This window comes from Adiantum capillus-veneris, chromosome 29 (assembly GCF_014529385.1).
Source record: "Adiantum capillus-veneris isolate H3 chromosome 29, ASM1452938v2, whole genome shotgun sequence".
Classification (NCBI taxonomy): domain Eukaryota; kingdom Viridiplantae; phylum Streptophyta; class Polypodiopsida; order Polypodiales; family Pteridaceae; genus Adiantum; species Adiantum capillus-veneris.
Window position 1 is genome coordinate 14,905,030 of NC_140959.1, and position 144,179 is coordinate 15,049,208.

A 144,179-nucleotide genomic window follows, 5' to 3' on the forward strand; every position below is an offset into this window, starting at 1 on the left:
CGCATCACTCTAGGGGGGATTTGTTACCATATACATGTGGTAGTGATGTGTGTGAACACACTAGGACCGCCGAGGCATTTTTTCCCTCTTTAGGAGGTTTTCCCCCCCCCGTGCATTATATATACACCCATCACTCTAGGGCTATCAATCTTTTCCATTGCACACTAAGTAATACACTCTTAATGGTGTGCCTTGAGCTTCCTTTGTCTTCTCCAAGCTGTGTGCGTTTCTCTGCAACCCTAATTTCAACATGGTGTACTAGAATCTGAGATTCTTCTGTAGAGTCCCGTCCAATTAGTTGAAGTGGTCGTTCTCTAGAATTCAGTTCAGTGAACTGACCTGGAAATTGCTTTCTTTGCTTTTCGCATGATCTTTGTCACATAATATTGCATTTAGAGCTATCTCGACCAATGGAAAAATATTCATTGTTGCTGTCAGCATCCTCTCAATTTTCTTTACCCCATACTTCTGGAAAAGCTCTTCTGGTCGCAGTGCCTTCCTCCATCTTATAGTGTTATTTGTCTTCTAGATCTTAATTCTTCTACTAGTACCCTGTATTCTCAAAGTCTGATTAGCATAGTTGTGAAAAGCCTGTGCCGTTTGCAACCAAGGGTGCCCCAGTATCATCCCATACGTGTCTTGCACATCTAGTACTAGGAAGATGGTCTTGAAGTTTTCTTTTCCCACCCTTATCTGCATACTTTCTATCATCCCAGCTGCCTACACTACTCTATGATCAGCCATTCAAACTTTGAAGGGTGTTGGTTTCAAGTTTGTGATACCCATTCTTTGCTGAAGGTGTGTCCCCAGGATGTTTACTCCTACCCCTCCATCCAGTATGACATCGAATAGTGGCTCCCACTGTTTATTAACTTTGTAATATACTTGGATCACCAACACTTCATCATCTCTGACAGCTACCAAGTCAACTGCTTTGGCATCCACTTCAACTTTCCTTCACTGTATGATGAATTTTTCTGCTTCAGGCAAAGTTTTTCTGATGTCGTCTAATTCAATTGTCAGTTTCTCAATTCTTTCACAGATCTTAACATAAATTTCTTCTCTCTCTTGATCATAGTTATTATCAAAACTTGAGGAATCTTGACTATCTTTACAGTGTCATTCCTCTTTTTTGGTACTTGTTATGTCCCCTTCATTGTTTTCCATTACAATTATATCTAATTTAATGCTCCCTAGTTCTTCCACCAGTCCTTGAGCTACAGCCAACATAGTCTCAAGATTCCCAGACCCTAACTGATCTGGTTGTGTTTTCTCAAAAGATGGGGCTGATATCTTCTGAATGACCCGAGCATCAGAACTGTTTGGCTGCTCTTGTAGCTTCCTGGATAGATCTTCAGTGATCTTAGTCGCCAGTTCTTTCTGCTCCTGCCATTCATCGACTACCTTCTCTTTGCCCTTTGCCTTCCATATCTCTCTTTGCTAAGCCCACTTGCTAGTTTTAGAACTGACTGGTTCTGGCAGCTCATCTGGAATTTCCTCAATGACTACCCCTTTATTGCGTGTAATTTCTCGTACTAGAACTGGCTCTGGGGATTTCGCCTCAGTAGCTGTAGTGTTAGGTGCTTCTAGACACTGAGCCACAAAATGCCCATACTTGCCACAAGTATAAGAGTTAAGGCTTTGATTTTGAAAGTTACCAACAACCCCGGCTCCAGCCAGTACTTCCCTAGTATCTACCGTGCCCAGTACCAGTACCACCGGTACATGAAATCTCCTCTTGGGGTACACTGGTTGTCTCTACTCTGGGTGGTTCACAATCGATAAATGCCATTACAGACAAATCCTTTCCCTTCTTGAAGTGATGAATGCAAATGCCACAATTGTTCCATAAATGACCATATGCTTTGCAATAGGTACACTGTGGATATTCATTAGAAACATTATCTTTAGATTTGCACCTAGAGCACCAGGTTTCCATTCTCCTAACTGGTTGTTTGGTCTAGCTAATTTCAGCAATCTGCCGGACCATTTCATCAATCTTTCTGGAACAAGACCCCTTCTTGGCCTTGTCTTTGCTCTTTTCATTTGAGCTTCTTTCAGAGCTGCTAGAGATCTCACTAGAATCAGAAGTCTCAGTGGAAGAACTTCTACGGCTGGACCTCCTCTTCTTGTGACTTCTCTCCTTCTTAGCCTGCTGTTCAAGCTTCAGAGCTCGTTGCACCAAATCATTAAATTTCTTTGTTGGTGCAAGCACCTTCTGTTCTGTGAGCTTCTTGATGAGGAACCCATTTAAGAACCATGAGGGTAGCCTCTCTTTTGATGTTGTCTCCTGCAAGTGCCTGGTTAACTCCTTGATCTTTTCAACATAACTTCTCACTGACAATTTTCCTTGCTTTATCTTATCTAGCTCGAAGAGGATGTCCTCATCACCCCTGTTATCTGAATACTCCAAACTGAAAGCCTTGAGCAATTTGTTGTATAATCTGAGTTGGCATGCTGCGTAATGATAATACAATTTCCTTGCTGCATCTTTCAGTGTCTGAGAAAAATATTCTCCCCAGTCATCTTCATCAATATTCTTCAACTCAGCATACTGTTGAAGAGCTTGAATATGAACATTTGGATCATCTTTCTTTCCTCCATTAAACACTAGGAAAGAGATTTTCAATGAAGAATTATAATCATGCTGGCTAGCATCGTTTCTACTTCTTCTGACCTAGGGAGTGTGACTTCATCTTGAAGCCTTCCTGTAGTGGTCTGTGTCAACATCCTAGTCAACTTCTTCTTTAGTCTCAATTTCTTCTCTTCTCTGGCTTTTCTGTTGGAACTGTGATGACTACCCTTGTTGCCCTTGGCCCCAACATCAGTGTGTGTGGACCGAGAACTCCTGGTTTTGCGTTCTTCTCGCTCAGCCCTTCTCCTCCTCGAATGACTGGAGTGCTGAGAGTCCCTTGCCTCATCAACATGATTGTGCTCCTCCTGAGCCTCAATCTCAGTCACCGGGTCCTTCTTAGGATCAGACTCTCTTTTTTATTCCTCAAGAATAGGGTCAACGCGGTTGGAATCAATGCCTAACCGGGTGGACGGTTTGCGACCACGACTGGATTTGGGTGCCATTAGTACAACTGAAAATTCTAACTGGGAGATAAGAGTTTTCTGGTCGAAGAGCGAACAACTATAACCACCGTGATTGCCAAAATGAAATTGGAGCTGGTCTCTTCAAACAACTGATTCCAGTGTTAGAATTTAAAGCTACTGGTTATGTCGTCAGTTCAGTTCAGTTCAGTTAGTGAGACTGGAACAGAGAACTGACTGGATTGAAATAGATAACTAAACAGGAATGATATACTGAATCGAGAGACATATTGAAAGACTAGAAAGAGTATCTGCAGATTCAAATTAATAGCTCAAGGACAACCAATATAGTGTATAATGGGTTTAAGCTCAAAAATGATTACAGAGTGAAGCTAGAGGTAAAGAGCTCGTAAACCCAAAAATTCTTAGAAAGCTAAACTTTCGAAAGACAAGCAGCTAAGCCAAGAAGCGAGGAAGCTTAGAACAACTAAGAAGCCCAATTCAATGTAATGGTTCCTATTTATAGTTCCCAAGAGTTACTGCAGTAACTGCCTGCACTAATTACTGCTGGTGTGATTGATCCGCTGTTCGGCCTTCTAAGGAACAGTTCTCGCCTACTACTGGGATTGTCCTCGCCTTCTACAAAGTACCCCTTAGCTAAGCTATCACAAGAATTCTCAGACGATGTACTTACAACTCTGGGTTGGGTAAGGGGCTCTACTTTTTGTGTTCGAAGGTCGTTAATGAGCACCTTTGACGGGTCCATGGAGTAGCCTTCTTACTCCCTCGTGAGCTCCCTCGCCTATCAAGCGACATGAAAAAATCTCGACTTGAGAGGAAAGTAAATTGGTTTTTAATGGAGGACCATTATGTCAATTGCGGAGTCAATTTTGTGCAACCTAATATCACTTACTTCTAAGTTCATAGTGTTGTACTAAATTGTTTCTTTATCTGCTTGTGTATGACATGCATACCACCCGACAATGTAATTTTTCACTTGTTTGACCGCCTGTGCATGACACGAGTGCTTAATATATTGTCAGAGCTAGTCTCCTTGCAGTATTGACAAGCCACTACCTACCTAGTTTAACTCCGCTAGAATCTCTTAGTGAGAAGAAAAGAGAAAAGGGTCCCTTTTATTGGTAAAAAAATCACAGATAAGAGGTTTTAGAAATAGTCTTTGAAGGCGCGTGATATATAGATTTTACATATAGTGACCCGCCAAGTTATCATAGCCGTTTTTTAATTAAAAGCACCTCCATAGTTTTCCTAATTCAAAGCACCTCCCTAAGAGTTGTGCAACCATCAACGTGTGCGTTAGCTCCTAGGAGCTCTACCGCTCGTGCACTGACACATGCCAAGCTCTTGAAGGAGGAAGAGATGAAGCATAAGCTTCATCGGACGTTTCATATTTGTTGGTTGGGTGGCCATCTTTGTAAGCTGTAGTCTTGAGTACTCCCTGACTGCCACGTATAAAAACCAACCCTCGAGAGCTTGAGGACCGTCTTCATGCATGCAAATGAATCTTGTGCTGATCGAGGGTGCTGCATTAATGCTTTGTGACGCGATCGAAGTGCTATGTGGGAGCTACAGTATTGGTCAACTAATTTTTTATTTCAAAAATTTTGTGCCTCAATTGTTTGAATTTTAATCTTGACAAGGCTAGCAGACGAGTGTTGAGGCATAATTAGCCAAGGTAGCAAACTGTGGCCACGAGATGGGTGTTGTGCAATTTGTACAGCCACCAATGCCTTCCGTATCGATCAGGCCACGACCAAATCGGCTGGTGCTTGAGACAAATTACCGCACCTCCAAACACGCCGCTGATACGCCATGGCTTGCGGAACCTCCCTTGGCCACCTTCACATCACTTTGATCTTGTGGTGATCTTTTGCACCAGCTTCTCCGACCGTCCGATGGCTACTGAACCAAGCCATGCAAGGTGTGGCTATTGATTTTTTCCCATAAGTGTAGCAGGTCCTTGCCACACTCTTTCCCAAAGGTCGTGGGTTCATTTCGCAGAAAACCTCAGAACGGGTGAGCGCTGTAGCCAACCGATCACACAATCGGAGTAGGCAGAAGGGTAAATGTCCCAAAAAGACTTCCATTTCACCCGAAACAACCAACAACCGTTGGTCTAGAGCGATTGGAATAATTTCAAAGACTCCCCAAAAAATACTTGCAACCCTTCATGTGGCCACAACATGCTTTCACAAGATGAATCTTTCGCACATACAGTTGTGAACAAAATTTTCTCAAGTGTCCAAACATAGTCATTGAATTTTGAAGGGGCTTCAAGAACATATAAAATGGATGCCTTTGCTCAACTGCGCCCCTACCACGATGGAGATGCCAACACGTTGCTAGTTTTGCATGTGAATATAGGAAAAATGGAGACATGAATAAACCGTTTGGTTACTTGGTGAGCCTAATAAGCTTTTTCTTTTTCTTTAGCCTGGAGGTGGCCACTTGGCACAATCCATGCCGTTACCTTCGACTCGAATTGCACCGCTTTTAATAATATAAAAAATCAACATCTCGTGCTGCAGTGTTGATGCTCGAGCATCACTGACGATGACCATTAACATCACGTGCTTTTCATTTGCGTAACTATATCTTTAAATTAACCTAATGCGATGTGAGGAGTGAGGATGCGAGCGCAATAGGAGGAGGCAAGGCTTGCTTGATTCGATAGCGCTAGCTAAAGGATGCTCCATGTACCTCAAGTTTCCCGTTCCTCTCTGCTTCGGATGTTGGAAATAGAGGGTTTTCTGAGCACCGTGCATACAGATATCACCTACACAACCTCGTTTGCGTTCACGTAAAGATCATAAATAGCATAATTACGAAACGTTTGAAGGCCAAAACGTTTCACCCTGAAACGCGGCGTTTCACCACGAAGCGTTTCAGTCCAAAATGAGAGCACAGTGAAACGTGAGACAGAAACGTTCGTTTAGCGACTTTGAAACTAAAACTATGGTAACTTGTTGTTAGTGAAACGGCTTGTGTTTCACTTGGTGAGCGAAATGTTTCAAGGACCGAAACGTTTCACCTGTCCTTACCTGCTGAAACGCGTTTCATGGTGACGTTGGTCATATACAAAGAGAGACATTTGTTGTGTGTGTAAGCTGGGTTTGATATTGAATGCATAAAGGTGTTCGTTCAAGGAGGGTTATAGATGCAAAGACAATCTAGAAGAAAGGGGCAGGACGATGAGCACTTATTGCTTTGATGTCCTCAATGAGATTAGGGTTAGGAGCAGAGTCTATAGAAGACAAGGTGGCTGAAATTGAAATCAATCCACCCTGCAAGAGAGCTTGCTCCATCCCCATTTGATTTCATTAGAACTCATGGCAGCTCTGAAAAGCTACACATGAAGTCATGCTAGCTTGTGTAACCTTTAAAGTCGAAGACTTTGTTAAGTTTTGCAACTAGCATTCCCCAGCTTTCTAGTGACCCAAGGCAAGGAGCAACCGGATGACCAAAATTGAGGTCAACGCGGATGTCACACAACTTCAAACTCAACACCAGTCGGCTCCCAGCCTACAGCTCTACCGCTATGCAGTGCACACGCACTTGACTCTGGAAGGCGACTTTCCCTACATAGAGTTTAGGAGGTGCTGCCCCCCACAAAAACTGTGTGACTACTAAATTGCTTGACAACCAAGTCAGTGACCCTTCATGATCTGAGCAGTTTCTTCACAAGTTTTCATTTGTACTTAAAGCAATGGTGCATGTGCATGTATTACGCAGAAGAATATAGACATGCGTCCACTTGATGGGGAGAGAGACAAACATAACGAGAGGCCGTGTATTTTTTTATTATAGAGGCATGTGTCTTGTCACCGAGCTTCAAATGCGATAAGAGGAGACAAGGCTGGAGTAGACACTCTGCCCTACAACAATTTTTTACGCAGGAGATCTTTGTGCTTTGTTCATTAACGACTTTAGTATAAATCCTTTGTTTATGTGGTAACACCTAATATGATATTTTAGATTCTTGAGCCGACAAGTGGGTGCTTGGCGATACCTAGGCCATTGCCTGTTGGACGGAGTGACTCACACACCCATGAAGTGTATGTAAACACTACCTAGATCAACATAATGTCAATCGAGGGCACATATGACACCATAGGCACACGGAGGAAATCTCTTAAGCTTGTCAAGCTGAGACCATCCTACACATACAACACTCTGGAAGGCCAACTAAACCACAATCAAAAACCTCACTGCTCTCAACTACACCACCTAGCCACATACACACATACGGAAGGTAACTCACCTAATCATGCCAGATTCGTACGAAACTTAAGGAACACCATCCCCTCACTAGGATACACCTGTCCCTAAGCTTCTACACTCAAAACCCTCACTCTAAACCCATCTGTGGAAAACGCATAGGATGATAGAACAGAATTTTGAAAGTGTCCGAAACTGAAATTTATGAGTACATATGCGTATCTTATGTCGCCACGATTCTATAGACTACTAGCACACAGAAAACAGACATCGTTTGATACACTTACGGCCACAAATAGCTCGTAGATGCGTCGGCGTGTGCGCTTAGTCTCGCGTGGAATGCTTGGCGTTGTCGCGTAGCTCTCCTCGAGCCTACAGCAATGGTGCAGTCGGATCTCCAATGTGTTGAGCGAGCCGGGCGTAGCGAGAGGATAAAGCTTACGTTCACTCTCTTTCTATCTCACACACAGTACACGGTAGCGCTAAGTTTTGATTATGAAAAGTCCTTTTTTACAAAATGACCTAGGTACCTTATATACTAAGGCTACCTTAGGTTTAACCAAAAATGGGGTTGAAAGGGTCAAATGGCTTTGTATTTACAATCTGGAAGTGCCATTGCACCCTGGCTTCTGAAACTAGAATAACTACTCATTACAAATGACGTTTATAGCCATAATCCACAGCATTTCATAACTCGCAAAAGATAAGACTTTGGTACGAAACTTGAGTTATGTTGTGTTGTTGACCCAGCGGGTCAACACTCCCCCCTTCCGCGTTCATGTCGACCCCGAAATGACCTGATTGTCGATGGCGATGTGGTCTGTGCTGTTGTTTTGTTGTTGCAAAGAAAGTATAGACTATAGCCTTTGCAGTAGCTTGTCGTGTTCGTTTAATCCGATGTACATAGTCTTCGCATGATTCAGGAAAATCATAATTGATGACGAACTTTATGTCTTTCACATCCACGCTCCGAGCTGCAGCATCTGTTTCTGTCATTATAGGTCTACTGCCAGATCTAAATAAAAAAAGAACCCAATGTCATTGAACTTGACTCTTATCATCATGGATAGAGAAAGATCCATCCATCATTTGCTCCAGCAAATCTGTGAATTCAAAGTATTTGTGATTATCAGAAACAACTTCTACAATCTGTAGAATTGAGTGATTGGCTTTTTGATCTTGTGAGCCAATGACAACTTTGTAAGGATTTTGTAGAAATTGTATGGCTAAACCCTTAACTTCTTTAGGCCAAGCTGCACTCCAATGCAAAGTTTGTCTGTCAGGCCGAATCCAGGACATTATTCTAATTTGAGGTTCAAAACCCTGCCGAGCATTCGATGCGCATTATCAAGGACAAGCTTTTGAGATCCTCTGATTACCTTTATGTCTGCTCTTTGTCATTGAGGACTTCTTTGTTCTTGAGTTATTTTGTGTTGTTGACCCAGCGGTCAACACTTTGCTGTTGTTTTGGCTTCATCTGTTGCACTACTTGTATCTTTGTTGAACCACAACAAGAACTATGATCCATTAGAGCGGACGTCTATCATCGTAACCATTCATCTTTTGAGATCCTCTGATTACTTTTATGATCTTGGCTGTTGTTTTGGCTTCATCTGTTGCACTACTTGTATCTTTGTCGAACGACAACAAGAACTATGATCCATTAGAGCGGACATCTATCATCGTAACCATTCATCTTTTGAGATCCTCTGATTACTTTTAAGTCTGCACTTCTTCATTGGGGACTTCTTTGTTCCTGTGCAATCATGTTGTTAGTGTTGTCTGCAGCTTTGTCATTGTAGGCCATTCTTCGACTCGCCATTGAGGAGAAATATGCTATGATCTTGAATTGATGCTCCAATTCATTTGTCAATTGATTTGAGTAGCATTTACTTATTGTTGATGTAGAAGGAATATGTACAAGAGGATGGTGATAGGTGTCCTTAGATTAGGGTCTAAAACCTGGATGACCAAAGGGAAAAAACCCGGTGGGAAAAACAATGCCTTTGGTATTCGCTCTTATTGGAGTTGAGCAGTTGAAAGTGAAGTACATGTTCATGTAAGGTGAGTGCTTGGGTGAAACACGAAAAGAGTGCCTGATGCAAGTGCCAATTATGGGACACTCTATATGAATATGAGAAATTTGTTAACAAAAGCATGCAATGTGAAAGAAGGAGATGATGGGTGTTTCGAGGAATAAATGTAGCACATGTGATATCAAAGATGTCTCAATAGCTTCCACCTTTCCAAGAAGGGTTTTCGATGTAGAAGTTTCTCCACTCGTATCTCACTGTGCTCAGTACGTGAGTGTCTTTTGGACCTTCTCCTTCACTTCACCAGACTTAAGTACTTAGACTTCGACTCTTTTGCCCACCTATACCAGCATGAGCGACACAACGTAAATATGCTCAACTCTTCCAGCTTGAGCAGTACCTAGAATAGCTAAGACGCTTAGACCACAAAGAATATTACTTGAAGCTTTGGGACTAACACCTCACTCATTTTGTGGCTTAGCTACTCGACTCTGACTTTTATGACTTGTCGGTTGCCTGTTGTTGACATTGCTTTGTGACAAGCTCTTCGGCTGTTGTAGTGGCTGCTGAGACATACTTCGTGAAGTTTCATCATTTTACTGTACCTTCTTCTCTTTGTAGTGCTCAGGCCTCTCGTCAGTCTTTTCTTCATGTGGATTATGGATTTTTTAATTCTTTTCTTAATAATAAACAAAGAAAATCTTAAAACAACTCAACAAAAGAAAAATCATTCAAATAGAAATCTAAATGCTATGTACACTATACACATGTCCCTAGCGGCTCATATATGGATTTTGTCCCCATACTCCTCTGTAACACTACTATGAGGACATATACTCTAAATTTCGTCAAAAAATTATCACAATAAAACGCAAAAATTCAATGCATCTCACAAAACATTGCCCTCTAATAGTTATAATATTAGGTCCACATTCAGAATGCCTCCCCCCTTCCTATTTGGAGTCATCCTTTACGACAGGGTATCGCAAAGGGTATGTGTTGTGCTTGGGCAATTAAAAGTTGTGCCTATGCAGGCCTTGTAATGTAGCCCTATTATACATACACAGTCAATGCATGGAAAAGATTTATGTTGTGCAAGATGTGGGTATAAGCAATTTGCTTATTGGCATTTGTTGGCGAGGCTTCCTATTCTAAGCAATGTAATGGTGTTTGAAGCTCCTGTATCGTTTCTTGATTGAAGCGACTTGCTCTCTTCTAACTGTACTGTAATCGTAGGAAGAATTGTAAGAATTCAAGCGGCGATGCACTGACAGCAGTTTTGTTGTTCTTCTTTGGGACCCATTTCTTTGCGATTATTGGCGGTTTTGTTGCTGGCTCTCCTTTGGGAACCCATACTTGCCCGTGCTTCTTTTGTGTTTGAAGAGACTTCTCTGGGATCCACCTTTTTGTTGTGTGAGTCGACAGTGGTCTTTGCTTCATCCCTTTTACGCTTGGCTGGGGACGGGATTCAAGCTTTGAAAGTTGATACTGTGGTTGTTTTGGAATCCAAATGAATTCCTGACTTTTTTGTGCTTGAATCAACTTCTTTGGAGCCCAAACCTGAGCTGTAAAAGCTTGCGACTTGGTGATATTCTTACCCGTTCGTGCATGCTTTCCTTGTTTTTGTTTTGGTGTTGGATCTTGTGATTTGTCATGAGAGATATTTGTCTTCTTGATCCATATCTGTTTTTGGCCGATCTGGATTTTTGGTATCCAGATTTGTCGAGCTTTTTGGCTTTGACTTGTTGTCCTGTTCTTTTGACCTGTCATGGTTGTTGCTGAAGGGGTTGGTGATAGTGATGGCCTGAGTTGATGATAGGGGATGTCGTAAGATTCATCACTATCTCTACTATCCTCAGCAAGGTTGACTTCTTGTACTTTCCCTTGATTTTTTGGCTGGTAGTGGAAAGTTACTGTCTGTTTGCTCGTGGGTGGTAGTTTCTTGGAGGACTTTTCTAGCCCATTGATTAGAGCATTGTTAGCTCGTTGCTCTGGTTGTATTCCTCCTAGATTAGTCTTTGCATCCTTATTAGGATCCATGTATGAGGATGCTTGTGGTGGCTGTGTCTTCACCGAGGACTTTGGAATCCACTTTTGATGCACTTTATTCGTGTAGCGATGACATTGATTCCCGGGTCGTTGATCTTCTTGAAGCTCGAAGTGTTCTACAGAGTCATAGAACTGGTCGTCTTCTTCATCTTTTGATTCTCCACATTTCTTTGTTTGCTCCTTATGGCGAGAGCTTGTTGATGTCTCGTTCTCTTCGTTTTCCTGGATTACACTCACTACAAAATAAGGAACGACATCATAGACATTTTCATCACAAAACTTTGTTGTGGGAGCATCCTCCCCGGCGCACACGTCCACAGTAGCCAAGATGTGTTCCCATCCAAAAGGCTCTAACTCTTCTTCAGGAAATGGTTCTGGGATATAGTCCTTATCCTCTATAACCCGCTCTAGGATACATTCCTCACATTTCAAGCTACCACATTGTGAAGCTCCACACATCCACAGTTCTTTAGGCTTACCTAACCAAGCTGGAATTTCTGATCCTGCTACTGTGGCGGAATCAAACTCCTCAACTGGTGTTCTCATCACATCCCTATAGCTATGGTCCCTCAAGTTTGTCTTTGTTATGGTTTCCATATGTCTCACGTATATATGGTCATAACCCCAATCTTGGACCATTTTCAATTTTCGCATGAATGGTCTTCCCAGAATGATGTCATAGTTGTTCTTCTTGCCAAAGTCAACAACAGCAAAAGTGTGTTCACATTCAATGCCACAAGACGTAACAAGTACTTTTTCTAGCAGTCCTAGGGGCTTTTCCTTGTGTCCGTCTGCAAGATACAGGGTCATTCGTGTGGATATCAAGGCAGGTTTTCTCCAGTTTTTCCAAACCTCTTTGGTTGCAAAGGCCACACCAGCTCCACTGTCAAGGATTGCCATGGTTTTTACATTATTGAATTCCACAGGAAGGGTGGTGTTTCCCTCTTCTCCCTCGTAATACTCGCCTACCTTGTTTAATGGCACTGGCCTAGTATTTAGTTGAGGCATTTCAAGCTCTTTGATGCCTTCCTAGATTTGAGTCATTGGGGTTTTTACACCAAATTTCTCTAGACATTTACCCACATTAGCCCACATGTTTGGTCTTATTCTGAGCAACTCGGCTAACATTATTGTACAGGTGACTGGGGTAGATAGAATATCTACTAGCCACTTTGAATGGATGGCCTTGTTGGGAGACAGTCTCTGTGATGGGACTGCAACCACATTGGACTTGGTCTCGTACTCTCCCATGTAGGACGGTAGTGTTCTTAGCGAATGGGGTTGACTATCCATAGATTGTACAGATCCTTTTTCTCCCCAATACGATCTCACGTCTAGATTCATTTGAGATCTAGTCTCAAATTCCTCTATTGGTGGTAGAAACACTCCTCGTTCATCACCAGTCTTGTCTACTCGTCTTCTTAGGTTATCGGCTTCATTGGCCTCTCTGACTTGTTTCCACAATTCGTCAAGACCATCTATCTCTTTACAATCCTCAGGTATAGCTTGGTGAAATCCCTCGGAAGCGTTATCAGTTGTATTCAGTACTATCCTTGGTTCTAATGCTGGGTCTTTGAGGTTTGGTCTGTGCTCATGACTAGAATCTGGCTCTTTTAGTTCCTGGTTTGGTGGGATTACTTGTGTAGGCATGACACGAATCACATCCTCAGGTTTTGCAACTGGTGGTTCTAGTAAAGCTTGGGCTGTTTGAATCATTTTCTTGCACATTTCAAACCTTTGCTTTTCTAGTTCCGCATAGGGATATGTCATCCACCTGTGTTCTTGGGTTTGGTTGTTTTTTAGCCTCACATCATAGGCTTTCAAGAGGGCATCTAATGTCTCATTAAACTTCTCTGCCAACATAGATCCTCCTGAACTAGCACTTCTTGGTTTCTCATCCGTGGATGGTTCTTCTAGAGGTTTAACCATCTATGTAAGAGAAGGTGCCTCCTTTTCCTCATGTTGTTTTATCTTGTCCTCAGCTTCGGTAAGCTTCTCAGCTAGGGATTTTTGCTCTTGTTCCCTGCGTGCTTTCATCCTAGTCTTTCTAGCCTTCCAACTATTTCGTTTGCTCGTGGTTTTCTGACTAGGTGCGTCTGTCTTTGGTCCATCATCTGTCTTTGGACTCGTGTCACTTTCCATGTTCTTTGTCTCTGGATTCTCATCAGCTTTCTTTTGAGCTTGTGCTCTCGTAACTACTTGAACTGGTATGACATTTTCATTTTCTGAGCTACTAGGTAGCTGAACAATCCCTAATACAATTGTCGTGATTTTCCTGATTTGGTTTGGGTTTTTCGGGCAATCGGGGATCAAGTGAGTGATGCCACACTCAAGACAATAGGAATTTACTTCAGCGATCTACGTATGAGGACATTGTTTGACCAAGTGGTTGTCACGACTTTTGTGACAATCTATCTCTGGTTGAGGAGATTCTTTTAGCATTTCCTCTTGGCTATAAGCAAGCTTTGACCTAGATAAGCTGCTATTTGCAATGAATCGCAATGTTCTTTCATCCATTTCATATCTTCTTTCTTTCGACTGAAACCGAGGAGATAGAGGTTGTACTAGCCTCACTACTCCATGTGTTTCTCTCACATTTTGTTGCTCCGAAGGGTAGTACTCACTTTGGTTGCTATACCACATTGTAGCTGGTACTGGCGTTGGTTTATTTGATGCTTCCATCATTGGCATGTATCTCATGTCTACCGGCATTCTAGCACCTGGCAGCACAGGTTGTTGTCCTAAGACAAGCTGTGGCCTTAAAACTCCTACTGGTCTTGGTGCATTCCCCGTAATGTATCTAGATGGAGTAGGTGCTTCTGGAACAGGTTGTACATACCTCTCCCTAGCATTTTCCATGCTATAATAGCACTCTTCCCCCATATGGTTCGTCCATTTTCTCTCAATTTCACACCACTTCGGCTCTCCCGAATCAGACCTTACAAGAGGAATCAACCTCTTGACCAAGTCGTCGATAAGCTTTTCTTGATCAATAGGTGTTGTTGGCTTGTCAATGGACTCACTTATTTGTGAAACACTGTGCTGAGAGGATGTGTCATCTTCTTGACTCTTTAAGTTCTTTTCTTTGTATGCCTCACAGTTATCCACTAGATAAAGAGCTTCTTTGATCAACTCGTTTAGCGTCATCCTCCTTATCATATGCAGATCCTTCTGAAGGCCCGCATGTCTCATTCCCTGGATAAAGATCAACATCAGTCGTGCTTGTATAGGTAATTCCACTCTCGGACAGAGCATAACATATATCTTGAGCTGTGATGATGCTTTGCATACTGATTCATCCTCTTTCTGTTTGAATCTATGGATTTGCGAGACCGTGTTGTGAGCAATGCCTTTTGGCGAGAATTCTTCAATACACTCCTCAAACAACTCATCTAGGGTCTCAAAATCCCATTTTTCCACCGAGTCGAACCATGTAGCTGCATCATCTTCTAGAGTCAATCCAAATCCCGCAAATTGTGTCGCAAAATCTGAAACTTCCACTGCTCTAATCACTCTTCTAAAAGCCTCTATGTGATCTCTCGGATCTTTATCTCCAGAGTATTTTCTGTTTACCCATTTCTGGACTTGGGATGGTCTAACTCGTCGATTGTCTACAAGTCTAACCAGAGACTCTCCCAATCCTTCCCTCGTTATCGCTCTTGAAGGGAATCCTGGTGGCTCTCTTCTTGGAATTCCTATAGGAATTCTCATGTTTGGTGGAGGCATTTGTGGTCCTTCATTGACCAAATATCCATCGCTTTCTAGTACAGTTTGTGGATTTGTGCTTTCTACAACTCTGCATTCTCGTCCATACTTGTCAACAACTATAGATCTCCATTGACAGTCGACTCCGTATGTGTAGACATATAAGAGCTTGTAATCCGTTATCTCTTCTAGGTATGGATCTGAGCACCTATAAAGATTGACCTGATTGTCGTCAATGTATCTATATAGTCCTTCACTCTCATGACCAATCATCCAAACTCTCTCAACAAGATGGGTCTTTATCAATTGCAAGTTTGGAAGATCCATTGTGGGAGGATATTCCTCTATCGTCGGGATCCCCAAGCTTGTGTAAGCTGCGTTTGAATCTAGGGTAGACATGATTTCTGGGCTTAAGAGCTTTTGCTTGGTTCAAGTAGACTTAGTCCACTCTGTTCAAGTGCTTTGGTTAGGGAAAAGTCGAAACTATGTCCAAAACCGCAACCGTTTCGTCACAATTCTCGCAAATTGTCGCTTTCAGACACCCCTGGATTCCGGATGAATTTTGAGGCCTCAAACGACGTTTTTTTTTCAAAGTTGAACTAAATGGTTGCCATAGGCATCCATTTAGTTCAAATTTTGCTCTAAGATCTGTAGAGCCGCTCTCAGGCTACGTTTTGATATAAAAACTTTTCCGATCCGATACCGTTTGTGAAAGTTATGGCCAAAACAGTAAAATGCAGTTTAGACTGGTCAAAATGAGTCCAAATTCAATTTTAAAAGAAGATTTGGGATCTCTGTGGCACTGTGAACACTCCTGTATGGTCAAAAGTACAATTGGACCCTAAAACTGGCCTAGAGATATCCTACGCGTAGGATGTCTATATGCTCAGAATTTAACAAAATTTGGTCCAGAGACTCCCCTTAAGTCCAGCAACACAATGGTATGCTCAGAATTTCATTTGGACCTAAAAATTTCCTTGAGACATCCTACGCGTAGGATGTCTTTTTGCTTAGAATGACTTGAAATTTTCACCCCAGCTTCTCCTTGATGTGCTGAACTCACAACTATTTTTACTTTTTTGATTCTGACACCTATATGTTGGTCAAATGATCCAGAATCTGCCCCAGAAGCCTGATGTCTGTTCTGATGAATTCCCAAGTCAAATCAACTCCAAATTGGACCAAATTTGACTAGGAGGCTTGCCTAAGGCTATACAACACCCTGCTATGTCCAGAGTTTGAATTTGGCCTCTAAATCATGCCTTAGCCATCCTACGCATAGGATGTCTAACTGCTCAGAATTGCCCCAAATTTGAACCACAGACTCTCCTTAAGGTGTTGATCACTGTGGTATGCTCAAAATTTTGTATAGAGTCCAAAATCACACAGAAGACATCCTACGCGTAGGTTGTCTTTTTGGCCTGTTTGACCCCAGACTTGTCCCACAGCTTCCCCTTGATGGCAGCAACCCAATGCTATGCTTAGATTTGAGTTTGGATGTCAAAAGACCCCAAAACTAGCTATCCTTGCCTTTTTCAGTCAAAAATACTAAAGTCTGCTTAAAACCCAATTTTCTCGCTCAAATGAGCTGAAAACTCTCACATGCACTCAAAACATCATGTATAACATGCACATGAAGTCATCCTATGGTTTGGTCTCAAAATTAGGCCTTGGACACAATTTGGGTAGGATGTCTAGCAATTCTCGTCTTTTGGCTTTGATCTGTCAAAATTTGGTCAAATTTCCACTTTCCAGGTGAAAATAGGGTAACACCTACCTTCTAAACACACTGGTCAACTCAGAATTTCAAAATTTCCACCAGATCACCCTGTAGACATCCTACGCGTAGGATGTCTACTGCTGATTTTTTGAGACTGAAGTGTCCCTGATGCTTCCTTATGCTCTCAGCAAGTGCAAGTATGCTTCACAATTGCAAAAACATGCAAAAATCACTCAATTTAAGCCTTTTTTGAAATTTTACGTTTTCTGAGTCCTCCTTTTGTCTTTTGGTCAACAAAAATAGGGAAAAACACCCAAGTCAATATGTTACTAGGGTAAAACCTACCCTCTGAAACCACTGGTGCAGTCAAAATTTTTAAATTTGGTCTCTAGAACCCCCTTGAGACATCCTACACGTAGGATGTCTATGTTTACAGAATTGCAGGTCTTCTTCACAGAACCCTTGCAAATGCTCAACATCAGTCACTCATACAAAAATATCCACAAAAGCTTGTTTAATGCATTTTTACCCTCAAAAGCAAACTTTTCCGTGATTTCAAATGCAATCAAGCACCTTAGCAAATAATTCAGTGTTGAATAGCTCTAGATCAGAATCGGATCACTTACCTAAAGCTACTCCTACAAATCATATGGGGTTTTGCATCTATGAGTAGAAAAACTCTTCACTGCCACACACGGACTAGTAAACGCTTTTATCACCTCACAAATCACTCGACCACCAACAACTACTCTAATCCACAGATCCTAACTAAACCTATCTAGTCGCAGACCCTCGGCAAGACACACGCTTCTTGGCTATCCACTTGATCGCAGAATATCCTCTTCCGGATGCACTTAAGAAAAACGCTTTCTTTAGCCGCAACTAAATCAAGCAACCATCACACGAGTGTTAGTAGGAAACCTACTTAGGTCCTTGTGTCCTCGGCAACGGCGCCAATGTTGGACGGAGCGACTCACACACCCATGAAGTGCATGTAAACACTACCTAGATCAACATAATGTCAATCGAGGACACAAATGACACGACAGGCACACGGAGGAAATCTCTTAAGCTTGTCAGGCTGAGACCATCCTATACATACAACACTCTGGAAGGCCAACTAAACCACAATAAAAAACCTCACTGCTCTCAACTACACCACCTAGCCACATACACACATACGAAAGGTAACTCAGCTAATCATGCCAGATTCATACGAAACTTAAGGAACACCATCCCCTCACTAGGATACACCTGTCCCTAAGCTTCTACACTCAAAACCCTCACTCTAAACCCATCTGCGGAAAACGCGTAGGATGACAGAACAGAATTTTGAAAGTGCCCGAAACTGAAATTTATGAGTACATATGCGTAGCTTATGTCACCACGATTCTATAGACTACTAGCACGCAGAAAACAGACATCGTTTGATACACTTTACGGCCACAATTAGCTCGTAGATGCGTAGGCGTGTGCACTTCGTCTCGTGTGGAATTCTTGGCGTTGTCGCGTATCTCTCCTCGAGCCTACAACAATGGTGCAGTCGGATCTCCAATGTGTTGAGCGATCCGGGTGTAGCGAGAGGATAAAGCTCACGCTCACTCTCTTTCTCTCTCACACACAATACATGGAAGCGCTAAGTTTTGATTATGAAAAGTCCTTTTTTACAAAATGACCTAGGTACCTTATATACTAAGGCTACCTTAGGTTTAACCAAAATCGGGGTTGAAAGGGTCAAATGGCTTTGTATTTACAATCTGGAAGTGCCATTGCACGTCGGCTTCTGAAACTAGAATAACTACTCATTACAAATGACGTTTATAGCCATAATCTGCAGCATTTCATAACTCGCAAAAGATAAGACTTTGGTACGAAACTTGAGTTATGTTGTGTTGTTGACCCAGCGGTCAACATTGCCCTCATGCCAAATTGCATAGCCAGGAGCTCAAGCTTGGTTTTTATAATGACCTTGTGTATTCTCTTTACTTGGTGAGCCTAATGTTGTTATTTGTATTCTAGAGCGGAGAGGTGGTTGCTTGACATTCCTTCATTCTATTCACATGGCCAACAACTGATCATCTCAATCATAACCAACCAATCATAACATAGCCAAACAACACTAAAAAACAACAGTCATTGAAACACACAACATGTTGAAAAGCAAACAACATTGTCGTCATTGAAAAGCCATCAGTTGGAAAGGGATCTGCAATTACAAACACATGGACAAAGGGTTTGAAGGCAGAGATAGTAGGCAGATCTGTAGGAGTAAGCGGAGCAGCATATACAGTGAAGATGAATCACTAGGGTGGTAGCCAGTGGACAAAGGAGTGGCATGGAGGGCTCGTATGGCATCTCTATAAGGGTGTCTTGCACTCACGAATCAGTGGATTTAATCTATCTAGGGCTACATGGATCCAATGGGGGAAATTGAGGGATGATGGGCAAACAAAACGCATGTTTTCATGCTGAGCCTGGACTATCCCAGAGGAAGAGATATGTTCACGGGGTAGAGAGTATATGGGGTAAGGTAATAGAGATCTGATGTGGTCCCTCCAAGAGGCATGGAAGGGATAGAATAGCTTGGGTTGCTTTGTAGCATGAGGCCTAAAGGTAGTGGACAAAAGAGGGAGTGGAAGAAACAACAGATAACATGATGATAGCTAGTTGCAACACCATCTGAGTGTAACACAACTTGAGGGCGTGGGGACTAAAAGAAGACATGGTAGAGTTGTGTCGGTAGTGGGTCCAAAGCCAACGTGGTGCTTCAAGAGCAGACATAAGTAATGGCTTGTGAAGTTGCTCCATGAGCAAGCAATGTCAGAGAGCAGCAAAGGGCTTGAAGGCCTTCTGAAGATAGGACAGCAAAGGTTAGCACCATCGAGGGGCCGGAGGCAACATAGGTTGCAATTGATCAAGAGTAGGAGGCATCACCATCGAGAGGAAGCTTGGGCACAGAGGGAATGAATGTGCAAAAGAGGGCCTAGATGAGAGGTGACACATAATTAGATCTATCATTAGCATAGTGTTCTTTTGATATGTATGGTATTGGCCACGTTGCATAGGCGACATATATGCTTTTCGGCATGAAGAAGCCTATGAAAATAGATTAAAAGCTTTGAATCTCAATCCATAGCTGGTCAGAAGGAGATGATGAGCATGGTGTAGGTGCTACCAGAGTGCTCAAAAATACTACACTCGCCCCCCTAATTTGGACTCGTTCGACACCCGACAACAGCTATGTTTTCAAAAGAAGACAATCGCTAATGATAGAGATATGTAAACTTTGCAATTTATAAGATGGCTCATGGGGTAGACACGTGCTTCACTAGCTCCAATGGGGCTTATCAATTGAGAACTCATCACTACAATAAACCCTACACCATCTATGATGTACAATATAAAGTTACCTCTGCTTCTCTTTAAGCTTAATCAATATTCTGTATCTTTTGTATTTGTCTCGCCTCCTTGTTTTGTGTCCGACAGAGAGGACATATATTCACAACATTGGACGTTTTGACTGCACACGCAAGACTCTAGCTCGACAACATTATAAGGTTTGTTATATGTATCCAATTCTCTATGTCTATATGTTTGCTTTGGTGCAACACATAAATGCTACGAGGCAGGGCACGGATTCTGTTTCTTATAATTTTTGGAGAGACCATAGTGGAAACTCTCCACCATACTTTTGTATGGCACTTCTGCATGGTGTGCAAGCTTTACCATTTTCACTTTGTGTCTAGCTACAAAACAAAACTTTTAACTATTCACATTGCTTTTATGTAGCTTGATTCAAATGTTGTCGTCTGGCTTGCACAATTGGACGACACCTTTAATGGTCGGTAGTGCATTTTAGAAAAAAATATGTTGATGCTTTCTATATTTTTTGAGTTTGACAATGCTTCCTTAAGTTTAGCTTAGCCATATGCTTTCCGCACTAGTGTATGATCAATCTCAATCATTGAATCTATATATCAAATAGACATGCACTTCTTTTCTCACAGTTTGGCAATTCAAGTTATGTATTACAGTAGTCAATGCACTTTACACATGTTTAATTTATTCATAGGTGGTTGATGGGAATCTATGTACGTCCTTGTTTGGAAATGCATCTCATGTATTGTAGCCCAACATTTTCCTTTGCATAACTGTTCTGTAGCAGAAAGACATCCCTTTATCCTAGTGTTTTCCTCCTCAAATATGTTTTGCACTAGGTTGTATGATCGACAACCAAGACTCCTTTCTCTCTCTCTCTCTCTCTCTCTCTCTCTCTCTCTCTCTCTCTCTCTCTCTCTCTCTCTCTCTCTCTCTCTCTCTCTCTCTCTCTCTCTCAGGTTCCATGAGAAATAAGAGAAAATTGACTACGCTTGATTTGAAGAATAAAAAAACATGCATTTCATTTTTAAAATGCCGTGAAATCGTTGGTACAAAATTCTTTTTAAAAAATTCATCAATGTTCTTTGTACTTTGTTTACTTCAGTGCTACATGCTTGATGTCAACCTGTGTCTGTCCTATTAGGTTCTATAGCAACACCCACCAAGCAAGACTATTTTCTTGTCTACTTTGTCTAAGGGGAGGCTTGAGCATCTTACACGCAAGACATCATGGAAAGCCTCACCATGACGGCTTACAGATTGATGGGATCTACAATGATGGTGACAAGGCAACGAAAAATTTGAACACTTTCAATAAAAGTTATATTTATACACTAGAGCATGAGGCTCTTGCTTTGTAGCTGGCCCAACAGTCTTCTTGCTTTGTACCATGATATTATTGGTAAGGGTCTCCTCAAAAAAAATGTCACATGCCTAGTAGTGGTTTTGTTGACATGAATGCCAAGTGTGGTCATTTTGTACCAACAAAATAAGTATTGGACTTTGTTCTTGTTTGGGATTTTGTCTCTTGACTGCATTGATTGTGGGATATGCTCAAGAGGGTATCGATTGCATTACTATGGATTTTTTAGAGGATGTGGAGCTCTATTACTCTCTTTGCAATGTTATCACCTACTAGTACAACGGCGCCGCCTTCGACGGCGGCACTGATTGTGGCGATGCTATGTGGATGAGAGCATACACACTTGCAGGCGCCTTTATAAAGATTTAATAGCACCACGGTCGACTCAGTTGGTATCGCCAAACTCTCTGCCATTAACACCACTTTGTCCGCCTAAGACAACAATATTGTAGGGCATAGTAGCTATGTGCCCTAGCTTCCCAACCTAAACTTGGTTGGCTCTCCCAACCTGGACTTGGTATGCCGTTGCTCATCGACTTGTAGCCACCCTACCTTGCGAGAGAGAGAGAGAGAGAGAGAGAGAGAGAGAGAGAGAGAGAGAGAGAGAGAGAGAGAGAGAGAAGGGGGGGGGGGGGTCGGAATATCTCGGCCATTGTAGATGGGGAGGTGAACATAAGTGGGACTTTCCTTGAATAGCAAGGCCTGAGAGGTTGTGAGAGGTAATTGAGAGCAATACAGAGTGCACAATACACATAGCCACCTCTGGAATCAAAAAAGACATTGAACATTGAAAAAACAATGGAGGTCACATTTGTTGACATGTGGCCCCTTCACACCTTTTGCGGTAGTGGCACCTACCTCTTCTCTCTCTCTCTCTCTCTCTCTCTCTCTCTCTCTCTCTCTCTCTCTCTCTCTCTCTCTCTCTCTCTCTCTCGTGCTTGTTGTCTTGTCGAGCACCCAAAGGTCGGAGGTTGGGTATTCTTTCCTTATCCTTGCCTACATCGGGTGTGACTCAGCCTATATTTTGGGCTTTGGGGCTCACAATAGTGCACTCTCTCTTTCTTTTCCTTCCTGTCCTCCACACTCCTACACGTAAATCCCCTTTCTCTCTACGTGGATGCAAAGCCAATGATTTGGTTCTCACAGTAGTGATCTCTCTCTCTCTCTCTCTCTCTCTCTCTCTCTCTCTCTCTCTCTCTCTCTCTCTCTCTCTCTCTCTCTCCCCCCCCCTTCATTGCAAAGCACTCAGGACTATTCTAGGATGACATGGGAAACATCCAACATGACTATTTACAGAGGTGTACATTGGCAATGCTCTTCAACGACGGATGCAATACTTTCCTAGACAATGCACGATGTCGGGCATCCTTAGACATTGATGTTGATGATGACAATAATTTTAGTTTTTCACTTTTATATATATATATATATATATATATATATATATATATATATATAATATATATATATATATATTGATATTGTACCAAACATTCTATTAGATCCACCAAGAGTGTATCAATTTGGTCTCATAAGCCATTTTTGCCTTTTGAGGACGTTTAATATAACATTTCATTTCATATCATACATGTGAGGCCTCTCTCTCTCTCTCTCTCTCTCTCTCTCTCTCTCTCTGCATTGATGTGTTGACAGACAATGTTCTCTCTGTGTGTGTGTGTAAATTTCAAAATCTCAACGCCTTCGTAGGCACCTTGAAATGGCCCACCTACATCTTGGAATGAGCTTTAATGTGGGATGCATCTCTAACTTCGCCATCCTATCTTATTGCAGTATTAGCGAGAACCACGACTAAATTGTCAATCCATGGGATGAAGCTGACTTGACTAGTGCATAGAGGCTACAAGAGGTTGTCAATCTCTTGGAAAACAGCTAACAACTTGCATCTAACTCAAGCTACACTCAAGTGACTGAAATCACCAAAAGCCAATCGCTCATCGGAAAACAAATCACATCCGTTACAGCATCCAATGACAACCAAACGTAATAAAACTTCTAGGACATGTTTAAAAGATCTAAGCACACATGATTATGGTCTCAAACCCCACTTTAGGTCAAGTTCAAAAATCGCGATTATTTAACAGCAGTGGATTTTTGACCTAGTCGTTTTTGACCCAGAATGCATCTAAATGCTTAGCAATGATGCCCCAATATCCCACCTATGCTTAATTTTTTATTTGAAAGTGTAAACTCCTAGTTATGATGAAATTAGGCCGCGGGTCGGCAACACCATAAGCTACAAAATACTATGAACTGCTTACGTCAATGCGTAGAGCTGTTACCTGTAGTTGCAATGCAACAAACTCGACTGCAATGTGACAACCGGGGAGGGAGTAGGAAGCGTGAGAAGGAGAGGAGTGAGCATCGTTAGCTCACATTGTGTATTTCATTATCCAAAACTTGAAAATAACTTACAAAAATTGGCTTTTATACCTTAGCCAAGGTTTTTGGTGGTCAAAACTAATAATCTGGGAGTTCTCCCAAAGATGGGTAATGATAAGTTGATACAATCTGGAAGCTTGTAGCTCCGGTTCATTAATTACAGAGTTTATCCGAGAAAATAAGAGTTACAATATTCCCAATTTATCAAAATAATAAGTATTTAACAATGAGAACTCCAAAACATGGTATTCGTGTTAGCTTGCTGCTAACATTCCCCCCCTCCTCGCCTGTGTCGTCCTTTGACAGAACTTTATGGGATGAAATAGTCTTCGAGCTAGCAGCTGGCGAGGTGGTCTTTAAGCGCACTTAGTGCCTTTTGGTATCTGATCTTCCTTTCTTTATCTGGCACTTGCAAAAATTGCATAGTTACTCTGTTCTTCAGCTCCACTGCTGAGTAGCCTACAAACATTGATGTGAGGTTGCTGATCACTGGTGCAAATATCTTCGTTCGCCAAGTGAAGAATCCCGTGTAGAACGCTTCCTCTAACGCCAGCATATTGTATGAAGGTAGAAACATGCATCTGTCGTAGAAGCCATAGAGGACTTCTTCGGAAGGTTGGCCACTAAGATCATAGCACAAACCTTTATTACCCTCGAGGAATGACATCCAAGGGACGCCTGCTTACTATGGTTCATTGAACACTTCGATGCATGTGAGCAGCATTCAGCAGATCTTACATAGCATAGCACATGACAAATTAGGTAGACTTTTAAAGAATGACATGGTGCCCTTTAGGGTTTTCACCATGTATTCTTCAGTCGTTGGTCCCTTTTCTGGAGCAGGCAATCTGGGGTAGTTTAGCCAAGTTGGCCGCTTCATGAGTAGTGTCTCATGTGCTATCCAGGTCCTTACTCTTGATACATGACAAAAAGTCGGATCTTTTTGCAGGGCCACAGGTGCTCTCATGAACAAAATCAAGTATCTTGGGTTTTTGTTCAGCCATCTCAACCTCCACTTCAGGTGGTCTTTATCTGCACCCTCAACTTGCATGTCTGCGTAAAGCATTTCTTTTACCTGTAGTAACTCAACTTTTATCAGAGGGTAGGGCAACAAATTGTTGGTGCCATTGCACATTGATTTGATTGGAAGTGAGTTGTGTAACGTTGACGGAGTGAAGAACTCTCAACTCCCAATCCATCGCTGCCTTCCACTACTCATCTACCTCTTGTGTAATATTTTCTTTCAGTGCATCTTCTTCAACCTTTGAGAGTTGGACCATGGGCACTGTGTCTTCTTCTATAATGGTTACCTGAAAATCTTCCTCACCACTCAGCTCTACTGTGGACTGTGTCTCTAGTTCAGCAAATGACAGTGAGGGTATTTCTATTTGAGGCTGCTCTAAAGTGCCTGCCTCTTCTTGCATTTCCGGCTTTCCCTCTCTCAGTAGCTGTCAAAAGATAGCTGGCAATGGAATCAAGGAATAGATATGCACAAAAACAACTCAGTATTAGAATTATTTAAATACAATGTTTGTAGGAAAGAGACCCCTTTTAGTATGCAGAAAGTAAAAGAACTTCCCAAGTCATCATCGAGTGTGCCATCCACAGTAAAGTTGCTTGTCAAAGTAAAAAATTTTGACTCGGGACACCCCTCGGGAGCCAGTTTCGAGGGTACTATGGTCAAAATTTGGAAAAGTTTTGTATGTAGCACTTGTAGCCCTCGACACGAGGAAAAATAATTCTTCTTTGTGTTTTTCCTGGTTCCTGTATTTTGATGCCTGTTTCAGCCCGTAGATTAGAGAAAAAGTAAGAAAATGCTGCTTTAGACTGTTTTTGTGAAAAGTGCTGACTTGCAGGTAAATTTTCGAGCAAACTCAGCAGGATATGGATTTTTTGCGTCTCACAACATTCGAAGAGCTCAATGAGACGAACAAATTCATGTGAGACAAACCCGGTCAAATTCTGAACCGTTTGGGAGTTATGGCTCGCTGAAAATGGCCAGAAATTGTGGACTTGCGAGAAAAAAAAAAGTTTCTAAAATTGCTTACTTGCGAGTGTGGGTTGCGTTTCGTGGTTCTTATGCGTTTGAATGCAGGACGTCTCTTTTCGGAACCTATTTTGGATCGCTTTTGCTAAAGACTAAGAGAAGGACGAAAATAGCCACTTTTGGCCTCGCGTGAAGAAGACAGCCTGTGGAGAAGAAGGCTATTCTAGAGGAAGACGCCTTGTGATTGAGAGTGAGAGTGAGAGTGCGATTGAGAACTGTGCACAGATTGAGAGTGAGATAGCTCGGGGGTGGTCGGGAGGTTGATACGAGCTACGATCTTCTTGTACTCGGGAATTGATTTCATATATACATCTCTGGTTTCCTGCGTCTACTATGTGTACTTGCAAAATTCTGTTATTCAGCTGTTGTATTCCTGTGTCTCGTCACAAGTGGTATCAAAGCGGTTTCAATTCTGCGGCAGTGATGGACGCGTACAAACAACGATTGCAAGAACAAGCAGAACTCATTCGACGACTCACTCAAGATCTTAACCAACGTGAAAGAGCCGATAAAGGGAAGGGTAAAGCAGGAGGAGATGGTGGAAGTGGAGGAGATAGTGGTGGAATTTACGTGGATCTATCTGGTGCGGAAGGATCGAAGAAAAAGAAACAGAAGAGAAGCGAGGAAGAAGACGACGAGGACGCGGGAGAAGCTGCCATCAAACAAGTTTTCAAGAAGGCTAGACTTAATGAATTCGATGGGATACGGAAGACGGGTGAAGACTTGGAAGCATGGATTGAGGAACTTGAGGACTTCTTTGCTTTGCAGGAGTTTTCTGAAGAAGCAAAGGCAAAGATTGCTATCCTACAACTCCGTAGTGTTGCAAAGCTATGGTGGAAGTCGTACATGCAGACCCGTACCAATGAGAGTGTGATTGCATGGAAGGAATTCCGTGCAGAAGCTGAGAAAAGTTATTGTTCTCCTCACTACAATATGGAGAAAAAAATGGAATTTTATGGTTTCAAGCAGCAAGAAGGAGACAAAACACCTTTGTCGGTAGATGAGTACAAGGAGCAATTTCTGCGTTTGCATAAATATGCTCCAGAGGTCACTGGTGATGCATTAAAGATGAAGTTTATTGAAGGCTTGCGAGATATTCTCAAGGTCCAAGTGAAGGGTGCAGGTTGCGTGGACTTCTTAGATGCGGTGGCAAAGGCAGAAATTTATGAGAAGTGGGACAAATTCAACCAAACTAGGAGGATGATTTCAACGGGCCATCGACAGAACAATACTGCAGTGAATCCTCGAAACCCACCAAACCAACCTTTCCCTAACAGGCAAGGTAACAATGGACAACGACGAGGAAATTTTCCTAATGGGGGAAATGGAGGTGGGAATGAAAATCAGAAGAAGCAACCTCCACAATGCTGGCAGCATGACCCTAAATTTCTTGAAAGAGCTCGAAGACTAGGATTGTGCTTCCGATGTGGAGAGCAAGGACACCGGACGTTCCAATGTCCGAACAAAGAAATCGACAAGGCGGTGCGGGCCAAGATGGCTGAAATGGATACCATCGAGGAAGCGGATGATAGAGGTAAGTCATCTGACCCTCCTTTGCGGTGTTTTACGTCTTCAGTGTGACATCTGAAATCTTCGGTGATCAAATTTGTGGGTAGAATCCAAGATCTGAAATTGAATTTCCTAATTGATTCGGGTAGCACGAATTGCTTCTTGTCCACAAAACTGGTAGAGAAACTAAATCTGAAATTAACTCGGGAGATTAAAAGACCCGTAGAATTAGCCAGTGGAAAGAAAAGTTTAACAAAAGGCCTAATTGAAAATCTGTCTTTTTCTTTGAATGGTCATAATCATAAAGGAAATTTTTATGTCATAGACATGGGGATGCATGACGTAATTATTGGCATGGATTGGATGACTGAAAATCATGTCTTAATTGATTGTGAAGAAAGGAAAATCTTTTTTAAATCTTCAAATGGAAATAGCCATTCTATTCAAGGGGAGCGAAGAAATTGTAAGTCCATTCTGATTTCTTCCATGAAACTGATAAGGGGGCTGAGACAAGGCTGTGATACCTTCTTAATCTTCGCAAACGAATTAAAAGACGAACCTGAAAAGGGAAAGGGAGAGAATCCTGAGTATGTGGATAAGCTCCTTGATGAATTCAAGGATGTTTTTCCCGATGACCTGCCCGGTATGCCTCCTCCTAGATCCTTGGACCATGGGATAGACCTTTATCCGGGATCTGAACCATACTCCAGAGCCCCTTACAGGTTCAACATAGATGAACTCAAAGAACTAAAACTCCAACTTGATGACTTGCTAAAGAAAGGGTTAATCAGGCCTAGTGTATCTCCTTGGGGTAGCCTTGTTCTTTTCCAGAGGAAGAAGGATGGGACTTATAGGCTTTGCATTGACTACCGGGGGCTTAACAAACGAACCATTAAAAACAAATATCCACTTCCGCACATCGATGAGTTACTAAGTCAACTTAGCGGTGCGCAAGTATTTTCAAAGCTTGACCTACGATCTGGATACCACCAGATCAGAATTAAGGAAGGAGATATTTATAAAATTGCTTTTCGTACACGATATGGACACTTTGAGTTTACAGTTTTGGCCTTTGGTTTAACTAATGCACCCGCGACATTCATGTGTTTGATGAACAATATCTTTCATCCATTTCTTGATGACTTTATTCTGGTATTTTTGGATGACATCTTTGTTTATTCTAAGAATGAAAAGGATCATGAATTGCATCTAAGGAAAACTCTTGAAATCCTGCGTGAACATCAACTGTATGCCAAGCTGAGTAAGTGTTTCTTTGCCAAAGAGAAAATTATGTATTTGGGAAGGGTAATTTCAAAAGAGGGCATTCATATTGATCCTGATAAAGTCAAGGCAATTGCAGAATGGTCAACACCCAAAACTGTGAGGGATGTGAGGAGCTTTATGGGATTAGCACAATATGAATGAGCTCATATTAAGGATTTTTCCAAGATTGCAAGCCCTTTAACTGAATTAACAAAGAAAAACAAAGGTTTCTTTTGGTCTGAATCATGTCAAACTGCTTTTGAAACATTGAAAACAAGGGTGGCTGAAAATTGCATTTTCAAAATCCCAGAACTAGGGAAACCGTTTGTGGTAACATGTGATGCAAGTGGGGAACAAATGGGATGTGTCTTGTGTCAAGAGGAGAGAGTTGTGGCGTATGAATCTAGGAAGTTGAGGAGACATGAAGTGAATTACCCTGTACATGATTTGGAATTGGGAGCTGTTGTTCATGCATTGAAGCATTGGCGTCATTTGTTGCTTGGTGTGAAATTTGAATTAAGGACTGATCATCAGAGTTTAAAATATATTTTCACTCAACCATTGCTTAACAATAGGCAAAAGCATTGGTTGCAGCTGCTATGTGAGTATGATTTTGATCTTAAATATTTGGTTGCCGATGCATTGAGTTGTAGGCCCATGTGTAATTTGCTGACTGTTGTGCGGTCCAACTTGATTGATGATATACATGCTGAAGTTGAAAATGATTCTTTCTATATGCCTATTTTGAAATTCTTGCGTGAAAATATTGGTGAGATGTATGAGAACAGATATCACTTGTATAATGGAAATCTGTATTATTATGACCGCTTGTGTATTCCTGCAAATTCTGCTTTTAAGAGTCAAATTCTGCATGAGTGTCATAATTTACCTTTTTCTGGGCATCCTGGATTGAATAAGACATACGAAAATATTAAAAGTTCATTCTTTTGGCCGCGTATGAAATTGGATGTTAAGAATTATGTGCGTGAGTGTTTTCAATGTCAACAAGTTAAGATTGAGCATAAGAAGATGCCTGGTGACCTTCAACCCTTAGACATTCCCTTACAAAAGTGGGAGTCTATATCCATGGATTTTATCATTAGACTTCCTACTACTCGTGGAGGGTATGATTCGATCTTTGTGGTGGTAGATAGACTCACAAAGCAAGCTCACTTTTTTCCTGTAAAAATGACTGATACTGCATTGACCATTGCACGCTTGTTTGTGAAAGAGATATTTCGTTTGCATGGCATGCCCAAGAGTATGGTGTCTGAAAGAGATTCTAAGTTCACTTCTCATTTTTGGAGAGCGACTTTTGACTCTATAGGCACCCAGTTACGCATGTCTACTGCTTTTCATCCTCAAACTGATGGGGAAACGGAGAGAGTGAATCGTATTTTGGAAGATATGTTACGAATGTATGTTAATGAAAACCAATCTAATTGGAATGAATATCTGCCTTTGGTTGAATTCACATATAACAATTCATATCACTTATCTATTAGGATGACTCCGTTTGAGGCAATGTATGGCTACAACTGTCCCACACCTATTAATTTTCTTAACTCGAGGAATAAGGTAGAATTGTCACGTGAGATGCTTGAGAAAATGGATAGCGAGTTGGCCAAAATCAGGGGGAATATTAGAGAAGCTCAAAAGAGACATAAATTGTATTATGACAAGAAACATCGTGCTGTGGAGTATGAAATTGATGATATGGTTTTCTTAAAGGTCATTCCTAAGAAGTCTCATTTGATTCTTGGAAAGGATAAAAGATTGTCTCCACGATTTTCCGGGCCATTTAAAATTTTGAAGCGCATTGGTTCATTAGCTTACAAGTTGGAATTGCCTTCTCATGTCAAAGTGCATCCTGTTTTCCATGTAAGTTTATTGAAGAAGTATGTGGCTAATCCTTGTCATGTTTTGCAGGAGAGATATGACCTTCGAGATGATGGGTCATTGAAAGTAGAACCAAAGATGGTTCTTGATCGTAGAGTTAGACAGCTTAGGAGTAGGACTCTTGTTGAAGTTTTGGTTAAGTGGGATATGTATCCCGTAGAAGATGCCTCCTAGGTAGATTTAGATGTTTTGCATGCCGAATACCCCTCCTTCCAACTTTGAGGACATAGTTAATTTTGACAAGGGGAGATTGTAATAGGACTTATTCTGCAAAGCTTTGATGAATATTTTTGTTTAGAGTACATTTTGTTCATTCCAGTGTTTTTCCACAGTATAGGATTTCATTTTAATCGTTCTTGTGAAGTTTCAAATTTTGACCCGGGACACCCCTCGGGAGCCAGTTTCGACGGTACTATGGTCAAAATTTGGAAAAGTTTTGTATGTAGCACTTGTAGCCCTCGACACGAGGAAAAATAATGCTTCTTTGTGTTTTTCCTGGTTCCTGCATTTTGATGCCCGTTTCAGCCCGTAGATTAGAGAAAAAGTAAGAAAATGTTGTTTTAGACTGTTTTTGTGAAAAGTGCTGACTTGCAGGTAAATTTTCGAGCAAACTCAGCAGGATATGGATTTTTCGCGTCTCACGACTTTCGAAGAGCTCAATGAGACGAACAAATTCATGTGATACAAACCCAGTCAAATTCTGAACCGTTTGGGAGTTTAGCTCGCTGAAAATGGCCAGAAATTGTGGACTTGCGAGAAAAAAAAACGTTTCTAAAATTGCTAACTTGCGAGTGTGGGTTGCGTTTCGTGGTTCTTATGCGTTTGAATGCAGGACGTCTCTTTTTGGAACCTATTTTGGATCGCTTTTGCTAAAGACTAAGAGAAGGACGAAAATAACCACTTTTGGCCTCGCGTGAAGAAGACAGCCTGTGGAGAAGAAGGCTATTCTACAGGAAGACGCCTTGTGATTGAGAGTGAGAGTGAGAGTGAGATTGAGAGTGAGAGTGAGAGTGCGATTGAGAACTGTGCATAGATTGAGAGTGAGATTGAGAGTGAGATAGCTCGGGGGTGGTCGGGAGGTTGATACGAGCTACGATCTTCTTGTACTCGGGAATTGATTTCATATATACATCTCTGGTATCCTGCGTCTACTCTGTGTACTTGCAAAATTCTGTTATTCAGTTGTTGTATTCCTGTGTCTCGTCACAAATTAGGACTACGGGATTATTTTTCCTCGACTCAAGGTATTTTTCTTTCTATTCCTTCCATTGCACGGTGTCGCCATAAATTCAGATATCAATATGACTTTTGATTTTGAGCATCATACGCCTAATCCTGCCCGTGATAGCTTGTGGCCAGATGCTCTCACGGAGGAGAGTGTCCCGACGCTACGGCAGGTGACAATGTTTATAAACAGCTTGATATTCAAGAATTCTGTGCACTTCAGACACGCATATCAGTCATGGAAGGAAATTTTTCATCTTTAAATGAAAACGTCACCAAATTATCTATATTAGTGATACAACTTATGCAGCAGTAGGCCAAGGGCCCTGTTAACACACATGCATGAGCAAACTGCTACTCAGGGGCAACACCCTTCTGATCATGGACAAGGTCCATCTCCAGGTTCTTTGCACACTCTCACTGCAAAGGAGGTGGGTGAGTTGTTGAAAAACACCAAACCACCAACTTTTAAGGGAGAAGATCGAGATCGCAACAATAAGGATGCAGTGAATATCTTTCTCAATAAGTGGGATGGAATTCATGCCTTACAGCGTACTCTGGACACAATCAAAGCATTGCAAACAAGCTTAACTCTGGAAGGAAAGTCCTACAAGTGGTGGATGTCTCTCAAGGAGAATAATATCATACCACAGAGCTGGGCAGCCTTTGAGGCTATGTTTCGCAAATAATTCTTGCCTACAAATGAGGCATATCGGAATTGGACAGCTTGGGACACGTGTTCCATGCGTCAACACCCATCATTACTTGAATATATCTCTCACTATCGGGATGTTATCCTCAAGATGGAAGGACTAGACACCTTTCAGCAAGTACGTGGGTTTATCCGCATAAGATGCCAGAGCTTAAGAAAGACGTCAAGACTCAATACCCTAAAGCACTTGAGGAAGCCATAGTGAAAGCACACATTCATGATGATCCGGATGAAAAGAAATCACATAATAATCACGTGCCTGCTAATACACATGGTAGTACACGCACACAGTATGGGACAATAAAAGGAAATTTATAGTAGCCAATTCTGAAGCAGCAAAAAAACCCATGGGGTCCAGAGGTCCTCTCTCTCCTGAGGACTTTGATAAGTCTAAAAAAGAAAAATTATGTTTCCAATGCTTGGGAAGCAGTCATGGCAAAAAGGATTGTCCCAAGGGAAATCTACTGCTCATGGCAAGGAGAAAGCAGTGCACAGGGTGCAACTGCTGCCTCTTCAGTCTTCCTCACGATTCTCTACAGTGGAAGCAACACACATCGAGGTGGTGCATGAATGTTGTCTCACAACTTCCATGTGGCAACAGACCTTCGGACCACATGAGTTAGTACGTATGCACGGATATCTGCAAGGGCACAAGGTGCACATCTTGGTAGATGACGGTGCTACTCACAATTTCATTAATTATGGATTGGTGAAAAAACTCAAATTGCCTCAAACTTCGAGTACCCACCGCTACAAAGTAGCAATGATGAATGGATATGATGCCGAAATCCGGGATACTCAAGTCCGAGATGTACCATTGGAAGTACAAGGCTACTCCACATCCTTGGATTTTTAGGTTATGAACATGGAGAGGGCAGACGTGGTCCTTGGTAGGGAATGGTTGCATAGCCTAGGACCATCACTGAAGCGCAGCTATGAGCACAACAGCTTGATGTTTGAATCCCATGGTGCACATGTGTTGTTGTTAGGAGAGAAGGATGTGCCTTCTTCACCACTAATATGTACAGCTCAGCTTATGCAGCTCGTTTCTGATAATGAAATACATCAAGTTTTCTTGTGTTACTCATTGTCTCATTTTCTCTCTAACATTGAATCTGTTGAACATTCCTCAACGCCGCATGCTTCTCTCTCATCTCTTCCACCAATGGCTACTTCTCAACAAGCAAAGGTTGCTAGTGATTTAAAATTTTTATTAAAGGAATTTCACGATGTTCTTCCTAATGATTTTTCATCAAGATTACCACCGACACGATCGGTGCAACATAGCATCAATGTGGTTGCAGGTAGTAAACCTATTAGTAAACCACCCTATCGCATGACTTACTCTGGAGATGCTAAGGTGGAACGTTAGCTTGTTGACTATCTTAGCAGAGGGTTTATTCAACCATTTTCTTCACCATGGGCTTCTCATATCCTATCAGTAAAGAAAAAAGACAGTAGTATGCGCATGTACCTAGACTACCGTGGAACCCATTGCCACACGTGGATGAGTTATTTGATAAGCTCACTCATGCTCGTACTTTTACAAAAATAGACTTATGGTCAGGTTATCACCAAGTACGTATTCGACTTGCTGATATAACCAAAACTGCATTCCGGACAAGGTTTGGACATTACAAGTTTTTGGTTATGCCTTTTGGGTTAACCAATGCGCCTGCAACATTCATGTCACTTATGGATAGTGTATTGAGGCCGTACTTGGGCAAATTTATCATCGTTTTTCTCGATGACATTCTCGTATACAATGCTTCGGAAGAAGAACACTTACAACATCTTAGACAGGTGTTTGAATTGTTACAAACAAATCAATTATATGCCAAGGAATCTAAGCGTGATTTTTTGAAGGAAAAAATTCACTATCTTGGGCATGTTATTTTAGCTACTGTGCTACATATGGATCAATCCAAAGTGGATATCATTCGGCAGTGGTCTTCTCCTAAAAATCTAGAAGAGTTACAATTTTTTTAGGATTTACAGGTTTTTATCGAAGGTTCGTTAAAAATTATGCTAATATTGATGTTTCCATGACGGACCAACTGAAAGGCAAAGGCAAAGCTTTTCAGTGGGGACCCGCTCAACAACATAGTTTTGATATGCTCAACGATGCATCAGCTACAGCTCCAATACTAGCTATTGTAGATCGTTTGAAACCATTCGTTTTGGAAACGGATGCCAGTGACCGTCCTATTGGAGTAGTCCTGCTACAACACGGTGTCGAGAAATTTGCGGTCTTGCCAGGAAAGCACCGGGCTTATGGCTGTGAGAGTTTGTGAGACAACTCAACAAAAACTATATGAAGGAGTTAAACCATAGATGCCATGAAGACTAGGGTTTGGAAAGAAGTGCCATCAAAGAAGACTCACTCTTTCTCTCTTGCACTCACACACACAAAGAAAGAACAAAAAAGAGAATGTCAAAACAATACGAAGATGAAAACATCAAGGCTATGGTCATATCGTATCATGGGTAGTATGAAAGGGTTAATAGATGAGTTAATGGCATTCAATCTTAGCTGACCAAATAGGCTACGAATTGTTCTTTGGAATTGTAGTTTTGTGCTTACCATTAATATATATATTTTTGTCTAGTGGTTGGGATTAATTGTGTGTACAAATCCTCTTGGTTCATAGCGAGATAACTACGCTTACATCAAAAGAAAATTATAGTCTATGAGAGGTAGTATGATGGGATCCGGTGAAAGAAGTATTTCATTGAGCCTTTCGGGCCAAAGAGAAACACTATACGTTGTTGAAGTGATTTTACGGCTAATTCATACGTTAATTCTAATAGATCGTACAGAGTGTGAAGCGATAGAAATGATCATCATGTGGGTTATTCATCTAGGATAGTATGTGAGAAATGTAGATTTGAGAAAAATGTAGATATGAGAGATGTGAAGAGAGGAGAAAGTTTCCCTCCCAAGCCCTATTCTTGCCCGTAGGCAATAAGGATACTGCGGGGAAGAGATTGTACCTGTAGCAAGGAGAACCTAAAATTTATAGAGAGGGATGAATTAAAGAGTGAGAGAGATAGGTTTGGTTAAGGAGATGAGATTATTAGATACTATATATATTTTTGGATTTAGAGATTGAAATGAAAACAACAAGAACAAGAAAACATCAATGTAGAACACATCTTACTTGACAAACCCTTCGGCACTTTGTTGATGGAGAGAGAAGAAGAGGGGAGATTTAACTTTGATTGATACGCCAAGTCCACGCCCTTATTTGATTAGAGTTGATCTTCCAAGGATAGCATTGCAAGGATGGCTTGTCTTCCTCTAGGAGAAAGTGTTTGGCTTAGGCTTATGTTAATTGTTAAGTACAATTAGGCATTACACTCACTCCCTCAAGAAATTTCCTCTCATCAATGGCTTGTAATGTTGAGTTCCTTTTCAAGGAAGAAGAGGTCCCCTTTTATAGGTGAAGGGAACCCAAGGTTTTACACAAGAAGAGAGAGGAGCCAGTGTGAATAGGATTGGAAAATTGGGAAAAGAGCTGTCCTTGCATGATGTGGGTATAGACTGGGGTCCAGTATTTTGATCATATCTCCTAAACCATGGCTCTAAATAAAAAAGCAAAAATATGGGCAGAAACTTCAGCTCATTAGCTACGATTTTCACGTTAAAATCATTTTCCAATTCGGATTGGAACCTTGTGTAAAAAATTGAACAAAATAGGGTCCATTTCTGGCAGCAAAATTGTTCCCGTGGTCCCCTTAGCCTAGACTTTAAGACCATTTTAGGTATTTTGGTAAAAATCTCACATTATGGGAATCTCCAAATCGACCAAATGCATGTAATTTGGGAATTTTTCACTTAAAGTGGGAAAAATTGAGGTGTGTGGCTAGTAAATAAAGTGAATATCTCATAGGATTGTGGTGTTGATAAACACCAAAAGTCAAGAGGATGTACAACACATGGATTTGAATAATAACTATAAATTACATAAAACAAAGGAAGATACAAAAAAGATTTTGTTTACAAATTGACTAGTATAGTCACAATAGAAGCTCCACATAATTCTACTCCACATTTGATACCATATCTGAACTTTGATCCAAGTGTGGCTAATGTGCACGAGTGAGGCCTTCTTTGGCTTTTAGAGCATGTCTTTCTGGAATCTTTATTCTAGAAAATGGTCCTTCTTTGTTGGGTCTCCAGGACCAAACAATTGCATCTATAGTTTCCTACACTTGTGGGTCCTTATAGTTGACAGCCCAATAACCCTTCCAACAATTACTGTAAGCTTGAGTATCTGTCATCCCAGTTTTTTCTCGCGCAAGGTGCCCAATATTGAATCAAGAGTTTTCTGTAGTTTGGTGATGTAGGCTCATTATCAATGTCAGATAAAGCCATTGCAAGCCACACTGGATAGATTTCTGTGTCACTCGGAACAAGCATAAGAAAGTCACCTTGGTGCACATCAGACATAGGGTCAAACTCTTCCCTTGGCCTATCTCGTTGAGGCCCACAAAAATGATCGTTCAACTCTTCAAGGCCTAGGAATCTTTCTGCTCCTTGTTGCAAATTCATTGTAGTGCTTTGTAGGTGAGAATATTCTTGAGTTTTTGGCCAAAACATTTCATACAAGACTCCCTCTGATATGATTGCTTTTCCAATCTCTTCAATTACCTTACTCCAATAATCTATCACGGGTCTATAATATCGCGGAATACTTGAACCATTCCCTAAATTTTTCCAAAATTTTATATAGTTCTTTAGCCCAAAATGACTTCTTCGTGGGCCTTGACATACTCCGCCATTTGTACTAGAGGTGGATCTCCATGTGGTAACATTGGCTTGCCTTCTGTGTCTGTTTTCAAAGGCGAATACTTCCACTCCAACTTGATACACCTACATGTGCCTTATATTGCATCATTGGTGTCTCATCCTGCATAAAGAACCTGAACTGAAGCGGTTTGGAATGTCCAACAAGTATGTCTTGTCCATCACAAAGATAGCCATCACAATATTGCTTGAAATCGGGATCTTTGTGAGAAAAAAATGGAGCTGGAGATGAAGATGAGCTGTTTCGTAATGTATCCATCAAATGTGGCAAAGTATAGGTTTGTGTAACTCTCAACTTCTCTGAAAACCTACTAAACATGGCGTCTATGTCCTCATGTGTATGCCCAACCATTAAAATCCCAGCTGGATGGTTTTGAAAACACCCCTTGCAACAAGCATTGACAAATAGGCAAATAAGTATCGATTTTTGTTTTCCCTGCACAATTATCCAATTGTAGCAACAAGTTCTCTGGCAATCTGCGAAATGTTGACCCCAATTCCTCTTCTGCAATTTTTGACGACTGCACAATGGGCTCTTTTCCATCACTCAAGTTATGGTAGTCCAAAGCATCCCTTGAGTTCAAAGCATGTAGTAGTGAAATATTGCTCCTTGGAAGTCCATTTGTTACTAGATCACCAAGAGGATGCTTATCTATCCTCTCGAGGTTATGTAAACAATTAGCAATTGAGCCAATTGTAAGATTTGGATTAGCTGGCCACAAACCATTCAAGACAAAGTGTGGTAATGACCTTCTCCATGTCCATGAGTGATCATGCCAATCAATGCCACCTGCAGATTATATCCTGAATCCACACCCTTGGGAACAATGCGTAATCTAGGAATGGCAGTCTTCTTTTGATCCATCTTATAATGGATTATGCATACATATTTTTGTGGTTGAGTTTCTGAATACGTGCGCCATGCATAATATAGGCTTCTGCAACTCTTTTGTTGTGCCATGTGAACTTCTCTCTCCCTCAAGAGAAGAGCTCTCTCTTCAAGAGAAGGTTTAGCTTCTAACCTTGCCTTGATTGAGCTACAAATATTGCACTTAGAGAACTCACTCGTCTTTGTTAAAGTGACATGTGGGTACTCTTTGTTCCAAATTCTACCAAAAGAAGATTGGGATAGCTTCTTCTCATAGCCCATTTGGTCAAGTGTCGTGTTGATTTCACATAAAATATCCACTTGTTTGTATGTTGATGGAATCACCAATTGAGTCTCTCTTGAGCCATCTAGCAGTGTTCTACTTCTATGTGGCATCTTCTCAGAGTTGTTTTCCACAAACTCATTTAGTAGTGCTCTTGCTAAACTAGTATGTTGAAGTCCCCTTCTCCATTGTACATGTGTTCCCATGTACATATTGGCGCACACCATTTTAAAAGTTTCCTTGTATCGATAAAATGATGTTCTTTGGTATTCATGTAGCTCATACCATGCTCTACAACAAACAATAGAGCCATTTAGCCTGAATTGATTCGTGGACTTATCATCTTTTGATACATATAGAAAGAACATCATAAATAAATTAGTGCATGATTTTTGAGACTCTCCCCAAAATGTTGTGTAACCTTGTCAACATATCATATCTGCAAATTGGCAGCATTTTTTTTTGACAAATTAAATGCATGATACCCTTTGAATTGATTTGTTTGAAAGGTAGAAGTCGAAGCTGTGGCCTTGAGATTAGAGATGAAGTATCCATTGTAGGAAAAGGTAGGACCACATCCTTCAAGCATTCCTCCACTAGTATGGAGACATTTCCCAGCCCTATCTTTGTACCAACAAGTGGAATCTGGATCTGTTCTACACACACAACCAATACCAACAATTTCATTGTCAAGTATCATATGTACTTTCTCCCCAGATTCGAAGTCCATCCTGTAAGTAAAAAGATTACATTGTTAAATCCATAGTTATAGAAAAATACTCTTCAAACAAAAATCATGCTACAACATGAAAAAGGTTTGCATAGGTTGGACAAGTGGTGAACCTTGAGATCAAATCCTCCTTGCATATTAATGGAAGCAAGGTTGGACAAGTGGTGGACCTTGAAACCAAAGCCTCTTTGCTATATGAGAGCATAGGTTGGACAAGTGGTGGACCTAGTTGTAATACCCACTGCCACCTATCAACTTATAGGACTATGCTTTTCAATGTCCAAGTATCCTTGAGTCTTTCAAGGTTGAACACGTGGTGGACCTTGAAACAAAAATCCCCTTTCTATATCAGAGCATAGCTTGGACAAGTGGTGGACCTAGCTATAATGCCCAATATCCAAGGTGAAATACCTTAGGACTTGCTACCTTGCTTGCCAATGTTTACGTAGCCCTCATTTCTTTAATGGAAGTACGTTGGACAAGTGGTGGACTTGAAACCAAAGCCTCTTTGCTATATTAGAGCATAGGTTGGACCTAGTTTTAATACCCACTGCCACCTATCAACTACTATAGGACTATGCTTTCCAATGTCCAAGTATCCCTTGAGTCTTTCAAGGTTGAACACGTGGTGGACCTTGAAACGAAAATCCCCTTTCTATATTAGAAGGTTGAACACATGGTGGACCTTGAAACGAAAATCCCCTTTCTTTATCAGAGCATAGCTTGGACAAGTGGTGGACCTAGTTATAATGCCCAATATCCAAGGTGAAACACCTTAGGACCTTGCTATCTTGCTTGCCAATGTTTACGTAGCCCCTCATTTCTTTAATGGAAGCAAGGTTGGACAAGTGGTGGACCTTGAAAGCAAGCCTCTTTGCTATATGAGAGCATAGGCTGGACCTAGTTGTAATACCCACTGCCACCTATCAACTACTATAGGACTATGCTTTCCAATGTCCAAGTATCCCTTGAGTCTTGCAAGGTTGAACACGTGGTGAACCTTGAACCAAAAATCCCTTTCTATATCAGAGCATAGCTTGGACAAGTGGTGGAATAGTTATAAAGCCCCTCCTTTCTTTAATGGAAGAAAGGTTGGAAAAGTGGTGAATCTTGAAACCCAAACCCTTTGGCTATATATAGAGGATATCTTGGACAAGTGGTGGGCTTAGTTGTAGTATCCAATGTCCAAGGTCCAAGGTGAACTATGTAAAGACCTTAATTCAAAACAAAGTCGTACAAAGTGTTCTCCTTGAAAACAAAAACCTCCTTAGTGTATTAGAACATAGCTTGGAGAAGTGGTGGACTTAGTTGTAATGGTGAATGTCCAAAGCAAAACTATTATGGACCTTGCTTCCCAAATCAAGTTTGGACAAGTGGTGGATCTTGAAACCAAAACCCCCTTACTCTATTAGAGCATAGCTTAGATAAGTGGTGGCCTAGCTGCCATGGAAAATGTTCAATCTGAACTGCTGCAGGACCTTGCTATTAAATGTCTAAGTAGAGCTAGCTTCTTTAATGGAATCAAGGTTGGGAAAGTGGTGCATCTTGAAACCAAAAGCCCTTTATTGTATTAGAGCATAGCTTGGACAAGTGAGGGACCTAGTTTTAATGTGTGATGTCCAAAGAAAAGTATTACAAGACCTTGCTTTCCAATATTTGAATTGGTCAAGTGGTTAAAACTAAGTATAAAACTTTGACCATTTTCTTCTCGAATTGCCAAAAAGCTATTTTTAGACACCCCTAAATGAAAATGGTTTAGGGTGGCCTTAAACAATGTTTTTTCAAAGACTTGAACAAAGGGTTGCCGAAGAGTAATGACAATTTATTGTGGCTTGAAGTGCCTGAGTATGTGAAAACAAGCCTAGGTTTTCCACGAGGCAAAAGGTGACATAATAAGAACATTGGAAACTTAGGATTGACCATGTGGCCTAAACTTTGGCAAGTGAAGTGGTGGCCAAGTTTTGTGGCACAGTGTGCACTTGGTCCTATATGTGTTGACCACTTGGCTAAATCTAGGACCATAAGGCCAAACCTTTGGCACCTTAAATATAGTATGGGACATAATCTAGAACTGCTATAGTAAATTAGTAGTATAGCTAATATGTTAATATTTGTATTATATTTAAGTATATGCTAATATAATTTATGTTCAAAATTTCACTAATGAAGAATGTTCCCATTTAGCACTCCAGATACGGGGTCTTACGGCAATTCCACAATGGGGTGACAAGGCAGCGCTTCCACGTGAGGTTTGGGGGTAGCGCTCTTGATGGGGATGTGGAATATAGCGCTCTCGATGGCGGGGCTTGGGAGGTTGATTTTGGGATATTGTTCTAGGCGGGGTCCTGGGGCAGCGCCCTGGGCGGGGTCAGGGGGCGGCACAATAACCTTTAAGTAGTAAGAAAGAATAACCTCCAAGTAGTAAGAAAGAATAACCCAGGCGGCGTGGGGCAGCGCCCGGCGGGGTCAGGGGCACGGCCTCCAAGTAGTAAGAAAGAATAACCTTTAAGATGTAGCCTTATAGGTTGGACAAGTGGTGGACCTTAACACCCACATATTCTTAATAAAAGTGGTGAATCTTGAGACCAAACCACTCAGGCTATAACCAATAATAGCTTGGACAAGTGGTGGACCTTGAATGTAAACCCCTCATCTACGAAATATCGTGGGTTTAATGTATTTCGATGGAGCCTAGCATCTTGGAGACATGGTGCAGCTTGCTTCTCGTCATGTTTCAATGGAGCCTATCTTGGACAAATGGTGGAGCATCCTTCTCTCCATGTTTCAATGGACCCTAGCTTGGACAAGTGGTGGACCTTTGTTTCTCTCTATGTTTCAATAGAGTTAGCTTGGACAAGTGGTGGACTTTGGAAGCAAACCCCCATGTAAAACCTATCATGGTCACTCCAAGTGGTAATAAAGAATAACCTTTAAGATGTAGCCTTATAGGTTGGACAAGTGGTGGACCTTAACACCCACATATTCTTAATATAATGACATAGAGTGGAAAAGTGGTGAATCTTGAGACCAAACCACTCAGGCTACTAGCAATAATAGCTTGGACAAGTGTTGGACCTTGAATGTAAACCCCTCATCTACGACATATCGTGGGTTTAATGTTTTTCGATGGAGCCTAGCATCTTGGAGACATGGTGCACCTTGCTTCTCCTCATGTTTCAATGGAGCCTACCTTGGACAAATGGTGGAGCATCCTTCTCTCCATGTTTCAATGGACCCTAGCTTAGACAAGGGGTGGACCTTTGCTTCTCTCTATGTTTCAATAGAGTTAGCTTGGACAAGTGGTGGACCTTGGAACCAAACCCCCATGTAAAACCTATCATGGTCACTCCAAGTAGTAAGAAAGAATAACCTTTAAGATGTAGCCTTATAGGTTGGACAAGTGGTGGACCTTAACACCCACATATTCTTAATAAAAGTGGTGAATCTTGAGACCAAACCACTCAGGCTACTACCAATAATAGCTTGGACAAGTGGTGGACCTTGAATGTAAACCCCTCATCTACGAAATATCGTGGGTTTAATGTATTTCGATGGAGCCTAGCATCTTGGAGACATGGTGCAGCTTGCTTCTCGTCATGTTTCAATGGAGCCTATCTTGGACAAATGGTGGAGCATCCTTCTCTCCATGTTTCAATGGACCCTAGCTTGGACAAGTGGTGGACCTTTGTTTCTCTCTATGTTTCAATAGAGTTAGCTTGGACAAGTGGTAGACCTTGGAACCAAACCCCCATGTAAAACCTATCATGGTCACTCCAAGTGGTAATAAAGAATAACCTTTAAGATGTAGCCTTATAGGTTGGACAAGTGGTGGACCTTAACACCCACATATTCTTAATATAATGACATAGAGTGGAAAAGTGGTGAATCTTGAGACCAAACCACTCAGGCTACTACCAATAATAGCTTGGACAAGTGTTGGACCTTGAATGTAAACCCCTCATCTACGACATATCATGGGTTTAATGTTTTTCGATGGAGCCTAGCATCTTGGAGACATGGTGCACCTTGCTTCTCCTCATGTTTCAATGGAGCCTACCTTGGACAAATGGTGGAGCATCCTTCTCTCCATGTTTCAATGGACCCTAGCTTAGACAAGGGGTGGACCTTTGCTTCTCTCTATGTTTCAATAGAGTTAGCTTGGACAAGTGGTGGACCTTGGAACCAAACCCCCATGTAAAACCTATCATGGTCACTCCAAGTAGTAAGAAAGAATAACCTTTAAGATGTAGCCTTATAGGTTGGACAAGTGGTGGACCTTAACACCCACATATTCTTAATAAAAGTGGTGAATCTTGAGACCAAACCACTCAGGCTACTAGCAATAATAGCTTGGACAAGTGGTGGACCTTGAATGTAAACCCCTCATCTACGAAATATCGTGGGTTTAATGTATTTCGATGGAGCCTAGCATCTTGGAGACATGGTGCAGCTTGCTCTCGTCATGTTTCAATGGAGCCTATCTTGGAAAAATGGTGGAGCATCCTTCTCTCCATGTTTCAATGGACCCTAGCTTGGACAAGTGGTGGACCTTTGTTTCTCTCTATGTTTCAATAGAGTTAGCTTGGACAAGTGGTGGACCTTGGAACCAAACCCCCATGTAAAACCTATCATGGTCACTCCAAGTGGTAATAAAGAATAACCTTTAAGATGTAGCCTTATAGGTTGGACAAGTGGTGGACCTTAACACGCGCATATTCTTAATATAATGACATAGAGTGGAAAAGTGGTGAATCTTGAGACCAAACCACTCAGGCTACTACCAATAATAGCTTGGACAAGTGTTGGACATTGAATGTAAACCCCTCATCTACGACATATCGTGGGTTTAATGTTTTTCGATGGAGCCTAGCATCTTGGAGACATGGTGCACCTTGATTCTCCTCATGTTTCAATGGAGCCTACCTTGGACAAATGGAGGAGCATTCTTCTCTCCATGTTTCAATGGACCCTAGCTTAGACAAGGGGTGAACCTTTGCTTCTCTCTATGTTTCAATAGAGTTAGCTTGGACAAGTGGTGGACCTTGGAACCAAACCCCCATGTAAAACCTATCATGGTCACTCCAAGTAGTAAGAAAGAATAACCTTTAAGATGTAGCCTTATAGGTTGGACAAGTGGTGGACCTTAACACCCACATATTCTTAATAAAAGTGGTGAATCTTGAGACGAAACCACTCAGGCTACTAGCAATAATAGCTAGGGATAACCATTAAGATATAGTCCTTCAAGGGGTGAGAAAGAATAACCATTAAGATATAGTCTTATAGGTTGGACAAGTGGTGGACCTTAACACCCAAATATTCTTAATATAATGACAGAGAGTGGAAAAGTGGTGAATCTTGAGAGCAAACCACTCATGCTACTAGCGATAATAGGTTGGACAAATTGTTGATCTTGAATGTAAACTCCCCATGTACAAAATAACGTGGGTTTAAGGTATTTCGATGGAGGCTAGCATCTTGGAGATATGGTGCAACTTGCTTCTCTTCATGTTTCAATGGAGTCTATCTTGGACAAATGGTGGAGCATCCTTCTCTCCATGTTTCAATAGACCCTAGCTTAGACAAGTGGTGGACCTTTGCTTCTCTCTATGTTTCAATAGAGTTAGCTGGACAAGTGGTGGACCTTGGAACCAAACCCCCATGTAAAACCTTTCATGGTCACTCCAAGTGGTCAGAAAGAATAACCATTAAGATATAGTCTTATAGGTTGGACAAGTGGTGGACCTTAATACCCAAATATTCTTAATATAATGACACAGAGTGAAAAAGTGGTGAATCTTGAGACCAAACCCCTCATGCTACTAGCGTTAATAGGTTGGACAACTGGTGGACCTTGAATGTAAACCTTCCATGTTTCAATAGAGTTAGCTTCGACAAATGGTGGAGCATCCTTCTCTCCATGTTTCAATGGAGCCTAGCTTGGACAAGTGGTGGACCTTTTGCTTCTCTCTATGAGAAGAATAAAGTTAGCTTGGATAAGTGGTGGACCTTGGAACCAAACCCCTATGTAAAACATATCATGGACATTTCAAGTGGTGAGAAAGAATACCCTTTAAGATATACCCTTATAGGTTGGACAAGTGGTCGACCTTAACACCTAGATCTTCTTTATATAATGACATAGAGTGGAAAAGTGGTGAATCTTGAGACCAAACCACTCATGCTACTAGGGATAATAGCTTGGAAAAGTGACTGACCTTGACGTTAAACCCCACATGTAAACAATATCGTGGGTTTAAGGTATTTCAATGGATCCTAGAATCTTGGAGACATGGTGCAACTTGCTTCTTTTCATGTTTCAATGAAGCCTATCTTCCACCAATGGGGGATCATCCTTCTCTAAATGTCTCAGTGGAGCCTAGCTTGGACAAGTGGTGGACCTTTGCTTCTCTCTATGTTTCCATAGAGTTAGCTTGGACAAGTGGTGGACCTTGAAACCAAACCCCCATGTAAAACATATCATGGTCATTCCAAGTGGTGAGAAATAATACCCTTTAAGATCTAGCCTTATAGGTTGGACAAGTGGTCGACCTTAAAACCTAGATCTTCATAATATAACGACATAGAGTGGAAAAGTGGTAAATCTTGAGACCAAACCACTCATGCTACTAAGAATAATAGGTTGGACAAGTGGTGGACCTTGAATGTAAACCCCCATGTAGGAAATATCATGGGTTTAAGGTATTTCAATGGAGCCTAGCATCTTGGAGACATGGTGCAGATTGCTTCCCTTCATGTTTCAATGGAGCCTATCTTGGACAAATGGTGGAGCATCCTTCTCTCCATGTTTCAATGGAGCCTAGCTTGGACAAGTGGTGGACCTTTGCTTCTCTCTATGTTTCAATAGAGTTAGCTTGGACAAGTGGTGGGCCTTGGAACCAAACTCCCATGTAAAACCTATCTTGGTAACTCCAAGTGGTGAGAAAGAATAAAGTTTAAGATATAGCCTTATAGGTTGGACAAGTGGTGGACCTTAGCACCCAGATATTCTTAATAGAATGACATAGAGTGGAAAAATGGTGAATCTTGAGACCAAACCACTCATGCTACTAGAGATAATAGGTTGGACAAGTGGTGGACCTTGAATGTAAACCCCCCATGTACAAAATATCATGGGTTTGAGGTATTTCAATGGAGCCTAGCATCTTGGAGACATGGTGTAGCTTGCTTCTCTTCATGTTTCAATGGAGCGTATCTTGGACAAATGGTGGAGCATCCTTCTCTCCATGTTTCAATGGACCCTAGCTTGGACAAGTGGTGGACCTTTGATTCTCTCTATGTTTCAATAGAGTTAGCTTGGACAAGTGGTGGACCTTGAAACAAAACCCCCATGTAAAACCTATGCTGGTCACTCCAAGTGGTGAGAAAGAATAACCCTTAAGATATAGCCTTATAGGTTGGACAAGTGGTGGACCTTAACACCCAAATATTCTTAATATAATGACATAGAGTGAAAAAGTGGTGAATCTTGAGACCAAACCACTCATGCTACTAGCGTTAATAGGTTGGACAAGTGGTGGACCTTGAATGTAAACCCCCCATGTTTCAATAGAGTTAGCTTCGACAAATGGTAGAGGATCCTTCTCTCCATGTTTCAATGGAGCCTAGCTTGGACAAGTGGTGGACCTTTGTTTCTCTCTATGTTTCAATAGAGTTAGCTTGGACAAGTGGTGGACCTTGGAGCCAAACCCCCATGTAAAACATATCATGGACATTTCAAGTGGTGAGAAAGAATACCCTTTAAGATATACCCTTATAGGTTGGACAAGTGGTCGACCTTAACACCCAGATCTTCTTTACGTAATGACATAGAGTGGAAAAGTGGTGAATCTTGAGACCAAACCACTCATGCTACTAGAGATAATAGGTTGGACAAGTGGTGGACCTTGAATGTAAACCCCCATGTACAAAATATCGTGGGTTTAAGGTATTTCAATGGATCTTAGCATCTTGGAGACATGGTGCAGCTTGCTTCTCTTCATGTTTCAATGGAGCCTATCTTGGAAAAATGGTGGAGCATCCTTCTCTCCATGTTTCAATGGACCCTAGCTTAGACAAGTGGTGGACCTTTGCTTCTCTCTATGTTTCAATAGAGTTAGCTTGGACAAGTGGTGGAACTTGGAACCAAACCCCCATGTAAAACCTATCATGGTCATTCCAAGTGGTGAGAAAGAATACCCTTTAAGATATAGCCTTATAGGTTGGACAAGTGGTGGACCTTAACACCCAGATCTTCTTAATATAATGACATAGAGTGGAAAAGTGGTGAATCTTGATATCAAACCACTCATGCTACTAGTGATAATAGGTTGGACAAGTGGTGGACCTTGAATGTAAACCCCCCATGTACGAAATATCATGGGTTTAAGATATTTCAATGGAGCCTAGCATTTTGGAGACATGGTGCAGCTTGCTTCTCTTCATGTTTCAATCAAACCTGGCTTGGACAAATGGTGGAGCATCCTTCTCTCCATGTTTCAATGGAGCCTAGCTTGGACAAGTGGTGGACCTTTGATTCTCTCTATGTTTCAATAGAGTTAGCTTGGACAAGTGGTGGACCTTGAAACCATACCCCTATGTAAAACCCATCATGTGCATTCCAAGTGGTGGTAAATAATACCATTTAAGATATAGCCTTATAGGTTGGACAAGTGGTGGACCTTAACACCCAGATCTTCTTAATATAATGACATAGAGTGGAAAAGTGGTGAATCTTGAGACCAAACCACTCATGCTACTAGGGATAATAGGTTGGACAAGTGGTGGACCTTGAATTTAAACCCCACATATACAAAATATCATGGGTTTAAGGTATTTCAATGGAGCCTAGCATCTCAAAGACATGGTGCATCTTGCTTCTCTTCATGTTTCAATGGAGCCTATTTTGGACAAATGGTGGAGCATCCTTCTCTCCATGTTTCAATGGACCCTAGATTGGACAAGTGGTGGACCTTTGCTTCTCTCTATGTTTCAATATAGTTAGCCTATATTAGACAATTAGTAGACCTCGAATCTCTCCATGTTGTCTAGAGCTGAGCTTGGACAAGTGGTGGACCTTACTTCTCCCTTCCCTTAGTTTACTAGCTTAAATGATCACTATGTATACTTGCTTAGATCTAGCTTGAACAAGTGGTGGAACTTGTATTCACACAAACTTAATCCATTACAAAAAAGTATATGTTAAAATAACATTTGGTTTTTTTTGTTTCAGGAAAGATGGCTCCAAAAAAACAGGTTGCAAGGGTTGCTGTCTCAGTTGACTATACTTGCAATGATCTTAGGAAATGGTATTTGGACATACATGGTATAGAGGGTGCACAATTTCATAAGGTGCATCTATTTATTGCCAAAAAGGAGAATGACAGCTTGTTTGAAGATGTTGGACAAGTTGTGGAAGCATCTGTCTCTGTAGTTGATAGTCATCCAGAGGTGGAATGCATTGACATTCTAGTTCCAATGAATCTAGAATTTCAACTATCTCCAGGAGCATATGCATTGGAGCGCATGTCTAGAAACAAAGAAGAGACAATGTTTTCTCGAGGATGGAAGTTTGCAGAATCAAATCCAAATATCACAGCAGATCAACTTCAAAGCTCCATCATTGCCACACTACAACGAAAAAAGGTGAAAGCTTCACGACCACCATCCACAAAGAAGCAAGCAAAAGTGCAGAAAGTAGAAGCTAAGCGAACTAGTTCCATTTTGGATGTAGACAAGGCATCTTTGGCATCCTCATCAACAGAGGGTTCAATGTCAAAGATGAGAATTGTGGATCCAGATGTTTTAGAAGCTGAGGCCATGAAAGGACAAGAAAAAGATACAGGTGGAATGAATAAGTACATAAATTATTTTCCTTTCCAATATAGGGAATTTGATATCCCTATTCAAAATTGTTGGCTTGCTCCTGATCACTATAATGCACGTATTATGGATAAAAAACACGCTGAAAGTGTGTTATTTGGATTTTCACGGAGTACGACCAAGCCTGCAGCATGTGCATATTTGATGCCTGTTCGAAATGCAAAATCAAAGAAGGGGACTCCTTTGGCAGTAGAAGAGGTAGAGGAGCAAAAAATTAAAGATTATCATTATTGGATTCTTGATGGGCAGCATTCAATCTATGCTGCAAAAGTTTTGCTTCACAATGAACAAAACAACAAAGAGATCTTTGAAAGACTGATTAGCGTGTATAAATTTAGAAAGGCTCGCATTGTTGTGAATGCTCCTCCATTTGTTGCAACTGCTATATCTGCCATTGCAAATGAGGAGGCTCAGGCATTGTATGTCAAGCAACCTTACAGCCAAATATTGAGACATTTACGGAGTCAATGGATCTTCTCAGGACGACCACCAAAGGCAGCAAGTGGAATTGCAGAGGGACATGCATCTCGTGCCGGATGGGATGTAAGTTATTTTCTTTGTCTTTTTGATAGTGTTTAATTAACAAATCTTGCTCAATAGTTTAATTATTTCTCTATTTCTTTTTAGGCTTTTCTTCGATTGGCAAGAATGAGTGCAGCAGCAAGTTGGATTGCTAAACAGGCACACATGGTCACGTACTCTGATTTAGTTTATGATTGCTGGATAGAAATCATTGAAAATCTAGAAGAGGAGAATAAGAAACCCCCAACAACTGTATTTAGATACCTTTGTGGCCTTGAGGAATCAGAGGTAAAGACTATTCAAGAAGAGATTAGAGATGAGAAGATTTTACTGTCAAAGAGTGCAAAGGATGGTGATGCAACTGACATGTATGATCGAATCAAGCAGTTGAAGCAAGACAAATTGATTCAAGATGCACTTCTTGAAGGCTTCAACAATTTGAATGAGTCTTCACCATGTAAAGACTGGGAGGAGGTGGTCAAAATGTATAACATCAATGATGTTGTTTATAAAACAATTTTAATGCTATGCGAGGAATGGATCAGATCTAGTTTGACGCGTGGAACAAAGAAAATGGCTTTTCCAGATGGAGCAATAAAATACATGCAATGGGCAATTCACCTTCAAAAGGAGAAAACTGAGCCTAGAGATTTGCCATGGTCAATCTATGTGGTGAGCCTACAAATGGAAGGCAATCTCTACTTGATGCGCCACTTCAATAATAAAGTGCCTATTGGCTTATGTGTTTTAGATATGACAAAAAACGTTGGAGGCAATTTGAAGTGGAGTGAGGAGACATTTAACAATGCTTTGGATGGGATCTTGGCTATTGCTGGAGGGTCAACAGATCCTGGATTTGTCTTTCTTGCATTTGTGGATTTCACTAACTTCACAAAATTGCAATGTGCCTTTCACGCCATGGGAGATAATCTGAGCTACCATTGTTGTGGTGCATTGCATCACTTTCCATCAGCTCCTTGCAAAGGAGCAATTCAATTCCTAACAGTTATTGCCTTCTTGGGACAAGGCAATGCATTTGAAGACCTGAGAAGAAGATCAGAGGAACATCCCATGCCAATTGATTGTTCTCTTCTTCAAGTAGCAGATAACGATATGTCAGATTTGCAATATTTGGAGGCCAAAAAAAGAGCTTTGGTCAAGCACTACATTCGTACATATTGTTTTGAAGACCGCAAGCTTGTTGATGTTTTTGGTGATGGCTCCTTGGTTGCACAAGAAGGAATACAACAAAAAAAGAAGTTATCTGCTTAATTGATAGTGTGGAGGAGGCAAAAAGCGTGGAGACCATGCTGCTAGACTTTGTTAAGTCTCATGAAGATATAGAAAAATGGGCTGGACTTCAACAATCCACTTCGCAATCAGGCGACATTGTGCCTGTTACAGAGGAGTGCTCTCCACAAAGAGAAGAAGAACAACAACAACACCATCCTCTGTCAATGGAGGACTTTTTGGAAATGGAGACACGTATGTTTTGAGTTTCTTGTGCATGTTAGTGTTTCTTGTTACTGATTTGATACTCTTAATGTTAGATTTTGCTTTATATAGTATTGATTGAGTTTGTATTTTTTATCTCAAGCATTCAAGGTTTGAATGTAAATAGTAAATTACTTGAGTTTTTGAATGGTGGATCTGTAGACTAAAACTATAACATTTAATACTCACAAAGACTTAATTACTTAAGAGCTTGAACTCAATAAGTTTTGGACCTTTTATCAATACCCCCTTGATATGATACATTAGATCGTAGCATGGTTAAATGGTGATGCTTCATAAATTGAACCTAGCTTAGACAGGTGCTGGAGCCTAAATTTAAACTAACCTTGCTAGAAGGGAGCTTATGTTTGGACTTTGAGAACTAGCATAAGTAATCAATTAGAGCATAGATTAGACATGTGGTGGTGGCCGGCCTTAGAGACCAAAATCTTAATGAGCTTGGAAAGGTATTTAAGTACTGCAATTTACTTAGTTTTAGTACTCATTAAATGCATAGCTTGACAAAAGGTGGACCTTACATGGATCCTAATTTCAAGAGGTGTGGTAGACCTTCAAAACAAGCTCATATAGCTTGGACATGTGGTAGACCTTGCATGAAGACTAGTTTAGACAAGTGTGGTACACCTTGTAACCAACACCCATTTGTTATATTAGCTTGGACAAGTGGTGGACCTTGCTTTTATGTTTCAATGGAGCATATTTTGGACAGGTGGTAGACCTTGTTTCTCTCCATGCTTCAATGGAGAGAAACTTTAGCTTGGACAAGTGGTGGACCTTGTTTTTATGTTTTAAAGGAGCATATTTCGGACAAGTGGTAGACATAGTTTCTCTCCATGGTTCAATGGAACCCACCTTAGACAAGTGAAGTACCTTGAAACCAAACCCCCATAATACAACCTACTAAATAGGTTGGAAAATTGGTGGGATATGAAACCATCCATGATAGAGCATAGTATAGGTGAAAACGTAGTGGTCCTTATATCAATTACCCATGCATAGCTTGGACAAGTGGTGGACCTTGATTCTCTCTATGTTTCAATGGATCCTATCTTGGACTAGAGATATATCTTACTTAGTTCCATGCTTCAATGGATTGTAGCTTGGATAAGGAGTGGAACTTCAAACAAAACTCCACAGCATAGCATATATTAACAATTCATGGGTTTTATAGAGATTGTCTTGCCTATTTTGGAGAGTTGGTACACCTTTATTCTCCATTCTTCAATGGATCTGAGGTTGGACAAGCGGAGCTGGAGAAGTGGTCAACCTTAAAATGAAACCTCCCATGCTACAACCCATCATAGATCGTATATGTAGTGGACCTTGAAACTCTTTTATGTCCCTAGCTTAGAGAAGCATTGCACTCTTGATTATCTCCATACATGAAGGCAAGGTTGGACAAGTGGTGGACCTTCAAACCAGAATCTCTATGCAATAATAGGCAAGTGGTGGAGCTTGTTTTCTCCATGTTCCAATGGAGCCTAGCTTAGACAAACAATGGAGCTTGCTTCTCTCCATGTTTCAATGGATCCTAGCTTAGAAAAGTGGTGGAGCTTTGCTTCTCTCCATGTTCCAATGGACCATAGCTTAGACAAGTGGTAGACCTTGAAAAACACCCCCCGTATACAACATATTATGGGGTTTTCATGTTTCAATGGCTCCTAGCTTGGACAAATGGTAGAGCTTGCTTCTCTTTATGTTTCAATGGATCCAATCTTAGCCAAGGGGTGGACCTTGAAACAAGAATCCCCCCCCCCCCATGTACAACGTATTATGGGTTTTGAAAGCACTGGGAGAAAATAATAGCTTTGATAAGTGGTGGACCTTGCTTCTCTCCATGCTTCAATGGAGCCGAGGTTGGACACATGTTGGAGAGAAGATGGTTGCCCATGAAATAAGACCATGCATGCTATAATCAATCATATGTTGTACACATGGTGGACCTTGCAATTGTTTTATATGCCTAACTTGGACAAGTGGAGGACCCTTGATTACCTCCAGATATCAACAACAAGCCAAGTTTGGACAAGTGTAGTACCACCAAACCAGAATCTATATGCTACAATAGAGTATAGGTAGGACACGCGATGAACCTTGATATCAAACCATCCATGCTACTAGAGATGATAGGTTTCACATGTGGTGGAACCTTGTATCAATGTTCTATGTGTAGTTTTTGACTAGTGATAGACCTTGAAACTAATCCCTCTAGGCTACAAGAAAAAAGAGATGGATGAGGAGGCTAGACTACTTTTGTTGCATCAATGCATCCCATGTTACCACATATACTATAGGGTTCTTGGATAAGTGTTGGATCTTGTGTCAATGCTCCATGTCTAGCTTGGACAAGTGGTGGACCTTGGTTCTCTCTATGCTTCAAATGGGCAATAGATTGGAGACACAGTGGCCTTTTTTTTCCAATGATTTTATTTTTTGGAAACCTTGGAGGCACCATGTAAGAGGCACTCTAAGTCTTCCATACAATGGACCTATTGGACTATAAAATAATGATATCTTTCTTTGATATTGTCATTATTTTATGCATAATATTTTCTTCTTTTTGCAGACACAAAGGAGTTAAGTGATATAAAAACTAGATGTATTTCACACTATGATTGGCATGAAGATCCTTTTGGGACACCAACTTTTCCTATTCCCAAAGATGTAATTTTCCATATTAACGGTGTGGATTTTGAAGTGCGACTTTCATGTATTGAAGGAGCTGGTTATGGGCTATTTGTGCATACTACCCTGGAAAGTGGTTTGACTATTCTAAACTATGGAGGGCATAAGTATAGATTTCAAGACTGGAAAAAGATATGCAAAATATTTCCAAGAGCTTATAAATATTCTCTTCTAGAGGATCCAAACATAGAAGAAGAGGAAGATCAATCATACATTATTGGTTGTGTAGAAGAAGGAAACGTGTCGGGCTATATAAATAGTTCTCACAGTACAAATGTCTGTCCCAACGTACGCTATACATTTGATCCAAATTTGCCACCTTGGCATAAATGCACCTCTTCACACATCAAGTCAGAAGAATATGGCCATGTATGCATTGAGACTATTTGTCAAGTTGAAGCAGGAGAAGAGTTGTTTGCTGACTATAACTTTACTTGACATTGTAAAGTATTGTACATGGATGGAAATCTCAAGTACATGCATCATTTTCATTTTTCATGGATGAAATCTCAAGTGAATATAACATTTGATTATTGTTTAGTTTATGCTCAACGAGAATCTAGAGTGCTCTTATGCTTTGTGTGTTGTCTAACATATTTGACTACCTTGGCCATAGAATCTTGATTCTACTCTAGATTTGTGATAAATCTTACCAAAATTTAATCAATGTCTAGGTTGGACAAGTGGTGGGGCTTCAAACATTACTGTCTTAAACAAGTGGAGTTATCTTACTTGAATAAGTGGTGGCCTTTGAATCCAAATCTAAGCCAAATCTCTAATTATTTTCTTGTAGTCTAGGTTGGACATTTGGTGGACCTTGTATCCATGTTTCCTCAACAAGGGTGGCTTTTAGTTTTCACTTTAAGTACTCATCTTTAATAAAGTGTAGGATGGAAAATGTTGAGTTAGTAGATTGTATTTTAGACAAGTGGTGTTTGGTGTACGAATGCTGAAAATGGTTGCAAGGATTCTAACAACGACTTTACCTTAAATAAATTTCTTACTAGGAGTTCTACATATAAATATGGTGAATAAAATTCTAGTGGTTTTGAGATACCATTTGTGTGTGTGTTTTCTTAGATTCACAAACTGGGATGGATAATGCTCCTATGGTTCAGTCAACAACTATAGAATCCATAGATTCTATGGTTTCTAAAGTGCCCAAGATGGATGATATTTCTATACTAGAGTCTAGTGTTGTGCAACTTGAGCAAGCTTCCAATAATGAGAACCAAGAAATCGATGCTTCAAAAATGCAACATACATCAAAAGAGACTGAAAAGTCCACTCACGAGCTATTGCCAATTGGTACTACGTCATGTAGCGTAGATGTTGAGAAATCCATGCTTACAATTATATTGGATTTAAATGGTCTATTGTTGAAACGTTCCCCTCAACCATCCTCACACCACAACTCAGTGCAAATGGATTCAAAAAGATATATTATACTCAGGCCAGGTTGCATCCAATTCTTGAAGACTATTTTACAAAGGTTTAATGTTGCAATTTGGTCGACAGCTACTAGGAATAATGTGTATCAAATCCTTGCAGCACTAAACAACTTAGCTGAGGATACATTGCCTTTCTTTGCAATTTGGTCGCAAGATGTTTGCTACACCGCTCAAACTCAAAAATTGTTTAGACCCGACAATCCAAACGTTGAGGCAATGTTCAAGCCTCTAGCCAAAATTGCCATGGGGTTTGAATGTGATCCACAAAGAACAGTGCTTATTGATGACTCTCCTTACAAGGGATGTATTTCACCAGCAAACAATTGCATTTTTCCACCACAATTTGATGCTGAGAAGATGGTTGACAATATGCTCTTGGAGGAGCTACTGCCATACTTGATTCAGCTTGATGAGAGAAGGGATGTGCGTGATTTAATTGCTTCTAATCGTTATGGACAACCTATAGTGACAAATGATAGTGAATACAAACAAATCATGGAGTATTGGAAGCAGAAAAATGATGTTTGGTCAGCTAAGGTGTTCTTTACAAGAAGAATACCACCTGCAAAAGGTGACAGAGATGAAACTATCATTGAAGATGCAAGTGACACAAGCCACCGCAATGAAATGAGAAGAGCCCAAATACAAGAGATCTTGGCAAAGGAGCGTACACCCATTGAAAGCATGAAGGCGTCACAATTGACCACTTTAGCTAGGCAATTGGGTTGTAACACAAAAGGAGTTTTGAAGGCAACCACAGCAAAGGCTTATATAAATAAGGTGAAAGCTGAGAACAATCTTCTAAGGCTGGATAGAAAGCAACCCTAAGGTACTAGTGACATGTCATATATTCTTGATACACATGCTTGAACACTCATGTGCATGGTATCTAACAAATCTTTCTTTTTATTCCTTCTTGCAGGATCTTACAAAGGATACTACTAGATGGAGCTCAATCAATAGAGATTTTGATATTTTTGCTCAAAATAATGAAGCAGTCACCTACATTTTTTGTTTATCAATTTCTTGAGAGACTTTATTTTAGTTTGTAATCATCAAATGAAATGAAAAGTATCCTTCTTATTAAGATTGTTGATCTTTTTCTTGTTCAAACCTTTCAATTGTGATTTATAGTTTTGTTAGCATGAGATTGTGCTTTTTTAGTTTGAAAAAAACTGTCAAAGATCCAAGTCTTTTTGGCTTTACTTAAGTTATTAATTGTGAAAGATCCAAGTCTTTTTGCTTTACTTAAGTTATTGATTGCCTATGTAATAGTCCTTAAAACAATATCGGATGGCTTTCTTGCTCCCATGTCTCACATTGGTCTTTAGGTAAGACAAGTGGTGACCTTGAAAGTATGGTCTCATATCTCGATCAAGTGAAGAGACATGAAGCTTAAATATCACTACTATGTATCTAGTGTTAAACTCCATCGAGACAAAGACTAGATAGCCAAATTGCAGTCGAGTTTAAGTGAAAAATCCATTTGAGCTAAGGTAAAACTTATAGTGCCTCATTTTTCTAGGATTCTACCCCATCAAGGAAGTTAGAATCTAGCACAAACCAATTAAGACTCTTTTGGAGCCTAGATAGGACAATTCGTGGAACTTATGAAACTTATTATTGAGTTAGAGTCTAGTTTAGATAAGCAAAAGATCTTCAAACCAGCACTTGACTTTCTTACTATTCAATATTCAAAGTCCCTTGAGGCTAACAAATTACATACCCACTTGTAACCTAACTAATGAGTAATTATATAGATCTAAGCAAGTATATATAATGAGTCTTCAAACTAATAATCCAAGGGAAGAGAGTAGCAAGGTCCACTACTTGTCCAAGCTCAGCTCTAGACAACATAGAAAGATGCTAGTTCTACTAATTGTCTAATTATAGGCATGGAGAAATGATAGAAGGTTGACCACTTGTCCAACCTATCATCTCTAGTAAGATGGGAGGTTTGGCCTTAAGATTCACCATGTAACCAACCTATACATCATTGTATTATGAAGAGTAAAAAAGCAAAGCTCCACCACTTGTCCAAGCTAGTTCTAAAATCCACATGGAGATAAGCAAGCTCCACCATTTGTCGAATCTCTCTTCCATTAAAACATGAAAAAACTCATCTATGTTGTACAGGGGGACTTTTTTCCAAGGTCCACCACTTGTCCAAGCTAGGATCCCTAGTAGCACGAGTGGTTTGGTCTCAAGATACACCACTTGTACACTCTATGTCATTATATTAAGAAGAACTATGTATTAAGGTCCACCACTTGTCCAACCTATAAGGTTATATCTTAAATGGTATCCTTTCTCACCACTTGAAATGCCCATGATATGTTTTACACGGGGGTTTCATTCCAAGGTCCACCACTTGTCCAAGCTAACTCTATTCAAACATAGAGAGAAGCAAAGGTCCACCACTTGTCCAAGCTAACTCTATTCAAACATAGAGAGAAGCAAAGGTTCACCACTTGTCAAAGCTAGGCTCCGTTGAAGTATGGAGAGAAGTAACCTCCATCATTTTTCCAAGATAGGTGCCATTCAAACATGGAAAGAATCAAGATCTACCATGTCTCCGAGATTCTAAGCTCCATTGAAACACCCTAAAACCATGATATTTTGTACATGGGGTGTTTACATTCAAGGTCTACCACTTCTCTAACGTATTATACCTAGTAGCATGAGTGATTTGGTCTTAAGATTCACCACTTATCCACTCTATGTCATTATATTAAGAATAACTGGGTGTTAAGGTCCACCACTTGTCCAACCTATAAGGGTATATCTTAAATGGTATCCTTCACCACTTGTCAAGGTCCATCACCACTTTTCCAACCTATAAGGTTATATCTTGAATGATATTTTTCCTCATCACTTGTAATGTCCATGCTATGTTTTACAAAGGGGTTTTGTTCCAAGACCCACCACTTGTCCAAGCTAACTCCATTAAAACATAGAGAGAAGCAAAGGTCCACCACTTGTCCAAGATAGGCTCCATTGAAACATGGAGAGAAGGATGATCCACCATTTCTCCAAGATAGGTTCCATTGAAACATTGAGAGAAGCAATCTCCACCATGTCTCCAAGCTAGGCTCCATTGAAATACCCTAAACCCATAATTTTGTACATGAGGGGTTTACATTCAAGGTCCACCACTTGTCCAACCTATTATCCCTAGTAGCAAGAGTGGTTTGGTCTCAAGATTCACCACTTGTACACTCTATGTCATTATATTAAGAAGAAATATGTGTTAAAGTCCACCACTTGTCCAGCCTATAAGGTTATATTTTAAATAGTATCCTTTCTCACCACTTGAAATGCCCATGATATGTTTTACATGGGGGTTTCATTCCAAGGTCCACCACTTGTCCAAGCTAACTCTATTAAAACATATAGAGAAAGAAAGGTCCACCACTTGTCCAAGCTAGGCTCATTGAAACATGGAGAGAAGGAACCTCCACTGTTTCTCCTAGATAGGCTCCATTGAAACATGGAGAGAAATAAGCTCCACCATGTCTCCAAGTTGCTAGGCTCCATTGAAATACCCAATACCCATAATTTTTTGTACATGGGGGGTTTACATTCAAGGTTCACCACTTGTCCAACCTATTATCCCTAGTAGGTTTGGTCTCATGATTCACCACTTGTCCACTCTATGTCATTATATTAAGAGGAATTAGGTGTTAAGGTCCACCACTTGTCCAACCTATAATGTTATAGCTTGAATGGTATTTTTTCTCACCACTTGTAATGCCCATGACATGATTTACATGGGGGTTTTGTTCCAAGGTACACCACTTGTCCAAGATAAATCTATTGAAACATAGAGAGAAACAAAGGTCCACCACTTTTCCAAGCTAGGCTGCATTGAAACATGGACCTTAATACCAAATTATTTCTAGTAGCATGAGTGATATTTTGTACATGGGGCGTTTACATTCAAGGTCCACCACTTGTCCAACCTATTTCCCTAGTAGGTTTGGTCCCAATTTCACCACTTATCCACTCTATGTCATTATATTAAGAATAATTGGGTGTTAAGGTCCACCACTTGTCCAACCTATAAGGTTATATATTGAATGGTATTTTTTCTCACCACTTGTAATGCCCATGATATGTTTTACATGGGGTTTTTGTTCCAAGGTCCACCACTTTTCCAAGATAACTCTATTCAAACATAGAGAGAAACAAAGGTCCACCACTTGTCCAAGCTAGGCTCCATTGAAACATGGAGAGAATGATGCTGCACCATTTATCCAAGATAGGCTGCATTGAAACATGGAGAGAAGCAAGCTTTACCATGTTTCCAAGCTAGGCTCCATTGAAACACTCTAGGGGGTTTTATTTCAAGGCCCACCACTTGTTTAACCTATTATCCCTAGTAGCATGAGTGGTTTGGTTTCAAGATTCACCACTTGTACACTCTATGTCATTATATTGTGTTAAGGTCCACCACTTGTCCAACCTATAAGGTTATATCTTAAATGGTATCCTTTCTCGCCACTTGAAATGCCCATGATATGTTTTACATGGGAGTTTCATTCCAAGATCCACCACTTGTCCAAGCTAACCATATTCAAACATAGAGAGAAACAAAGGTCCACGACTTGTCCAAGCTAGGCTCCATTGAAACATGGAGAGAAGGAACCTCCACCATTTCTCCTAGATAGGCTCCATTAAAACATGGAGAGAAGTAAGTTCCACCATGTCTCCAAGATGCTAGGCTCCATTGAAATACGCAAAACCCATGATATTTTGTACATGGGTGATTTACATTCAAGGTCAACCATTTCTCCAACCTATTATCCCTAGTAGGTTTGGTCTCACAATTCACCACTTTTCCACTATATGTCATTATAATAAGAGGAATTGGGTGCTAAGGTCCACCACTTGTCCAGCCTATAAGGTTATACCTTGAATGGTATTTTTTCTCACCACTTGTAATGCCCATGACATGCTTTACATGGGGGTTTTGTTCCAAGGTTCACCACTTGTCCAAGCAAATTCTATTGAAACATAGAGAGAAACAAAGGTCCACCACTTTTCCAAGCTAGGCTCCATTGAAACATGGACCTTAATACCAAATTATTCCTAGTAGCATGAGTAATATTTTGTACATGGGGGGTTTGCATTCAAGGTCCACCACTTGTCCAACGTACTTTTCCTAGTAGGTTTGGTCGCAAGATTCACCACTTGTCCACTCTATGTCATTATATTAATAATAATTGGGTGTTAAGGTCCACCACTTTTCCAACCTATAAGGTTATATATTGAATGGTATTTTTTCTCACCACTTGTAATGTCCATGATATGTTTTACATGGGGATTTTGTTCCAAGGTCCACCACTTGTCCAAGCTAAATCTGTTCAAACATAGAGAGAAACAAACGTGCACCACTTGTCCAAGGTAGGCTCCATTGAAACATGGAGAGAATGATGCTCCACCATTTATCCAAGATAGACTCCATTGAAACATGGAGAGAAGTAAGCTCCACCATGTTTCCAAGATGCTAGAGTCCATTGAAATACCCAAAACCCCTGATACTTTGTACATGGGGGGTTTACATTCAAGGTCCACCACTTGTCCAACCTATTATCCCTAGTAGCATGAGTGGCTTGGTCTCAGAATTCACCACTTGTCCACTCTATATCATTATATTAAGAAAAATTGGGTTTCCATATCTAAATGGATCTTTGCTTGGATAAGTGGTAGACCTTGAGACCTAAATACCCATTCTACACTAGAGCATTGGTTAAGCCTTATACACTTCAAGCATACCTTTAACAACAAGTAGTAGTTATTAGTTGACTTAAGTCTAGTTGAACTCCATGGTATTGAGCCTAAGAGAGAGTGTAGCATAAAAAAGAGTCAGGATTTTAATTTGACTTTCTTTCTATTAATGAGTAGATCATAGATGGATTTTGGTATCTAATAAAACCTTAGGGTAGACAATGTAAAACTCATGTCTATTGTTGTGTTTGCATTAAGTGTTCTTGTTCTTTAATTTCAGAACCATTACAGAAAAATGGATTGGCTATATGCTGGCATAAATTGAAGAAAACTATTGAATTACCCATCCAACCTCCTCCAAGACCTTGTCCAAGGAATGAATCACCTCCTTATCACCTACCACTTGCTTTCAAGGACATCAAAAGAGTACTTATCTTGGATCTAGAGGGGTTACTTCTCAAGACAATTGAAATGAAACATGGAGATTCTATGCCATCTTGGGCTCAACACATGCGACTTGTGGAGGACAAAGATGAAGTTTATCATGTGGTGCGACCAGACGCACAAAGTTTTTTGGATTTTTGTGCTGAATACTTTGAGCTATGGATATGGAGTTGCTATAACTTAACAAGGGTGCAACGCATCACACAAAAGTGTTTTCCTGAGCAGTATACCAAGTTCAAGGTGTTTATGAGTAACAAAAATTGCCAAAATCCAAATATCATGTTAGGATTTACAAGGGTTTATCACAAAAATCTGAGTGATATTTGGAAGATATTTGAGGATTTGGATGCAAACAATACCTTAATTTTTTATGACACTCCATATAGGGTGATGTGGAACATGCCAGGGACATATCTTATATTTCCAAAGATGTGGAGGCAAACTTCCGAGCAACTTCAAAACTTCTTGCAGAGAACCATAATTCCATGGTTGGTAGGATGGTTGTATGCAAGAGATAAGAGAGTCTATACATACAACACAATTGTAAATCAGTATAGTGATTCTGAGACAAATTATGTCCTTGGTGTGTACTTGTCAACACGAAAGCATTGAATAAATATGGCTATAAGATGCTTTTTTTATTCTAGTGTGTATCTTTCAACATTTGTATAATTTGATATAGTCTTTTTTTTTTTTTTAAAAGGTGTGTCAATTTTATGAACACTTGAATGGAGTGCACCCTACTCTAAGGGGACTTCAATGTACTATTGGAGTGCATCCTATTGTAAGGGGACTCTGATGTATTCTAGAGTGCACCCAAATTTTTGGGGACTCATTTTTTATTTGATTGGGGCCTATGTTGGGTCATATAGTAAAAGAAATTCATTTTTTGTCAATTCATATCGAGGTTGCATTTATTTGGAACTATGAAAGAATTGATGTTTGATGTCAAAATAAAACTTGTAAGTGTGGATCAGAGAATTCATGGACTTTAAATATGTGAGAGGGATCTTTTTCTTGGGCACAAATGTTTGCTTCAAGAATTTTGTCATTACATACTTTATGTGAAAGAGTTTTAGAACCTAAAAGACTTTGAAAACAAAACTATGGAATCTAAGTGCATGTATTCTTGAATGGCTTGAAAGTTGATGTATACATGCATGTCGCCTTGATGAAGATTTAGATCTGACAAGATGGAAAGATATAATTCTTGGACGTTACCTTTGTCAATTTGGTAATAACATATTTAACTTTCTTTTAATATGGGTGGAAAATATATTATTATGTGCATTTGGAACCTAATTGCTTGACCTTCAAACCAAGATTCTATGTTATTTTTTCATATACTTTTTTGTACTGAATTAAGATTGTGGATGCAAGGTCCACCACTTGTTCAAGCTAGATCTAAGAAAGTATATATACTGAGTCTTCAAACTAGTAAACCAAGGGAAGAGAGAAGCAGGGTCCATCACTTGTCCAAGCTCATCTCTAGACAACATAGAGAGATGTTATGTCTACTAATTGTCCAATATAGTCATGGAGAAATGATAGAAGGTTGATCCACTTGTCCAACCTATCATCTCTAGTAAAATGGGAGGTTTGGCCTTAAGATTCACCATGTAACCAACATATACTTCATTGTATTATGAAGAGTAGAAAAGAAAAGCTCCACCACTTGTCTAAGGTAGTTCCAAAATCAACATGGAGAGAAGAAAGCTTCACCATTTGTCCAAGATAGGTTCCATTAAAACATGGAAAACCTCATATATGTTGTACATGGAAGCTTTTTTCCAAGGTCCACCACTTGTCCAAGCTAGGATCCATTAAAACATGGATAGAAACAAGGCTCCACAACTCGTCCAACCTTTATAGCTGCGAAGTGTACCGGTTGTCTAAACTAGGCATGGGAAAATAATAGAAGGTCCACCACTTATCCAATATATTATCTCTAATAGCATGGGAGGTTTGGTCTCAAGATTTAGGAATTGGCTGACCTGTATTTCATTGTATTATGATGAATTTGGTTATAAAGTCAACTACTTATCCAAGCTATAAGTTTATATCTTGAATGGTATTCCTTCCCATCACTTAGAAAACCAATGATATGTTGTACATGGGAGGGTTTGTTACAAGGTCCACCACTTGTCCAAGCTAGTTTCATTGAAACATGGATGAAGACAAGCTCCACCATTTGTTAAAGCTAGACTCCATTGAAATCTAGAAAATCCATTCTATGTTGTACATGGGGTTTTTGTTTTAAGGTCCAACACTTGTCCAAGCTAAGATCCATTGAAACATGGAGTAGAGAAACACTCCACCACTTGTCCAAGCTAGGCAACATTGATAGTAGTTGGTTTATTTTGAAGATCCACCACGTGTCTAAGCTAACTCTATTGAAACATAGAGAGAAGCAAAGGTCCACCAGCTGTTCAAGCTAGGCTCCATTGAAACATGGACAGAAGCAAGCTCCACCATTTCTCCAAGATAGACTCCATTGAAACATGGAGAGAATCAAAGGTCCACCATTTCTCCAAGCCAAGATCTAGTTGTCCAACCTATAAGGTTATATCTTAAATGGTAATCTTTCTAATCACTTGGAATACCCATGATATGTTTTACATGGGGGTTTTTTTCCAAGATCACCACTTGTCCAAGCTAACTCTATTGAAACATAGAGAGAAGCAAAGGTCCACCACTTGTCCAAGCTAGTCTCCATTGAAACAAGGAGAGAAGCACGCTCCATCATTTCTCCAAGATAGGCTAGCATGGATAAGTGCACCTTGAAACCAACCTTCCTATGAGGCAATAGAGCATATGCTACATATTTTATGTATGCCCCATGCCTCAAATTAAGAAGTTATAGATTAGAAGTGGACCTTGCTTAAATGTCACATGCAATAAATTAAGGAAAAATAGCCAAGTGGATTGTATTCCTCAATGGATCCTTGCTTTCACAAGTTGTGAACCTTGAGTCACTTTTACATTAACTTGGACAAGTGGTGGACCTAGAAACCAAGCTCTCCATGTTGAGATAAGTTGTAGGTAGGACAGTAGAACATAGACAACGATAATGGATGCAATATACTCCTCTCCTAATAATCCAATTGATTGAAACCATGATATTTTAGTTGTTTTCATTGTGTATTGTATGTGCATAAAGTGGAATGAGACCTTAAGAAAACTCAAATTTTTGACAAAATCTCTATATTTTATACATGATATATTGAAAGTTGTCCAACCTGGGAATTGGGATTTTCCCACTTTACCTAATATGGTCTTCTTTCATTTAATTCCAAAGGACACCTCATGCCATATGAAAGCATGACATTGCTCCTTGACAAAGTTTTGTAATCATGCTTACAATAATGCATTAAAATAAGTGTATGTTTAAAATCATGCCACCTAGTGTCCCACTAGGATTTGATTCCCTCCTAGTAGCTATTTAAAAAGAAATATAAGAAAAGTATAAAAAATACATAGAATATATATATATTGGAGTTTACCCTAGATATAGGATCTAGCTAGGGTGTGAGATGATAATGAAATAGTAGAAATAAAGAATCAATGCTTTTTGCCCCAAGTTAAAGAGGCGGAGCTATTGATGCTTTTCCCATAGTATTTTCTGATGGTAAAGTAAGGATAGGTTACCCTTGAGAAAAATAATAGAATGAGATAGAAGGCTTATTATTATACTTAAATATGCATATGTACATTATAGGAAAGATAATTATGTATCTAAAAAGTTACAAGATAGATCTTGTAGCATGCGTTCCCACTATATACGTGTCACAGCACGACATCCACCCCCTCTAAACCTGCACATCCTCCGGTATGTGCCACATTATTTCTTTGTAAGATCAGCCCTCTTGTACATCTTCCTTGCTTTCTTCTTCACTGGATGATTCCAAAGCTTCATCTTCACTTTGATGTTTACCTGTGGTTTGCTCTTCTTCCTCATCAAAATCTTCTGGATCATTGTCTCCTCTTCTCTTAAACATTTTGATCCTTTTTTCCTGCAATGGGAATCTTTACTTCTGTACCATGTAGTTCAGACAAGCTGTAAGTAGAATTTTCATGCACATGCATTACAATGTACGGTCCAAACCATCTTTTTGAAAACTTACGCATGACTGTGTGCTGGTTATCAAGGCTACTATCATACACCAAAACCCAGTCACCTTTGTTAATTGCTTTGCTTCTGAGTCGATGTCACTTATCAAAGTAGTCCTTGTTTTTCAACCTTGCATTTTTGAGTCGTTTTGTTGCAGCTTCAATGTCTCCAGGTCTTCTCTCTAGCTGCCTTATACGCAGTGCAAGGAGATCTTCCCTGCTAAGCCCCTCTTTCCAAGGTAGTACATTCCATGTGGGAATTGTATCTTCAATTGGTATCACTGGCTTTTGACCATACATTAGCTCCGCAGGCATGTAGCCAGTTACTGAGCTATGTGTTGTACGATCAGCCCATAAAGCATATGGTAACAATTTTGGCCACTCACCTACTCTTCCTTCGCAAGCCTTGGCCAAAGCTTTGATGATAGGAGGATGCCCTCTTTCACTCTTTCCATTGCCTTCAGGGTTGTAAGCTGTAGTAAGAGAAAGCTTGATTCCTAATCTAGAAAAGAACTCCCTTGCTTCTTCGGCATCCAGTTCACCTCTATCTGCAGTGATTTTTCCCACACAACCATAACGGAAAATCACCTCATCAAGAAGGAATTTGCACACAGCTTCTGTGGTTTTAGCTCTTAATGCTCTTCCTTCAACCTGGTTAGTTAGGTCCTCTCGTGCAAGAACCAAGTATCTCATCTGTCAGAGTCCTAGAGGCATTGTGACTAGATCCACAACCCATTTATAGTGCATGGCTAGTGGATATGTAGGGTGCAATCCATCACTATGTCGGACATTTGAATATATTTGACAAGTTACACATGACTCTACAAATTGAGATACATCTTTATACATACCCTTCCACCAGTATTTTTCTTTCAACTTGGAGAAGGTTGCCCACACACCCCTGTGTCCAGACCATAGACTCTCATGAAACTCTTGCATGAGCTTTACTTGAGTCTCTTTTTTACATATAACCCGTTGTGGTGTAGCACCCTTTTGTTTAGGATGCTTCCACAAGTAACCATCCCTCAAAAAGTACCCATATGCTTTCCTGTGTATCCTCTTGAATTCTTGTTCAGACCAATCATCCTGTTTTGTTAGAGTACTCAAGTAGCTTCCAATAGAAAGCCAATCACCTTCATAAAGATCTTTCAAGAACAATTCAAGTGAATTATTCATGCAGACATTGTTACCTTTGACATGAGAGATAGAATAGAACTTTGTACCTACATCATCTCCCTCATCAATCATTTGTGACTCATGTTCATACCTTGCCCTTGATAGCATATCTGCCACTGTATTGTCTTTACCTGCAATGTGCTTAAACTCAGGATTTAAGGACTTAATGTAGGCAATCCACCGCAACATAGCAATGTCTGGAGTTGAGTAGCTTGTAATCATCCCAAGAAGTGGTAGAAAATCTGTTTCTACAACCACACATGCACCAATTAGGTACTCTTTCCCACTTTCCAAGGCTGTAACCATACCCCATAAATCTCTCTTTATCTGTGGATAGTTTCTTTGGCAAGCACTTAGCACCTTTGCTCCAAATCTTACCACATACTTGTGTCCTTCTTTGTCATCTTGCCCTATTGCCCATCCAATCCCTGTAGGACTGGTGTCTACTGTCACAATTACTGACCTTTGACACTCATAGTCTACCTTTCTCAAAGTTGTTGCTGACTGGAGCAACTCCTTTAGCTTTTTCATGGATTTTACATGTGCTTCTGCCCATTTAAACTTCTGATTCTTTCTAAGCAGCTGATAAAGAGTATCAGCTACATGTGCATAATGTGGAATCCAAATAACATAGAAGACACATGCTCCCAGAAACCTTCTAACCTCAGTGATGCTAGAGCACGTTTCTTTCATTCTTTGGATGGCATCTACCTTTGTTGGACAAGGTTTCCTACCATATGGACCGCACATGTGCCCCACAATAAGCACTTCATTGACACCAAACATAGACTTTTTCCCTGACAATGTAAGATTCACTTCTTCCAACCTAGACAAAATTTTATCACAATCATTTATGTGATTTACCACAAACCTGCGACATCCCTTGAGATCCAAAGCTTCATCTTTGTCACTTTCTTCACATCCTTTGATAGGCAAATCATCAATGAAAGGCATTGTGATTTGAGGAATAAAGTCACGTAAGACCTTATTCATCCCATTCATCATATGTGCAACCGAGTTTGATGCTCCCTGTGGCAAGGTTCACATCCTTACCAAACCCAAAGGTGTCCTCATGGTTGTCAAGTCTCTACTTTCGAAATTGATCATACCCTCAGTAGAGATCCCCCATTGAGTAGATTGCCCTCCCTGCATATGCCTCTGCAAACTCATCCACAATTGGACCTGTACCTACATTTCTAATTGTCACCTTGTTCACTGGTTGCATATCTTGGATGAAGCGTAGAGAACCATTCTTCTTCGGAACTGTGAACCACCTGTTTGAGTATGGAGCACAAGAAGGCTCCAAGATTCCCATTTTGATTTTCTCATTCAGTAGCTCTACTAACTTTGGCAAATGAGCCTTTGGAACCGGAATAGGCCGCAGATTCCAAGGCACATGAGGTATTGTGAAAATTACCATAGAAGCTACAATAGAAGGATCAACACATCCTATCTCATGTGGCTCAAATGCAAAAGCCTTACCATGCTTTGAAAGCATTTCTTTGAAGCACTTTGTCTCCTCATGTGTTAGAAACTCCTTGCGACCAATCTGCAAGTCTTGGAAAGACTCCTTTGTGAAGGTATGCCCAATCTTTTTAGGATTCCTCAAACTTGGTTGTAAAGAAGCCTGCTCAATCTTTTCCCTGTTGTTGGGTGGTAAGGGTGAAGCTACTGGTTTCACCTTCTTTGCTACACTCTTGTATTTAGTTTCAACATGGACTTCTGGGCCAACTGTTTAGCTTTCTTTAAAGGCTTCTATTACTTGATACATTTCCATAGAGAAAACTTCCACAACTTAATTTTCAAGATGCAAATTAGACCCCATTATAGCATCAAGCTCACCCATAGTATCTACAAAGGAAACTTGTTCACACAAACCCAAAACATTTTCAGTAGGCTCTAGCAACCCACTCTTTTTCATGCCTATTTGTACATTATGCACATATTTCCTCTCACATCTCTTCAAATCTTCAAGTTTTGTAAAACAGACTGATCCATTCTTTGTTACCAAGGAGCTCGTTGAAAACGCTTCACCTATTTTTGGATAAGGCGAGACCCTTTTTCTTTCTGTACCACTACAATCCCGCTTTACAATGGTACTTGGCCAAAACCCATCATTTCTCTATGATCATGAAACTCTTTGCTCACCTTTGGTAGAGGATGTTCTCTGAGGTTGTCACGATTTCTTTCCTGGTTCGCACAAACTGTGAGAAATTGGACAACTCGTTTACCATCTTTGCTACGTATCCTAGCATATGCTGAACCATCATCCATTACCTTTGTTTCCATTCGAACTCCCACAATGTAGGGCTGTCCAAGGATGAGATGATATGAAGATGTATCCTGTACAAAGAAGTTTTGGTCAATCTTTACATCACCTATTGTTACCTTCACACCTGTACATGCTGCATACAATTCACCAGATGAATTGTTTGCCACTTTTACCATCCAGCCATGATCTGTGTCCATCGGCCATTTGCACTTGTTGTAGAGACTCTTTGACATTATGTTTATTTCTGAACCATGGTCAATCAAGGCAACAAATGGCTCTTCAAGATCACCTACCTTGACCAAAGTTTCTGTAGTAGCCCTTGCCCAATGACTTCGTGAATAGTAACTCCTAGGAATATCTTCAACTTCTTCATCATCATTTGAGAAATGCACTTGCTTCACTCTCCCACTAGATTGGTAGCATCCTACCACAACTCCATCATTCTCCTTATTTTGCAGTTGCATCCCTTGTGTCTTTGAGGTTTCCCCTTCAACCTGTGGATGAGAAACTTCAGCAAGGGTTTGCCTCTTCCTCTTGATGATGTCAATGATCTCCTCATGGAATTCACGCTTTGCAATGCCAAGAACTTCTCCCAGAGTAAACTCAATCTTGCAACCTCAATATCAGATTGTAGTTTATAAGTTGGGCCTTTTGTCTTACCTTTTGTTGGCTCTTTCTTCTTTCCTGTTGTAGACTCCTCCATGAGTACTTCAGGTGGAGATGCTCCTTGTGTTGAGGGTGTTTGAGAAGGCATTGAGTCGCTTCTTCCCCCACCTCTAGAAGCTCTTTTTGATGGTCCTTCATCAGCATTCTCACGTCTGCGCTTCTCTTCTACAATCGCCTCATTTTGTTGGCATTTTGTAATGTAGGCATGCACTGACAATGAGTCCACTGGATCATTCCATCCTGTTTCTAGACATATGCAATCACCTGCTTCATGTAGAATCTCTTTTGTAAGCTTTCCCTTTTTAGCTAATTGCATGACATTTGGCCAAATTTGACCATGATGGTCACTCACCTCTTCATCACAAAAATGTTCAATTTTTACTCCATAAGTAGCTGCCTCAACTGAAGAGGTGGCATGCTTGGTTGCCATATCTTCAACTAAGGTTTGCATTCCCCCCTTCCCAAACTTAGTTCTCAAGGGTAGACCTGTCTCTCTTAAGTGGATTTTACCATCCTTAAAAAAGACAACATCTTTTGACAAAGCATCACTAAAATCATCACAATCCCTTCTTACATGGTATGTACTATCACACCAAATACATCTATTAACAAACCCTTCTTTGGGCTGTTGTCTTTGCCTAGGAAGTGGCCCTGATGGTTGGCCTTTTTTTTCAAGCTTTGCAAACTTCACCTTCAAGTCACGCATTCCCTTCACAAGCTCATCTAGCATGGACTCATCAAACTTAGGAGCGATAAAAGTAGGCTTTACCATTTTGTCAGAAGTTGAGGTGGAAGGACTTGTAGTGTTTACTACCATCTTGTCCCTTATTCTTTGTCGTTTGGCAAGCAGTGAGACAGCACCTTCAACTTCATTCCAGTCGGTCTTTAGTCCTTGCTCAACATCTTTATCTTCAAGAAGAAGCTCGAAATTTTCTTGAAACTCTTTACCTGCAGCTTGTAAGAAAAGATCTGTGTGGCCCTTTCTGTCCTAGTGAGTTGTGCATAGCGCCGCTCAAATTCCCTAAGTAGCTCTGTTATTGATAGTCCTTGCTTTGTCTTGACTACCCATTCTAAGAATGTCCTTTTGGTCACTCTCTCCGAGTCCTCCATGAAATATTCCTCCTTTAAAGCTACTTTGAGTTCTTCCCAATTTCTCCCATGCCCATCTTTAATTGCCCTAACATGCTCCCTAATTTTTGGAGCAACAACTAGCTCAAAGCGTTGAATCATCTCACCTTCTGACATGCGATGCAGCTCCATCTCCTTCACATACTCGCGTAAGTACTTGGTTACATCTTTGCCATTGAACTGATCCATTCTGTTGACGACTGCTTGTATGGCCTTCGTTGCTAAAATCTCCCTTCTTTCAGTAGCATGTTGTTGTTGCATGAACATTCCAAATGCTTGAAACATTTGCATTGTTGCTGGGTCAAAATGCATACCCGGTTTCTCAACATGATCACCCATGGTTACCCACAAACTCGCACCCTAGCACATTCGCGTCGGGTTCACCAAAAATATGTCGAGAAATTTGCGGTCTTGCCAGGAAAGCACCGGGCTTATGGCTGTGAGAGTTTGTGAGACAACTCAACAAAAACTATATGAAGGAGTTAAACCATAGATGCCATGAAGACTAGGGTTTGGAAAGAAGTGCAATCAAAGAAGACTCACTCTTTCTCTCTTGCACTCACACACACAAAGAAAGAACACAAAAGAGAATGTCAAAACAATACGAAGATGAAAACATCAAGGCTATGGTCATATCGTATCATGGGTAATATGAAAGGGTTAATAGATGAGTTAATGGCATTCAATCTTGGCTGACCAAATAGGCTACGAATTGTTCTTTGGAATTGTAGTTTTGTGCTTACCATAATATATATATTTTGTCTAGTGATTGGGATTAATTGTGTGTACAAATCCTCTTGGTTCATAGCAAGATAACTACGCTTACATCAAAAGAAAAATTATAGTCTATGAGAGGTAGTATGATGGGATCCGGTGAAAGAAGTATTTCATTGAGCCTTTCAGGGCCAAAGAGAAACACTATACGTTGTTGAAAGTGTATTTTACGGCTAATCCATACGTTAATTCTAATAGATCGTACAGAGTGAAAGCGATAGAAATGATCATCATGTGGGTTATTCATCTAGGATAGTATGTGAGAAATGTAGTTATGAGAAAAATGTAGATATGAGAGAAGCGAAGAGATGAGAAGTTTCCCTCCCAAACCCTATTCTTGCCCGTAGGCAATAAGGATACTGCGGGGAGAGATGTACCTGTAGCAAGGAGAACCTAAAATTTGTAGAGAGGATGAATTACTAAGAGTGAGAGAGATAGGTTTGGTTAAGGAGATGAGATTAGATACATATATATATTTTTTGGATTAGAGATGAAAATGAAAACAACAAGAAATCAAGAAAACATCAATGTAGAACACATCTTACTTGACAAACCCTTCAGGACCATTATTGATGGAGAGAGAAGAAGAGGGGAGAATTCAACTTTGATTGATACGCCAAGTCCACGCCCTTCTTTGATTAAAGTTGATCTTCCAAGGATAGCATGCAAGGATGGCTAGTCTTCCTCTAGGAGAAAGTGTAGGCTTAGGCTTATGTTAATGGCTAAGTACAATTAGGCATTACTACTCACTCCCTCAAGAATCCTCTCATCAATGGCTTGAATGCTTGAGTTTCTTTTCAACGAAGAAGAGGTCCCCTTTTATAGGTGAAGGGAACCCCCAAGGGTTTACACAAGAAGAGAGGATCCAGTGTGAATAGGAATTGGAAAAGTTGGAAATGAGCTGTCCATACATGATGTGGGCAGACTAGGGTCCAATATTTTGATCATATCTCCTCAACTGTGGATCCAACTAAAAAAGTAAAAATATGGACACAAACTTCAGCTCATTAGCTACGATTTTCATTTTAAAATCATTTTCCAATTCGAATTGGAACCTTGTGTAAAAAATTCATCAAAATAGGGTCTATTTTTGGCAGCAAAAGTCTTCCCTGTGGTCCCCTTAGCCTAGACATTCATATTATTCCAAAGGACACCTCATGCCATATGAAAGCATGACATTGCTCCTTGAAAAAGTTTTGTAATCATGCTTGCAATAATTCATTAAAATAAGTGTATGTTTGAAATCATGCCACCTAGTGTCCCACTAGGATTTGATTCCCTCCTAGTAGCTATTTAAAAAGAAATATAAGAAAAGTATAAAAAAATACATAGAATATATATATATTGGAGTTTACCCTAGATATAGGATCTAGCTAGGGTGTGAGATGATAATGATAAAGAATCAATGCTTTTTGCCCCAAGTTAAAGAGGCGGAGCTATTGATGCTTTTCCCATAGTATTTTCTGATGGTAAAGTAAGGATAGGTTACCCTTGAGAAAAATAATAGGATGAGATAGAAGGATTATTATTATACTTAAATATGCATATGTACATTATAGGAAAGATAATTACGTATCTAAAAAGTTACAAGATAGATCTTGTAGCATGCGTTCCCACTATGTACGTGTCACAGCACGACAACGGGTGGCCAATTGCATTTGAAAGCAAGAAGCTTTATGCAGCACAACAGAACTACTCTGCTTATGAATGCAAACTCTATGCCATAGTGTCTGCCTTGAAAACATGGAGACATTATTTATATGGTGCTGAGTTTGAGATTCTGTTTGACCATGAAAGCATTAAATGGTTTATACAGCAAACCGATTTGAATGGTCGAAAAGCTATGTGGACTGAGATTCTTCAAGAATATGATGCCAAGATCTGGTATCGTAGCGAATGATTCAATGTGGTGGCTGACGCTCTTAGTCGTATGCCAGAGATCAATTCTCTCTTGTTCACAAAACTTCGTAGTGAATTTTTGAATTCTCTAAAGGGCAAATATGAGCAGGATGATGCATATTCCAAAGTGTGGAGCCATGTACAAATGAGGGATCCTTCTCACTCCAATGATGGTAGTGTAGCATTAACCTCCACACACAGTTCTCCTCTGTCGAGTGATGAACTATAGTGATGGAAGAATTCTACCATCGACAACGGGTACCTACTCCATAAGGGGAGAGTTTGTGTATCAACGGACACAGACATTCGGCGCCAAATTCTTTATGAATGTCATGATAGTCCAAGTGCAGGGCACTTGGGTATTAGAAAGACTTATGCTCTCGTACGGTGATAGTTTTATTGGCCAGGTTTTTATGGCTTTGTTCAAGATTATGTCTTGCATTGCCAAAAATGTCAGGTTAACAAAGCAGAGTTCCTGAAAGCAGGATGACTCTTACATCCTTGGGAGATTCCCAATGGTAAATGGGAAAGTATCTCTATGGATTTTATTGTGGGTTTACCAACCACTGTACAAGGTCATGACTTAGTATGGGTGGTCGTAGACCGGTTGACTAAACTATATAAGTTTATTCCAACCAAATTGACGATTAAGACTCCAAAATTAGCCAAGTTATTTGTGGACAACCTATACAAGTTGTATGGCTTTCCAAGTAGCATTGTGAGTGATTGTGATCCCAAGTTTAACAGACAGTTTTGGAGGGCTGTGTTTAAACGATTGGGTACACAACTAAAACTCAGTACAGCCGATGATCCAAAAACGGATGGTCAAACTGAACGAGTTAACCAGGTGCTAGAGGATATGCTACGCGCATACGTTAGCAAGAAACAAATAGAATGGGAAGAATATCTACCTCTTCTTGAGTTTGCTTACAACAGTGCTAAGAATTTCACGACTAGATTTAGTCCTTTCATGCTCATGTATGGTTTTCAACCTAGGTCACCAGTTACGGTGGGGTTGGCAAACGAAAAACTCCAACAGGTTTAGGATTTTCTCCAAGACCACATGGATATGCTGAAACTCGCTCGTCAAAACGTCCCACAAGCACAGGATCGGTATAAGAAGTACATTGATGAGAAATGCCGGCAAGCTACCTTTAAGGAAGTGGAGGAAGTATTTTTACGTGTACCACAACATTCGGAAAGTTTGAAAACTGGACCAAAATCTAAATTATCTCCACGATATTGTGGGCCTTTCAAAATACTCAAGCGAGTGGGTGATCGTGCCTACAAACTATCGCTACCTACACATTCTCGTATTCATCCGGTGTTTCATGTAAGACGTTTATGTAAGCGATTGCATGGGGATGACAATTTCATTGGCCAACATATACTGGTCGATTGAACCTCCTACCTTATCGCATGAACTTGAACGAATTCTCGATTATCATGATTTACATACACGTCATCATGTATGCCGACAAGCTTTAATCAAGTGGAAAGATCGGCCTGAGGAAGGTGCCACTTGGGAAAACATTAGTGTTCTTAAGAAGAAGTTTCCCACTTTTGTTTTCGAGGACGAAAACTCTTTCTTAAGGGGGGAGTAATGTCAGAACAAGGGAAAGGCCAGGGAGTCATGAACTGGGCCAGGGAGCCGAACTAGGAAGTGTGGACAAGGGAATCCAGCTAGGGCAAAGGGCTAGGAGAATTGCCTATATAGTGGGAGGTTGGGAGGTGGATTCTAGGTCTTTACAATCCAAGTGTTTTGGTATGGGGCAGGTGGTAGGTTGTCGGCCATGCCGATGGCATGGTATGCAATCCTTGTCAATACCTTTGGTGCACCTAGGTAAGTAACCTTTCCTTCTTTCTTTGTGCCTTTCAGAGTGGTCAAGACATATTGTGCGTGGTCCACTGGTTGCCTGGTTGTTGACTTGAGGCCTTGCGTGAAAGTGGTGGCAACCGCATGATTTGGCGTGGTATACCTTGGTGGCCTTTTAGCCAGGAAGTGGAAGTGTTGATGGTATAACTTGGCTGGCTCTTCCACCTGCTTGTGAATTAGGTCTGCAAAGGTGACTGTGATGGTTTCTTTGGTGAAAGTACCTGCCGTTTTCCTATCCCTTGCCCTCATTGTCATTCCTTCTGTGGGCAGTCAGAGTGCTTCTACCACTATTTCCTTCGTTATTACCACTTCGAATTTATTCCCCCGAGGGTTAGAAATCTGGGCAGTTCCATCTTCTTTGATTGTGGATAACAACTCGTAAGCTTTTTGGAAATCCACACCGCACGGCTCCTGTTCATAAAAATCTCTGAGTCCTAGCCTCTGGTTGGCTTCTTTGGTCTCAGGCTTCGCGGTGACATCATACACTTGTTTCGGTAGGAGTTGCAACTCTACCTAATGTCCCTCCTCACTCTTGAATCTGATGGGGTGAACACGGTTGTGCGATGCTCTTCTAGCTGTTCTTTTGAAAGATAGGCTACCTTGGCGGCTTTGATTGAATCTGGATCCAATTGGTATGCAGGTAGCTTCTGCAACTTTTCTTTATGATAGAGTTTCTTCTTGGCCCTCTCTGCTGCTTGCATGGCTCCTGTGTAGTGAATGGAGTGTCAAAGTTAGCTGATTTGACGGGTTTTTCTCTGAAATGTCCTTTAGTCTGAAATCCTGTCAATTTTGGTCTAATTTGTTTCAAATCAATTTTTGAGCAAGCATAGATGCATAAAAACATGCAAGGAACAAAATTGTAAATTCCAAACAAAATTTTGCAACCAAAGTAAATAATTGTGATTATTTACTGCTGAGTATTTTTCTTAACATTTTGCAAACTTGGCATCACAGGGTTGAAGTATATACCAAATACATACTCTGAGTGAAATATGGGCTCATTTGGATGCATAAGGTGAAAATGGTACCAGACTTTGGCTTTAGGTCTTTGAAACAGTAGATATAATGAAAAATGAAAAGTTGAGATTTTGAGCTCCACATTGCTTCAAATTTGGCTAGTGGTCTTAACACATCATGTACTTTGGATGTATGATGGAAAAATATCAAAATTCCTCCACTTTGGCTAGAAAGAAAATAATCGTGATTATTAACTTTTCTACCAAAATCAACATTTTTTGGTACAAATTGGTTCTAGGCATTGTATAGACTCTGTGTATGAGATATGAGGTGATTTGGATCAAGAAATGTTGTCCATAACCCAAAAATTGGCTTGCAAAGACTTCTTTGTGTTTTTTGGCAATTTTCCAAGTTATAGGTGTTCAATTTGGCTCATACTTGATTTTTGGCATGTAATAGATATGTACACATGATAAGTGATGTGATGATACAATTTCCAAGCAAAAATAGTGCAAAAGTAAATAATCGTGATTATTTACAGTAGTCACAAATCTTTTGCAAAACTTACAAATTTTGACGTAAACACATTCTATACACCTAGAACAAGTCATAAATTGAATTTGGTCTTGCCGGAATCACTTTGTGCTTTGTTGACTCTGAAATCATCGATTTCTGTGACTATACTGCCTGTTGAGTTGGTCAGTCAATTTTGAGGCCTAAGACTTGTCCGAAACATAGTCATGAAGCAGCTCATCCAATTCTGGCTCATTTGGAGTCAATTTGAGTCCGTATGTCAAATTTGACGCTTTGTAGCCTTTGAGCCATTTTTTGCTTTTCGAGGGCTTTGCTTGATTGATTTCACTAAACCAATCATATACATTGTATATGAACCTCGTAGGCAAGTTGTCTGTGGAGTCAGATCGGAATTCTGGCATCTGCCAAAAACCTAGCTTTTCTACTGGGGACCCCCTTGACCCCTACTGAATGGTCAACTGATGATATAGAAAGGTTCTATTATGTTATGGCATGCTACACTTCAAATCCCATCTGATTTGGTCAAGCTGAGAGGCCGCTATGGTCAAATTTTTGGTCGTAGGTCTTTGTGCACTGCTCGGTTTCTAGGGTTTTTTCTAGGGGTTTAGACTAGCTACCGGCCGTACAAAATGTATCATTGACGAGTAAAGAACTTACCCTTCATGTATCGTGTGAGACGTCCTTGAAAACAGGCAACTATAGACTCTGAAAAAGACGCGTGAAAGAGGTCGAAAAGCTCTCACTACAAGGGCCAAAAGTGGAATTGAGGTGGTTTTAGCCTACCTTGGATATCTATACCCGGACTTCCTGAACCAATTTTTTCGAGATTCCCTCAATAGTCCTACTAAGCCGTGAAATCTATGTTAGACTCAAAAATTTCCTTGATCAGATTCCTGTAGCTCATTCTGCAACAATTTCGCAAAAGTAAGTCTGGCCGCTTAATTTAGGCTTCCCGCTCCCATCCTCTGATTTTATTGAAAAATTTTGTGCTTGTCCACCTTGTCTTTCTGATCACCATCGTGTCTTCCGTTTTTCCATCTAAGCTTCCTTGCTATTTATTAATAATTTTTTCCCTCTTTATTGAAAAAATCAAAGAAAATAACAAAAATGCTCTAAAAAAGTAAAGTGAAAATCCTATAATGAAGAAAATCCATTGAAAAACACATCTTTATTGTTTTTTTGTTGGATTTTTCTATTTTTAAGTCTCATTATCGATAAAAATGATGAAAAATTATAAAAAAGGACTATTTTTTGATGATTTTTTGATAGTATATACACTATTTACACTCATTGGGAAGATATTATCAGTGAATTTTTCCTTGATGAAATTATAAGGGCATTATTAGGTAATTTTGCAAAAAATCACACGTTAACATCCAACTTTTTCCTCCCTCTTCAAACATTGCCCTTAATTACGTAGTGCCCTTCCACCCCTCCTAGATGGCGTACTCTGGGACGACTGTGTGCATGGGTTGAACAATCATGTCTACGCATAGCCATGGTTGGCTCTACCATGCTTTCAAGATCAATGCAATTCAAACCACTATGCTGTGTAAGAGCTTGGCCTTGAGTAATTAACTCAAGGGTTTCTAATGTCGAGGTTTGCTGCTGATGTCTTCCAAAGAGAAAATCTTGTAGCTTGTGTGCTCTCTGTTTGATTATACGATTAGGATGCTTCATCACGCTGATTGATTGAGCTGTTGGTAGCACTTTTGACTGTTGTCGAGCTTTTTCTCGCCATTGGTAGCTTGGTTTGCTTGGTGCTGTATGGTGTGGTGGAGTCTTTTGAGACTTAACTCGCCATTGCTTGATTGGTTTTACAGGTCTAGGCTCTTCGCTTGGTTCATCCAGGTCTATCTTTTTAGCGTTTTCAGGCCCTTCATAGGACTCGCCCTGTGTTCGTAGTTCCTAACACGTTGTTTGACTATGATTTTTTGATCTTGGAGAGTATAATTTTTGTAATGGGATGGAACACTCATTACATCCTTACCATCCTCTTCCATGGTTTCCATTTAGGTCATATATATCTTGATATTTCTTTTTCCGCTCAACTCAGGTCATGAGTGGTTTTTTATTCTGTGGGTTTGCTTGAGTATCCTTCCTTGATTTTCTCGATGTTTTAGGCATTTTTGGATTTTTGTTTGAAGGGTATCTGCCAGTGATTTTGTACTTGACACAATCATTGGCATCTATCTACATCAGGAGTTGTGTTCTACTGGAGACTCTCTTTTTCGTCTATACCATTTTTGTCTTCTTGATTTTTGGTTGGGAAAGTCAAAAAACTTTTCCTCCCCTCCTTTCAAGAGTAGCTTAGCTCTCACATGTTCTTTTTCTGACCCCGAACCTTCTGAGGAAGCTCAGTGTTCATCTAACTCATCTGTTGCATCGTAGTAGAGGTCTAAAAAGACTTGTTGAGCTTTCATCAAGTCCTTGGGTTCCTCATCTTCGTCTTTGATGTTGACGGTTGAAATCATTTGGATGGGAATTATGTCGTAGCCATCCTCATTGCAAAATTAAGTAGGCATCGATGTATTCACACATACATCCATTGTCGTTAAAATTTGAGTCCACTCAAATGGCTCAAACAAATGCTCTAGAAAGGGTTCAGGTACATAGGCTTCTTCTGTGCAATCCCTTTCTAGAATATATTCTTCTTGTTTTAAACTCCCATTTTTTGAAGCTCCATCCATTCAAATAGGAGTGTCTTTGTTTAACTAGGATGGAAGCTTAGTTTCAGCCGAAGAGACTGAATCAAACTCTTGTATGGGTGTTTTCAAGACATCTCTATAAGTGTGATATTTTAGATTTACTCTTGTTATACATCCCACTTGCTTCAAGTACAGATAACTGTTTTCTCAATCTTGGATAAGCTGTACCTGTCACATAAAAGATCTTCCCAATATGATTTCATAATTGAGTTTTTTCCCAAAGTCTACTATGGCAAAAGTTTGTTGATATTCAATTCCACACGAAATGACTATCATTTTTTCAAGCAGCACTAATAATCTCTCAATGTGTCCGCCAGCCAATTGCAATTTCATTCGAGTTTGTCTAATGGCTGGTTGTCCCCAGGATTCCCATACTGCTTTCGTGGCTATGGCTATGCCTCCTCCACTATCCAGTATTGCTATGGTTTCAATGCCATTATATTTCACTAGAAGGGTGGTATTTCCTTCTTCCCCTTCGTAATATTCTCTGACTTTGTTCATGGGATCAGATCGAATCTCTTTGTTGTCCATTTCGTTTTTTAATTTTCCCATTTTTTTTGAGATTAACCCCATTATCCCCACCTTCTCTAGGGTTTTCTGTAGATCACGCCATCGGTATGGTCAGAGTTTTAACAATTTTCCCAAGATAAGAGTGCATTGGGTGTAGACATGATTGAATGAATGTTGTCTACTTCTAGGGTCTATTCAGCTCTTTTTACTTGAGTGGTCTTACACACTATAGATTCATCTTCATTATCTCCCAAGTAAGAAGGTAATGTTTTCAAGGTCAGTGGTTTTGACATTCCTGAAGCTTCAGATCCGCAATCCCTGTACAAGGATTGTACATCCATATTCATATAAGAAGATAACTTATCCAACCAAACTTCTTCTATAGGAGCTGACTTTAGAGTTACGCTCCCATCATTGATCTCTCTAACTTTTCCCATAAGTGTCCTGGCCAATCTTCCTCTACGATGGAATTCCATCTAAGGCATCTTCGCTGTCCGGCACTATCAGTTCTGGTTCTTTTGTTTCAAGGTGGGGTTCTGCCACCACATTGGGTTTTTCTTTAGGAGGAATCCCAATCCTCAAGCGAGTACTTCCGAGCGAACAAGTAACCGAGCGAGTACATAAAATAAAAAAGGGAAGATCAAGACATCAATAGTTACTCTATAGAGGATAGTGTAGCAAAGTAAATGCAAAAACAAACATAGAGTCTCCTCATGGGGTTCAACCCAGATGCGATGTATTTTCTGTGATCCCAAAAACATGGTGTGACAACCACGTGCTTAATATCATGTAAGCCATCATTAATGAATTGCACACATCCGCTTGTTTGATTTTGTAGAATCCCAAAACATGTCATCTTACATTGACTTTGCAAACCCATTTTTGCCATCGACTTTGTAAACCCATTTTTGCCATCGATGATTGGGTGAGATCGACCAAATTTCTAGCAGCCAAGGCAACATATGATTTCTTTAATAATCTCTAGGCAAGGAATTGCATACCACGGGCATTGCTCGTCTTTGCCCCTTTAAGGTGGACATTACACTTAACACTCAGAATCATGGCCATTGCTACGTGTGACGCAACAGCTTCATATAGATGAGCTTGTGGCCATGCTCTCGTCCATAAATGGTTATATCCCTAGTCATTCTCGACTGCAGGCTTGCTCAAGATGGGTAATTAGGGTTCTAAATCATTTGAAACAATAAAAGGATTTAATGATCCTAGATTTCGAAGATACTAAAATATATAAAAATAAAAACCAAGATGGGTTATTGGGGTTCTAAATCATTTGAAATAGTAAAAGGCTTTACTGATCCTAGATTTTGAAGATACAAGATGGGTATCTTATCTATGGTAATAGACTATGTGTTATCAACTCACTACGTGAGAAAGTAATGTATGAATCTCATGCTCCTCCTAATACGGGGAATAGAGGGATTTAGTCTACCCTAAAAGGGATTGAAACATATTTCTATTGGCCTGCCATGAAAGCAAACATACAAGAGTATGTTTCTAAAGAGAAATCCCAATCCTCAAGCAAGTACTTCCGAGTGAACAAGTAATCGAGCGAGTACATAAAAAAAAAAGCCAAGATCAAGACATCAATAGTTACTCTATAGAGGATAGTGTAGCAAAGTAAATGCAAAAACAAACATAACACTCCCCATGGGGTTCAACCCAGATGTGATGTATTTTCTACAACTCCAAAAACATGGTGCAACAACCACGTACTTAATGTCATGTAAGCCATCATTAATGAACTGCACACATCCGCTTGTTTGATTTTGTAGAATCCCAAAACACGTCATCTTACATGGACTTTGCAAACCCATTTTTGCCATCGACTTTGTAAACCCATTTTTTCCATCGATGAATGGGTGAGATCAACCAAATTTCTAGCAGCCAAGGCAATAGATGATTGCTTTAATAATCTCTAGGCAAGGACTTGCATACCACGGGCATTGCTCGTTTTTGCCCCTTTAAGGTAGACATTACACTTAACACTTGGAATCATGGCCATTGCTATGTCTGTCGCAACAGCTTCATATAGATAAGCTTGTGGCCATGCTCTGGTCCATAAATGGTTATGTCCCTAGTCATTCTCGAATGTAGGCTTGCTCAAGATGGGTTATTGGGGTTCTAAATCATTGGAAACAGTAAAAGGCTTTATTGATCCTAGATTTTGAAGATACTATAATATATAAAAATATAAACCAATTTTTAAAATGTGAGATTCTTAATTTTGGAGACGCTAAAATATTCAAAAAAATATAAAAAAGAGTTAAATTATGGGGTAAGAGACATAGAACAAATTCTCTCTATTTGTTATCATCAGAGAAAAGCTATATTTATCAAGAAGCCATAAAAAATTAAACTAAAAGTGAGCCTAAAGTTGAGACTAGAGTTCTTACACAATTACTTCCCCTGCACCTCTTGGAATGTGTTAATCAAAGAGGCAAGTGGCATCACCTGGCACGACTAATGCTATCACAGAGGTTGAAATTCTCCCATTTTTAAAGAGAAAACTATAGCACCCTTAAACAAGTTCCTATTTCCACACCAAAATTCTATAGAAATCTGGTTAAATAGACTTACCTATAGATCAATGATCCCTACTATGATTGCCTTTTCGTTGCACAAATGTGACTCAGACGAAAGAGAGTACTACTGCAAGAACCACACGGACAAGAAACATGTAATCTCCTTAAGTTTGGATTTTAGGTTCCATAACGTTGCATTCTACTCATCCGCTCTTTGATGTGACATTTGCAAGGAATTCAATAGAGTAGCCACAATTTTCCATTATTTGCGCGGTGTAGTAATTCCATTAAAAAAATGTGACTCAACTTAATATTGTGGTGTGTGTGGGTGTGTAGCCCGCTATGGCAAATTCAATCTATGAGCCTGGGTAGGAGTTCCTTGCTTTGTTCTCACCATCAACATGAATGAGTCTGCGTGGCACATCTTGCCAGTGTGCGTACGTTATGTCTCTTGGCAAGATTGCACACAATGACAAAGCTCTATAAAGGGCCATCCTGATCATTGCCTATAGGTGAGTATCATCCAAGATCTTTCGATCCCCACTCTGCTCTTCAGGGACCTTGTAAGCAGGTCCCGCGACCCTTCGACAGAGTCTACTACCTCCGGGCAACTGGAGAATTTGACCATGTTGTTGAAACACGTCAAGGACAAAATACTAAGAGGAGATGGAAATTTGACACTGTTGACTTTGTCTCGGGAGGGTGCCGTCTCTATTTCACATGGGCTTGAGTAAGAGGGGATCAATGGAGGACATGAGATCAGCGTTGCTTGGATAATGCAATGCATGCCCAACAATTGATACTAATTGCACTATTGTTTCCTGTCTGCTTACCTGTTGCTTCACACGAGCCGTTGCCATAGTTACGTACATTTAACATCAATCTTGCACACACCAATTTATTGTCAGCACACCACAGTTGATTTCAACTACCACAACTAGATTCGGAGCTCCTGCACCGCAGCTCCTCACGTACTTTAATTCTCTTTGACAAGCTGTCTGTGATTCCCCTATGATGTTTGCTGCAACAATCTTTGCATGTTCATTTGCTGAGGACGTCAGCGTGTACCAACATAATAGCTACCATCAGCAGATGTCATCTTGCTCAATAAAATTCTTTCCTATTTGTTCCTAACTTTCAAGCTCCTAGTTTGAAAACGTTATTTGCTGGATGCTCTGTGCAGGATGCCAACCTCAAGCTCGAACAAATGAGGATCTACAAGCATAGAGTCTCAATCCTCAAAAACTCTCTAGAGCTTTATGCAAGAAGGGTTGAAGACCTGCAGGGTTTTCTGGATGACAATGGCTCTCTAGATGTGATTTATAATTGGGTGTAGGAGATGAAGGATGAAATACTAGAACTTGCTAGCATGTATGAAGAGGCCCTGAATTTTCCCAACAGGCTTCAGGAAGAGATAGATTGGCTCTGAAGACAAGTGCTAACTGTCAAGTTAACTGTTAAGGACACTTTGTATCCCGGGGAGTATGGCAGACCCCTTTTTGTAAAGACTGAAACATGGCCTATGGGCCTTTCCCTAGTTGTATCTAACTCCCATGGTTGTTTAGATGTAATTTTGCTTCTCTCTTATAAATTCAAAGCGCGTATTTGGTTAAAAAAACTCATCGAAACCCTTATGAATATGGATGTATGTCGCAAAAATATCGTGCCCAACCCTCAACTTGTCCTTACTTGTCTTGTCCATCACATTGGGATAGCGACCTAATGTTTTCATAAGCGAGATGTATGAGTTCCATGCCCAAATGATGCTCGGCATGATGTTGAGTCTAGCCCCCGAGTTCAGTCCCCTAGTCCCTAAGCTCTTGTAAGATCACTCCCCCCACACGAGGCGTTGGAATTGATATAGTCCCTTCACCCCTTTTTCTTCCCTAAGGGGGGAGGTGTGGTGTGTGTGGGTGTGTAGCCGGACATGGAGTGGTGTGAACCTCTATATGCCAAGAAGGTTGTTGTAGTGCTTGTGATATCGATATAAGGAGCTACTCTCGTATGCAAGGGACACGCTCAATCTGGTTCTATCCTGTGTAGTTCACAATATTGTGTCATTTTCAATTTCAAAATGCCAGGTGAGGAGAAATTCCATCCCAAACTAGAGAAAAATAGCATAAAAAAGTAAAAAATTACCCAATGCTTTAAAATTTTCTCTTGGCAAGGTCAAGAAAACGAATTTTGTATGTTTGGGAAAATGGTATTTTTTGAACTCCATTGGACCGCATGACTCCTATTGGATCGCACGACTGCTATTGGATCGCACTTCAACATGCGATCCTTGTTGTAGATTTCTCAATTTTTTTGAAGGCAAGTTCAAAATTTAACGATTAAAAAACATTGGGCTCGTGAGCAATTTTGTCAAGTTTTGAAAAAAAGAAATCCCAGCGTTGTTGATAGTGGACCGCACACCGGCGTGTGGTCCTTAGTGTAGGAGGTGATGCCGTAAAATATAACCCAAAAGCACGCTAGAGCACCCACAGATTCCAGAGACCCACATTAACACTGCCACTTTCATGCACTTTGTACAGCTTCCCGATCGTTCTCCTCTTTCCCTCCTCGGCCTATGGCCTATGTAGTGCTGCTTGGCGGGTGTATATTGAAAATTTTCTATACGTCTTCTATTTGGAACTCTGTCATGCACAAGAGGTAGTAGGAAACCCTCTTTCCACATGCAATTCCTCTCCCCTCTAGTTTTCATTGCATGGGTCCAACCCCAGTTACCCCACCATTGCAAAGTGTCAAAACTCTCACCCAAAGCCAGTTGTGCACCCAACTCTCACCCACCATTGCAAGGCCTTCCTTGATCCTTCAATGAAGCATGTCACACTCTTAGTCACCCAGCTACACACACCCTCGCATGATGCTACCTGCCAATATCACCACCCAACTGGCTCATATTTGTTGCCACCGCTCCATTCTAGCACTTGCTACTAGAAACTAACCTATACACAAAAATCTTGCTTTGCTATAAATGAGCCTCACAAATCCATTTAACAATAAAAAAATGTCCACTTGAGGTGTGCAATCTGACTGTGCATTCTTACCATGGTTCTCGTCATTGATGGCAATTAATTTGAATTTTATACATATTTACTCCATGATTTCATGAGTTTATTTGGACCCATCCGAGTATTTCAAATTTGTAGTAGTGCCTATTGTATCCCTAGGACCTTAGGCATTTTGGCCTAAAATATTGTGGTAATCCCCTTGCTTTATATTGCAAGCACATGCTGCAGACCTTCCTTTATGAGCGGTCCATCCATGCCATTTCACCTTGTCCTATAACCGCATGGGCTACATGTGATGCCAATAATTTAGGCCCACTGCCATTGTCTCCCATTTTCCTAGTGATGGGCCCATCTTGCATACCCCATCATGGACCATTCACAATCCATGCCTCACCAATCCGTTGACCCCGGTGTACCTTAACACATGCAGACCAATTCTTTATGCGTATTGGCACACCTCAAAAATCTATTGTTACACACACACACATGCATGCACACGCACACACACGTGCACACACACACACACACACACACACACACACACACACTTTGGTACTATAACTACTTTGGTTCTTTTTCCCCTCCTTCTATATATATTCCCCCCCCCCCCCCCCCCCCCCCCCCCCAACACTCATTAAACTTGGCGGACATTCAATGGGATACTGCTCACAAAAAGCCTTTAATGGGCTATGGGACTATGCCCTTGCATAATAATAATAAAGTGTGTCTCTCTTGGAATAACGAGCGTGAGTAAAACTCCATGATCTCATTACATTGGGTAGGCGGCGTGCGCTTCCTGGCTATGGATCTCCCCTTGCAATGGTTTCTGTGTACCACTTGATGACACCACACAGCAGGGCGGCTCTCCTCTCTCATCGTTCACGCTTAAGAACAAGCACTCCAACCTCTATAAATAAGGTGAGGGTGCACCTTGACTCTCACTTAGCCTGTGGTTATTTTCTTTTATTTCAACTAAAGAGATTTACCGCCTGCTTCACGGTTCGAGCTATAGAGCTCACTACTCAAACTTCTCAGGTTTTCTTCTAGGCCTTTTACATACCTCACACCCGTGTTTGAGTAAAATCTCTAAGGAAAGTTGCTTCAAACATTAAGGAAGAACTGCTTGACTGGTTTTGTTCGACTGTCATCTACTTTGGTTATTAGTTGTTTCTAGTAGCATAGCATATGGTTGCTACTGCTTGCATTAGCCTTCAAAGCATGTAGTAGCGTTGTACTATCTACTACAGACATTCTTTTTCGACTTATATTTTAAGGGGTTCTACTTGATTGGGTTTTTTCGAAAGTATTCTACTTGATTGGTTTTTTTCGACAGGTATCCACTGTGGCTCTTGCAACAGGTTGTGACGGCATTTTAGGTACCGATTCTGGTTTATTGTTGTATTAAAACGGTTGATGACACCTTGCCATTGTGGATGGTTAGTATGGTTGGAAATATTTTTGCATTGTGGGTTGTTTTGGCTTGATAACATGACTGATCTTGACAGTTGCTACACATAGGTGCTTATACAGTTTGGCCTTAAAACCTCTTTTGTATAGAGGGGAACTGTTTTTTTGTCAACTATGTTGGTTGAGATACCACCTGCACTTACTGGCTTTTCGAGTGGTTTTTTTTGGCTCTATTTTAGCCGCGACAGGACTTTGCGGGCTTAATTGGTTATGTCGCTTTTTAGACTGTTTTACTCATTGGGAAAAGGGGTTAGTCACTGCCCTTATTGCGTACAAAATCCTCTGTTACCTCTGGTGGTTACACAATATGTGAAAACGTTTGGTATCTTGCACAAACAAGGCCGAACACTACCTTTCTTTGCTAAAAGGGGATGCTGTTGGCAGGTCTAATGAAATCTTTGACCTATAACTTCTGAAGGTAAGTATATGACAGTTACTTTGGACTTTGGCATATGGAAAGTAACCAGGCTATGGTTCTTAAAATGATGTACCTCATTTAGATGATGGATTCTTACTATTCTTGAGACTGGTAGTACTATAGTGCATGGTATCTACCACCTTTTTTGGTATATAGAGTAACTTACCGATTGAAGATAGTGGTTATGATGGTTCAAAACTGATGTACTGGAGGCAGAAGTTGCTATAGGGTTTACTTTAAATAATCTAATGAACGTGGCATCTATAAACTTGTTTGGACATGCTAGGCCTCTCATTTTTTGGGCTAGCCATTAGTGGATGAATAATTTGATTAAAATTACATTTGACTTCATCACGAATTCAGTTATATAACTAAAAGCTTTTTTTGCTCTAGATTTACAAATAAACCTCATTATTTTAAATATTCTAAAGAAAACTCATGATGATTGGATTCTTGGTGGACTTCACCACCCAAATTAGAAGGTAAATTGTACCTCTCATTTTTGAAGTAATAAGTTAAGACTGCTAACACACAAGTTCTAATAAATGACCTAGCTTGTCTAAAGTAATTAAATTTTGTAAGATGGACATGGATAACAACTAATATGGTCCATTGATACCTGTAAAACACATCCAAGGCTAAGTGAATTGTTGTCTTGTTTGGATAGATGCAGGTAAGGACCCTATCTTATCTTGGAATTTTTTTTTTAACTTTGAAAAGCAACTTTACTGTGGATGGCACACTCGATGATGACTTGGGAAGTTCTTTTACTTTCTGCATACTGAGAGGGGTCTCTTTCCTACAAACATTGTATTTAAATAATTCTAATACTGAGTTGTTTTTGTGCATATCTATTCCTTGATTCCATTGCCAGCTATCTTTTGAATGTAAAAATTCAATTATGTCTTATTATTTGAATCTAATAGCTACACACACATCCTATACATAAGGTTTTTCTTTCAAGGGAAATCGAGATGCTGGCTTTGAAAATATTCTTTGAAAAAGAGTTTTAAGTTGGTCCCACAGTCTATAATGCCTTTATCGGTTGACTGATGGTAGGTGGTCTCATGTTTAGATTCTTTTTCTAGTTCCTTGCTCACGGCTACCATAGTCTTTGACTTTGCCGGTTGAAGGTTTGCAGGCTCAAAATATAGTACAATTTACTGTTTTTTATATTTATGACTTACACTGTTCCCTTTTCAGGACTGCCTACCCTATAGAAAGACAGCTCGTATGAGCACCAAACACAACCTTGAGAATCATGCAAAGATTCTCGAACAGATTAGGCTTTACCTTCAGGACCGTAAACCAAAGAAAGTCTTGAAAGTTAGAACTAGACCCTTCCTCTCTAGGAAGGCCAAAAAATGTATTACCTACTATGGCAATCATAAATAAACCCCACCTCACTGTTTTTGCAGACTCTTGCCCTCTCACAAGGATTGGAACTAACCTTGGAGCCCCTTTCAGTGGCCACTTCTCTTGTACTCATATGTATTAGCAGTTTGGATGCTTTGCAACTAATTTACAATTCAACTCTTACCTCTGACAAAAAATTATTTGTCTTACATATGCTATCTTTTAATGATTGGGTGAAGATTTTAGCTACTTTGGACAAAGACTCCATGGAAGGAGTAAATTTAATCTCCCAATACATTGCCTAGCTTCCTCTGTTATCCTCACAGTATCAGCAAGAGCTTGCTCTTTTTTCCTCCTCTGGTGCATAATTATCTAACTTTCTTAGAAAGCTATGTGGACTTAATCCCTCTTTTGTCTGTCCACTGGCCACTCCTTCTATTCCACAAGCTGGTGGGATCTTTTGTTGAGATAGTGCAGATCTTGAAGCAGTCAAGTAATTTCAGAGTAATCTTTGCTCCCTCAATGACACAAACCTCCTAGAAATGGTGCCCAAAATCTCTAAAGTATTTCCTATCTTGCCTAACAAAGCTTTCTTAGCGCCTATTTTAAGTGAAACTTGGGTTTACCTTGCCAACCTCCTTGCCTCTACGGTGGAAGATTGTAGACTCAAGATACTGAAAGGAGGGCAATTCCTAGATAAAGGAGAGCTCATCAAAGCACCCTTCAACCTCAATCTCATTGACCACTCTAAATGCCCCTCTAATTCAGGTTTGTACATTCGGACCAAAGGAAACATGGCATTTGCCAAGAGTAACCCTGATTTTTATACTGAATCCATCTGGAATGTATTCTGGCCATATGTAAAATGTGCCTGCAAATTTCTTGACCCTAAAGCCTCCTGTGAATGCAGCATCATGTGGTTTGATCATACTATCTGGTTTATTCTCAACCACTTAGAGTTGCTTTTCCCAGAGAAACCTGTGGACTTTCATCTTTCCCTCAGTTGCTCTTGGCTAGGTGGCCAGGCTAAACAAACTGTAATCGCTTAGATTGCCTTCAACATCTTCCATGGGCTCATGCTTGATATCTTGAAGGAGTTAAAGGCTGATGAACTTGACATTTACCTAACTACTTATGCTAACTTTAAAGGTGTTAAGCACATCACTAGTCTTCTTAAACCATGTATTGATGAGGATGACTCCCCAACTCTGAAAAGGGCTAGCTCTTTGATGTAATAAGTTAAGACCGCTAAGACACAAGTTCTAATAAATGACCTAGCTTGTCTAAAGTAATTAAATTCTATAAGATGGACATGGATAACAACTGATATGGTCCATTGATACCTGTAAAACACATCCAAGGCTAAGTGAATTGTTGTCTTGTTTGGATGGATGCAAGTAAGGACCCTATCTTATCTTGGAAAAGGTTTTTTTACTTTGACAAGAAACTTTACTCCGGATCATGGCACACTCGATGATGACTTGGGAAGTTCTCTTACTTTCTGCATTCTGAAAGGGGATCTCTTTCCTACAAACATTGTACTTAAATAATTATAATACTGAGTTGTTTTTGTGCATATCTATTCCTTGATTCCATTGCCAGCTGTCTTTTGAATGTAAAAATTCAATTATGTCTTATTATTTAGATCTAACATCTACACACACACACACACACACACACACACACACACACACACACACACACACTATTAGAAGATGGACACACCCCACGGAGACTTAACTACTCGGAGGATTATCATTTTTTTGTAATTATTTATTTATTGAAGAAACCTGATTTTTCACCTTGTAAATATTGGGACTTACAGAAGTTTCTAGATTGTATCCCAGTTTTGCTAGATAGATGGAGTAGTTGGTTGATTTTGGAACTTTAGGGTTTGAGAATTGTAAGGTATATATACAACTTTTTGACGTTAATGAAAAACCTTTTGTCATTTTAAAAAACAAGTTTTGTGCACCGGTGGTCGGAATCGAGCGCGGAGAAGTGCAACGCGTACGGTTCGGTTTTGCAAGCTCCTTACTAGCTTCATCTGGTGATTGGGTGAGCATACATTGTCCGATTTTGCATTGCAGCATATCCATGTGTTGACATTGAGTAGAGCTACACATTAGGCACTTTAGATTTCGAAAACGAAGACCTCCAGATTTCAGCCAGACATCCTACGTGATTTTGCACCGGGTGTTTTGGGATTTTGGTTCATAGACCTTAGGGAGAGCGACCTATTGGTGTTAGTAGGGTCTCCTTCAAGTTCTATGGTGTTTCGAGATTGTTTGATGAGTGTTAAGATCTAGAAAGCATTGTAGGAAGTTTCCTCTTATGCACTCTTGAAGGCTGTGACTTAGACAATTTGTAGAGACCTCTGTAGGAATTAGTTAGGAGTCGGTCGAGTGTAGGTTGACACCTTATGCTTGCTTCCACGTGCCTACGTGTCGACTTCTTCCTTAGCTGACATTATATGTTAGGTGAGTTCTCGTTGTGTTAACGACCGTCGCGGCGTATCCGTGCAACATTGGCACCGCTGCCGGGGATGAAAACCTTAGGTAGGTGACCGAGACTAATCCTTGAGGATAGAGATTTTTGGCTTGCCAAAAGTCTTGTTTTAGATTTAGATAGGATCAAAGGGTGGAGGACTCTCTAGGTCTTAGAGGGAGTCTAGGAAGCATGTGTCTAGCCTAGATCCTTCGACTTAGGTAGATTTAGGTAGACTAAGATAGTTTTAGGTAGTAGTCGAGTTCTTAAGTAGAAATTGGAGTGGTAGAAGCGGTGAGAGGAAAGCTTGAAAGTCCGGAGAGGCCAGAAAGCAACCAAAACACCGTTGTCACCATTTCACATGATAAGTAGGAGTAGAGTAAGTAGGACATCATGATTTAGGATCTAGACCATTTCATGTATGTATAGTTGCTTGGTAAAGTCATCACAAGTTTGTAAAGGACGCAAAAGTGTGTTTGAAAGCCTAAGAGAAGTCCAAAAGTTACTATGAGTGTTTCTGATAGAACTACAGAGCATCAGGAGCATTTTTGTCAGGAAAAAAATTAATTTCAAGCCAGGAGACATCCTACGCGTAGGATGTCTACAGGCTAATCTGGTGGGAATTTTGGGATTTTGAGTTGACCAGTGTGTTCAGAAGATGGGGTTTATCCTAATTTCAACTAGAAAGTGGAAATTTGACCATATCTTGACAGGATGAGGCCATATAGACTGAAATTGCCAGACATCCTACCCAAATTGTGCCAAAACATTCTTTTGAGACCAAAACCATAAGATGGCTGCATGAGCATGTCTTGCATGATATATTGAGTGACTGAGAGGGGTTTCATCTCATTTGGGTGAGAAAATTGGGTTCAAAGCAGACTTTAGCACTTTTGACTGGAAAAGGCAAGGACAACTAGAATTGGGGACTTTTGAAATCCAAACCAAAATCTAAGCATACCACTGGGTTGCTGACATCAAGGGGAAGCTGTGGGTCAAGTCTAGGGTCAAATAGGCAAAAAAGACATCCTACGCGTAGGATGTCTTCTGTGTGATTTTGGACTCCAAACCAAATTTTGAGTATACCAAAGTGATCAGCAACCCAAGGGGAGCCTGTGTTTTGAGTTTGAAGCCATTCTGATGAAAAGACATCCTACGCGTAGGATGTCTAAAGCAAGAAATGTAAGCCAGACATTGACTGTGAGCATAGCAAGGTGTTGTATAGCCTAAGGCAAGCCTCCAGGTCAATTTTGGTCCAAATTGGAGTTGATTAGACTACAAGATCAGCAACAGGCTGTCCGAACAGATTTCTGACCCATTGACCAGCTTGTAGGTGTCCAAATCAAAAAGTAAAAACAGCTGTAGACTCAGCACATCAAGGTGAAACCATAGTGTAAAAATCCAGGCAAAACAAAGCAGGAGACATCCTATGCGTAGGATGTCTATTGGGGCTTACTGAAGAGAAAATTTGACTGGGATTAGACAGTGAGATTCCATTTGGCTTAAGGGTTCCAGAACTTCTTTCAGAAGTGAATTTGGACCTCGTTTGTCCATTTGACGGAGCAAAGACTGAATTCAGACTTTTTCGCGTAAATTGACCAACATTCGAGGGAAGTACAGTTCCAGATTGGCAGACCTAATCCAGAACATCAGCATTGTATAAAATACTGTAGTGGTTGAGATTAACTCTCCAGTTATACCAATCATTACTAAGCTAACCTCTAGCAGATAAATACTTTGATTCGATTGCCAAAATTAAACGCTTGTGTACAGGTATATTCAACAATAAAGCAAGAAGTTGTGCGGAAACTGATCCTTTTCCAAGTGAGTGGTTGGATTTGTGATAAATTGCATTAATACGTTTAATGAATTTAAGATCAGGAAGATACATTGTTAGAGACCAGAAAGTAGCAGGTGACTAAGGTAGCTTAATGTCCACCGAGGAGAGTGTAACTCAGGCAAGGCTAGATCCGCTAGCACCGATTATTGAGGAAGGTAGTGATACTGCCACTTCGTCAGACAAATCTTTCTTCATGATGGGTAGTCAATAGCCAGGAGGTTTCATCTATGACGGACGGAAGCACCTCCCTAAATCCTTTGAATGATTCCAAGCTCACTGTGATCTTCTTAGAGGGAACAAACTCGAGGGGAGCCCTAGTCTATTCTGACTATCGAGGACGCAAGTGCATTTGTATCGAAGAGAGGCCGGCTCAGAGATTAGAGATAATCCGAGTCTATGATGATGAAGATAGATTCCGAGACAAAAGGGGGAACCACTATTTGAAAGTTAGTAACCCTAAAGATTACAACAGATATGGCGAAAGGGAAAATGGTTTCAGAGGCTCAAGAACCGCCACCAAACTTTGATCGGCCCGGAGCTATTTTTATGTATGATAAGAAAACAACTAGGGTTCCAACTTATAATGAGAATGTGGGAATCTACAAGCATGAGAGTGGGGGTATAGTCACTTACTTTTGCAGCAAAGAACCATACGTAAACAAATTAAGAAAAAACAAGGTTCTTTACTTATTCTCTTATGAAACTGCTATGGGGAAGGGTATAGTTTTTGTTGATAGATACGGGCGAGAGTACCAACGTATTCTCCTAGAGGAGGTAGAAAGGGCAACAGGTCCAGGAGCATCAGCATATGCTCCTGAGGAAGTGCCAAGAGCCACCTACACCCCAAGCAAGTCGACGAATCCTTTTTCAGAAGATTATGACGCTACCTCACATTCCACCCGCCGACCGTCGTAGGCATTCAACAACCAAAACCAACCAGCAAACTAGCCATCATTGCAGGCATGGCTTCGACAGAGTGCAACATTGGAACAAGACCGAAACTGAGATGGTTATCAGGCCACACGAGAGCTAAGGGATTTGCAAGAACCACCACTCTATTCAAGGTATCAAGGAGAGAGTAAGCCAAAGACTCAAGGGTCAACAAAACCTGGAGGGCCACCCATAGAACGAGTTGGAAGAGATGAACCATCTCTGGCGAGAACTGTTAGAAATTATGGCTTAGGAGCACCACTGGGAGAGGAACCAGCCTATTACAAAAGACCTGAGGAGGTATATCGATTAGGACGTGGAGATCTAATGATGAGGTTTGTAGACCATCAGAGAATCAGACCTTCTCAAGTGCAAAAATGGGTAAACAAGAAATACACAGGAAGAAGAGACCCAAGAGATCATGTAGCAGCCTTTGTGTGTGTGATTAGAGCAAAAGAGGTGTTAGACTTCCCTACCCACTTTGTAGGGTTTGGACTAACCCTAGAGGATGACGCTGCCACTTGGTTTGACTCTATGGAGCGTAGAGACTTTGAGTCTATGGAGGAAGTGTTTGACGAATTTATCAAGGAATTCTCACAAAGGGGGATAGCTCATAATACCATCTCATAAATCCATAAATTCAAACAGAAAGATGGGGAATCTATACGAAAGGCAGCCCTAAGACTAAAAAGATATGTTAAGTTCTGTCCGGTGGAAGAACTACCAACTCAGTCCAGACTCATCTTGATATTCATCCAAGGACTAAGGAATGCGGATCTCCAGAAAGACTTACATATGAAGAGGAGCACGACGTTGAATGAGTTGACCAAGGAGGCTCTTTACCTTGTGGACAATTGTGCGGTCTACAAAGAGGGGGAGTTCAAGGACCTTGATGACGATTCATCTTCACAACACAGTGGAAGCAAGTCTTCTAAGACAGCACCGAAAGGAGAAGTAGTTGTAAACCAAGAACAGCTTGTAGATGAAGTGCTAAAAAAGATTAACTTGTACGCCAAACCCTAGGCTAAACAACCCAAGTGGTGTGCTATTGAACAAAAATGGACAAACCATGAGACCGCATTAGGAAAATATTGGACTTCTTTGGGGCCTTGTAAGGTTTGGGATTAAGTTTCTAATTGGTAAGGGGTTAAGGGGACACAAAAAACCTCTTAGTGGTTTTGAGTTAGAATATGTTAGTTTTCAAAAGAAATTGACTAGTGGGGTCTTTGGCCCATATTTAATAGGCCTTGGAAGATGGACCATTGGTTGATTGGAGGGGAAGGTGCAAGTTGTTTAATAGGTAAAAGAGCAAGGCTCCATATGATGTGGGGGTGCAATCTTGACCATTGGATCTTGCACAAGATCAAGGGTGGAGGTTGAAAGGCGCCATTTGAAGTGGGGTCTCAATCTCGGCCTTTGGATCTCAATCAAGAGCAAGGGAGGAGGTGAAAAGGCGCATTTTGAAGAGAGGGGAGCCCATCCTAGCCACTAGATCTCACTCAAGATGAAGGGTGGAGGTTGAAAGGCGCCTTTTGATGATATCCATTGGATGAAAAAAGGATCTAATGGTTGAGATTGAAGCCCCCCCCCCCCCCCCCCCCCCCTTCCCCCCTCCCCAATTCAAATTACATTGTACCATCATGTCATCTTCACTTTTCCAACTGTCACCTCACTATCACACCCCCTTTTCCAAGTTTTAAAGGCTTGTAAGAGCATGGTATTCTCCTCTAAAAGGTTGTTTTGACCTAGGCAAACCAAGGGAAAGAGGGGACAAACTATGACACACCTAGCTCTTCCTAGTTGTAGAGTGTGTCCACCATCCTCTTCCTATTGGCTGGCCTCTAATTAACCTTAATCCCAAAGGGCCCCTAGAGGGTTCATATTTCTCCTAATGCCAGGACCTGTAGGTGTAGAAAGACCACAATGGTGTTGGGGCAACAACCACCCCTACCAAGATTACGACCAGTTGGTATAAGATATACACCAATCATAACTGAATCAGAGGATAAGGCTTTGGTGCCTATGCATGCATATTATGAAGATCCCAATGGATATGTAGTAAACTCTATCTATTATCCACCGGAAGAACCCTCAACACCAGAACCATGGAGCATGATAGGAAGCACAGGACCACCAACACCTGCACAGGCATCAAGAGAAGGGAGATATAGCTTAGATGAACGAACATTGTTGTTCATAGCCAACGGAGGCACGGGCGGACAGAGACATGCATACCAACAAAGAGGACCTCAAGGAGCACCTCAACAACCCAAGGGACCCTGCACAAGTGTGGTGGAGACCATTGGCTAAGAGACTGTCCTCATGATGAAATCATTAGAGTCAACGCGTATTGCACCGAGTGTGGAGTTACTCATTTGATTCCCGATTGCCCTAAAAACCCGAGCAAAGGAGCAAAAACCACCTTGAACATGCTAGAGACAGTACCTTCCAGTGGAGGGTCGAAAAATGAAACAATCATACCTATTCAGGTGGTAACACGAGCCCAAGCTCATAGAATGACGAATGAACCCATAGTTGAAGAGACAAAAACCGATGCCCAAAGTTCATAAACAAAAAATCAGAGAAGCACTTGGAAAGCTAGAAAGACGCGTATGAAAGATAGGAAGGAATGAGAGCAAACAGCTCTATCCGAGGAGTTGAAACATACAAAGGATAGATTAGAGAGGTTAGAGGATCTAGCTAGCCTAAGCTCACACACCACGGCAACCATAGCACCCAAGGAAATAGCAGAGCCCAAAAGTGAAGGATCAGGAGGATTTGTACTAGCAGACAAGATAAATGAGCAGATGGATGCACTTCTAAAAGCTTATGAAGCTATACTAAAAAAGAACCAAACCCAGGAGCAAAGGTGGATGACTTATCCATATGCGGAAATATAAAAACAAAGGTTGGAAATGTGTCAAAAGATGATTGAAACAGCTCAATCATTGATGGAAGACCTGTTGAGTAAATCTGCAAATTGGCATGAGGCACCAGCTCCAACCCCTGTCCAACCAACTTTAGAGGAACAAGTAGAAACACAGGAAATACTCACTAATACCTATGAGTCCAGAGGAGAGCCTATCATAGTGTCAAATACAACAGATGAGGCAAGTGACGGGTTCCAACCTAAAACATTGACATAAATGGGTAAGGACTGTAACGGTCTAGACGATCTATGGAAGCAAATCCGTGAGGCCAATGAGGCTAATAGGATGAGTAACCACATGAATAGCATGAGAAAAGAAAAGAATGTAACCTTACCTCCTATTGAAGAATTTGAGGCAAGGTCACAAATGAACTTTGAGATACATTCACAAGGGGGAGACCAAGGATCAATTAGTTCGGGGCACAGCCAACCAGACTCGCTAAGAACTTTACCCTATTACCTAGGAGAGTATGAAGCCATGTCGGAAGTGAGAGCAATCCCATCTCAAAGACTTTCTTCTAACAAAGTGATGGATTCACAAGGATTGAATGAGTTATTTTCCACACCTGTGGCATGCACAATCACATTAGCAAAACTCCTCAGGTTACGACCAAACATGTGGACCACAATAGGTAAATGCCTAGAAAAATTTGGAGTGAAAGACCCCACCTTGAGGCTACAGGAAGGGATCAGGGAGTTGGAGATACCTCAAATAAACACTAGGCCAGTACCATTAAACAAGGTTGGAGAGTATTGTGAGGGAGAAGATGGAAACACCACGCTACCTGTAGAATTCCAAGGAGTAGTTTCCAAAGCTATCCTTGACAGTGGAGCAGGAGTTTCTATCGCCACCAAGGAAATCTGGAAAAAATGGGGAAAACCAGCTCTAAGGGCTACCAGAATGAAATTGCAATTGGCACATGGGTTCATGGAGAAGCCTCTAGGACTCTTAGAAAAAGTGATTATCACTTCGTACGGGATCGCGTATGAGCATACATTTGCAATAGTTGATTTCAACAAAAAGAACAATTATGAGATCATCTTGGGAAGACCATTCATGCGACAATTGAAGATGGTCCAAGATTGGGGTTACGACCACATATACCTCAGACATGACGAGACAACAACTAAAATACACCTGAAAGACCATAGTTACAAAGATGTGAACCAAACACCTGTGGAAGAGTTTGATTTAGCTACAGGAGAAGGATCGGAACTCGTAGCATGGTTAGGGCAACAAAAAGAGCTATGGATGTGCAGAGCTTCACATTGTGGAAGTTTAAGAAGAGAGGAATGCGTCTTAGAAAGAGCAATTGAGGACAAGGAGTATATTTCGGAACCTTTCCTTGAAGATGCCTTGGAACCTCTAGAATGGGAACACATACTAGCAACATTGGATGTCTATACCATTACAGATAGTCCAACAACAAAATTTTGCGATAAGGATGGCTATGATGTGCTACCCTACTACATGGTAAACATTATACCAGGAAAAGATGAGACGATAGAACCACCGGGACAAGAAGAGTTTTATAACTCCTCTGAACATCTGGAAGTAAATGATGATGCAGATAATGAGTGTTCAGACACCTCAAGTGAGCGTGGAAGAGAAACCGAGAATATCAAGTTTTATGATTTTGCTAATCAACACCCTAGACGCCAGGAATGCTATAGGAGGAAACGAGCAGGAAACAAAGTGAGAGAGAACTTGATGCCAAGGATAAAAGGTAAAACTCACTATTTGATGCTTGAAAAAGCAGAGGATTGTGTAAAAGATCAAATATCAGGAAGATTCTCAAAAGATCGAAGGGAAAGAACACGAGAGGAAATAAAACAGGAACGAAAAGCTAAAATAGAAACAAAATCACAAAAATCTCAAAAATAAAAAAAAGAAACAACAAAAGACCAAGAGTGGACCAAAGTGGAGCGTAAATAGAAATACCAAGAATTGAAACGGTCTTTACGTGAGATATGGACTACTGAAGAAGATAGTGATGGTAAAGGGGATTCCGAAAAGGGAAACATGAATGTACCATCACACTATCGAAAATTTACCATCCAGGACAGAAAAATCATCATGACACCGCCAGTCAGGGAAAGAACCAACCAAGAATCTTACGATGGGCCAGAAAATGCAAAAAGGATAGACCTTGCAGAACCAGGTGAAAAGCCTCAGCCGGTCTATATAGCAAACGATTTAGAGTGTGTTTTTTTAGCGAGCTTCCGATTTCGAGCTTTTGCAATGAGAACCATTTTTGTGAGCTTTTTGACATTTAATTTGGAGGCTTTTCTAACGGCACAAAAAAGGCAACCAAAACAACAGACATTACTCGTATGATACACATTAAGAAAATGTGTATAAGTTTCAAAAAGTCCTAACTTTGAGCATGAACATCTAGCAAGATATGAACCACAAAACATACATCTATATATATAAACTATACTATATAACATTATATAAATAGATAGCGTATAGTAATATAGAACTATATCATTATCCTATACTATATATAACTATAGCTATACTATATATAATTATATCATATAACTGGACATGTATGAAAATCTTGCATATGTTCCAAGTCATGCTCATCTTTGAGAAGACTATTGGTGTCCATATTAGTGATGACACTCAGAGGAATATGAGAACACATAGTGGATAATGAGCCATATTCACAAAAACAAAAAGATGTTTTGCAACCATTTAAAACTACGTTGCCTTCAAGAAGGAAGATGTGGAGTGGAGATTACAAGCTATGCTGAAAACATCCCTATTTATGATGCTTATTCTGCTGAAAAATACAAGCAAATGATAATGAGAAGACTAGCTTACAGTTCCCACGACAAGGTGGGCGACTCATGACGGTGTCAATGGATAGATAGCTAATGTGTTTTGAATACAAATAGGTACTGCAAGTCATGCATGTTGGTAAAGGAAGTTGACAAACCATCACTTTCACAAAAGTAAGCACAACCCTTCTCATGTCTAACGGAGCCCGTACATTTCAAAGTTGTCATTCATAAGTTTACACATCTTGCACTAGCTTCCATCTACAAATTCTGGCTAGAGGAGAAACCATGCTTAGACAAGAAGAACGGGTAACACAACTTCTCAAGAAGTATAAAGATGTGTTTGCATGGTCCTATAAAGACCTCAAAGGAGTTGATCCATCGATATGCCAACATACAATTCCTTTGAAATCGGATGCAAAACCTAGCAAACAACGTCCTTATACATATAATGACACATTTTCTAAACGAATCAAAGAAGAGATTGATAAGCTGATGGAAGCTGAATTCATCTATGAGATTGAACATACAGATTGGGTGTCACCCATTGTGGTAGTTCCCAAAAAGAACGAAAAACTGCGAGTGTGTGTAAACCTCAAAAAGGTAAATGCAACTACCATAAAGGATAATTATCCCTTGCCAATCACAGAACATGTACTTGAGCGGGTGGCTGGAAAACGGGCTTATTCCTTTCTGGATGGGTTTTTAGGATATAACCAACTGGCAATAGCAAGAGAGGATCAACACAAAACAGCGTTTGCCACAAAATGGGGAATTTATGCGTATCGAGTTATGCCGTTTGGCCTAACTAATGCCCCAGCTACCTTCCAAAGGTTAATGACGCACGCGTTCAAAGAATACCTAAGAATATTCTTAGAAATTTACATGGATGATCTTTGTGTACACTCTCTTCTACGAGAGGAACATATTGACCATTTGCAAAAGGTCTTTGAAAAATGCAAGACATATCGAATATGTCTTAACCCACAAAAGTGTATCTTTATGGTTAAGCAAGGCCGCATCTTAGGACACATTGTCTCAAGAAATGGCATAACCACTGATCTAGACAAAGTCAAAGTCATTGTAGACCTACCCAGGCCTACTAATGCTAAAAAAGTGCAATCCTTCATGCGACACTGCGGATATTATCGAAGATTCATATACATGTATGCGGTTATCACACAACCTCTATATCGTTTGCTAGTCAATTTCGATTGGACCGAGGAGTGTGAAACTTCATTCCAAAAGCTGAACGAAAACCTTATATCAGTACCTGTACTAAAAGCACCAGATTGGGAAAAGATATTCCATGTTCACATTGATGCTTCTGCATATACAATTGGTAGTATTCTGGCTCAACCTGGAGACGGAACAATGGATTTTCCAGTATGTTATGCAAGCCGACAGTTAAATAGTGCGAAAAAGAACTACACAACCACCGAACGAGAGGGGTTAGGAATGATTTTTGCTGTAAAGAAATTTCGGCATTATTTGCTCGCAAACAAATTTGTGTTCTTCACAGATCATCAAGCTCTTTTGTATCTGGTAAATAAACCATGCAATACAGGGAGAATTGTATGCTGGTTTATTATATTGCTAGAGTTTGATTTCATAGTGGTGGTCAAAAAGGGTAAAACTCATCTACGAGCGGATCATCTTTCAAGGATACACAACGGGGAAGCTCCTGAAGGAGTAGATGATGACATACCAGATGCTTATCTTTTCAACATTGAAATGGTACCCAAATGGTCTCAGGAAATTGTTAGCATTCTTTCCTTTGGAAGTAGATTTGATAATACGGAGTACAGATCCAAACAACAAACAATTCGACAAACAAAAAACTTCCAGTTGATAGCAGGACGGCTGTATCATCTAGGATCGTACTAAATCCTACGATTATGTATAAATCCGGAAGAATTCGAGTGCTACCTTGAAGAAGCACATGTCCAGGATTGTGCATTTCATTGTTCAACAATGAAAACACACAAGAGACTGAAATAGTTAGGGGTTTATTGGCCAACTATGTATGCGGACACGCATTCTTTTGTTACCAATTGTACTATATGTAGTGCCAAACGACCAGTGGATCACACGACATTGTTTCAGGTAAACATTGCACCTGCATGGAGTCAATATATCATTGATTTCTTAACCACCAGGACGTTCCCTGAGAACATCACAAGAGTACGAAAAAAAGCTATAGAGCTGGAAGCTTGTGACTTTCAGTTAATTGGGAACCAACTCTATAAGCGAGGAAAGGACAATCAACTTAGAATATGTGCAAGTGAGAGTGAATACCTGCTGATTCTAGAGCATGCACATAGCGGAATAAGTGGAGGCCATTTTTCGGGCGATAAGACGGAAAAAATTATCTTAACCGTAGGAATATGGTGGCCTACATTGCACATGGATGCGGAAGAGTTTGTAAAGCGTTGTGATGCATGTCACGCACCAAGGTGCCGATAAAGAGAGATGAGATGCCACTACAGCCAATGATGGGAGCAAGAGAATTTGCAAAATGGGGCATTGATTTTGTGGGACCTATCTCACCCCCTGCATATCGCACCCATACCTAATATATCATTGTGGCTACGGACTATCTCACAAAATGGGTGGAAGCCAAGGCAACGCAAAAAGCAGATGCATACACCACTGCACAATTTGTGTATGAGAATGTTTTTGTACGATATGGGTTACCTATAGAAATTGTCAGTGACCATGGGACACATTTTCTTAATGAAGTCATTAAATATCTGCTAGAGGAATTCATGGTTATACATAGGAAATCTGCTCCATACCATCCACAGGCCAATGGACAAGCCGAGGCCACAAATAAAACACTATGCACGGTTCTTACTAAAACAGTGTCAGAGCCAAGAACAGATTGGGATCAGAAGCTACACTCAACACTATGGGTATATAGGGTAGCTTACAAAACATCAATAGGAACAACACCGTACAACATGGTGTTTGGCCTAAATGCTATACTACCCATAGAGTTTTTAATTCCAACTCTACGAATAGCGAAACGCTTAGAATGGACAGGGCATGAGCTCTCTTCAAGAATAGATGATCTTGAAAAGCTAGATGAACTCCGCTTGAGAGCTGTAGCTTCAATCTATGCTAAAAAGAGAAGACAAAAAGAGTTTTTTGACAAGCATGTGCGCACTAAAGAGTTCAAAACAGGTGATTATGTACTTGTTTATACTTTGAAGCAACATGCCAAGAAACTTAAAAAGCGAGGGATGGGACCCTTTGTGATTAGTGATCCATCACAAAGTGGAGATGTCAAGCTTGCTACATTAGCAGGTGAAGAAATGCCGAACTGGATAAGTGGATGTCGACTGAAGAAATATCATCTACCACTCACACACGATATGCTTCAACAAATTCATCAAGGAAAACAACGAATGAAGGAAAAACAGAGAGTACGAGAGGAAGCTGAAGCAGAAGCACAAGAACGCATTGCAAAAAGAAGACTTTTGCGACAACAACAACAAAGTGGAGCACTATTGCAAATCAATGCCATTTGACTGACGAAGTTGGATGCAGACACAGTGGAGCCAATAATTGCAGTGAAAGTGGGCAGCCATCAAGTTGAATCGACGGCATTGCTTGATTTTGGAGCTCAAGCAAATTTGATCTCTTACGGATTATACCAACAACTCAAATCCACAGGTCAACATCCTACTCCTCAAGTGCTGAAAGTAGTACATCACACCTGTTGAAAACATTGGGATGGACTATATTGCATGTACAAATACATCAATATATTTACCCACACAAATTCTATGTGGTGGAGGTTGAAAACACACAACACCCAATGATGTTGGGACAACCTTGGCAGAAAGAGTACAATGTGCAGATAGATTGGAATGCAAATGCAGTCAAAATTCAGCATGCACATGAACAACAGGTGATAGCCTTTGCTCAGCAATACCGGAATAATCAGCTGCAAGCCATGCAATCACAGGAAAAAGAGACAAAAGCAAGAATGCAACCAAAGAACAACATGATACCCAAAGCCAACAAACAGGTAAAAGCAAACCATGCTGACTACGTACATACGAAGTCACAGACCGCAGTGCAAAGTTCTAGGTTACCAAAACAAGGGAAACAAGTATGGATGCGGAAGGATAGAAATGACATGGCAGACAAACAACAATGCAAAGAAAGAATTCAACCGAAGCAGATAGTTCAAACAAACAGCAAGGGCATAAAACAAATATGGATCCCAAAGAAGATGCTCAGCAATAACCCAAATGTTACTCGCATTTGGATACCAAAACAAAAGCAAAAGAAACTCCCTTCAGTACAAGCAACAATGGAAGTTAGACAACTGCATTTGAAAAAGGACAGCCGACTTATGTGGATGCCAATCAGCAACAAAACAGTGGCAACAAAAGAAGTAGCAAAACATCTACAAAAACCGGCAAAAACAAAATACCAATGGAAAGCAAAGGAAATACGGTCCACGGCCATTCCGGCCAAGGCAATCCTCTCCATAGAAACAACTACGGCTATATCAACAGTAGCGGCAAAGCAATTGCCTGTGGCAAAAAAGACAATTAAACAGAGAGCAGTAGAGTTACAGCTGTTACTTGCAAAGAAAACAAGAAACCTCGACTGCGAATGCCAATAAGCATCTTGCTTATTCCCTTCTCTTGCATAGCATTAATTTTTCCATGCATTGACCGAGTATGCATAAATTAGGGCCACATTAATTGGCCAAGCATTAGCACAAATTTTTCAACCTATGCACGGCACATACTCCGAGGCAATACATTGTCGTCTGGGAGGACTCCGGCTAGGAGGGGGGGAGGCATTCTCAAATGCGGAACCAATAGCAGAAAGAGAAAAAAAGGGCATGATTTTCGACTATTTTAAGGGTTGTTGTTTGATTGCGAAATTTTTTGGACTAACCCAAGTACATATGCCCTTATACAGCATGTATCTACAGGTATATGGGGCCAAACGCCAAATCAAGCCCCTAGGTGTGTGTATATAAGTAGAAATAGCCATTTTTCGGGCAAAACATTGGTAAAACGGAGAAATCCGGTCATAAAAATTGCATGTGAGTTTATATAATGTTTTGCGGTGATGTTTGTGATTTATTATGATTTTTGGGGATTTTTTGGGTTTGATTTTCTATTTTTCTTTTAATTTTACTAATTTTCGGCAATAAAACTTCAAAAATACAAAAAGAAGCTGAAAAACGGTCGTAATGAAAAACAAAAAATATGGGGATGATCAATGAAAATAGGACAACTTATGGTACAATGGGGGTGCAATTATGAGACGGGAGCGCAAAGCGTGTTTTGGCTAGGTTTTGACCGAAATGCCAAATTTCTAGTAAACAGAGCAAATGAAGTCTAAATCAAGAAATTTTTTAGCCTTAACCGCATCTCGCGAGAAGATAGGAGCACATGTCAAATTTCATGAAAAGTGGTTTGGGGACCTCCATTATAAGAAATTTTCACCTCATTTTTAGCTCATTTTCACTATTGACTTTGTGGACAGAGCTTCTGCCACCTAGAGCGGACGAACCTTCCAGCAGCTTCTACGACGGGCACGACTACCGGATGAGCTTCAGATATGAGAGGTAGGCTCACCACCTTGAGCTTTTCGCGCATGTTTGTCGTTTTGTCACGAAAACTAGCGTAGGGTTCACACACAAAGTGGGCGGTAGAGACCTACAAGTAGAGGCGACGACCTAATGGCTAACCAAAAAGCAACAAGACTTCATCGGCAGCTTACCGTAGCATAGGAGACCAGTCCTGGATGTCCAAAGGCAGTAGAAAACCATCGGGAAAAACCCTAATTCTTAGAATCCCGCAAGAGGCCACCAAATGGGAAATCGGCGAAAAGACGACCAAATGCTACCAAAAGTCATGGGTAGGAGCATCTCGACATGCTCGACAAGTCTATGTGACTCACATGACCAAAAAGTGACCCTAAGTGGCACTAAACTTCAGAAACGGCATCAGACACATAAAGCGTCAAATTGCTCTCGCGGCCAAATCGCATGCCTGTTTGCCACCGAACTTCACGAGTTGCTTTCCTAGACCATCAACAACCAAGTCCTATGGTGGTAGACCACCACTAATCATCAAAGACATGTAAACGCAACCACCGGTGCTTCTAGAGGGACAAATTGCCAAATGAAGCTCCGGTGAAGCCAAAGTCGACAAAAACATACGGCAAGTATCCCCATACGGCAAGTATCAAGAAATTTCATCGCCAAAAAGCACTCCAAAAGTCAGAAAACGGCTCGGAGTCCACACAGGGAGTTATTCTCTATCTATTTGACTTTTTTGTTGAAATTAGGCTTAAAAGAGACTCAGGGGGACTAAGGGCAGGCACTAGGGGCACAATCCATGAAAAAATCATCAGGAGACATCCTACGCGTAGGATGTCTCAAGGGCATTTCTGGGCACAGATCCCAACATTTTTCATCATACACATTTTATGAATGACCTTTACATGCTATCCACCAAGTTTCATCACATTTGGACCAAAATTGACCTCATATGCATGAAAAAACGCAAAGTTAGGGCATAGAGGCAATAATGGGCCATAGACCTACCAAATCTTGTCCAAATCACATGAAACTTGCACAACACATTCACCAACACATCAACAACCAATCTGTGTGGTCAGAAGCAAAAATTGGTGAAGTAGACATCCTACGCGTAGGATGTCTATTTGACATTTTTGGCCTTCAGAGGATGGTTGTTCATTCCAGATCCAATCACCTCATCATCAAGAGCTCATATATCAATTTTGAAGCCATTCTAATCATTTTTTACCCCCAACACCTTCAAGATACACTTTTTTGAGCCCAAAAACACTACACAGGCCCTTGCAAGCATCAATCCTTGACCAAATCCAAATCCAAAAACATAGCCATGTTCCATAGGCCAAGGACTACTCACAGAACAAATCTCATGTCATTTTGATGAAATAGACATCCTACGCGTAAGATGTCTCCAACATAATTTAGGCCTTCTGTGCAAAGAGTGACATCATGGGAGCCAATAGCATGGTGCAATGAGCCCATATACCAATTTTCAACCCATTTGGACATCAATTGCTACCTGTTATGGAATTTCTACCCAATTTGTGACCTAAAGCGTGAATTAGCCAAAAAATCCACTTTTTGATGCCCAAATCCATATCCATTGGGCACATAGCCATGTTCCATAAGCCATGAACTACCAGCATGTCAAGTATCAACCAATTCTGATGAAAAAGACATCCTACGCGTCGGATGTCTGAATGGAAATTTTTGGCCAGATTTGCACTGTGAGCACATGCACAGTTTCACAAGTTCCTTTTGAGCTTTATTTTCAATTTGCAAGTCATTTGGATAGTTAAAACTCAGTTTCTCAGCTAATTTGGAAAAAACGCTAACTTCGAACTACTGAGTGCAATAGAATCTATGGCAGCCGAAGAAAAGAATGACCATCAACGATTACCTAGAAGAAGTGGAACCCTTCGTCATACCGGAAGGAACACTAAAGCCCACCAGCACATGGATCCAAGAAGATCTGTTAGAGTCCAACAACCTAAAGATCTACCAAGGAGTGTTCAAAGACACTGAAGGGAATGTGATCGAGCTACCAATGCTGTCGCGAGAACTCAATGAGTTCGTAAGAAGCAAGATGGTCGGGTACTTGGAGAAGATTGATCTCCACAACTACTTTGAAGCAGTACCGGTAGGGGTGAACATAAAGAGTGTCTAGGAGTTCGTGACAACCGTCAAAGAAGATGAAGTGGCCAAAGTAACAGATCTACAAGGCAGGCCAGAAACAGAAATAATCATCATTGAGCAGGTTGTAGCCAATGCACTAGACCTCTCCAACAAGGAGGATAGTGTAACTAAAAGAAGGGATGAGGTCAAGGTGTACAATGAGAAGAAAGGAAACTACACCTTTGAAGATATTGCCAACCCAAGAGTAGCAGTCATGAGTCAGTTGTACAACCAATACTTCCACATGTGTACGAAGAGGCCACAAAAGTACAGAATGCCGCTAGGTGCAATTGCCATGACATTCACTTGGGCAATGACGAAAGGCACCCCAAAGATAATCAATTATGCAACATATATACATGACAACCTAGTGAAGATGGGTAACAAGAAGCCAACATATATTGTGCCAGGAGAACTAATCACTAAGGTGATTTATGGGGCACTGCACGCAAAAGGAAGATGGCCTGAACCCCGTCTCAGAATGACTGGCTGAGGCTAAAAGAAGACAAAGAGGACGAGCCACAAAGAGCACCAAGGGTTGCCACGAGACTGAAAAGACGGCTAGAACATGTTCAAGAGGAGCAGCCATAGAAAACGAAAGGAAAGAAAGAGTTTGCCCAAGTGTCGGTGAAAGAAACAAAGTCACAAAAAGCATCAAGATTAGAAAGGCTGATGGAGAGCTTCAGAGCAGAGAGAGCCCTTAAAGGTGATGTGAGTGAACTCTGGAAGCCATCTCTAGAGTCAATGTCGGGATCATCCCGAAGAGTACAAAGGGATAGATTCGAGGATTATATCAAAAATTTTGATATTCTTGATGTCGCATCAGAGAATATACCGCATGTACCTTTCACAGAGGAGGAAGTGGAGCAAATACGGCAGAAATTGCTAGATGAGCAAGAGAGCCAAGGGAGAGAAAGAAAAACTAAAGCCAACAGAGATTTAAAGGGAAATCCTACATCTCTACCAGCCAGCCCTAAACCTAGCCCACCGCCCTCACCCCTCCTCACAGCCCTCCATAAGAAGATAAAGAGGAGGAAGACAAACACAAAGGCAAGGAGGAGGCCAGGAGGAGCCCAAGAGAGACAAAAGCCAGGAAAGGAAAGAGTTTAAACCCAAGAGTGAGGAGACAAAGCCAAACGAATAATATAACACATTTTTGGACCTGCTAGCTGCAGGGTACCCCGGGGCAGTCACTTATCAAAAGACCCCTATATCACGTGCGTTCAAGAGGTAATTAATAATACCCCAATATACATACTATACTTACACTATGAGCCTATTTAAAAAACCCCCACCCCCCTCTATATGTATACATTTTTATACATTTTGGTCTTTTAATAATCCTCTCCGGTTAACTCACGTGATATCATACACGTTCTAACAAGTGACTGCCCCGGGCAGGGTACACAAAAGAAGAGGCTGCCAAAGTCGCATTCGACTTGGCAAGCACAGGGCCTAAAGAAAAAATGTAAGGCATCAAGCTAGTGGAACTAAAAGAAATTGCCATAGATACAATGGATTTGCACCCGCCCTCCAACGACTGGAATGTGGTGATGACGAAGCTAACAGGGTTGAGAGCGCAGTCCATGGCTTTAGAAAGTGAGATGGCAGCTCTCAAGGCCACAGAAATAAAGATAAAGCAGGAAGTAGACTCTCTACAAGGACAAAGCCAAAGGTAGAAAGAGAGAGAAGCTGAGCTACAGGCCAGCCTAGCAAGGGCATTGCAAAGATGCCAAGCAATGGAGGAACAAAATCAGGCAGCAGCACAAAGAATGCAAGGAGTTGAAGAGGAATGTCAGCATCTCAACAAATCACTGATAGATGCCGAGAGGGAAAGGGATAACCTAACCCTACAGCTGGCTGAGGAATCTAAAGAAGTGGAAGCCATGAGAAACGCCAAAGAAAAGGCAGAGATAGATCAAGAAGCCAGCCAGGATGAGGTCCTTGAGCTCAAGGACCAGCTCAAAGTGAAAGATCAGACCATCCAGAGGCTGCAGGCATCCCCTGCCAGAGTCAGAGCTACTAGCTCGACTCACATCACTACGGAAAGTCAACTCTATGAAGAACAGATGCAAGAACTTCAGAAGGAGCTGACTCTAGAGAAAAAGCAAAGATTGATGATGGCAGAGGGTCTATTGTCAAGCAAACAAGAATGGAAGAGGACCAAAAATCCCTGCAAGAGGAAGTAGAAAGTATAAAAAGAAAGCTCAAGGAGGCGGAGATGATAAACGCCGAATTAAATGACCTCCTCGTGAATATGGGTGAAGAAGCTGAATCAGAAAAACAGAAACTACTAAAGCAGATAGAGGAGTTGAGAGGACAGCAAGCAGGAGAGCAAGAGGGCCCAGGGCCAGCAGCCAATGAGGGCATCGATTTAGAAAATGTGGCAAATCCGGTGGACACGCCTATGCAAGAGGAAATCCTAGAAGGATCCTCTCAAGAGCCACAAGATCTAACACATGAGGAGGAAGAGAAGCTAAGGAAGGCAATAGAGGTGGAAATCAGAGAGACAACAAAGGAAGCCTTCGAGTGAGAGCAGAGGGTTTTCAAGTCTATGACCATTCAGAAGATTGACGCCAGCAACCTCAAGCGCGAATGGCTTCAACCCTCTCTCCCATATCCATTGCTGAAATATGAAGCATCCACCATCAATAAGCGGATAAGAGAAGAGACGATCGTACCACTCTACAACGTAGATACCTCTCAACCAGAAGGGGTCAGGCTAATTGTTGACTCTCAGCCAAAATGGAGGAAGGCCTGGCTCACAAAGTACCCACAATACCTAATCCACTTGGTAGAGGCACCGAAAAACATCAGAGACAACCTCAGCTTTTGTCCTCTACCAAGGATCAGGACGTGGAAAGCCCAGGAGATTTTGCAAAGGAGCCAACCCACTTGGCTGAATTACCCCAAGCTGTTGGGCTTGAAGGCAGGTGAGAGAATAAGCGTCCAATACATGGTGAAAACCCTAACGGGCGCCATCAAATTGTTCACTGGCTCACCTAACCTTACATGCATCATGATGAAGAGAATCTGCAAAACACTTTTGGCAGTATTTGAGAATTTCAAGCCAGGCCAGGTGACAGACAATATATTCTTCTTCCAAGATACTTACAGATGCGCCTATGATCTGTCTAGTCAGCCTTCTAAGGAGGTGATACATGCGATGTATCAAAGGATAATGTTTCTACCATCCTATCACCTCCAGGCCTTTGAAGAAGCGTTCTACACAGGCTTCTTCACAATAAACATAGATATTTTCGGCCCAACAATGATGAACCTGCATGCAAGATACGAATCACTAATCAAGATGCGTGAAACTATATGATGAAGAAGTGGATCAGCGGCGGCCATGTCAGGGACGACATGAGCAAGGAGGGGGGGAGTGTTAGAAGCTGGACACACCCCATGGAGACTAACTACTCAGAGGATTATCATTTTTTTGTAATTATTCATTTATTGAGGAAACCTGATTTTTCACCTTGTAAATATTGGGACTTACAGAAGTTTCCAAATTCTATCCCAGTTTTTCTAGATAGATGGAGTAGTTGGTTGATTTTGGAACTTTAGGGTTTGAGAATTGTAAGGTATATATACCACTTTTTGACCTTAATGAAAAATCTTTTGTCATTTAAAAAAACAAGTTTTGAAGTTTGTGAGTGAGCGTTCTGTGTACGAGAGAGAGTGCGAGCTTCATCTTGATGCTACGTGTGCACCGGTGGTCAGAATTGAGCGCTGAGAAGTGCAGAGTGTTGCCCCCGACAAGAGCTACGCGCCGATACTTACATTGTGCGCGTACGGTCCAGTTTTGCAAGCTCCTTCTATGAGCTTCATCTGGTGATTGGGTGAGCATACGTTGTCCGATTTTGCATTGCAGCATATCCATGCGTTCACATTGAGTAGAGTTACACATTAGGCACTTTAGATTTCGGAAACGAAGACCTGCATATTTCGGTCAGACATCCTACGTGATTTTGCACCGGGTGTTTTGGGTTGGGATTTTGGTTCATAGACCTTAGGGAGAGCGACCTATTGGTGTTAGTAGGGTCTCCTTCAAGTTCTATGGTGTTTCAAGATTGTTTGATGAGTGTTCGGCTCTAGAAAGCGTTGTAGGAAGTTTCCTCTTATGCACTCTTGAAGGCTGTGACTTAGACAATTGGCAGAGACCTTTGTAGGAATTAGTTAGGAGTCGGTCGAGTGTAGGTTGACACCTTATGCTTGCTTTCACGCGCCTGCGGTTCAAGCTTCGTCCTTAGCTGACATTATATGTTAGGTGAGTTCTTGTTGTACTGACGTCCGTTGCGGCGTATCCGTCCATCACACACACACACACACACACTTAGGCCCCTGTCACACTAGGACATAGTGCCACACCACTTTTTTGAAGGTGTTCAGGCAAATGTAGTCACACTGGGTCATTACTTAAACAATGCCACATTTTTCAATGAATTGGTTGTAACCAGGTGGTAAAGGGTCCGCATTTCATGTTGACGAGTAGAGTTCAAGACTTGTAGTCTTCTTTGGTGCACTCACTTTTTGCAGTTGGCCGCTTCAACGTTGGCTGGCCTCTCTTGCTCAGGTTTTAGTTTGCTCAAGAAATCTCGCTCGGGCTATGGTAAGACTCTTTCTTTAGTGTCTCTTACCACAAGCTCTTCAGGTTTTGGGATACTTTCAAGCTTGGGTTTTTGTTTTTCCAGCATTTCTTGCGTGATTCTTACCAAATTTTGATAAGCTTCCAGCTTAGCTGCTTCCATGTTTGGAGAAGGATAGTTTTTCGATTTATTTTTCATGTTTTGGCTTGATTTAAGTCCTGCTTGGTAGGCGTCCAAGGCTGCATTAATAGGCTAAATTTTTTTATCAATCGGAATGGATTTCACGGTTGTTTCTTTGATTTCACTTCCAATTTCTGTCAACTTTTCCTGGAATAGCTTTTTTGCTTTCTCCTCAATTTCAACCCGTTGTTTTTGTTTTCTCATCTCACATCTTTTTCTTCTGCTTCTTTTGATCCTTTGAGAGGAAACTTTAGTATTTTCCAAATCATCAGAGGAGTTGTGTTTCTTTTTCTTGGCCTGGGCTCTAGTGATTACCTTGATTGGAACAATCGGTTCACTCTCTGATGAGCTACTAGGTATCACTTGGACTACGTTTACTACTGTTTTACCCTTGTTTAAAGGATTTTTAGGACAATCTTCCGGAAAGCGTCCTCCCTTTTTGCAACATTGTATGCAATAGGCTTCAACTAGCTTGAGGTTTTTTTCAGGCTCTAGACATTCATTTTTCCAATGATCATCTGCACCACAGTTGTGACAGTTTTTCCTTCTTGACTTTATCATAGGTCTTACCATGGGAGGTGTGACACCTTGATTAGCTATATAATACATTGGTGTGAGCTCTGGTGGTGCATAAGTCACGATTTCTTCCATTGGTGGTGGATGGGAATTATATCCTTCTACCATTACTGTAGATGGACTAGGCTCTACATAGGGTGTAACATGCACCTTTGGAGTGGGGGGATTTAACATTTGCGAGTTTTTCATTTCAAGTTTTTTTGACAATTTTAGCAATCTTTAGAGTTTTTTTAACCAAATATGTGTCATAGCATAAAGTATCTATTTAATGTAATTTTCAATCGTCATAAGACTCCATATATGTGTGGTTGATGGAGAGAGAAAGTATAAATTCTAGAGAGATAGTATTTATGCGAGTTACCATTGGAAGAAGAGATCATAAATCCTTGAGAGAGAGAGAGAGAGTGACTTCTCTTCTAGAGAGAGAAAGTAAAATCATAGAGTTGTATATCACTACGTAGAGAAAGAGAGAGAGAGAGACCGAGAGGGCATAACGACGGAAAAAATGTAAACAAATAAAATCACCATTTCACAACTCATGCCATTAGAGTCAAATATGCTCGCAACGCATGTGATCAGAGTCAAATAATCCACAACATATAAACATCCGATAAAGTAAAAAATCATGCAGAATAGAGACAACACTAATTTCAGAGTTAAATATAATCCACAGCATATATAAATGTGATGAAGTAAAAAATAATGCCAGATAGAGACAATACTATTTTTCCCAAGAAATTTCTTTTTGAAACAGAGGATGTAAGTATATTCGCAAAACTACCACAGGATAAGATCAAAATTAGAGTACAAAAAAGGATAGTCGCCATGAATGTAATGGTCACTCTAAAAGGCAAGTAATTTGCTTGCAAGATGCTTCATATCTTTTGCTTGAAATTTGAAATCCTTTGCTGCATAAACAATGTTTTTTCAAGATAAATAATCACAAGTATAATAAACCAAAATAAATACAGAAAAACACTTTCATATCATAGATCAATATTCTAGTTGAGTGAAAGAAGCATACCAAACCAGTTGTAATTAAATGGAGGGAGAAATCATCCTTGGTTGTCCAAGAATAAAAGCGATGTCCATTGGTGAGAGGGTTGGCTGATGAATAATCATGTGCTCCTTAGGTTCAAATCCGAGCACTTTTGTGTACACATAGTACATATGTTTGCATGCCAAAAAGGATTTGTTGGTATTCTCTCGCTTCTGAAAATCCGGACACATGCATGCTGGACTCTGTTTTATATGAATCTCATAACTATTTTCATTGAGAACTCGGAAAATTACATGCTCTTGAGACCTTTTCACTTCATCCAAAAATATAATTGTCATACTATTACATGCTTCCAATTTCTTCATGGCCTCTTTAGATTCCATGCCTCCACTTTTTCTTCCTCGAGCTGCCACCACCTTCTTTGCAGTCGCCAGCAAGAGGTTGTGGATTTACCATTGAATTCTCTGTCCGAAATCCACTCTGATGCAGCGCGGCAAGTTCCTGTGTGGAGATATCTGTCCCTCTTGCTACTGGCCAAACATTTGGAGCAGGAGGTAAATCTTTGACTTGTCTTTTGATTGATTGGGTATGCAAAATATCATGATTACAAAACCATAACCATTGCTCGATTGTTTTACCCTTGAACATTCTTTCGGACCATATACATGGAGCAACAAGACCAATTGAGCGACTATGCAAGATATTGTCACAATTTTTTCTCCCTACTGTTCCAAAACATTTTCTTTGACTTTCAATGGGCATTCTCCTTAGGGCCCACTGAGTGCGTGGCCCATCACTCTCAAACACATTGTTTGTTTTAGATGACAAAGGTGTGGTTGTTTCTTTTTGAGATCCAATATCATCATCACTGTCACTAATTTGCAGCGGAATGTTAGAAATACCTGGTCCTTGGGTATCAAACTTGATTTTTTTTGGTCGACCGCGATGGTTTCGTTGCTTAGATTCCATGACATATTCCGGCCGATGGGAGCTACTTGTTCCTGTTATGCCCCTCTTTTTGCGTTGTACTGTTTCTTTGTCTCCATGCAAAATTGGTTGCGCATACATGGGAGTCCCTGCAACAGCCTCGTGTAATAGATGGGCCACGTTGGTTGGAGTTGGAGTTTGCTGAGATTCAACTCGAGAAAGCAAGGTCTCCATTGTGGGACCCGTTCCTATATAACGCCCAGTAGTATATCCCAAACGCTTTGCACATTGAATATATGAGTTTATAACATCTGTTACACATGCATCATACAAGGATATTTTTCCCTTTCCACCTTCACCTGCTAACCAACTTGCATGTACACTTTCTGATAAATTAACATTGGGAATTTGTGCCCGCTCCCACGGACTTAGACCACCCTATGAAATGCAAAAAAACATGAATTAAAATTTATAAATTTCATGTATGAAAAGAATTTTTTCTAAAAATATAGATTGTCATAAAGGTACTTACATCTGTTCCAATTCCTCCCCAGTGTGAAATTTGTTGCTCCCACCATTTAAACCATCTGCTCACTCTTGTGATGCTCTCTGTAGATAGATGTTGTCTCCACCACTTTTGAATTGAAAGTGCCTTTTGAGATGCAAGCACAATGGTCTTACAAGCTCTCTAGTCCTCACACATATCAATGTGTTGATTTGTTAGATGTTGAGGTATCCACTTTTTAGCATATTTGTGGAGACTCTACTCCCAATGAAATAGGCATGATCGTTCACGTCCCTCCATGATATTATCTGGCCCACCATTGAAGACTATTCGAATAGCATTCCAATTTGCACCAGCTTCATCAGACATAAAACCTGCAAAGTCAGCTGCACCATGTCCGTACTTTTCCATTGTTGAATTAAGGCTCTCCCAAAAAATAACTTGAGTCTTTGCATCCTCCTCTTTAGTTTCACATATAGCAATTATTTGTAGTGATCGTATGCTGCAAGATATTCAACAATAACATTTTCACACATCTTCTTTTATTTAATGATAAAAAAATACGAGATATTTAAATACTTAAAGATTACCTTGGATCATAAACTGAGCATGACATTGTTGCCCATCCATCTATTCTATGGGTAAAATCAAAATGTACCCACGCATTTCTCAAGTCACCAGTTTCAGTTCTTTTCATCCGATTTACTAGATCAATCGCAGAACTTGGTCCTTTAGTGGACATTTTAAATAGGAAGCACTTGTCATCCTCTTCACCCTGTCCAGGAAATCTACTCCCATGAAAAAAAGGAAACATGCACTTTTTTTGAAGCAATAAAATATTATCATATCCATCCCCAATAACATCACCTTGACTCTTTCTCTCCTTTGAAACAATTGAAGAAAACCTACACGATGCATCACAAGAAGGCTAAATTTATAATAGTTAAAAAATTAACAAATTCAAGGAACCAAATTGAGTTTTCTTACCCTTTGGTTTGAACCAGTGGCATCATTTCTTCCAAAAAATCATTGAATTGTACATCGGATGTAGCTTCAGCTTCCTCACCAATCAAGGAGTGAAGAACAAGTTGTTGAGCCACCAACATTTGAATTTTTCTTGGGCCACCCTTTTTTATTTTTAGTACTGTACCTACCAGTTTCCGCACTCTTGAAATAGCAGCCCTAGAGTTACCTGCCTTAACATTATGACAATGTTTACCAACATGTATTGCCAGTCGCGACATTGTACCATCTCTAGGCAAAACATAATAGATTTTGCAGGGACAAGCAGCAACACAAGTAACAACCTTCTGACAATAATGACAAGTTATTGTTGTATTCTCTTCCATTGCAAGGTAGTCCTTTTTCACCTGTCTGTCCAAATATCCATGAAAATCTCTACTATTGAATTCTTGTTCCTTAATATAATGAGGACACGTTGAATAATTACACTGCATGAATCCCAAACAGTGGCTTAGACGAATTGTGCATGCTATTGCCATGGTTGTCACAGATGGGCGAGTCCACAAGTGACCATCAAAGCGTTGTTCCATCCCTGTCATTCGTTTTGTTTTATCCTGAGTCGCAGGTAACTCAAAACACAAATTTCCATCATAATGTTGTGGAAGTTCAGCAACTTGCAAAGGAGCTCCACATAATGTTAACAGATCATTTAACTTTTTTGCCCCTGGATTTTGTTGAATCCAAATGACGATTGAATGAGTTTTGAGCTGTCCTATATCGTCACCACTACTTTCAAGATGCACAATGCTTAAAACATCTTCAGATATCTCTTTGTCATTTCCTTTCTCATTGTCAGATACCTGTATAAATGTGTCTGAATGAAGCATCTCAAACAAGCTCGAAAAAGAACCATCTATTAAGAAATGCTGATGACCTTCTATATCCCACTGTGGTTGCAGCAAGACTTTTGTTAGGCCACAATCACTTTCAATAAGAGCAGATAGTGACTGAAAATGGCAAGATGGAGGCAGCAAACTCTGCAAATAGTAAGCACTAAGCAACAATGAGTTACCCTTCAACTGAATGTCGCGGTTGACTATTTGACCACCAACCTTCCAAGTTATTGTTACTTTCATGTTGGACATATTCTCTCAAGCAACAGATTACAGGGTGGAGATGCGAGAAAACTGTGGTGGATTAAGTGAAGGTGGTGAAGGTTAATGAAAGTTAAAGATAAAGTTAACGTTAATGAAACTGGTGAAAGTTAATGAAAGATGTGAAGGTTAATGAAAGTGAAAGATTGGTAGGTAGACGAAAAGACAGTTGCGTAAGATCTTGTGACGGCTCAAAGAATAATGAAAATCATAATTGAAGAAGTGCATTTAATATATGACGGTTCTGAATGTATGTGCAGTGGAATATGTCATCAAATTTGAGGGGCCATTTAATTTCTAAATGGTGGTTCAAGGACTGCATTTAATGCAGTCTAATAGTGTCTTCATCTTTTGTGTATGTGTGTGTGTGTGTGTGTGTGTGTGTGTGTATATATATATATATATATATGATTGTGGGAGTGTGTGTATAAAAAACGTAACATTCTATATGACTGATTTTGTATAAAAAACGTAGGAATTTTTTTAGTTAAGTTATATATATGATTCCATCTTGCCATTTTATATATATGTATGTGTGGTTTTGGTAGTGTGTATATATAATTATTTTAGTTAAGTTATACACATTACTATGCGTGTGTATAAATGATTTTGTGGGTGTGTGTAAACAACGTAGCATTTTATTAAGTTAAGATATTTAAGTTAAGTGTATGTGCACATAGTTTAAGTTAAGATATTTTTAAGTTGAGTGTATGTGCATTTTTTTAAGTTAAGATATTTAAGTTGAGTGTATGTACACATAAGATATTTAACTGTGCACATAGTTTTTACATTTTGTGTGTGTGTGTGTGTGTGTGTGCATGACTTAACTTTAAGAATGCTAAGTTTTTTATACTTACAAACACATACAATCATTTTTTTAAATATATGGTTGTGTGTGTGTGTGTCTAAAAAACATAGTATTTTTTTAGTAAAACTATATATATGAATCCATTTTGTGTATATCTTTGTGTGTGTATACATATATATATATATATATATATATATAAATGAATGTGTGTGTGTGAGTGTTTATACCACAATATCATTTTTGTAATATATGGTGTGTGTGAAAAAAAGAATAGTTGAGATGAAAGTGGAGTGAAGTTTAAATGGAGTTTTAATTGAGATTGAAGTGGAGTGAAGTGAAAGTGAAGTTTTTCAGTGAAGAAGGAGATGAAAGTGGAGTGAAGAGAAAGTGGAGTTTTGCTGTGAAGAAGAAGGAGCAAGAGAAGACAAGGTACTGTGTGTGTGTGTGTGTGTGTGTGTGTAGATTTTCTATCAAATGATGTGTGTGTGAGTGTGTGTGTGTGTGTGCTTACCTGCGCACGCTCGCCCGATCCACCGGAGGAGGTCCAATGGAGCTCCTATTGGAGCTCCCCCATGCCTTGAAAGGCATGGTGAGAAGGCAGCGCGCGCGCTTCCTTCTCACCATGCCTTTCAAGGCATGGGGGAGCTCCAATGGAGCTCCATTGGAGCTCCCCCATGCCTTGAAATGCATGGAGGAGCTCCAATGGAGCTTCCATTGGACCTCCTCCGGTGGATCGGGCGAGCGTGTTCAAGTAAGCACACACACACACACACACACACACTCACACACACACACACAGTGATACACACACATAAAAAACACTTGCACACACACACATCTAAACACTTGCAGTCACACACATCAACACACTTGCATACACTTAGAGTAACAATTACAATGATGTAAGAACAGGTCGTTGTAGAGAAGAGGTATACAAATGTCAAAGTGGATTTGTATTTTTCCTTGTCATGAGCAAGTTGAGAATGGTTTTTTTTGTAATTTGCATTTTACGCCGTTATGCTGCCGAAATTTAGAATTTTATATTTGTATTGTCAAGCATATACACACATACACATATATAAACACTTTTATTCACAACATCAACACACTTGCATACACACACATATTACACTTACATTCACACACACATAATCATGCACACATCCACTTCCATACACACACATACATACATACATACACCCACATATATAAACACTTGCATTCACAACTTCAACACACTTGCATACATACACACATACACATATATAAACACTTGCATTCACAACATCAACACACTTGCATACATAGCACAAACACATACACAATCATGCATAAAGACACACACATATTACACTTACATTCACACACACAATCATGCATACATCCACACACACACACACACACACATATAAACACTTGCATTCACACACTTTAACACACTTGCATACACACTTACAGTAACAATTACAATGATGTAAGAACAGATCGTTGTAGAGAAGAGGTATACAAATGTCAAAGTGGATTTGTATTTTTCCTTGCCATGAGCAAGTTGAGAATGGTTTTTTTTTTTAGTTTGCATTTTACGTCGTTATGCTGCCGAAATTTAGAATTTTATATTTGTATTGTCATTGCTAAGAAGATTTTTGTTGTTTGTGGTTAATAGATTATGGCTCGTACACCATCTAAACGTGGCAGGACAGGTATCTCTCAAAGTAAGTTCAAATACATTAAGCTATTTGTTTTCTTTTCTTTTGTCTCATCATACTCACTAAACTATTTGTGTTCTTATTGTTTTTTGCTTGTAGGAGTAGGATACACATTAAGATCTGGCACTACAGGGCATAGGGCCAATGCACGATCTTCCATTGCTTCTTCCAATGTCCATCGAAATAAAGATATTTTGGGTGATGTGCATGAAGAAGAGGATATATTGAGTGATGTGCATGAAGAAGAGGTGTTCATAGATATTCATGCTACACAAGGTGAATTGGTGGCTCACAGCGTGTCTGAAGCAACAACAATTGTTGCTAAACCTCCCGATCATCCAACAGTATTTGGAAAGGATGTTCATTCGAATATTAGAGGAGATTGTAGAGGGTTTTATTGTAAAGAGAGGTGGGGAAACTCCTCGAATTCCTCTTTGTAGATTGATGGAAAATGAAGCCATTAGAGCGGTGGGTCCAGGCACTGAGGGCTTGGTGAAAAGGTTTGAGATGTCTGGATACAGTGTGCTTGGAGCTCCATTTCTTGTGTCATTTAAGAAGCCAGGCCATGATCAACATTATGTTTCCGACTTAGACAAAGATGAATGGGGGCCTATTTGGCGAGAAATAAGCGATGATTTTGATAATTCCCTTCCCCTTGAGTGGGAAGACTTAAGGGGAAAAAATATTTATCGTTTGGGATGGTAATCACCGTTTGAAAACTTGGATGCGCTTAATAAAAACACGTAAGTGATTTCTTTTTTGTTTAATGTAAAGTTGACTTGTATTACTCTATGCTTTCTAATTTTCTTTTTTGTTGTTGTAGAATTTTCAATGATAAAATGGAGACATTGTTCTGTGAAATGTCAATTTGTCTTTGTTGATAGAAGTGCAGAGGGGGAGCTTATGCTAGCTTTGCGCTCTCAAAATGAGTAAGCACATTTGTTGTTTTGAACGTTATTGCTATTACTTTATCGATGTCATTCTACTGCCATTTAATTTAAGATATTGTGGTTTAGGATTGGTAGAACCACTGTGAGCACAAATTTTGGGCAGGAGATCTTCTTGTTCCAAAAACTGGCTGTGGCAAGCAAAGATTCTTTAATGAAAGACTTTCCCCAAGATTGGATTCGATGGATAGAGGTAGAGCTTGCTTGTGAGAAGAAGGCATCTAAAGGGAGTTGGTACAACGCTCATGCTCTTTTATTAGCAATGCTCATATGGAAGGTAAATTTTTTTGCCTTAAAGTACACTTTTTATGTAATTTCTAAAGCTTGACATTATTTTGTAAAATCTTACTTTTTTTTTTCATTTGCTCTACAAAAGGAAGACTTATCAAAGAGATGCAAGAGATCAATGATCCCTCGATTTCACTGCCAGAAAAGGAAATGGTTGCTCGAGGAAGAATAGAAAAAATATTCAAAGAAAGAGCTTATAAGGTAAACACTTTCTCTTCTCCCCGTTTATGTTTGAATTTCTACTAAATTGTAAGTTGACATGTCATTTGAATTTGATATATTTGATTGAAAAATTGATTTGATTTGATCTCGTGCTAATATAACATAGATGTTGGCCATTACCAACCCCGCCAATGGCCAAGGGTTCTTCTCTTTATTATTTAACTTCAATTGGATAAGAGAAAAGGATCAAGTGGGCCTTACAAGAGACAAAGTCCACTCTTTGGCAACTTCTAAAATATCACCAGAGAGGTAATAATTTTTGGATAAAAAATACACATGAAATCATCAAATGAATCAATGCATTTATGGTTTGTTTATTGTTTGCTCTATAGGAAAAAGGAAATATTGCACTCTTTGATGCATTGCCGTGTAGATGATGTTACTTCTGAGCGTTATATTAGTGCAATGAAATTTAGAATGTACTTACGTAAAGAGTGGTATTGGGGAAGTATCTTGAAGCAATGCTTGAGGATCAAAGGGAAAATGATTGAAGAAATGCCGGAGGGCTTTGAAGCATGGTTTCATCACCAATTGAGGGACCACATTGATAAAGCTTTTGTGGAGCTTTGGAGTAAGCTCAACACAAAAGAGTCGGATGAAAAAATTCCAGAGCTTATGGAATCTTCAAGGAGAGTATTATTCAGGTAATACAATTGATATCTTTATGGTTGTCATTCTATTTTTTACTTAGAGTTTGTATAATAAATAAGTCACTTAGGAAAGGAGCTCAAATAAAGTTAACTGCATTTTATGTAGATGGCTAATTCAGCTTTACGATCAAACTTTGTTGGAGAAGTTGCCAATTGCTGTTGAAAGTTGGAGGGACCTCTCTTGTGAGGAGTGTATGTATCCACTATGGATGAGAGATTATGGTTTGATTGCTTGGGAAATTGAGTATTGCCCTTGGTGGCTAGATTACACTCGAGGCACCTACCCACGTGATGAAGGGAACTTATATAAAGGTTATTTTTGGCATTTATAAAAACTACAAAATTGTTAAAGTGCTCATAGTATTTAGATTATGCTTGTGAGAAATATATTTTTGTTTGCTTTAGAGCACGTTCTTGAAAGAAATGAAAATGGTATTGAGAAGATTGGCTCAGCTTCCAAGAAAGCCACCTCTTCGAAAAGAGTAAACAATAGTACAATCTCCTCTATAAAGAAACAATTGGATTTTGTTAGATCCAAGAAGCCCAATAAGTCTCCCAAAAAGAACCAAAAAGGTGCTCAAGGCTCCACAGGTAAACTTGCTTGTATAGATATCTAGCTGTCACTTTCTTTCTACTCAACAATTCTTGATGAAATATTTTATTTTTTGATTATGCAGTGCCTTCCATAGATTGTGATGTGAACGTTATTGGGAACATGCTAGATGTTTACAAAATTTCTCTCGATGATGAGAAATGGTAAACACATGTGAAAAGAAAGACTAACTATGTGTGGTGTGTGTTGTGAATGTTTGAAATACATTTATTTGATCGTATGCAGGATCTTGGATTTTCTTCATTCAGCCCATGTTGATGGGGAAAAGAGCAATGAAGTGGCCTCTCTTTTGTTTGCGGATTTTCCAACAAACTTTAAAGTTGAAAATTTTTCAGAGAACGAGGTATGCATCCTTCAAAACCACAATGGACAGTCTATGATAGTTTTGGAACTTTAATTAAATTAACGATGCGTATTATGTAGGTCCCTCCATGGAATCAATTCTCTCGAAAATTAAGTAAGAAAGTGGCCGTAATAGCTTCAAAGTATGTGGCAGACAATGGGTGGTACATCACCCTAAGCTCCACTGATCACTTTGGCATTGTGTCTAGCCATGCCATCGAGATGGGATTCAAAATGATGCACACCATCCTTATTTTGATCCCCGATGGTTATGTGTGAAAGACCATTGAGATTGAGAGAGTAAGTAAATTTATTTGTTGATTGAAAAGCATGCTTGTAGTTTTCTTCAATTAGATCACATTCTAGTTGTAATTTGTAGGTGGAAACACTATTGCTAGGATTGTTTTATCATAAGGGTCAACGTCCTATCTACGATCGACGAGATGGAGAGAGCGTGGACAAAAACTCTTTCGATGCCAAGTCCGGAATACTGGTGGAGCGCGTCAACGGAGAGTACATTGGAGGACACGCTCTTAGAGGTGCCGCCGAGCGTAGCCTTGACTTCTTTCGGTAAGAATATATGCTTCCTACTATGCGTTATTGGACTATGTTACATAAAGTAAAAATACGCATATTTTTTGCTTTTTTTAGCTGGCTTGTGCGGACATTTACTGCGGAGCACACCTACATTGTTGATATGTTTTCTGGATGTGGTGGCTTGGGCAATGTTTTCGTTGAGTTGTCTAGACACTGTCTCTGCATAGATAGTGATCCAGAGGTCTTCCATCAACATCTTTCACGCTTCAAGGCTCCATGTGTACGTGCTATTTCAGCAGTTGATGCAGATAGTGATGAGGAAACTGATTGGCAACAATATGAGCCCGAATCACATTGCCCTTGATTGACATCAACATTGGTATTATCTATCATTTTTTCTAGTTTGTGATTTTTATGGAACGATGTGTGACCATGGTGTTTGGGTGCCACTTTTTTGGTATTACTGAAGACATGTTGTTGGTGTTGATCGTCCTTAACAATTCAGCCATGATTTCATATTTATTATACTAGATAGAAGTTTGTTGAGAGCTTTGGATTTACCAAAGTAATATACCAACATATGCTTTTTTGCTTATGTTATTTCTTCTTCCCGTGAGCATTCGTTACTGCACGGAAGCAAGTATGGAATGGGAATTTTTTTAGTTTGAATTTTCATACCGTTATGCTACCGAAATTTTAATTGCTTATCAATATCATCATGCTTTTTGTTCATGTTTGGAAACATAATCATGATTTCACGTATACAGAAAAGTTAGTCAAGCTTCACGGAAGCAAGTATGGAATGGAAAATTTTGTTGTTTGTATTTTCGCGCCGTTATGCTGTCGAAATTTTGATTGCTTGTGAATATAATCATGCTTTTTGTTCATGTTTAGAAACATAATCATGGTTTCATGTATACACAAAAGCTAGGCAAGCTTCACGGAAGCAAGTATAGAATAGGAAAGCTTAATAAAAGCTAGGCAAGCTTTCACAGAAGCAAGTATGGAATGGTTTTATTTTTATTTTTCACATTGTTATGCTGTCAAAATTTCATTTGCTTGTCAGTATTTCTTTACACTGTCGGTCTAAGAATATATATAGTTTTATATATAATATTTATATTATATATATAATATCTTTTTATTTATTTATTTATATGTGTGTGTTTATGTACGTAAGGAGATCTTCAACTCGGTAAAGTGTTTTTAAGTACTTGTTTATACAATATATATAGTTATTTATACGTGTGTGTTTATGTATGTATGCAGTTCTTCAACTCAGTAAAGTGTTCTTAATTACTATTTTATATGCAAGAGTCTATGCGTGTTTCATTACTTTGAGGTCTTCGCCCAAACAAGTACAACCATCAATATTTTTTAGATTCCTAGTTTCAAATTGGCTTATTAGGCATTCATCCTTGTTTGCAACAACACCTACATGGACAGGAAAGTATATTCTACTAAAAGTAGGGTAAATACTAAAGACATGCTCATCTTTTTCTTGCATTATATAAAAAACTCACATAGATTTTCTTTACATTTTTGGCTTTCAAACAGCTTGTAGTTACATTTGACGGTTTAGTTTAGCTACAAGATATCAACAATACCCTAAATTATGACAGATCTTGAAGATGTGTTAGTAGACCAGGCCGATTAAAAGTATCACAGCTACTTCAATAATAATAAGTCAGACAGAGACATATGAATTATTCTCGCCAAGGCACTGAAGAGTGGAACACCATCATATAGTTAAAATAAGCATCATATAATTAAAATAAGTTGTTTACATGATTACGTAGGGAATCAAACCTGCACACACACACACACACACACAGTACAACTTGCATCACACTAGTACAATTTATCATGTGCTAGTGCATATTTATTTAACTATATTATTTAGTGCATAATTATTTAAATCTTGCCTCAATCTTCTACCACATTAGAGCCAGAGATGTCGACCAGGTTGATTGTGCGTTTGCAGACAAGCAAATGGTCAATCTCCGCCTGTAAAGCGGCCCTTCGAGAGCTATCTATGTACCCCCATGTCTCCCACTTGCCCAGAGCTTCTCGCATTGTCTCAAAGCCATCATTGAGTTCCTGGTCTCCGGTGTTGCGAGCGCGATTAAGGTGGTTGAACATCCGGATCGCCTTGTTTGTGTCACGCTCTCTTTGTGTAAACGTCTTCTTTTCTTCAAGGGGTGCGTTGGGGGGGAGTTTGTGAAGCTCTTCATGGATTTTTGCAACTACCTCATTACCAGTACTAGCATATCCTATAGGCATTGTATAAGTACAGGGAAAATGAAAAAATCTCTCTTGATTAGCACCTCCGATTCACTTGTGCAGCATATGGTGCTTGCCTTGTAACATTTATATATAGGCTAAAGCACCATGCTCTCAAAAAGCATTGATAGTGATGGAAGAGTGGCATGTGTTAGTGACATGAGGGGTCCCACGCAGCATATGCTAACTGCTAAATTGGAACGTGCAATAATATATGCATGATTTGTCAATATAAATATTATAATCGTCTACTACTCCACCACTAACTTTTAAAGTGGGGTGTGCAATAAAATATGCATGATTTGTCACTACGATTATTATTCCCCTATAAGATTTATAAGCATCTAAAAGTGCAATGAGTAGAAAACACTAACTGTCTCTCTAAGGGCTCGGGAAACACTATGATTATTATTCTTCTATGAATACTATAGGCATATAATAGTGCAATGAGTAACCACCACAAACTGCCTCTCTAAGGGCTCGGAAAACATTATTTGTGGACCCGGATTTGGAACCTTTTCACACGCATATGAACAGGAAAACTCTCTCTCTCTCTCTCTCTCTCTCTCTCTCTCTCTCTCTCTCTCACACACACACACACACACACACACACACACACACGTGAGTAGAAAACGTGCACACAACCTCCTTCTTCACAACAAAACTCCACTTTCATCTCAATTAAAATGTGGGATATTTATAAAATATATAAATTAAACCAACACATAAACAATTCTATACCAAGATACTAAATGAAATAATTTGAACCGGCTTGAGAACCTTCTTGCCCAAACTTGAGCCGGACTTTTTTCATTTTGAACCTATCTTTCCTCTCTCCCCCTCATCTCCCACTCTCTCTCTCTCTCTCACACACACACACATGTGAGTAGAAAACGTGCACACAACCTCCTTCTTCACAACAAAACTCCACTTTTACTTAACTCCACTTTCATCTCAATTAAAATGTAGGATATTTATAAAATATATACATTAAACCAACACATAAACAATTCTATACCAAGTTACTAAATGAAATAATTTGAACCGGCTTGAGAACCTTCTTGCCCAAACTTTAGCCGGACTTTTTTCATTTTGAACCTATCTTTCCTCTCTCCCCCTCATCTCCCACTCTCTCTCTCTCTCTCTCTCTCTCTCTCGTTGTCGGTACTCTCACACCCCGATCCTATCTCTATTTCACAAGTATGTTTTCCTCTCTCCGTCTAATCCTTCTTCTCTCTCCTTCCCTCGGTACTTATTTAACATACCACAACGCCACCTTAGAGAGCATACATATGACTGGAATCCATGCTTCTATAAACTCGAAAAAGCATCACCTGTAGCAAAAAAACACGAATTGATTAACTTGCAAATAAAATTAACCCTTGGAGTGGATGTACTTTATAAGCACTACATTATGTTCTGGGTATGGAGGTTGTTGACCCAACACAGGTTGAGGTCTTTCCATACCCATTGGTGGTCTTTGAGCTTGGGCCATATTTGGCTGATATATGTACATGGGTTGTCCTTGTGGCCTCATAGGCACGTACTGATGGTTCATGGTTGGTCCATTTACCCTCAATTGCACACCATTTTTGTGTCCTAATTTGTTGTCCCTGTTGAGGTATCCCTTGTCTTGGTCCTCTCATATGTGCTTTTTGCATGTTGTTCATCATGTCATCTATCCTTTTAAGCATATCTTCTATGGCTAAAAGTGGTGTTGCAGAGCAGAGCAGCCGTTCCCACTTAGGCTGGTTTAGTGGATGCTATTTTCTCGCTTTGTTTATCCTTAGGGACATCTTCTTCGTTAAAAATATCACAGTTGTCTCTTAAGTCAATAGCATCTGACACACTCTTCTAGGGTTGTATGCTTTTTACTATAGAGTATAGCATGAAGTTCTTTGTTTAGCAGTCCCTCTAGAAACAAAGATACGAGTTGACCTTATACAGGTATCTCTAACCCTGGGCATCTCGCAATGTATTGTTTCATTTGAGTTGCACAATCCCTAACAAACTCACCATGTTTCTATTTAAAGCTGTAGATTTGAGCTACTGTATTATGTTTGATCCCCGTTTTGAAACAAACAGCTACAAATCCTTGAGCTAAAGTGTTCAAGTCCATGATTGACCTTGGTGGAATGTTTTGGAACCATGTCAATGCTTTTCCGTCTAATGTCATTCCAAACCCCTCGAATTGAGTATGGAAATTGAATATACGTCCTGCTCTTAGCACTTGCTTAAAGCTGGCTAAGTGGTCGTATGGATCCCCTGATCCACTGTATTTTTTGACCATTCTGAAAATCAACTGGTCTGACGTGTCTGTTTGGTTCAACTCCCTGTCTCCTGGCAGTTGGTTCTATTCCGAGTCCTTCAAACCAGTCTGTTAGAAATAGTAACTCATGTAGCCCTGGACTGACCTTAGTGTCACCCGGCTTTCTACATGATGAGGTGGTTTCTGGTTTCTTAGAATTACTCTTAGATGATCTTTCATGGTGTTCATCTCTTGGAATTGCTTTTGGTCCTTGTCCCAATATCCAATCCCTTATGGAATACCCTTGTTATTTGGTTTGTTCTACCTCCTCAAGAGTCATCATAACAAAGTTGTTGTTATAACAATCCCTAAACAGATAGGCTGGTAGGTATGCTATCCCTTATCTTTGATCTTGAAGATATAGATGATCTTCATGGCCGTTATTTGTCCTGATTTGGCATGCAAAGTCTATAGAAGATCTTTTATGTTTCTATCCTCCCAGCAATAGACTCCGATCCTAGGATTATCCGTACTAAGCCGTTTCAAAGGCTTCAAATCTACTTGATCGTATCCCTCGAATTCTAAAGTTGGTGGTCCTTCTTTTGCTGACATATCTGAGATTATGGTGTCTACTTCTAACCCCCATTTGTCTATCACATCAGGTTTTTCGTCTTGTACATACTGAGTTCCGCTTCTATCCATGTACATTTTTCCTTGTTTGTTTCCCCTAATCTCTTCTTCGAACTCAATACCATGGTTATCAATGCGAATAGCATACTCCTTGTTAGGGTCCAAGTAAACCTGAGCTCCATGGCAGTTAGTCTTATAAACAGAGAGTATATGCTTATAACACATTGTCGTTCTGGTTTCCAAGTGAGTCGAGTAAGAAGACATTTCATATGTTGACTCTGAAAAAGTGTCTGAGACTTCTTCAAGAATTGTGTGCAAGGAATTGCCTTGATTTATGCTTTCTTCGGTTGTTACTCTACTGTAGGTTTCTTCGTGTATGCCCTGATTTCCTAGTACACGACTAGATCTAAGGTTCATATATACTTATGAAGCCCTGGATAGATTACTTACCTTTGGATTGACTTGCCGTCAATTTCCACTTGATTCGATAACAACTCTCTGTCAAGATACTGATTCCTCGTCTGCAACGTGATTCCTGTACAAATTTGATCAAGTTAGCTTTTCTTGTATAAAGGCAGTAGATTTTTTGCTAACTCTCGTGATTGGTCTATGTGTATCATTCAAATCGAGCTATAAGAGTTAAACTGACTTTTAGATTTGACTTTAGCAAAAAATCAAAGGTTTAATCTGCAACCTAAAAAATGAGTGAACATGTACCAATTTGGATCCGATTGAACCCAAAATTGCCCGGTGGCTTTGTATTATGCTGGTCTAACACTTTACAAGTTCAAAAGTCAAAACTGATGTCCCTCGGTAGCAATAGTAAATAATCGTTATTATTTACTTTTGCTAGTTTTTTTGCACTTTTTGGCTTGGTTTGGCAAGAATACAACCTGTTAAAGTCTTTCGACAAGTTTCAACAAAATCTGATCAAGTTTTCAACTGTTTTGTGTCCGCAGACTCTAACTTTAAGAATCTGGTTCAAGTCTCACTTTTGTGATCCAAATATCACCAAAATTGATTTGTGGGATCTACTTGACATGCTTGACCTTGTGGTATACTCAAATTTGTAAAATTTTCAAGTTTTGAAGTAGATGTAAATAATCGCGATTATTTACTCCAGCTACATTTTTGCAAAATTTTTGTCCCAACTTTAACACAGATTTGTTAAGCACCTCAAGTTAAGGTCACTGGCTAAGTTTCGTCAAGTTTGGACAAGTTTTTGTCAAATGGTCATCAATTTTCTGTCTGCCCGCAGACTAACTTTGCAAATTTGGTCACAATTTTCAATCCATCTTACCACATTTGGTTTGTGGGCTTATTACAACGTAGTAAAACTAGTGGTATGCTAACTTGGTCAAAAAAGTTGAAAAATGGGGCAGATATAAATAATCGTAATTATTTACAATTAACAACTGTTTGCATCTTTTTGGTCAACTGAGCATGTACACATGTTTATCACATCAATATAAGCCTTTGAATCAGTTTTCAACAAGTTTGGACAATTTTTTTTCAATTTTATACTCAAGATTCAAAAAGTCAGTACAAACTTTAGTTTTTACCCAGTTTTTTGTCAGTTTGGTGATCCAAATATTTTGAGCCTTTATAAAAGTTGTTTGTACACATGCAATGAGTCAATGATATGAACCTTGGTCAAACCTGAGATAAAAGTTAATAATCACGATTATTAACTTCAGACTTGGAATGAACACTTTTTTGCAATTTTTTCAAAGACACTCTTTATATGAGCTATTTTAAGCCTATGAATCAAGTCAAAACTTAATTTGTCTTAAAATGTCAAGAAAAAGTAAATAATCTGAGTTTTAACCAACTCTTGAAATTTTTACCTCGAAGTGTCCTTGAGCTTACGAACTGGTCTAGAAAACTTTTAAGCTTACTCTCTAGTTGGATTGAGTGGTTTCGAGTCTTTTCGTGCTATTTCTAGCCGTAGACCTGAAATTCTGCAACTTGTAATAACAACTTACACTTGATTCTTTGAGAGAGAGCAATGTTCTGAAATCCACGTCGGATCCTACTTACCCTACTCCTAGATTCTCATGCAATGGATTTGTGGAAAGTGTTCACAAACACTCGTTTTCTTGTCTTTTATGGTTTCTGAGCATTGATCTTAAGACTTGTCTCGTCTACCAATCATCCTCAAAATCCTAATCTATTTCTACAATCCTATAATCCTAAAGGCACTCAGCAAGTACGATTACTTCCAAGCTACCTCTACAAAGCAAAAGACCCCGTTGTCGTGCTGTGACACGTACATAGTGGGAACGCATGCTACAAGATCTATCTTGTATTTTTTTAGATACATAATCATATTTCCTATAGTGTACATATGCATATTTAAGTATAATAATAAGCCTTCTATCTCATCCTATTATTTTTCTCAAGGGTAACCTATCCTTACTTTACCATCAGAAAATACTATGGGAAAAGCATCAATAGCTTCGCCTTTTTAACTTGGGGCAAAAAGCATTGATTCTTTATTTCTACTATTTCATTATCATCTCACACCCTAGCTAGATCCTATATCTAGGGTAAACTCCAATATATATATATTCTATGTATTTTTTATACTTTTCTTATATTTCTTTTTAAATAGCTACTAGGAGAGAATCAAATCCTAGTGGGACACTAGGTGGCATGATTTCAAAGATACACTTATTTTAATGCATTATTGCAAGCATGATTACAAAAATTTGTCAAGGAGCAATGTCATGCTTTCATATGGCATGAGGTGTCCTTTGGAATTAAATGAAAGTTTAGGCTAAGGAGACCACATGAAGACTTTTGCTTCCATAAATGGACCTTATTTTGATGAATTTTTTACACAAGGTTCCAATCCAAATTGGAAAACGATTTTAAAATGAAAATCGTAGCTAATGAGCTGAAGTTTTTGTCCATATTTTTACTTTTTTAGTTGGATCCACGGTTGAGGAGATATGATCAAAATACTGGACCCCACTCTACCCACATCATGCAAGGGCAGCTCATTTCCAACTTTTCCAATTCCTATTCACAATGGCTCCTCTCTTCTTGTGTAAACCCTTGGGGGTTCCCTTGACCTATAAAAGGGGACCTCTTCTTCCTTGGAAGGAAATCAAGCATTCAAGCCATTGATGAGAGGAATTCTTGAGGGAGTGAGTAGTAATGCCTAATTGTACTTAGCCCCATCAACATAAGCCCAAGCCTACACTTTCTCCTAGATGAAGACTAGCCATTCTTGTACGCTATCCTTGGAAGATCAACTCTAATCAAAGAAGGTGTTGTACTTGGCGTATCAATCAAAGTGGAGTGCTCCCCTCTTCTTCTCTCTCCCATCAATAATGGTGCTGAAGGGTTTCAAGTAAGATGTGTTCTACATTGATGTTTTCTTGATTTTTTATTGTTTTCTTTTTCATCTCTAATCCGATATATACATATATACATATATATATATATATATATATATATATATATATATATATATATATATATATATATATATATATATATATATATATATATATATATATATATATATATATATATATATATATATATATATATATGTATATATATGTATCTAATCTCATCTCCTTAACCAAATCTATCTCTCTCACTCTTAGTAATTCATCCTCTCTACAAATTTTAGGTTCTCTTTGCTACAGGTACATCTCTCCCCGCAGTATCCTTATTGTCTACGGGCAAGAATAGGGCTTGGGAGGGAAAATTCTCATCTCTTCACTTCTCTCATATCTACATTTCTCACATACTATCCTAGATGAATAACCCACATGATGATCATTTCTATCGCTTTTACTCTGTACAATCTATTAGAATTAACGTATGGATTAGCCGTAAAATACACTTTCAACAACGTATAGTGTTTCTCTTTGGCCCTGAAAGGCTCAATGAAATACTTCTATCACCGGATCCCATCATACTACCTCTCATAGACTATAATTTTTCTTTTGATGTAAGCGTAGTTATCTTGCTATGAACCAAGAGGATTTGTACACACAATTAATCCCAATCACTAGACAAAATATATATATTATGGTAAGCACAAAACTACAATTCCAAAGAACAATTCGTAGCCTATTTGGTCAGCCAAGATTGAATGCCATTAACTCATCCATTAACCATTTCATATTACCCATGATACGATATGACCATAGCCTTGATGTTTTCATCTTCGTATTGTTCTTTCTTTGTGTGTGTGAATGCAAGAGAGAAAGAGTGAGTCTTCTTTGATTGCACTTCTTTCCAAACCCTAGTCTTCATGGCATCTATGGTTTAACTCCTTCATATAGTTTTTGTTGAGTTCTCTCACAAACTCTCACAGCCATAAGGCCGGTGCTTTCCTGGCAAGATCGCAAATTTCTCGACATATTTTTTGGTGAATCCGATGCGAATCTGCTAGGGTGAGAGTTTGTGGGTAACCATGGGTGATCATGTTGAGCAACAGGGTATGCATTTTGACCCAACAACAATGCAAATGTTTCAAGCATTTGCAATGTTCATGCAACAACAACATGCTACTGAAAGAAGGGAGATTTCAACAACGAAGGCCATACAAGCAGTCGTCAACATAATGGATCAGTTCAATGGCAAAGATGTAACCAAGTACTTACGCGAGTATGTGAAGGAGATGGAGCTGCATCGCGTGTCAGAAGGTGAGATGATTCAAAGCTTTGAGCTAGTTGTTGCTCCAGAAATTAGGGAGCATGTTAGGGCAATTAAAGATGGGCATGGGAGAAATTGGGAAGAACTCAAAGTAGCTTTAAAGGAAGAATATTTCATGGAGGACTCGGAGTGAGTGACCAAAAGGACATTCTTAGAATGGGTAGTCAAGCCAAAGCAAGGACTATCAATAATAGAGCTACTTAGGGAATTTGAGTGGCGCTATGCACAACTCACTAGGATAGAAAGGTCCACACTAGATGCAGAGAAGACAGATCTTTTCTTACAAGCTGCAAGTAAAGAGTTTCAAGAAAATTTGGAGGTTCTATTAGAATTAACGTATGGATTAGCCGTAAAATACACTTTCAACAACGTATAGTGTTTCTCTTCGGCCCTGAAAGGCTCAATGAAATACTTCTATCACCGGATCCCATCATACTACCTCTCATAGACTATAATTTTTCTTTTGATGTAAGCGTAGTTATCTTGCTATGAACCAAGAGGATTTGTACACACAATTAATCCCAATCACTAGGCAAAATATATATATTATGGTAAGCACAAAACTACAATTCCAAAGAACAATTCGTAGCCTATTTGGTCAGCCAAATTGAATGCCATTAACTCATCCATTAACCCTTTCATATTACCCATGATACGATATGACCATAGCCTTGATGTTTTCATCTTCGTATTGTTTTGACATTCTCTTTTGCATTCTTTCTTTGTGTGTGTGTGAGTGCAAGAGAGAAAGAGTGAGTCTTCTTTGATTGCACTTCTTTCCAAACCCTAGTCTTCATGGCATCCATGGTTTAACTCCTTCATATAGTTTTTGTTGAGTTCTCTCACAAACTCTCACAGCCATAAGCCCGGTGCTTTCCTGGCAAGATCGCAAATTTCTCGACAACGCGGTCTTTAGGATATCTTCATTCACTATCCTTATTTGATGGTAGCCACTTTTGAGGTAAATCCTCGTGAAGTAGGTAGAGCCTTGTAGCTTATCAAACAGATCTTCCACCTGAGTTATGAGAAATGTGTGATATGGTTTAGTGCGTGATATCCACACACATGTGGTATGTACCATCTTTCATTTGCACTAAAAGGACTAGAGAACAAAAGGGAGAGGATCTAGGCCTCACCATGCCTTTGTCTACCAATTTTGGTACTTGCCTCATGATCTCCTCTTATTGAGCTTGGGAAACTCGAAAAGGAGGATTGTTAGGCGGTGAGATTCCTCATAGGAGCTCAATTTGATGGTCATCATCCCCTGGTTTTGGAGGTAAGTCCATAGGGATATCATCGATGAGAAAATCTTGGAATCCTCTTATGAAATTTGATCAGTCTAACTCTTCTTGATTCCTACCATTTACATTTGTGAAACATTAGGACCGTTTAGGGACTCTTTGACAAAAGTTATGTACACAAAAACTCAGCCCTTCATTGTTTTATCAAGAGCAAGAGGATTTACAAGAGGTATAGTATGACCAGACTCACTAGAATCTATATACATATTCTTTCCCTTGTAGGTGAAGTAGATTCTCCTTTCAAGGAGCTTCATGTTGGCATCCATGCGGTTGGACCATGGTGCCCCTAGGATAGCATCCTCCTGTTAAAGAGGAGAGATAAAGAAGTCTTCTTTGCCGACATAGCTTTGGACATGCAGCCTCAATTTCCCAATTAAGGGAGTAATAGAGGCTTGATTGTCCCTTGAAAATTGTGTTGGTTGTTATAATATCTCCCATCTCGAAAGCTTGAATGTCCAACTTGGTGGCTAACTCGGTTGATATGAAATTGTGAGTAGAGCCACGGTCAAAAAAAATGAAGGCATCATGCTCCCTTACCTTTCCCCAAGCATAGGAGAGAGGTGATCCTTTGCAATGAGCATCCACGTTTGGAGCTTTGATATTGGAAGCTCTAGGAGTCTCATTGCAAAAATTTCTCTTGGGTTAAGAACGATAACCATGTCCTTACTCCCCACACTTAAAACATTTGTGGTCCTTGCAACAAGCTTCAAGCTCTTCAGGTGAGGGTTTGTTTTCCCCTTTGTAAACTCCCTTCTTCTTGGATCTATTGTTTTTTTTGTTGTTTGAATGGCCTTGGGAAGAATTTTGGGCATTGATTTTCCCCTTTGCATCACTTTTGTCTTTGCTTTCCATGGGTTTGACATTCCATCTAGCCCCTTCTTGTAAATTGATGCACGAAGCTGTAAAGAATGAGGATGCAAGAGAGTTACACAAGACAAGCACAAAGCACACAGAGATGGAAAGATTCTTCTTCTTCTTCACAGAAAAGAGAGTACAAAATGACTAAGTGCTAAAGTTGAAAAGTAGCACATATGTACATGCGGTCACTAAGTGTGAACTCACTAGAAGCGTACTAGGCTGGCACTATAAATGTAGTCCAGCTGTAGAATCACTGGCAGAGATCCTCCGTGTCGATCACCTAACGCGCCAGTGAGTAAATGCCGTAAGCGGCCAAGACCCGTAGTGGATGCCAGCTCAAGGTGTAGAGCTCAACATCTCAACACTCCCCCTCGAGCTCTACATGTCGCAGAGTCCAAGCATAGTCCGGAAACGTTGAAGCTTCTCAGCTCCGAGGGCCTTGGTAAAGATATCCGCTATCTGCTCCTCTGTGCTGACGTAGACCAAGTCGATGTCGCCCGCCAACACTCGCTCTCGAACGTAGTGGTAATGGACCTCTATGTGTTTGGTCTTGGCATGGAACACTGGGTTCCTAGCCAACTACATGCTGCTGAGGTTGTCACAATGGATGAAAATTTGTTGGTCCAACCGCACTCCCAAGTCCTCAAGTAATGTGCGTAGCCAAGCTACCTCGCACGCCGCAACTGCTGCACCTCTGTACTCGGCCTCTGTGCTCGATAAAGCAACCGTAGGCTGCTTTTTTCTGCTCCAAGTAACAGCAGCACTCCCAAAAGAGAACATGAAGCCACTCGTAGATATCCTATCAACAATGCTACCTGCCCAATCTGCATCTGTATACCCATACAATGCTAATGGTGCATTTGCTGCATAGAACAATGCGTAGTCAAGAGTACCTTGCACATACCTAAGTGTGCGTCGTACTCCATCCAAATGTGGCTTCCTCAGAAGTTGCATGAACTGACTCTCCAAGCCTACTGTGTAGCTCAAGTCTGGCCTCGTGATAGTCAAGTAGATTAGACTACCCACAATCTTCCTGTACATGTTGACATCCTCAACAACATCACCCTTCTCTGCACTCAGCTTTGCATTCACATCCAAGGGAATAGAAATTGGCTTACAATCAGCCATACCATACTTTGACAACATGTCCAAAGCATACTGTCTCTGTGATAGCCATACACCCTCTGGAGTCCTGATCAACTCAATGCCAAGAAAGTAGCGCAACTCGCCTAAATATTTCATTTCAAACTCCTGTTTGAGAAGACCCTTCTCATGGTCAATCTCCATAGCATTGTCACCAACAATAATAAGGTCACAATCCCCACATCACTCTCACGTACATATGGTAATGACCACAATCCCCACATCACTCTCACGTACATAGAGTGAATGATCAGCATGAGCTCTCCTAAAACCAATACTGACAAGATACTCGTCAATCCTGTCATACCATGCTCTAGAGCCCTGCTTCAAACCATACAAAGCTTTGAGAAGTCTGCATACATAATCTGGGTAACCTGGATCGACATAACCAGGTGGCTGATCCATATACACTTCCTCTTGCAACTCACCATTCAAGAAGGCATTCTTTACATCCATTTGATGCATAATCCATCCTCTACATGTAGTCACTTCTATGAGAGCTCTCACAGTCGTCATCTTTGCCACTGGAGCAAAGGTCTCCTCATAGTCTATGCCATACGTCTGTGCATAACCCTTTGCGACCAGCCTTGCCTTGTGACGCTCAATGTTACCATCAGCCTTATGCTTGGTTTTATACACCCATTTACAGCCAATAGCTTTCTTGCCACTTGGCAATGGCACCAACTCCCATGTGTCGTTTGCTTCCAATGCAGCCATCTCTTCATTCATTGCATCATCCCAATGCACATTTCCAACTGCATCCTCAAAACATGTGGGCTCCACATCCTGTATCACCTTAGCCATGTAGGCTTGGTGATGCGCTAGATACCCATCATAAGCATTTTTTGTGGGACTTCTTTGAGAGCATAGAGGGTGAACTTAATTGATGGTAGAAACATAATTATAGTACTTAATTAACTTGGCATTAACAATAATTTTGTAAGAGAGAGAGTTTAGAGAACTTGACAACAGTTGAGGACCGGATTTATGTGGAGCCGGTCCTCCCTCCAATAGGCTTTTGTATTATAGATTCTCCTATCAAGAGAGACTTGGTATAATACAAACTTTGTGCTCCTTGTGACCTAGGTGATGCAATGAGCATGGAAAGATTCATGCACCACGAGCATAACATAGACTTGTAGATAGCATTAACCATCCCCGGCCTCAGTCCCAAGGCCTCAAACACCTTCAACAGTGGAGAGACCTAGCGGGGAATGAGGGTAGGGAAGAGGAAGAAGAAGCATTCATAGGAGAAAGAAGTAGTTCATCAGTTATCATCACTCTTCTTGCTAGCATATAAAATAGCATAGTAATGAAGATGGCAAGCTTAAGCATTGAAGCATGGCTCTTGGTTGGATTTGCCTTCCATAGCGAGGAGTGTTGGTGTAGGCACTCAACTTCTCAACGATCTTAGAGAAGGAGATGGAGTTCCCCTACTTTCACCAAGTGAGAATGTTTTAGAAAATGAGTGTGTGAGAAGTGTATACCCCCCAAGCATACCCCTTGCTTTCTTTGGGCGCGCCCTCCTTTTTTCTCAATATTGAAGATCATTGGACTTCGCTCCCCCTATCCAATCACATTCACAATGCATTTCAAGCACATCGGTACTCTTTGGACAAGTGTCCTTCTTACCCCTTTGAGAGAGAGAGTTTGAAAATATATAGATATTTGTTGAATTGCACTAGAAGCTCATTGGACCCCTCCTTAGCCCAACCAATAGGATTAAAGCACACCATGTGTCTAAGCATACTTGAGAAAGGGGGTGACCTTTGGGTGAGTGGGAGGTTAAGTCAAAGATTCCCCTAACTTTGGGGCTTCCCCCTCCTTTGTAGGGTCTCTTTCTAACTCAAGCACCTTACTCCCCATTGTGCATAAGAAGATTCTCAAGCACCTTCCTCATCAAGTATGACAAGCACCTTAAGAACCTTAGTCATCAAGCACGATAAGCATCTCAAGCACCTTAGTTAGCAAGCACAACAGGCACATCAAGCACCTTAGTCAACAAGCATGACAAGCACCTCAAGCTTAGGTCGGGTTCCCACCTCAAGCTCAGCCCTAGCTTGCCTAATGTTAAAGGACTTTTAACACTAACATTGGAGGTCTTTAATGAAGCTAACCCTAAGGTCTTTTAAGCTCCATTAGCTATCCTTTCTCTTTGACAAACCATCTCTCATTTGGACCCCTTTACCATTGGCCCCGTGTTGAGATAGATCCGTAAGCACATGTAAATATTCTAACCCTTGTTCTCGTTTATTATCCCACATTAAATGATCAGTTTAATATGAGAAAATCATTTAGGTTGGTTAGATATTAGATTTTATGATAGTTCTTTATTATGAGAAAACATGCCATAATTCCACAACTACAATTGTGGCAACTATTTTCACATATATGACATTATCATTAGGAAGAGAATGGGGTCTAGGAGAGCCTCTTTATTTGGCAGTTTAAGGGAGTCAAACCTTTAGTATTAAGAAAGCAATCAAAGGATAGCTTTTGAATTCAAACATGCAAATGACTAGTTTGCTTAAATTCAAAATTTCCCCCCAATATCAAATTTAAAATCTCTCGGGCAAAACCATATCATGTAACATATCTACGGAAAGAGCTTGGTGTGTAGATTACAAATCTATAATCTCCACTTGAATTGGAGATCATATGTAGGAGCTATGAAAGACCAAAAATCATAAAGTTGTCCACCCCCATTTGTGGGAGAAAAGTGCATCCTTTGACCACTCTTACACCTCTCTTACACACCCACCATTCTTGCACACATGGCATGCATCTATTTGTCAAAATTTTAATCACCTCCATAATCTCATGGCAACCTCCTAGAACCCATCCTCTTCCTAATGTGTACATTGTAGAATTTGGTCCCATATATCAAAAGGCATAAAAAGTGAGGTGAACATTTGAATATTCCCCCCTCCAATGTCCCTGAGTTTAATAGCTTATATTGGAGGAGATCACCTCATATAAATTTCTATGGTGGTCAATTTAGACCAATGTTGGATATCCCACTAGCAAAATTCCACATATGCATGATGCATGCTCTTTGTAGCGAGAAATGGAAATTTGTGTGTATATACTTTTATTGCAATGTTAGGCCCATGTTGGGGAATCGAAGAGCTATCTCAACATTAGATTTGATTTTTTCACCTATGGGCTTGCATTGATTCCATGTAGATATAGAAAAATACAAAATGAGGTCCAAGAAATGGCATAGATAAACCTGATACAACAAATAAAAGGAGGATATAGAAAACAATAAGATGAATTGGGAGGAAAAAGAACGGACCTATTTGGCTATGGAAAGCTCTAGATATGAGCTCCTGACTAAAGGCATGTATGGAGAAATCCCAATCACCAAGCATTTAATCCACCCTATACATCAAAGAGCCATTTTTTCAAACCTGTATCCAATTCTTGTCTAAGCACAACACCCTCGCATGTCCTACATATAGGCACTTACTTTTGGCCTTTCCTAGTAGTCTTGACATACTCTGGGTGAATCACCACTTCTCATGCAATACAAGCAAGGCATTTACTCTTTTAGAGACAATTTACCTATTCTTCATAGTCACGAGATCTCTAGCCATAAGCCACTCTACTATGTACACTCCATGCCATCAAATTCCAAAGTTTCTCCCTATTCAAGGATGTTAGTTTGATGGCAAAACTTATTAAGAATATCAAAGTTCTCCAAGGGCACATGCAATGAAGAGTCACATACTATTTTAAGATCCCTATCAAAAGCATAAACATCGTGCCTCTAGTTACCTTGAACGTGGCAATCATGAAACTATTCTTTTGAGATCACATGGTGAAGTAGCTTGGGTTATCATCTTTTGTGATTCCATCCAATGCTCTATTCATGAGGGTTATTGCAATGCAGTCAACTTTCATTTTCTTCAAAAGCTTACACTCTTGAAGTTTTATTAAAACCTTTAGATCAAAGGGAGAACCTCAGGTATGAAATACCACAGTCATTAGTAAAAGAGTGAACCTTAGGTAAAGAATAAATACCTTCATCTTCTAGAGGTTTGATATGATTCCAAGATACTAGGATGAGAGCAAAAATATCTCACTAGCATCCACTTGGCTCTTTCAAGGCCATGATTCTTACTTAAGAAAATACTTGTGATGCAATATATCACTGCTTGTCAAAGTGTCTTGATGGTCTATGATGGTCTCAAGTAGAAGGATTTCAAAATTTTCTTCTAAAAAAGGTGGATTATCAATGATAGGGAGTGATGGTAGAAAACCTTTGAAAGGAAGAAGAAGATTTATGTGAAATGTGTTGTGAATTTTTTAAGAGCAAGGGAGAGCTAATTGAAAGAAATTATCAAAATAAGATTAGGGATTTTAAAGGGACCATAATACCATGGTGCTAGCTTCATAACAAGTCTGGACTTGATGCTCTTAAGATGTCTCTTTTCAATACAAAGCATCAAAATATTTCCCTCTTTGAATTCTATGGGTTGTCTTTTTTGATTTGCTTGTTTGATGTATGCATGTTGTGCTTTGTGAATTTCTTATTTTGCTTGCTCCAAGATTTGGGTGTGTTGTCGAGTGATTTCATCAGCATATAGTACTTTGTAAGAAATGAGAGGCAAAGCAGTAGAGAATGAACACCCATATACAATTTCAAATGGTGATTCTCTCGTGGATGAATGAGGAGTGTTGTTATATGAAACTTGGAGCAAGTGAATATATGGGTACCAAGTTCCTAGTCTCTGTTGAGTGTATGTTAATAAAAGGTCTAGAATGGTGCTATTGGTCACTTCAATTTTTTCATTAGATTTTGGATGAAATACAAAAGTGGTCTATTTAAGTGCCTAAATTTGTGAAAAGTGTCACCCAAAAATCATTGCAAACACGTCTATCTTGATTAGATATGATAGATTTAGGCATTCCATGCAAAACAAAAATATGCTTAAGAAATAATAGAGCCGCTTGCTTAGTTGAGAGGGTCTTTTTACAAGGTAGAAAGTAAGCATGTTTGCTAAATCTATCTACAATGGTCCAAATCATATCATTTTGTGCATGAGTGAGTGCCAATCTAGTAGTAAAATCCATAGAAATGTGTTTCCAAGAAGAGTCAAAAATAGGTAAAGGCATCAACAAGCCATATTGGTTACCATGATGACGCTTGATTCATTAACAAACAAAACATTGTGCAACATTAACAACATCTTTTCAAAGGGAGGGCCGATAAAATCTGAGACTCTACTATGTGAATAGTTGTGTCAATCCAATAGTGGCCTATATAAGGTGGGTCATGGCACTCTTTAAGGACAAGTTGATGAAATGCAATGGTTACACACAATCTATTTTCATGTTCCGTCATTTGATTTGTTGCACACTTGATTTTTTCTTGTTCGATCGCTGAACTTTTCTCCTTGAAAATAGTCATCCAAGGATGATAACCAAGAGAGAAGCATGTGTGCATCCTTTCTTCCATTATACTATATAAAAGTAAATGTCTTTCTAGAAATTTTTTTTTGTATTATTTTGGATTGAGCATCCAAAGTATGCTTAATCACTCTGATAAGCTGCTTGTCTTCATTGTCATCTTCATGATTGTGCTTGTGGGAACTTTTCTTTTGTAACTTTTGAAGCTTTTGTTGAAGGAGAGTATGTGCAGCGCATTCCTTTTCAAGCTCTTCAAAAAGAACATGAATCTTGTGATCCATAACAAGAGAATTTATGGTGGTCACATTTGGTTAACTCAAGCAAAAGAAAAGTTAAAATATAGATGTAAATGCAAAATATATACAAGAGTAAAATTGCAAAAAGAAAAAAGAGAATAAGAAAACACATAAGATGATATCTGTTTATGTTGAACGAGCCAACTGAGAAGACCTCTAGTAAATATGAAAAGCCTTTGAACAATCCAAAACAGTTTTGATAGAAGCAAATGAAAGAGCATCTTATTGTTCTTTTTATGATTGCAAGCATTTTAATTTACTTTAAGACTGATTTTTAACACTTTGTGATTGGTCCTTGAGAATGTAAGTGATACATGAATTATCTTTGCTGCTTTTCTTTGAATGTTACATCGTTTTCTTTGAAATAGGTTGCTTGTAGTTGTGATTGAAACTATTAAGATGACGGAGATTATTGTTCTTGCTTCTTTATAAAAAAGAGATAATTCCAAATGTGATCTTACTGAGAGTCTTCATGCCAAACTTTATCTCATTAGTCCACAAGAAGCACTCTTCTTTGCTTCTACACACTGTCTCGAGCATTGTCAAAGCTCTAATATCATTTTTGGATTCTTGAAATCTTCCCAACACTTTCAACACATTTTTCATGTTAAATGAAAATAAATTCAATAAAACAACTGATTGATTAATCACAACACACAAAGGGAGTAACATAAACAAGAATCAAAACACAAGACACCATAGTGAGTACTAACCATTCCCCTCAATCAATATGATTGATTATTTACCTTCTATCTCTTTATTCATCTCATAAAGCATGAATAACAATAAGATAAATATATGAAAAATAAGAGTTATAATCTACACAATCAAGAGAGTGTATGCCATGATTAAGAAAGAAACTTAGCAAAAAAGCGGGCAAAAGTGTATTTTCTACACGTTTTCTCTAATGGAGATTCTGATGGCTCCGTTGGCTTTGAAAGGGGGTAGAACATCAAGTCATCTAGTTCGGATGCTCTCAGAGCACTTATCTTCCTCATGAAGAGTCCAAGACATGATTCTTGGTGAAAAAGTGTCGAGCACACAAAGATGCAATTTTGGGATTCTCTTTCTCTTCATGAATGTGTCAAAGGTGCATCAAAAAAGGGTGAATTGGGTGATAACCTTGCCTATAACCACAAGAAAACCTCTTCTCAAGACTAGGCAGCCAATAGATCTTAGATCTCTTGTGATGGATCTCCTCGTACTTAAGCTCCTAGCACGAACTGTCCATTGTTTAGGCACGAGAATGATTAGCACACAAAGGCACACCAAGAAGGCATGTACATAGAAAGGAGAGCACTAGCAAGAGGAAGAGAGATTGCAAGTGTAAAATTCCACAGAGAGAGAGAGAGAGGGAGAGAGAGAAAGAGAGAGAGAGAGAGAGAGATGGTGAGAAAAAACGCTAGAGAGAGGGTGAGGTCACACACTGTAAAAATGCTAGCAAGAGAAAAAATATACAGAGAGAGAGAGTGCTCCCAAATGTTGGAGCTCTATAATGATCACAAAATGCCAAAAGTACAAGGGGGTGGGTTGCATATATAGGCATTTCCTAGAATTTTCCTAGCTACTGCAAAACCCCACGATCTTTGATAAAGGACTAAAAATAATAATAATATGTAAAGTCATTGAAAGTGATGTGATAGAACACTCAAGACTCTGACCTTGAGAAACCCTAGGAAGG